The sequence below is a fragment of the Meles meles genome, chromosome 18 (assembly GCF_922984935.1).
Source record: "Meles meles chromosome 18, mMelMel3.1 paternal haplotype, whole genome shotgun sequence".
Classification (NCBI taxonomy): Eukaryota; Metazoa; Chordata; class Mammalia; order Carnivora; family Mustelidae; genus Meles; species Meles meles.
Genome location: NC_060083.1, coordinates 12138052 through 12280572, shown reverse-complemented (window position 1 = coordinate 12280572; position 142521 = coordinate 12138052). Strand labels below are relative to the sequence as shown.

Below are 142521 nucleotides of genomic sequence, written 5' to 3'. Positions count from 1 at the left end.
AAGCCCAGAGTTTTCTGGGCACCTGCTCCCCATCCCAACCACCTCTGCCCCCAGATGGCTGCTAATGGTGTCTCTATGCTAGGGGCAACTCCCTATCCAGTTGGCGGCCAGGGCCTCCCCTGACTCAAGCTCCCACTCTCCGTGCACCAGGGGACGCCCGCCTCCACCCAGCGGACCGCCTCCAGGTTGGCCCTCAACCCTCTTCCTCCTGTCACCTTCCCTTGGGCGGCCCCCCCCCCCATGAAGCTGATGCTGTGAGTGTTCACACTCATGAGGCCTTCCCAGGAACGCCAGCGGTGCAGAGTGCTGAGGTGGGAAGGGGAGGCCAACACGGTGTCGGCCCCTGCTCAGCTCAGACCCACCAGGGTACTTAGACCCCAACCCTTGCAGTCAGAGGTTAGGGCACAGCTCACCAACCATGTGCCACGCCACCGTGGGTGCTGTGGAATACTTTTAAGTTTGAGGACCAGACATGGAAAGCTGTCAGACACCACACTCAAGAAAGTTTACAGCTCAGCGTTCGACTGTCCTACATTCCCTTGGATGACGTCATTTCTCTTCCATCTCCCTGCTGGGCAGCAGCTCAAGGGGTGGGAGGGAAGCAAGTTCTGTGTGAAAATCAACGTGGAAAAGGAAACGAGGGTAGTGGTGGTGTCCAGTCCCAGTCTAAGAACTGAAAATGTGCAGTGCCCAACAGGCACACATGTCCCATTAGTAAGAAATTGTGGTTATTTATGAATGAAGCAAGAATAGTATTTTTGTTTAATTGCATATATTGTATTTTTAGCCAGCTGTTCAGCCGCTAAGCTGTTAGGATATAAATATTTGTTAAGTTGTTTGGACCTGGTTACTTAATCATGGGAGCTGTTAGGTATTTCTTTTGGGCTCGGAATGCTTGCTGTGAGGAAATTACTGAGCCATCGAGGACTCCTTGAGCTGTGGACCTTCTAGAATCTCAGGGTTAGGGCTGCCCTGGGGGGCTGTCAACTTCCAGGCCTTTCTGGCTGCCCGCAGAAGGGTATTGAGCAGCCCTGGGGCGGCCCTCCAGCCAGGAGGCAGGTCGCACCTGTCGGGAGGAGACCCGTGGGAGCTGGCGTGGGAGCACCCCGGTAAAGGGACCTGAGTGGGGACAGGCAGACGTCGGTTCACTCGGGTTCTGTGCCATCGGTGCTTCGTGGGTGCCCCACGGGGATCTTGTGTGCTGCCATTCTGACTCAGGGGTCCTGGGGTAAGGCCTGAGGGACCCCTGCCTAACATGCTCACGGGGGTCTGTGGTCCCCATGCGGCTCCCCTTCGGTGCTCACAGAATCCGTGTCCATGACAGTTGCGTCAGAGCGCGACGGCCCCAAGCCTGGTTCTGGGGTCCCGTCCATCCTCAGCTGCTGGCAGTGCAGAGCCCCGCCCTGAGTCCCAGGCCATGGCTAGAATCCAAGACTCGGACAGCCGCCTGGGACAAGGAGAGATGCGTGGAGACAGCGCCGGGGGATGCGGAGGGGACCCCACCACCAGAGTGCTGGTCCCGGGGCCTGGATGTGCTGTCCTGGGAAGGCACCGAGTGCCCAGGGCGGCAGACATACCCTGCCCTTCACAGACTGGAAACAGGGCCGGGTCTGGCACTGGGGACCTGAGACCCTAAACCACCCCAAACCCACATTCCAAGGACAGGGGAGCTGATGAGATGCCTCGAAGGGACCGGGGGCCAGCACTTCTCTATGACCTCCCCCAACGGTGCCTGGGACCCCAGGCTCCTTGTGAGCTGCGAGGGGGCAGGGTGCTCCCTTCACACCTGAGGCGGAGCGCTGGCCCCTGTGCGGGGATGCCCTCCCTCTCCAGCACCGTCTCTGGCCCCACAGGTTCTTGCCCGTCATCCTCCTTCCAGCTGCTGTTCTGGTGGGCACAGCTGGGCCGTGCCATGGCAGGGGGCCCCGTCCATGCTCTGAAGGTCTCCTCTGCTCTGGGCGGGGAGCTCAGCAGGCGCTCTGGCACAGCCTGGAAGTAGGGCTCTGGGCACACCCCTTGGGTGGACTTTTGACTGAAATGTGCTCCCTCCCTCTCCTCCGCCCTCCTCCCCAGAGGTGTGCCCCTCCCCACCCAAGTTAAGCTGCTCATCTCCTGCCCAGGTGGCCTCGCATGTGAAGACCCTTCTCTTGGCATCCTGGGCACTCTGGGTGATGACCCTGCCACACCCAGTTCCTGATCCTGGAAAGGCAAAGGGGCTTTCGTGGATAGGACTGGGTTTAGGGTCTGGGGATGGGAACTGACCCTGGATGACCTGGGGGGTCCTGAGTCCACACGCAGTGTCCCCTCAAGCGTGAGGCAGAAGGATCTTTGGTTGTACGAGGAAACACGTCTATTGAGGCAGGAGGCCGTGCCCGGAGGGGCAGGGAATGGGGCTGTGGAGGTTGGAAAAGGCAGGAAACAGGTCAGGCCAGGGAGGCTGGCCCTGCGGACACCTGGGTCTAGCCAGCAAGGTTGCTTTGGGATGTCCACCCTCCAGACTACTAGAGAGCAGCGTTTGTGGTCCTGGTCCTTGGGCGGGGTCCTGCTTGGTGCCCCGCGTCCACTGCTGCTACCTCAGGCTCCCAGTCTCATGGACACCGGTGTGCACCTGCTCTATCCCCCAGCCAGGCAGCCACAGTGGACTCAGGGTCTGCTCCACAGCAGGAGTCAGGCCAAGAGGGAGCGTGAGCTCCTGTGCTCCTGCATGGGGACCCGGACGTGGGCATCTTGGTGAGTCATGAAGGACATCGTTCTCGGACGTGCCCGGTGGGGCGCTGGGAGCCCTGTGCCCACTTCGTGCTGTTCTGGACGTCAGCATTCGTCTGCAGTGTAACTGTCGCCCTAGGTGGAGCTCCATTGTGCAGTACACAACCAGAACAACCACACAGGGTGGTCCTGATGAGCTGCTTGGCATTGGCAAACTGTCTGATCTCTTGAAGCCTCTCTCACTTCTATAAGATGGGAGTAGTGAGAACATACCCTCAGAGTGCTGTACTGACTCGAGTGGGCTGGAATAAGCCACTAGTAAGCATGCATGGTGTCATCATGGCCATCCATGTCCTGCTCAGAAGGGTAGACCAGGCACACCTGGCCCAAAGTCACACAGCAGCAAAGGGCAGAGCAGCATGGACTCAGATCTCCAGAGTCTGAGGGACTTCGTGCTTCCTCCCCTCAGCTTCTAGGCAGAGGACGGGATGGGGGGAAGGGCCACCCTGGAGCTCCCCGAGGAGGGGTGGACACCACGTGGACTGGACTGCAGCCACAGGAGAGGAAAATGAAGTGACAGTCCCCGAGTGTGGTCTCTCTTTTTCCAATTCAGCTGCATCTGCCAGCAGCCAGTATCATCATCACAGGCCAGGGGGACCTGGTTCTTTAGGAACCTCTGTCACCATGACATAAATCTCAGCCCTGGCAGAGACACTCCAAATCACGCTGCGCACTCCCACCCTCATCCTGGGCGCGTGCCTGTTATTTGACGAGTTGATTGGGAGGCTTTGCAGCCCTGTGAAGAGAGTTTCCTCCCGCATCCCATTACAGGTTCACTCAGCAGGCGGGAACAGCAGGAACAGCCGCGGGGCAGCCAACCCCGTGCCCGGAAGATGACTCACGTCACACCCACGGCTTCACAAAGCACCTGCAGTCACCCTGTGGCTGGTGCCACTGCCTGGGGCGAACCGGGGCCCTGTCTGTGTACCACCTGCGTGGCCTGCCCACCCCTGGGCCTTTGCTAACCATCTGCCAGCTTCAGTGCTCCACCCAGCGCCGTTGCCGGCGTCCCAACCCAGAGACCCTGGGCCCTCCACTCTCTGGCAGTCACGGGCATGAACGCAGGACAGAGGGAACTGGGAGGCCAGAGTGATGGTGTGCGCAGTGCCCCACGGGAACCGAAAAGCCTGACTCGCAGGGGGCAGAGCTGGGCTTCCAACCCAGGGAGGGCAGAACCCAAAGCACGCGTCTGTACCCGACACTGCGCCGCCTCCTGGTAGCGGAAGGCTGCAGGTGGAGGAGTGGGTCTGCAGAGCCGGCCACCTGTGCAGATGCGCAGTTCCGCTGGAGGTGGGGTGTCGGTGCCCTGACGGCCCTGCACCCTCAGACCCACAGAAGCATAAATGAGCTTTGACGCTGGCCTCGGCTCCCAAAGACCCGTCAGCTCGGGGGAAACCGAGTCATTGTGACCCTTTGTCCTACCTTCACAAGGCAGGCTTTCCCAGAGCATGCTCAGGCTGGCCGGGCAGGCAGTGGTCCCCACCTCCCTGGTGGAGTGCTGGGGACCCAGGGAGCCAGGGCGAGGCCGACTTAGAGTCCGCAGACACTCTGAGGGCCCCAGACGGGGCATGCCTCCCCCCTGATTCTGTTACTCCCCCCCCCAGGGGTGTTTCCTGGCCCATTACCACACGTGTGCTTGGCTGGGTCTCCGTTTGTCATGGCAAACATTGGGCATGTGGTAATGGTCCCCTAAACCATGGCCAGTTGGGTCTTAATGTCTGTTTAATGACACCTGCTATGAAGGCTGCCATAACGGAGCTCTTAATGGCAGACAAGGTGCTGTTAGACCTCAGACACTTAGCCCACAGCCACGGACAGCTCTCGGATGGTGGGCTGCCTCTCCCGAGGGCCAGGAAGAGGGGCTGGGGGGAGCTCCCTAGAGCCCCCGTTGTTCTGCTGGGCCCCTGAGAGTGGGGGACACAGAAGTGGCTCTGGGGGGATGCGGGCAATACCAGAGCCCATCCCGGTTTCCTTTACAGACCACTGACCCGCGCTCAGAGTGAACACCAAGCACTCGGTTTCCCGTGCGGGGCTGGGGGTAAGAAATACCAGGGATGGGGAGCCAGAGACGGGTCCCTCCCTGCCCTCCTGCTCCAGCCTCAACCTCCACACTTGGGTGCGGGGCAGAGACGGCTTGCGAGGGTGCGTGGAGACGTCGCTGGCCGGCACGTCTGTTCTCAGATGCTCTCTTTGTCCTCGCGCCTCCTCCCTTGCTGTACTGAGATGCATTCAGGCAGCTGGCGCCTGCTTGCTCCTGGGGCACCTGCCCCCCTCGGGATGAGGAGTCTCTAGGTGTGGGGATCGTTGTTCACACACGAGTATCTGGAAGCCTTCCACGATGAACAGAATGTCCCCTGTGCTTGACAGGTGCATGGTGGGACCAGAGGCCAGAGCGGTTAGCACGGCTGGCCCTGTGGGCGCTCTCAGACAGGAACACAACCGGGAGTTTGCCAGCGGCCAGGGATGTAGGACGCTCTATGAGGAGGGGACGGTGTGTGGAACAAGGGGTCACAGGAGGCCACCCATGTCCCATGGACGACAGGACAGGGAGCTCCCGCACGCCCTCCCAGGGGGCTCTCAGAACCGCGGCTGAACACCCAGCATCTTCCTCGAATACGATTAATTCTTCCCATCAGCAGGGACGTTAAAACATTTTTATATTGACGCCAACAAGAATATATCACAGTAAAAAAGCAAACATTGCATGATTTTTCTTTCTTTTTTAGGACTGAATTCTTAGAAATGAGGTATGTTTTGTGTCTCCCCAGGCCTCGCTGAAATGTCCGTGGCAGTGTCGGCACTCGGGTCCCGAAGGACGGGAGCTTCAAGGGGCTATTGATGGTGAGGGGTCACTCTGGGGAGGTTCTCATCTGGGGGTGAGCTGCGAGCAGACCCGCGTTGGAGACGAGTGAGGTGGACAGTTTGCCAATTACTGAAGCCAGGAGGACGGCTTGGAACCTGCCGGAACGGCCAACGTAGAGGCCCCATGGAGGGGAGGTCGGCTGGGAGGAGCAGAGGGGTCCGCCCGCGAAGACTTCTGAGTGCCGCGGGCTCTGAGCCTCAGAGGTCTTACCGGGCGGACCCCTCTGAGGCTCAGAGCTGGCGGCACTATCTGGGACTGCAGGACCCGTGAAGCATCTGGCGTCCGCACCCCACTCACCACGCCACCATGCTGTGTGCTCGCAACATCAGTAACCGCACAGTGCAGCCCCACGAGTGCTTCCCGCACGCCTGGCAGGCTGTGGGCTCGCACTCTCCGGAGGATGTTCACCCGTGAGACAGCTGCTGAAGCAAGAGCTGTCTCCAACTAAGTAGAGCACAGCTCAGACAGGTGCCCAGGAGCACATCCAGAGCCCAAGGCCCCTCCAACCTGTCACTGTTTCTTGGTCCCAGGTGGTCAGAGGTTCTGTACAGGTATTTCTGGAGAGAAGCATCTCTCCAAATGAGCAGCATCTCTCGCAAAACTGTCCTTTTACTTGGAAAGGAATGCGCTCACCAAAATTTCCATCCATGCTCACAGACAGGAACCAGGCCACGTGGCCCACGTGGCCGCAGGGAGCCTGGGAAGGTGAGCCGTCATCAGGAAGCATCGCCGCCCCAACACGCTCAGGGTCCTCTCAGGTCACAAGGGGGTATGGTGAACGCATGTCGGCTGACGTGGCTGTCCCCACCGTCCTGGGATGTGATTACCATTTTCATAATTTGACGGAGGAGGGGATTAAGGGACAGGCAAGCCAGGTCATTTCTTTCCTGAAGACTACATCGTAGACGGGGAACCGCATCTCTGTGAGACCATAGAAAACCTGAGAGCAGGACCGTGTGTTTGTCCTTTGCCCTGTGTAGCTGTGACCCCATCACCAGACACTGTGTCACTTGGCTCGATGCCTGATCGAACGCTTCGCTGATGGCCCAGTAAAGTCCCATGCACGTCTCAGGTTTCCCCATCCTCTGTCTCAGAGGAAAGAGTTCTGGAAGCCTCCCCACCCGGCTGTGCAGTTCCTCTGAGCCCAGGCAGCCCGGGTGTGCCAGGAGGACCAGGTTCGGCTGACTGCCAGCCAGCCACGTTCAGTTGAGCTCACCAGGACCGAACAAGGCCTGAAGTGTCTCAAGGAGTGTTTTTAACAAGTTGTAAATAATATCTCATCAAGTCCCATTGCTGCCTAGAATTGATGTAGATGATGAAAAGCAGTCATGATCCCGTGAATCATTTCTGTCTGTTTACAAGAACATTTCATTTGCCTCCTTCCAGAAGGATGCACAGAACACGCTTTAAAAGAAGATGTAACTGGTACTGACATAAGGGAAGGCTGTGTTGCATTCGGATTCCTCACTGGCTCGTGTGGTCTGCAAAAGAGGGGAAACACGTAATTACTGGGGATTTTAAAAAGTACTCAGAGATAATTTGTCTTAAGAAGAACCATGGGCATCTGCAGAACGATGACCTTATCTCTCCGTGGTGTGCTCTTGGGTCAGAAATGTGGCCGCTACCCTGCCATGTGATTACTGGCTTCTGGCCCGGCTCTCTCACTCTTGAAGAAAGGGCGTATGTCTCGGCCTCCTGCAGAACCACCCCGCTCTTGCCCCCTGTCGCCCCTGCTGAGGCTGAGCACAGACCTCCGTATGTTGGCACATGAACTAAGGAGTACGCCTCTGAAAGAAAGTCGGAATATCCCTGATGGGGAAGTCTTTCCTGCTACAGTGACCCTCTGTATGTCAGTTGGGCTTAAGGAGGTAGAGGGGGGAGCTCGGACGACCAGGGTTGCATCAGCCAGCGAACCGAGCAGCCGTGCCATGTAACAAAGCATCCCGACCCTCAGTGGCTTGAAACAAAGGCTCTTTCTTCTCATGACCAGAGGGCTCTGCGGGTTGACCTCGCTACAGCTAATCTGGGCTACCCTCGTTTTGGGGTGGGTGAGCGGGGCATGGCTTCAGGCTCCTGGGTAGACTCAGGTCTTTTCCTCAGATTTCTCCAGAGGCCACATCTGAAGTGGCACCTCTGCCTAGTGCATAACCTTCTCGGGGGATCCCAGGAATGCAAGCTCGCCCAACTCCAGGGCACAAGGACATGGCAAGCTTCTGGTGGCGTTGTATCTACAAATATCTCATTAGCCCAGAAAGGTCACGTGGTCCACCCGTGTGCACCCATGTGCACCTCCCTCCCAAAGGCAGGGAGCAGGGTTGGGCCTTGGGTCCCTTGGGCTGGGGGAGGGGCATGGGGCCGGGGGAGGGGCTGTGGGGCCAGGGGAAGGCTGAGAAGTAAGATCTATAACGAGGCAGTGAAGCCTCCAAACCAGAGATTCAGTCTGTTCCAGAGGAAGCCGTGGGGTGGGGGGAGCAGAGAAACGCAGGAGAAGCAGAGGGAATACACGGAGTGGACAGCAGGTGGAATGTGCATGGGGAGGGAAAGGGCAAATCTGTCCCAGATCCCCCAAGTCCGGGTTTCTGCCCCAGAAAGGTGAGAGCCACAGGTATAGGTAGGGCGTTCCTGAGGGACACATCCCACACGTTGCCAAGATCCTCCGGGATGGAAAGGTCACAGCAGCACCTGCCTTCCCCTGCAGAGAAGCTGTGACCCCTAGTTTCCCCACAGTCAGTCTGTTATCAAATACCTCACCGCGCATGGAGGTCTGGATGGCAGGCGGGCGAGCAGACCTGTGCCAGCGTGGGTCTCCTTACCATCCTTGGCTGCCACCCGGCCTCTGTTCCCCAGGCCCTCCTCTTCGGACAGTCTCTCGCCCAGTCCCCAAATCGACTTCCCTGTTAGCGAGCGACACCGGCTGCCACTCCTTCAGGAGACCTCCCCTTCCCGGGATTCTGCTTTGTGGCTCTCATTAGCATTTCCCTCCTGTCCCCCTGAACTTTTCTCCTCAGTGTCTTTTCCTGGTGCATTCGAACGTTCAAGGAGGGGAATGTCGGCAGTAGAGATGGAGAGAAGCACTTAAGAGTAAATGGTCCAAAATATTTTGCCTTGGAAGGGCCGGGAGCCTCCTGCTGTGATTTCGTGCTCTCTTTCATTGGGCCAATTACAGTTATGAAGATGAATTATGACAGTCAGACACCCGCGTGCCTGCATTACGTTGTGCTAGCTGTGTAATTAGTGGCTGGCGTCTAGGAGGGGAGTTTGTTGGCTGTTTCCATCAGAAAAAAAAAAAAAAACCCACACATTATGATCCATAAAAAACAATGAGCAATGATATTTTCATTTTTATTGGTCATTTTAAAACACTCGCTGATAATTTCCCCTATGCTTAATAGGCACACGCTTGTGTCTTTCAAAGTAAATCCAAAAACTTGTTGCAGAAACACATTCTTAAATGATTGTTCAGCTTCCTCCCATCGTGAAGCCCAAATGAACAACTTCCCAAGGCAGCAGGTGTGGGGTTCCTGGAGGGCATTGACCCGGCCATATGGGTCACCTGGGGCAGGAGGACTGGCATGAGAGTGAGCACTGACTGTCCAGCTGTCCTCTAGCCAAGGGGGTTTAAACCTGAGAGCATTTATCCTGTTTTGCATTTGAATTAAAACAGGCTGAGCCCTTCTAACAGGTATCAGTCCTTCCTGCAGATAATTAAGAGGAGGCTTGAGGTCCTCTTGGGAACAAAGCCTGGGCTCTGGAGAGAGCGGCCTCCGCAGCCTTCAGGATGCCCACAAAACCCACCCTCCTGTCTGTACCGTGGAGCTGGACAGAACTCTGGGTAAGTGCCTGTGTGACTGTGAGCATGTGAGCACGTGTGCGTGTCTGTTACTATGACCATGTGTGTGTGAGCACGAGAGTGTGCACACGCACATACCCGTGTGTTTGTGTCTGTGTGTTAGTGCATAGGGACATGTGTGTACATGTGCACGTGTGTCTCCAAGTGAGCATGTGGGTCGTGTGTGTACATATCTGATCATGTGTGTCTGCCTGTGAGTGCGGTCGTCTGTGCATGTGAAGGAGTGTATACCTGTGTGTGAATGTGGGTACATATGTGCAGATGAGTGTGAGCACGTGTCTGCATGTGACCATGTGTGTGCATGTGTGTGGACACGTGTTTGCATGCGTGTAAGCACATGTCTGCGTGTGAGTGGGTGGGTGGGTGTGAGCATGTGCATGTACATGTGTGTGATTATGTCTGTGTTAGTGCATGGGCAGTGTGTCTCCATGTGAGTGCACATGTGGGTCATGTGTGTACATGTGACCACGTGTGTATGCTGTATGTGATTGTACATGTGAACAAGTGATTGTATGGGTGTGTGTGTGAGCACGCATGACTATGTGTTCCCATGTCTCCAGAAGCCCCCGTGGTGAGTGAGTGGGGATGAGAGGTCAGGATATGCTGCAGGGCTGGGCTCCGTGCAGCATCAGGTGAGGCGGGGCAGCGGCCGTTAGGCAAGGGGGCCAGGCCCCAACCGTGTGTGCTCCTGGCTGCGCCCCATGGGCATGTGGCCTCTCCCCGAGCTGAGCGTGTCTGCCACAGGCCCGCCAGCGCCCTGGGCTTCTCTGGGACCGATACACAGGTTACTCCTCCTGCATTTCCGCTGTGCGCGCTGCTCTGCCAGCCCCTGCGGTTCCCCCAAGCAAAGTTGCAGCTGTGGCCTGGAATCTGCTGGGCCGTGGCAGCTCTCCATCTGTCCTCTTGCTTCCTGCAGCCCGCTTGGCTCTCTTTGGCTCTGATTCCAGGTTGGGCAGGAGGGTGGGAGGCCCAAGGGTGAGTGGGCCTGGCCCTCCAGCCACACCTCCGCCCTTCCCAGCCTCCCTGGCGTCTGGGTCTTCTCCCCAAAGTCACACGGGGCGGGGGGCCGGGAAGAGTGAGGGCCAGAGCTGGGAGCCAGGCTCAGGAGGCAGCCAGCATCCGGCTCTCCATCCCGTCGAGACTCTAGGCTCGCTTCAGGGGGTGTGGGGACCCTTGGGTGCACGGCAGGTGCGGCCTCCTGGCAGGCCTCACCTCTTCCTATGACTCCAGAGAAACAGTTTCATCAGGGGCCTTCCCAGACTGAATCTCGGAGCCCGGGCCGTGCCTGCCAGCATTAAGCAGAGAGCGGCTGTGGGACGGCCTAGGACAGGCTCAGCACCATGGTGGGTTTGGCAGGGACCGGTGTGGAGGCCTCCCTCCGAGGACGGGCAGCCCGCCGGGCCCTCCACCCCACCTGCTCTCACCACAGTGGATGTCGGCTTCCCCGGGGCTGGGGGGAGTGCAGGGTCAGGACGTTCCAATGCTGGTTTCCCCAAATCTCTCACCCCGTTTTCTTCCCCTGGCACAGTTTGGCTCAGGCTGCAGGAGGGCAGACCAAGGGGCCCTGCCACCATCTCTCCAAGCCTGGAGAAGCTGTCGAGGGGCCCACACAACATCATCCACCTGGCAGGGGTCCAACCCCCCCACACACTGGAGACCTGGTAGCGTGGCCTCATTTTGAACCCGAGGTACCTCTGAAGGAAGCTCTATCCCTCCAGGCTGAGCACCAGGTGGCTGAGGATGGTCCTTCTCTGTGTCCCCACCTCTGTCCTCACCCACCCACTCTGCCCCCAGCTGCAAAAACTCAGACACACATGTGCCACAGACCTTCCCCCTGTTCTCCATGCCCCTGAGCCTTTGCACACACTGTTCTCTCTGCCTCAAGGTCCTTCCCTCAGCTCTGCTGGGGTAATTCCTAAAGATCCTTCCAGACCAGCCGGTATGGTGACCCTGAGCCTGCATGGCAAGCACAGTCCTCTGCTACTGGGTTTCTTCCCCTCTGTGACCACCCTCCTCTGCCCCCTGAGGCTGTGAGCTGGGGGGGCAGCTTTCCTACCGCTCACCCCAGCCACCAGCCAGCTAGCACACAGCAGCCCACTGTGCTCATTAGGACCCTTCCTCTGGGGTGAACGAGTGGGAAAGACAGCAGGCTCCCACAGAGACAGAGGGTGTGGCGATGAGGCCCAGGGATCCGACAGCAGGGTGTGGGTGTTGGGGGGTGGGTGTGTGTGAACTCAGAGGGTTTGGCCATGGCCCTTCGCCTGACGGTTGTGTGGATGGGGACATGGCCAAATTGGGTAGGGCCACCGGTCCAAGTGACACCAAGACCTATCCCTCCTGGTCTCCCCATGTGCATCCCAAGCTCCCACCTGGAGGCCAGCCCTTCCCTGCTCCATGCTCCCTTGCCCCACACCCTGCCTCTAGGACATGGGAGGAAAAAGATAGGCAGGGGGCCCCTCCTGGTGCTGACGTTGGATGGGGTAGTGGGGGGTGCACAGAGCTGTGGCAGGTCCTGGGGTCAGTGTGTAGCATGGGGTCAGGGGAGGCTCCACTCTGCACTGCCAGCCGGTCTGCGGAGAAGGGAGATGCAGGCAGGGAGCCTGGTGGCCATACCACAGGTGTTCACAGGGTGTCAGATGTCCTTTTAGGGTCACAGCGTCCAGCAGCCTCCGTGAGCTCACGTCCATGCTGCGGTACTCACTGCCCACAGCACTGACGCCCGCCCAGCCCCGCACCAGGGAGCAAGGACTCCGGCCAGCAAGCCTGCAGCGGGAAGCGGAAAGCCGCACGGGGAGCCCAGCGAACACGCCCGGGCAGGCGTCACCAAGTCCGAGCGGGTCCCCGCAAGCCTGCAGCGGTGCATGCAGCGGGTCTGTGAGTGCGGGGTTCCTGTGGCGGCTCTGGGAGCCGGCCCTATGGAGCAGTGTCCGGGCGGCGCGGGCGGAGCAGGCAGGCAGTCATCTGCGCACATACTCGCCGGCAGCCCGGCCCCGCCGTGGTCGCGCAGCACCTTGTCCACCATCCAGATGTAGCCGTCGATCAGCGCCCTCATCTCCGGGGTGAAGGACTCAGGGTCGTGCGGGCGCCGGCCACACCGTCGGAAGCTGCATTCTTTGTTGTTCTCCACGCACAGCAGACACTCCTCGCTCACGGACACGTTGAGGAAGGCCACCATCTCCCGCAGCGTGCGCAGCTCCTCCTAGTGCACCACCAGCAGCCACTTGCCGAACTGCAGCCAGTCCAGCATGTGGTAGATGTGCACGAAGTCTGGCCACTCTACGGGTAGAGACGCGCAGGTCAGCCCCGCCTCCCGGGCGCTGCGGGCGCGGAGCCCGGGGAGGCGGGCGACCAGGACAGGTGACCCCTCAGACCAGGCCCTCCTGACGCCCCGCGGGCAGTAAGAGCAGCACCTCGGGGCCAGCCTGGGTCACCGGGCCATGTCTGCCTCGGTGGCCGTGCAGCGCCACACAAGGACAGATGCGGCATGTGTGGAAGAGCTGGTTCCCTCTCTCGTGGATGGTGAGCGCCCTGCCTGCGGGGCCCACGCCGGGGCAGGGAGAGCTACGTGGCCCTCGCAGCAAAGTGGTGTTTGTCACAGGTGGGAGATGGGGTGACCCTGATCCACGCTCACCTTGCTCTGTGTGGCGGGGACAAGCAGGGGCACCGGGAGAAAGGGCGCAGGCCTGAGCACCTGCCGGAGTCTTCCTGTGAAGCTAAGTGAGCGAGGTCCCTGCCTGATGCCCACCACGTCCCGTGGGGGTGGCCAGTCCACCCCATGATGCTGACGAGCAGCCCACAACGTTTGGGGAGGATCTATCCATGAGAGCTTATCCCAGCAAATACAGACCTGCTGTGGCTTTTGTCTTGCTGGGGACAGTGTCAATATCAACAAATACAGCTTGTGACCATCCTGCCACCTCGGATGGCGTGGGAACACTTCGCTTTCCCTGGTCTTCATGACCACGATCAGACAGGGACTGCCTTGGTGTCTCGGGTGGGTAAACTGGGCCCCTGGGAGCCAAGGAGGGACCAGAGCTCAGCCTCCTGCACCTGGGGCGCCAGAAAGGGGCAGGGAGGGCTGGAGGCGATGGGGGCATCTGCCGGGACAGGGTCTGTGGGGACAGGCCTGCCTGCCGGACGGCCCCACACCTGCTGCCCTCTGACCGCTCAGTGTCCCAACACTTGCCACCTGGACCCGTGTCCCAGCCACAATGCAGGCGGGCAGCAGCCGAGCCCGGATAGGGCCGGGAACGGGTGTCTTTGCACAGGAGAAGAGCTGCCGGGCCTCCCCACCTCCCTTCTGCCCACCTTTGCTCTTCCAGTTTCAGTTAGCCTCATAGCCCAGGTGCCTGGTACACTTGTGGTTGAACTCGGCCACCAGGGACCTGTATGGGTTCCAGATCAGCAGGATGGCTGAGTCGAACATCTCGATCTCCCTGTGGCCGCTCTCGTGAGTCTTCTTGCAGATGGTGCGCAGGCTGCGCCAGTGTCCTCGCCTTTGAACCCTGCAGGGGAGATGGGGGGGGACACTGAGGATGGTGATGGACCCCGCCATGGCAGCAGGCAGAGCTGAGCATACCTCCAGGAGACCCCACAAGTCTGGTGGCAGGGGCCTGATGCCCCTGTAGACCCTGCAAGCATGTGTGTGTGGGCGTCGCCAACAACCTGTGAGGGAGTCGTGGCCGCAGGCATGGCTCAGAGTGGGCAGACACCTGCCAGGATCACAGGGCAGCACGGGGCTCTGGGCACCTGGTGCAGGTGTCCCTGTTAGGATGGGCTTCCAGCCCCCGCCCAGCAGTGGGCCTCAGGGTCCTGTGGCCAGTCCCAGCCCTCCCCACCCGTAACAGAGTCACACGTGGGTCAGCAAGACGCTGTGGGCTCGTTCAGTGGTGGCATTTATGCTGGGGATGGAGGGGCTCCACATGCAGTCCCAGGGAGCACAGCGCCTCCCAGGAACTAGGAGTAGGGACCCGATCAGGGGGTGCAGCTGGATGTCACAGAAGTACCCCTGGAGGGGTGCCCCAGAACCTAGACTCCAGCCATATCCCGACACACTCGGGGTCCGCCAGCTGGGGACCCATTCTCCATAAACGAGCATGTGTGTCTCCTGGGCTCCTGGGGACAGCGCCGAGCCCCAACACCACCTGCTTTGTGAGCGGGGGTGGGGTGCACGCAAAGGTGCAGCAGGCAGGGCCAGGTTCTTTGATGCTGGGAAACAAGGCTCTTCTGAGTCGGGTTTGCCTCCTGGAACCCAGCACAGTTCAAACAGATCTCTGTCCCAGGCCTAACAACTGCCAGTCTTCGCCGGGGCTCCTACTGCCCAGCACCAGGGACGAGGGAAGGAGGAGCCAGACCATGGGCTGTAAACACGGGATCGGGATCGGGTCCCCAGCACCCCAAGACTTGCAGTGTCTTCTGTGTGCGGTGGGCTGTCCCCACAGCGGCTGCTCTGCATGTCGCACGGGCCACAGTCACCCAGGACAGACCAGGTGCCCATGCATGTCACTGGGGGGCCGGTGCAGAGGCCGGCAGCCACCCGTGCCAGTCCCATCAGCCTCACAGGGGGAACCTCCAGGGCCATCACACATGGCCATGCCAGCCACTGGGCCCCCGGGCCACTTGCAGACCAAGACCACCAGCTGTGCAGATGGCTACGGTCCTCTAGATGAGCAGGTGGCCAGCAGCCCATGCCACGGGCCAGGCTGTGCCAGGCCACAGAAGGCAGGACCCCAGAACAGGTCATCCGGCCAACCCCTGGGGGTGCCGGTAACACTCAGGGCATAGGGATGAGCGACCAGCTTTCTTGACTTCTCCCACCAGACCAGAGCCCCCGTCAAGCTCAGGACGCTGTGGACCTGGGCTTCACTTCCTAAACCAAAGTCTGGTCAGGAATCTGGACGCAACAGGGGTGACACCTGACGGCAGACTGACAGCCCCTCGCTTGGCTGGGGTTCTCGGTCCTACTCAGCACAGGGAGGCCTCTCGCTTCTGCAGGGGGAGACCAGGGGCCACACAACTCCAGGGGGTTTTGCACCCATCTTCAAAAACACAGCGTTTTGAGGCGCTCCTTCTGGCCACACAGAAAGTCAGACAAACGAGCTGGTGATGTCTCACAGAATTACTGCGGATTCTGACAACGAAGGGAAATTCGGAAAGTGGTCATAGAGTGGGAGCGCAAGCCACCAGGATGGATGTCCCGAGTCCTGGGCCGGCCGCAGGGCTGGGAATGTGTTTGCAATGCTGGTTCCCCGGCCCCCTGGACCAGCCCCGGGACTCCAGGCCCCGTGGCCCTCACTCACCCTTGTTGTACAGGGTCCCGCACATCATGCCCCAGCCGCCAAACTCACCCTCCATGGGCGTCTGGTAGACCTCACAGTACTTGGTCAGCCTCTGAGCCTTGGGTTCCTGGCCACACAGCGCACTATCCACGGCATCCCGGAGGCTGAACAGAGGTGTGGGGTAAGCACAGTAGACCTCCCAGCCCCACAGGATGGCCAGAGGGATCTTCTGCTGGGGAGCGAGGGGGGAGAAGCATGTGGGGTGCCCACTGGGGCCAGGCCTCCTGGCTCCTGTCAACATGGACGGTGCCCATCCTTCCCGAGCCAGGAGAGGCAGGGTGCATGGGAAATCACTTTTGCCCCCAGCAGCTGAGAGCGGGTTGGGGACCTGACAACAGTCAGCGTGAGCCAGGCCTGGGGCTAACATTGGGGGCCAGAGGGAGTGCAGGGAGGACCAGGGCAGGGGCGTCTGCAGGAGCCAGTGCATGTGAGGGTCAGGATGGGGCAGGTGAGCACACATACTGCGTTGTGGGCCCACTGGCCCTGAGTCCCGAAGGGACCTCTGGCCTTCCCGCTGGGGCTCCCTGGGGCCCAAACACCACCGACGGCACGCGACCCAGACCAGTCCTCGAGAAGCCCAGCCCAACCCCAGCCTTGGCTCCACGTGGGGGTCCATGAAGTCACTGTGGCCTCGCTCACCAAAGCGGAACACTGAAAACTACAGAAGTGCTCCACAGCGAGGGAGGGGTCGTGTAAGCACCACGATGTCTGCGCGAGGGAGCCCAAGATGGGGAAAGTGCTGCCCGTGCCAGGACGGAGCAGTCCCTGAGCCCGACCCACCAGCGAGGAATAGGAGCTGCCCGTCCCCTCCCCAGACGCCGCTTGGCAGGAACCGCGGCACCGTCCGGACGGGACGGGTGCCTGCTTCCACGGCCACGACCCCCTCTGGCTCAGGCAGTATGTGGGGGGCAGCGTGTTCCCCTCGGAGCACTGGGAGGGTAAAGTGGGTCACCCGGCATATGGGGCACCTCCAGGTTTGCAGATGGAGTGGCCAAGTCTGTTGCAGCGGAGCTCCTTGGACTGGTGATAGCAGTGGGCACTCTCGGGGCTGTGGACTTCCGGCAGGTGTGCAGAAGCCCTGGGAGGGCCCATGTAGCAGGTGCACACGGCCTTCCACCCACTGTTCTGCTCCCACATGAGGAGCATGGGAACGCGGGCCTCAGCCAGGTGCTGTGAGCCCCCAAGGACACCCTGGATACCTCGAAATGCTAGAGCCACAGAGACCCACTCCAAAGGCTGCTGCTTGGCCTGGAAAGTGCAGGAAACGCTCTGTCTTGGCCCTAATGGGCGCATCTCAAGAGGCACCAGGGAGGGCAGGCTTCCCGGCGTCCCCAGAAGCCTGCTTCCTGCAGCTCCGAGCCACCGGCGGGGTCAGAAGCAGGGGGACTCCCTGGGTCCAAATCCTAACTAGGGATTTGGGTAGGGGATGGGTAACCTTGGACAGCATGCGTGACCTTCTCCACCTCCATTTCCTCACCTACAATCACAGCATGTCTCAGCACCCACCAGACATGGCCGTTAGGAAGGTGGAGTGACTTTCTATGTGGCGAGGGGTGTGGCCACCGCCAGATGAACAAGGACATATGTGCCACCATCAGCAGGATACTCCCGTCCTAGCCCCATCCTGTTATGTGGCCTCCGGTCACAGTCCCCAGCACAAGGAAGCAGCCCTGAGCTCAGCCTACTGCCACGCCCCGGGGCCCACATGTGGGCCACTGGACCGCACCCCAGACCTCAGCACTCTGGGGGTCCCGTTGCTTACCAGCCCGACCTGGCCTTGACCACCGTGTCCCACCTAGAGGTCCTGCACGAGGCTGGGACAGAAGCCTCTGCACCCCGCCTGTCTGCAAAATCGTCTCCGAGCCCTGGCTGAGACAATGGCACACGTGTGACCGTGGCCCTGGTCATGGGCCGGGTTCAGCGCCCAGCCCTGTCCATCGGCACAACTGCTAAGCCGTCCACTCTCCCCAAGCCCGAGCCAGCACGTCTCACTAACAAACCCAGTCAGTTTGACACCTGCCATCGGGGAAGGCATGATCCTTCCAGCCTCACGGTCCAGTGGACAGCACCGTGGCCAGCCTGGGGTGCCCATGCAAGCACAGATCACACGGCCATCCCAAACCTGCGTCCCGCCCGGGCTCCTGCCCCGTGCAGCACACCGCGCACGCGCATGCGTCACAAGTGCCGTTACCTTCTGGGAACAAAACTCTGAGTACACATCTACCATCACGTTGGCCTGCTCCAGGGAGTCTGGGAAGGTGTGGGTGCCGTTCTCCGGCAGTTGGAAGCATCCACGGTACATGACAGTCCTCCCTGTGGGGACAGAATGGGTCTCTGGTGAGACATGATTCCCCTGGCTATTGGTGCCTGTCCAGGGGAAACAGTGGCTTTGGGGTCTAGAAAGTGGCAAATAGAGTCAGTGGGGGTTTCAAGACAGACAGCAGACCACTCTGGACGGCGTGTGGCAGGCCAGGCTCCTGAGACCCTGGGCACCCGAACCTCTCCATCACGGTCACCAACAAGGGACCACATGGCTGCAGCTGCTGACTTCAGGCCACTTCTGCCAGCTCCGCGGGATGGTTTCTGTCCCCCCTCTGTCCCTCCTTTCTTCTCTCACCAGCTTCGCAGGATGGTGTCTGTCCCCCCTCCATTCCTCCTTCCCTCTGCTAGCTTCCTGGTGATGGTATCTATCACCCCCCTTCGTTCTCCCACCAGCTCCTGGGGAATAGTGTCCACCCCACTCCGTCCCTCCTTCCTTCTCCTACCAACTCCTGGCAGATGGTGTCTATCCCCCCACTCTGTCCATCCTTCCTTCTCTCACTAGCTCTGCAGGATCGTGTCTGTCCCACCCCACCACCCCGTCCCTCCTTCCTTCTCCTGCCAGCTCCCTGGGGATGGTGTCCATCCCTCCTTCCTTCTCCCACCAGCTCCTGGGGGGATGGTGTCCTCCTCGCCCCATCCCTCCTTTCTTCCACAGATCTGCACTAGGCCACCCAAGCTGCTGATATTCTGGAAAATTCTACGTCCCTGCCATGCAGGTATGAGGAGAAAAGTAGATCCAGAAAAGTGAAATGCTGCTACGGCCCCTCGCTGTGCTGTGGGGTCAGACCCGAACTCCCGCCAGCCCCAGGAAGGCTCCCCAAGCCCACAAGCTGTCTTCCAGCCCAGGTGGAGTAGTACAGGCCCGAGTGGGGTCCTGGCTGCCGGGCCTTCTGGAATGTTCCAGCTCTGACAGCTTGCACTCATGAGGGCTGCTTAGGTGGGAGCCTCACTGTCATGCCCACTTTGCCCAACCGCCTCAATAGCGCGGAGACCCCGTCACCAGCCAGTGCCCTGGGTGGTGTCTCCATGCACGACTGTAGAGCAGAACCAGTCCTGGAGTCTGGGAGCCTGTCAGGTGGGCCAGCCCTCCATGGCGAGTGGGCCCAGCGAGTGCCCGGCAGGGACGGACACGTAAGAAGCAGTGTGACTTGCCATGGGCTGGTGGTCCCAGTGGCACCGGCTGCATCCGTCTGTGCCACCATCACGGGGAGTGACTGCCATCCAGGGCACAGGGCCCCCTCGTGCCCGGGGACAGCCCAGGGCCTCTGGGGTCACACAGCACGTGTGAGACCCCCAGATGAGCGTGTCTGTCCTGCAGGCCACGAGCCCACACAGCCCTCGGCTGCCCCCACGCCCACCACACGAGCCCCTCCAGTGAGGCCGGCAGGGAAGGGAGGCCGCCAGCTCTTCCCTGTGTTGGGCTCCGGGTGGCAGACGGAGCACAGGGAGAAGCAGCCACACTCACGCTTCCTGGAGCCAGGCGGCAGCTCCTCCACATCGTAGACGGACAGTTGGCCGACACCCCCGCACAAGGAGCCCTTCTTCCCTTTGCACTCGTGGTTACATGCCTCGGCCTGACGCTGGTCACCGGGAGCCGGTTCCCACAGTAGCACTTGGCCGGACCTCCAAGCCTGCATAGGTGTAGGACCTGCAGGGAGAGCGGCCCGGCTGAGTCGCTGCCCTGGTCCCATGGCAGCGGTGACCGAGGTCGGGGTCAGGTCGGGAGGCCGGGGCCGCAACGGTTGGACAACAGCTGCCATAGGGGCCCATCTTCAGCCAGACTTAGAGGTCCCCCAGCTGGCGGGGAGCAGGCCGTGCTTCGTGATAAACTAGTTTGATCAGCCCCACTCATGCCCAACTAAGAGCTCTGTCCCGAGGCCCCACCCTGGGAACAGTGGGCCCGAGGCCATGGTGGTCTATGAATGGGCTCTCAGGGCCAGAGGACGGGAGCCTGAATTCGGGGCACCTGTCAGCACCTGGGACGCCAGCACTCCCGCAGTGGATGAATTCAGCACCGGGCTCATGTTGGTCCTCGCTGGGCCAGCACAGGTCTGAAGCACCAGCTGCCAGGCCTCCGCCGAGGGCTGCTCCCCACCTGCAAGGACCAGGCATGGCACCAGCATGGGGGAGGAAAGACAGCAGACAGGCCCCAGCTCAGGCCACATGGGACACGAGCTCTGGAGACAGGCCAGGGCGTTCACGCTCCTGGCTCCAAGGACTGAAAACTCCCTGCACTCCTCATCCCCATGTGTGGCCACTGGCTGGCCATGGGGCCCAACTGTCCCTGTCTACCTGCGAGTCTGTTCCCCAAACTTCTGGGGAAAAGCTCCCAGGAGCATGACTAACACGACCCAGGATCCCTGCCAGGCTCACAGCCCTTCAATGGCTGCTCTGCGTGGGGCACAGCCAGCCTGCTGTGAGTGGAAAGACAATGTTTGGACCCTCGTGGCCTGGCATTCCCAGGGCAGAGATCCAGCGCGGCCCCCCTGCAGCATGGCCCTTTCCAGCTCAACTCGCAGAGCCCCCAGGTCCCAAAGCCCTGGAGAGGGCTGGGTCTGGGATCGCGGGGGCAGGCCCTCTGTCTGCAGCCAGAGCTGGATTTAAACTCTCAGCTGGGAAGCCATTCACACCAGTCTCCAGAGCTCTTGCTTTCTCGTTAAGCTGGCGTGCGCCAGGCCCACACATTGTCTTTCTGCTCACACCAGCCCAGCTGTACCCTGCGCACAGAGCAGCCATTGAGGGGCTGTGGGCCTGGCAGGGGTCCCAGGCCGTGTTAGTCACGCTCCTGGGAGCTTTCCTTCCCAGGACAAGACTGTCCTTATGCCGAGGGCCACCCTCATGCCACGGCCTGGCTCCTGGCAGCAGCAGGGCCCCTGCCAGCCCCTAGCAGCCCGCTTCAGGGGTACCGCCAACTGGAGCCAAAGCCCAGTGTGAGAGCCGAGGGCAGCCCTGGGAGGCCTCGCTGAGCGCCTCCCGCCTTCCCACTACGGGCCCCAGTCTCCATGAGCAGGTGCGCAGTCCCTCACCCTCTCCCGGGCTTTAGGGACTGTGTAAAGCTATGTAGATATGTGTCAATGTACCTCCTCATACACACATATACGGAGTTGGATTTCTTTGTTCCTGTTTTTATTTTTGTTTTTCATTACCTTGAACAACTCTATAAAAGTTATCTTTAGAGGCACCTGGGTGGCTCAGTTGGTTAAGCAGTTGCCTTGGGCTCAGGTCATGATCCCAGGGTCCTGGGATCAAGCCCCACTTTGGGCTCCCAGAGAAGCAGAGATCCCGCTTCTCCCTCTCCCTCTGCCTGTGGCTCTGCATACTTGTGCTCGCTCTCTCTCTCTCTGTCAAATAAATAAATATAAAATCTTTTTTTTAAAGTTATCTTTATAAGTTCTTACAAATTGGTACATTTGGTTCTACAGAATAGTTTTCTAGGAAAGGAATAGGCTTTTTTTATTAGTAGATATTGTCATATTCTCATTTTACAGATTAATCATACTGAGGCTTTTTAGAACAGAAGGCTGAACTCGGTTAATCACATTACATTTCAGCCAGAAATCTAAGCCTACCCTTTCACCTCATGTCCATATCAACATGAAATCTGGAGCATTTAAACTTTCTCTCGGGTTAAATCAATATATAGATTTCTATTTCCTTAGTAATTAGTCAATTTCCTTTTTCCCCAGGGTGTTAGTCATTTGGATTTGCACTTTGTACATTGTATATTCATATCTTTGCCCATTTTTAGACTCTGTGTTTGTCTTTTTTCCTGACAATTTGTAAGAACTTTTTGTGTATTACTGAAATGAACTCATGGCCCGTTATTTGCATTTTCATCTTTTCCAGATATATCACATCTAACTTGCTTGGTATATCTTTTTTTTTTTTTTTTTGGATACAGATGGCTTAAATTTCATTTAATAAATGCTGAGTTTCTAGATATTCTGGGTGTCTAGCATTGTACATGAACTATCTAGATTTTCTTGCACTATTGCCAGAAAACAATCAGTGTTTTAATTCGACTGGTGTTAATTTTTGAAATAGTGTAAGACAGACAGGATCCCTTTTTAGTTCCTCGTAGATCAATGCATTGCTGTTTCAGGACTGAATATGAAATTTGCTAGTCTTTTCTCATTGAATGCCTCTACCACAATTGCTGTGTTAACTTTACTATTTTGACAAGGTATTCAGAGTCTGATGCTTATTGGACTGAGCTACCCAAGCACCCCTCAATTCCTTTATTCATAACAACTGATTCTCTTTCTCTATTAACTTGTTTTGTCAAAGGTGAGAAAGACCAAGAAATATGTAGAAAGTCCGTGATTTGTCTTCCTCATCCCTTCCATTCATTTCTGCCTTTTAATGTCTATTTCTCCTCTTTGCTTCCTGAGAACCTTCTTTCTACTTCTTCCCACCCTCCATTGGTATCACTCCAGCCTCCTGTCGAGCCCGCCTTTCTTTATTCCTCTCAAATTAGTCATATCCTAATGCCTTTCTACGTGTTTTCCTATCATGAGATAGGTTGATATATAACTTTGTACTCCGTTATAATTTTTACAGTGATCCCCAAAAGTAGGTATTATTATTCTTATCAATGTTACTGAAGAGGCTATACGACCTGTCCAAGAACCAAAAAATGCCAAGAATTGGCAAAGCTTATATTCAAACACAGACATTCTGATCAAAAATTTCATGTGTTTTTTGCTGTCCTTTATTTGTAAATGACTGTTTTGTTTGATTGACTAATCTGAGTTAGGGTGACATGATTAAGAATCAGTAGATAATTTTCCAAAGTGTATCATGTCAAATGCGTTTTCTACATCAATTGAGAGAACCATGTGGTTCTTCTCTCATTGATTTGTTCTGTCCCATTGATTGATTTGCGAATGTTGAACCACCCTTGCAACCCATGGATAAATCCCACCGGGTCACAGTGGATGATCTTTTTAATGTACTGTTGGATCCTATTAGCGAGGATCTTGTTGAGAATCTTGGCATCCATGTTCATCAGGGACATTGGTCTGAAATTCTCCTTTTCCATGGGGTCTTTGCCTGGTTTGGGGATCAAGGTAATGCTGGCTTCCTAAAAAGAGTCTGGAAGTTTTCCTTCTGCTTCAATTTTCTGAAACAGCCTCAGGAGAATAGGTATTATTTCTTCTTTGAAAGTTTGTTAGAATTCCCCAGGGAACCCGTCAGGTCCAGGGTTCCTGTTTTTTGGGAGGTTTTTGATCACTTCTTCAGTCTTGTTAATAGATATTGGTCTATTCAGCTTGTCAGTTTCTTTCTGATTCAGTTTTGGAAGTTTATAGGTTTCCAGGAATGCATCCATTTCATCTAGGTTGCTTAGCTTTTTGGCATATAACTGTTGATAATAATTTCTGATGATTGTTTCTATTTCCTTGGTGTTAGTCGTGATCTCTCCCTTTTCATATATAATTTTATTAATTTGGGTCTTCTCTGTCTTTTGGATTAGTTCGGCCAATGGTTTCTCGATCTTATTGATTTGTTCAATAAACCAGCTTCTAGTTTCACTGATGCATTCTACTGTATCTCTAGTTTCTATCTCATTGATCTCCACTTTAATCTTGATTATTTCCCTTCTTGTGTATAGGGTTGGTTTAATTTGTTGTTGATGCTCCAGTTCTTTAAGGTGCAAAGTTTAACTGATTTAACTCACCATTTAATAGATTTATTTGGTCACAGAAATGAGTCTGTGTATGTGTGTGTGTTTTTTCTTCAGGACATAGTTTTAAGTTATTACCTCTACCAAAAAAATCATATTTCAAAATGAGGCAAATAGGTTTAAATGTGGAAATATTTCACATGCCATAGGAGAGTGACTAAGAAACCAGAGTAAAGACTAGAAGTAATAATAATAAAATATAAATAAAATAATAATAATATAATATAAATAATATACAAAATATATTATAAATAATATAAATATTATATATTATAAATAATATAAAATAATAATAAAATATAAATAAAATAATAATTTAAAAAGACTAGAGTAATCCAGAAGTTGGAATTATTATTTATAGGAATATAATGAATAATAAATATCTATTATTTACCAGGGACACCTACGGTACTCAGAATGTCACTGGACATCTCAGATGTACCCTTACTTCACAATTCTAAATACTCAAATATTAGATACTACATTTCTTTTATATGGAACAGCATGCACTCCTTATGGCAAGGCATCATGAACATGTGCATTTGTATTAGAATCTCCATATGTAGCAAATAAAAACACAGAGGACACAGTTATATATGCTTCTCAGATAAAGGACAAATGTTATTTTTAGTATAAGCATGTGCCATACAATACTTGGGATTCATGTATACTAACATTATCCATTTTTACCTGAATTCAAATTGAACTATGTATCATGTACTTTATCTGGCAACTATTTTTATGTATCTAACACTATACTCAAATCAGTGTTCATATTGATGTTCAAGACAATAACACCTGCCAACAGCTACATAGGATCATCACATTGAATTAACCTTTTTTTTAATGTTATGATAGAACCCATATAACATAAAGTTTGCTGTCTTAACCATTTTTAGGTATGCGGTTCAGTAGTGTTAAGTGCATTCGCATTGTGCCACCAATCTCCAGAGCTCTTTCCATCTTGCAAAACAGAAGTTCTATACCCGTGGAAGAACCTGTCATTTCCCCCTCACTGCGGCCCATCAATCACCATTCTACTTTCTGTCTTTTTGAATTTAACTACTCTAGGAACCTCTTATAAGTAGAATCATGAAGTATTGGGGTTTTTGTTTTTGTTTTCCGGTGACTGTCTTATTTCACTAAGCATAGTGTCTTTAAGGTTTACACAGGTAGCAGGTGTCAGAATTTCCTACCCTTTTAAAGGCTGAATAGTATTCTACTTTTAGTTCTCTATTCACCTGTAAATAGATATTTGGATTGCTTTTACCTCTTTTGGTTATTACAAACAATGCTTCAGAGTTGGTGTCTTGGTCCCTTCGGGCTACAGTAACAAAAGTCCACTGACTGGGTAGCCTATAAACAACAGAAATGCATTTCTCACAGTTTCGGAGGCGTGTTTGGGTGAGGGCTCTCTTACAAGATGCAGACTTCTCACTGTGTCTATCCATGGTAGAAGGGGCTGGGCAGCTCTGTGGGATCTTTCTTATGAAGGCACTAATCCTGTTCATGAATATTCTACCCTGAACCTATTTACCTGCCAAAGGCCTCACCTCCTAACACCTCCACACTGGGCATTAAAATTCTAACATTTAAATGTTGGGAGATCATCATAATTTAGACCATAGATTGATTTCTCCTCAGGATCTTCTTCTTATCCTATAAATGGCCATTTTCTCCCTGTATTGTCTGTCTGTATCCTAACTTTATTTTCTTATTGAAACACCTGTCACATTAAGCTAGGGCCAAACTCATTTAAATTTAATTATCTCTTTAAAGACTGTATCCAGATACAATCACTTTCTGAGCTACTAGGAGTTAGGAATTTGGAGGGACATAATTCTGTTAGAAATAGGTATAAAACCAAAAGTAAAATTCCTAGACCATTTGGAAATTTTTTTTTGAACTTTTGTTTTTATTTTTTTTGGAAACTCCATACTGGTTTTCATAATAACTGCACCTTTTTAATATATTTAAAAATAGTGCATAAGGATTCTCTTTTCTCCACATCCTTCACAACACTTGTTACTTTTTTTGATAGTAGCCATCACAGTGGGTGTGAGGTGCTATCTCATTGTGCTTTTGACTTGCATTTTCCTAATGTTGAAAATCTTTTCACAAACTTATAGGCCATTTCTGTATCTTACTGCAAAAATGTCTATTGGAGTCCTTTGCCCATTATTTGTTTTTATTTTACTTATTTATTTTTTTAAGATTTTATTTATTTATTTGTGAGAAAGAGATAAAATTAACGCAAGCAGGAGGAGCAACAGGCAGAGGGAGAAGCAGACTCCCTGCTGAGCAAGGAGCCTGATGCAGAACTTGATCCCAGGACTCTGGGATCATGACCTGAGCTGAAGGCAGACACTTAACCCACTGTGACCTTTTTTTAAATTTGAATTGAAGGAGTTTTTTTTTTTTTTATGTATTCTGGATATTAAACCTCTGTCAATATATGATGTACAAATATTTTCTATCATTCTGTAGGCTGCCTTTCACTCTATTGATTATGTCCTTTATGCACCAAAGTTTTCAATTTTGATGTATTCACTTTTTCTGTGTTAATTTTTGCTGCCTGTGCTTTTTCTGTCATATTCAAGGAATGCATTTCCACGTCCTATATCATAAAAACTTTCCCGTTTTCTTCTAAAAGTTGTATAGTTGTAGCTCTTACATTTAAGTTTTTGACTCATTTTGAGTTAAGTTTTGTATATGGTGTAAAGTAAGTGTACACTTCATTGTGTTGCTTGTGAATTTGCAATTTCCCTAATAGCATTTGTTAGAAAGACTTTCCTTTCCCCGTTGAATGATTTTGGCACCTTTGCCAAAGATCATTTGACCATTTAGATGAGAGCTTATTACTGGATTCCCTGTTCTTTCCATTGACCTATAGGTCTGTCTTTATTCGAGTACTACGTTGCTTTTAGTACTGTTGTTTTATGATAACTTTCAAAATAAGGAACTGTGAGAACTCCAACTTCATTCTTTTTCAAGATTGTCTTGGCTATCCTTGTCTCTTGTGATGAATTTTACGATAGCTGTTTTTATTTCTGTAAAAAAATTGCATTGGGATTTTCATAGAGATCACATAAGTCTATTTTTTTGGTGGATAGTTATTCTGTTCTTACTCCAATACAGTTCTTAGTGTTTAGAGTCATTTCTAATTTTATTAGTTTGGATATTACCTCTCCATGGGAGTTATGTTAAAGATGCTACCTGGCAGCAAAAAGCACTTCTGAGATAGGATAGCATAAAGAGAAAAATAAAAACCTTAATTTTTCAAGTATCAAAAGTTAAAAAAAAAAAACAACTTGATATGTATGTACGTATTTATGTATTGTTGTGCTCTGGCTGCCATAAAAAAATACCACAGGCTGCATGGCTTAAATAGTAGGAACATATTTTCTCATACTTCTAGAAATTAGAAGTTCAAAATCAAGGAATCTACAGCTTTGGTTATAGATGAGTTCTCTTACTGATTTTCAGAGAGCTGCCTTCTTCTGTGTCCTCCCATGACCTTTCTTCTGTGCTTGATGAGAGAATGCTGTTCTCTGATGTCTCTTCCTCTTCTTATAAGGGCACCGGTTCTGTTGGTTTTGAGCTGAACTTTATGACCTCTTTCAACCTTCATTACCTTCTGAAGTCCTTCTCACAGAATACAGTCACAGTAGGTTTAGACCTCACCTGTGAATTTGGGGGTGGGAGTGATCAGTCCATAATAACATAGATTAAAAAATAAAGAATAAAAATGTGTGTCACTAAAAAATAATGGCAGCCTCTCATTGAAATGGCCACCTCTGCTGCTGGGGACAGAATTAACAAAGTGGAGGAATAATGGATAATACTTTATCCAGTGTCCAACATTGTAAAAACCAACCTCGTGTGAATGAGAAGACCAACCTCCCTCACTCATTGGCTTTTTAAAAAAATTTTAATTTTTTTTCAGTGTTCCAAAATTCATTGTCTATGCACCACTCCCAGTGCTCCATGCAATATGTGCCCTCTACAATACCGACCACCAGGCTCACCCCACCCTCACCCCCCGCAAGCCCTCAGTTTGTCTCTTCAGAGTCCACAGTCTCTCATGGTTCCTCTCCCCCTCTGATTTCTCCCAACTCACTTCTCCTCTCCATCTCCTAATGTCCTCTGTGTTATTCCTTTTGCTTTATAAGTAAGTGAAACAGTATGATACTTGACTCTCTCTGTTTGACATATTTAACTCAGCATAATCTTTCCGAGTCCCGTCCATGTTGATACAAAAGTCATGTATTCATCCTTTCTGAAAGAGGCATAATACTCCGTTGTAAATAGGAGCCATATCTTCTTTATCCATTCATCTGTTTAAGGGCATCTTGGTTCTTTCCACAATATGATGACTGTGGCCATTGCTGCTATGCAATGGGTGTAAAAGAAGGGTACAGATGTCCCCTCCTTTCACTACATCTCTCTCTTTGGAGTACATACCCAGTAGTACAATAGCAGGGTCATAGGGAAGCTCTATTTTTAATTTCTTAAGGAATCTCCACACTGTTTTCCAAAGTAGCTGCACCAACTTGCATTCCCACCAATAGTGTGAGAGGGTTCCTCTTTCTCCACTTCCTTTCCAAAAATAGTTGTTTACTGTCTTGTTAATTTTGGCCATTCTAACTGGTGCAAGGTTGTATTTCAGTGTGATTTGATATGAATCTCCCTGATGGTCAATGATGATGAAAATTTTTTCATGCGTCTGTTAGCCATTTGTATGTTTTCTTTGGAGAAGTGTCTGTTCATGTCTTCTGCCCATTTTTTGGCGTGATTATCTGTTTTGTGTGTGTTGAGTTTGAGGAGTTCTTTATAGATCTTGGATATCAGCCATTTGTCTGTAGTGTCATTTGCAAATATCTTCTCCTATTCTGTGGGTTGCCTCTTCGTTTCGTTGACTGTTTCCTTTGCTTTGCAGGAGCTTTTGATCTTGATGAAGTCCCAAAAGTTCATTTTCCCTTTTGTTTCCTTTGCCTTTGCATACTTTATCTGGAAAGAAGTAGCTGTGGCCTATGTCAAAGAGGTTACTGCCTGTGTTTTCCTCTGGGATTTTGATAGATTCCTGCCTCACGTTGAGGTCTTTCATCCATTTTGTGTTTCTCTATGTGTATGGTGTAAGAGAATGGTCGAATTTCATTCTTCTACACATAGCTGTCCAATTTTCCCAGCACCATTTATTGAAAAGATGGTCTTTTTCCCACTATATATTTTTTGCTGCTTTGTTGAAGATTATTTGAACGTAGCTTCCAAGTGTTTGAACTCCTCCAAACTTTTTCTTGTGGTTGAATTCCAGTTTCAAAGCACTGTGGTCTGAGAATATGCAGGGAATAATCTCAGTCTTTTGGTATTGGTTGAACCCTGATTTGTGACACAGTATGTGCTCTTTTTGTCCATCTCTTTGTCAGTTTTTTCATTTGGGGCCCATTCTGGCTGGGTCTTCTCTCTCTCTCTCTCTCTATCTCTATCTCTTTTTCTCTCTCTTTCTCTTTTCTTTCTTTTTGGTGGTGACTTACAATTCCTCAGAAACATTCCATGGTGTACCTTGCCCAGATCATGGTTAATATATTCAGCTACACATCCCTTTCACCACCTCTCACCAAAATGACTAGGAGGAGGAACACCCGACAGAGGACAAATTCGGAGACTGTGCCCTCGCCATCAGTGCTACTGGATATGGACATAAACAGTATGTCAGAAAGGGAATTCAGGGTAACAAAAATCCAGGCAGTCACTACCTTGGAGACAATCATTAGTGACAATATGCAATTGATTAGGGCAGAAGTGAAAGCTGCCCAGGAAGAAGTCAAAAGTGCTATCAATGAGATCCAATCTAATCTAAGTACTCTAACAGCTAGGGTAAGCAAGGCATAACGAAGAATTAGTGATGTAGAGGACAAACTGATAGAGAAAAAGGATCAGGAGGAGGCCTGGATCAAACTGCTTAGAAGCCATGAAAACAGAATTAGGGAAATAAATGGTGCCATGCAATGTTCCAGTGTCAGAAGTATTGGGATCCCTGAGGGGGAGGCAAAAGAAAGAAGACTAGAAGATATAGTTAAACAAATTCTCATGAAAATTTTCCCAATCTGGGGAATGGAACCAGCGTTCCTGTCCTAGAGGTAGAAAGATCACCTCCCAAGATGATCAAATCTAGAAAGACCTCAAGGCACTTGATTACAAGACTGACAAATCATAATTTTAGACAAGCGTTTTTGAGAGCAGCTAGGGCGAAGAGATTCCTTACATACAGAGTAAGGTCCATCAGAATCATGTCAGACCTGTCCACAGAAACTTGGCAAGCCAGAAAGGGCTGGCAAGACATACTCAGTGCGTTAAATGAGAAGAACATGCAGGCAAGAATCCTTTATCTAGCAAGGATGACATTCAAAATGGACGGAGAGATAAAGAGCTTCCAAGACTAGCAAGGTTTAAAAGAGTATGTGGCCACCAACCCGGCACTACAAGAAATAGTAATGGGGATTGTATAAAAGAAAAAACCCAAGAGTGACATAGAACAGGAATTTGTAGAGACAATCTCTAGAAACAAGGACTTCACAGGCAATGCGATGTCAATAAAAACATATCTTTCAATAATCACTCTCAGTGTGAACGGCCTATATGCACCCATAATACGGCACAGGGTTGCAGATTGGTTAAAATGATAGGACCCGTTCATATGTTGTCTACAAGAGACCCATTTGGAACCTAAGGATACATCCAGACTGAAAGTGAAGGGATGGAGAAGAATCTTTCATGCCAATGGGCCTAAAGACAAAGCTGGGGTAGTGATTCTCATATCAGATAAATTAGATTTTAAACTAAAGACTGTAGTCAGAGATAAAGAAGGACACGACGTCATTCTTAAAGGGTCTGTCCACCAAGAAGATCTAACAATTATAAATATTTATGCCCCCAATATGGGAGCAGCCAACTACATAAGACAACGGGTAGTCAAGATAAAGAGTCATATTGGTATGAATACATTAATAGTAGGGGATCTTAACATGCCACTCTCAGTAATAGATCATCCAAGAAGAAAATAAATAAAGAAACAAGAGCATTGAATGACACATTCGACCAGATGAACCTCATAGATATGGATAGAACATTCCCCCTAAAACAACAGAGAATTCATTCATCTTGAGCTCTCAGTGGCTTTCAAAAAAATGACACACTATACATTTTTTATTTTTTGAAAACAAGCAAGTATAAATGAGAACATTTACATTTCTAGATATTCAGTTTATATTTGGAGGAAGAGTGGATTCTAGGAAATTGAGTGAGATTATAGTAACAATTTCCCTTTCCTTTAATTTAGAATAAAATATTTAATTTAGAATAAAAGTTTCCTGAAAATGCAAAATATTAAGTCTTTATTGATATTGCAGTGAGAAAAAATGTGAGCTGATGTATAAATGGTAATGATTTATATTTTTAGACAAATACTGTTCTAGCCTCCACATGATCTCTTCTAAAAAAAAAAAACTCAAGTAAAAGTTAAAAAGAATTAGAGGAACTACTGAGTATTGGACAGTGCTCCTACATATGAATGAAATTGCAAAATTCTTACTTGAAAGCAAAATTGGTGTTTTTACCTTTATAAAATTTAGGAAAACTACACCCTTGAAAAATCACTGCCTTCTAAAATTATATCAAAAATCTATGCTATTTCAGTCACCACGAATACATCAGAACTGTGTACAGACTTTCAAGTATCATTTAAAACCACCAGTTTCTTTACCAAGATTATGGATTTAAAATAGTAGTTAATCAATTCTTTATATAATAATACTGTTTCTTGTATCACTGTTTATGTTATTTATTTATTTTTAAAATTTATTCTCCCTCTTTCTTTTTTAAACTAACACAGCCAGAGTTTCCCAATTACCCATGAAAATCATGTCGCCTGAAGTCAAGTCACTCGCTATTTAGAATAACAATATTTTTGAACTCACTGATAGGAAGTTCCACTTTCACTGTTTTTGACAGCAAGTTAATTCTCCTCTATTACAGTGACAGGTAGCAAAATTTAGTCAAGGACAGCTGACTTGCAAACAGAACATTGTATAATAAGAGTATTAGTATCAGAATATGGTGAATTACAGCCATAGCTTGAATTAAGACCTGGAAGATATTCTAAATCTATCACTCCAAAACTATATTACCCTCAGCTTTTTTTAATCATTCAAATTGAAAAGGTAAAACAAAATAATGAAATGGAAATGTAGTAATAGTTGTTTTACATAATGAAAAGGGTGTTGAAGGGACTAAATGTCTGTGAAAATGCCTGGCATAGTGAATTTCAAATAGACTTTATTAATGAGTATTCTACAAGAACTTTATATGTTTTTTTAAAAAAAACACATAGTGTTATATGTGTTTTAGAGACACATGGAATTATAAGTTATGGTTTAGATCATTTCTGTTCCTAGAATGACATTTTGATATACGTGGGGAGCCAGTGGTTTTATGTGGCCCAGAGAAATGATGCTTTCAAATGTCCAGTATCTGAAAACTTGATAATCTTTTGTATTTATCACCCAGGGTTCAGCAATTCATCTTTAAAATTATTTAGGTACTATGTACTATATACTCCTAAGAAAGAATGATATGGAAATAATCTGAGTTGCCCCCTCCTTACCATTTAATCTTAAATAATCATACTGGATGTGGATTACTAGGACAATATATCAGATTTTCAAAAAACAACAAATAGGGGTGCCTGGGTGGCTCAGTGGGTTAAAGCCTCTGCCTTCGACTCAGGTCATGATCTCAAGGTCCTGGGATCCAGCCCTGCATCTGGCTTTCTGCTCAGCAGGGAACCCGCTTCCTCCTCTCTCTCTGCCTGCCTCTCTGCCTACCTGTGATCTCTGTCTCTGTCAAATAAATAAATAAATAAATAAAATATTTTAAAAGTAACAAATAAATATACAAGAAAACAGAAAAACTGCATGCTTAGCTCCCTTCTGTGACTAACACTCCTTGTATGAGTTTAGACAACTCATCTGACCTTTTATATACTTGGCAATTCTATTAAAAAATGGGAGGAAAATATCATGACTTGTATCCGAAATCTTAAGGGGATCTTAAGAGAGTCTTAAGTTCCCTTCAAACATTAAGATGTTTAATCAGTATAAAGCAGTATAATCTATTATAATCAGTATAAAACATCTATTTAAATCTTCCACAATTTCCAAACAAAAACCATTCTACAAATGCAATCCCTTGACTCTGGAAAAGAACCTGAGGGTTTTGAAGGGGCGGGGGGGGGGATGGGAGGTTGAGGGAACCAGGTGGTGGGTAATAGGGAGGGCACGTATTGCATGGAGCACTGGGTGTTGTTCAAAAACAAATACTGTTAGGTTGAAAAAATAAATAAATAAAAATTTTTTAAAAAGATGACATCATCCAAAAGGAGCTATTCTTTGTTAAATATTCATAAAACCCAGTCATTTCTATACTGCCTGTGGTACATCAGCTATAAGGAAATACAATATTATTAACACGAAGGAAATTAAAATAAACATAAAGTGCATTTAAAATGCAAATTAGTTTATCTGATTGCACAGCCTACACTCAGAGTACCTCAAACCTGCAAACTCTATGACAAGCAAGATTACAAAGTGAGATTAGCTCTGTGCCAGTAACATGTAATTTTGCTAAAGTAAGTGATTAAATTCCTCACATGCTTCATTTTTAATCATATATGTTGCTTTGGAAATTTAACAACTAAACTAAGAAAAAAACTATGAGTTTTTTTATGTTGATACAGAAGCATATAAGGAAACTTGCCACAAAAAATACACGCGCCCTTGGCTTCGTGGCCTGGATGACGAGGAGGACTTGCTGTGTCACGACCGTGGACTGGCCGAGTGTGCATCCTACGATAGGCTCAGCGCGTCTCTGCCTGTGCACGGTCACGGGGAGCCGGCTCTGGCCACCCTCCAGCACAGTGCCTCCCGGGGCCATCTATGTGGGGTCAGAGCCGGGGCTCAGAACCGGCCCCCAGCCCTCATGCGGCTTGGTGTCCACACTCGCCAACGCGGATGGCGGGTTCCTTCTTGTCCTTTCCTCAGAGCTGGCATGGACCACATGTTTCCAGCATATCTTGTCCTGTGTTCCTATATTCACGGTGGGAGGGGACCTATCCTTGGGGATAACCAAGACTCTGGGGCCGGCCAGGGGTGCATTCGGACATTGGCTTATCACGAGAGGCCTCCCTTGTGTGACGAGCTCAGTGTGTGCGGGACCAGTGACCACAGTGTCAGTGACTCACGGCAGTGGCGGCACAGTCCCCTGAAGCCCGGGCAGGGTTTGACCGTGAGGCCGACTCTGCACGGGGCGTCTGAGAGACAGATGTGACTGGTGTCCACCCAGTGAGACCGGGCAGGCTGATCTCCCAAGAAGTGCACGCCAGTGTGTGGGGGGACACTGAGGCCCTCAAGCCGATGGGACCTAATTCCATGACAGCTGACTCCACACACCGCCTGCTCTGCTGCGGTCCCCGAGGCGTTGCAGGACCAGTCACAGCGCCCCACCCTGTGCGGCCTGTCCCTTGTCAGGTGAGACTCCTGAGTGAGCGTGTGTCCTCTCGGAGTGGCCACTTGGATGTGCAGAGATGGGCCATTTGCCAGGAGGGGGTGGGACCCTGAGGCCCAGGAAGGAAGGGTCACCGGCCACTACCCCTGAGCTCACAGCATGCAGATGGGCACGGGAAGGGGGTGTGGGGACACTGCACGGAGCACGGCCCTGGATGGTCACAGAAATCCTGCGACCTGTCTCTGGGATGCTCTAGCCTTGGCACACGGCTGACCCTGCTAGTCAGACCTCTTGGAAAGGCTCCCACCTGCTCCCCGACCTCTAGGAGCAAAGGATGGGCAGGAAAGTTGTTCTGTCCTCCCCAAATAAAGACCATTCGAATGTGAAATCCAAAGTTTAATCTGACACAACTAAATATATTCATATATCTCACACTGGAGGATTTTTCGAAACATCAGAAGTTAGAAATTACAAGTAGCTATTGCTTCCTATATTCAGATACATTTGTTTTTATTCATTATTTTGATTCCAAATAGGGAGAGACAACTCTGGCAAAAAATCGTGGATCTATGAGAGCAGATGGCATGAGAGTGTCTCTTAAAGACGCAGACAGTGTTCTGGCCTCTTCCTCCCCAGCACAGGCCACGGACGCTGCTGGGTCCTGGGAGGAAGACTCTGTTCAGGGCGGGAAGGATTTGTGGGGTCAGCAGGCAAGGAAGGCAACCCAGAGTCTCCCCACACCAAGTCCTATCACAAAAGCTACAGCCTGTCTGTCTGCCTTCCTAGAAGCCGTCATTCCAGCGACATGAGTTCCTCTCGTGGCGGGGGGGGGGGGGCGGCAAATTCAAATCCCCTCGACAATCAAGTCACACCAGTGTCTGACCCAGGTGACCCGGGGGAGGCCCAGAAAATGCTGCCATTTCCACTCTTCTCCCTGCTGTGGGGATCTCACACCCAGTAAAGCCAGAAACGCCTGTCACCCTGCATCTCCTTCTGCGAACGGGGAGCCCAGAGGCTGCTCTCGACACCGGCAGGGCCCAGGTCATCTCCCAAGAGGTTAGCACAAGTGCCTGCGGGGGCCAGTGGGCTCGCCAGGGACCCCAGAGCTCGTTACCTGCCAGGCTGGCTCCCCCAGTTCTGGTCATCCCCAAGGAAAGAGTGGATTAGCAGGAGCGGCTTTGGCAATATGCAAATCCGGACTTTAAAGTTAAGAATGTGGCTCTAGACTGGTGGGAGATGTGAGGCCTTCCCTGGGGCGGCTGGCCTGGGGCTTGTGTGCCCAGAGACCCTGCCCTTCTTTGGGAGGTGGAGGGCAGAGATGGGCTGTCAACAGCGCCCTCTCCCCGCCCAGCTGGCCCATCCCTCCAAGCTACAGTCCACAAGCCAGCTCTCTCGGTGGCGACATGCGGAGTGCGCCCGCCTCATGGCTGCAACACCGTTTGCTGGTAAGAACGTGGAAGTGTGCTTTACGGAAGTAAAAACAGATATGGTGACTGTCGCTGTGATTGGATGATCCCACAGATCTCCCCTTAGCATTATCTGGGTGAACACGAATGCACATTGTAACCAGGGACCGTGCTGACGAGGCAGGGACACTGGAGACACACAGCTAAGCGGCATCACGATTCGCCGCAACGGTCACGGGTGTGGGCCGCTCCCAGCCTCGGTGGTCACTGCAGGAGGGCCCTGAAGATGGCGTTCACCTCCTCCGCCATGGCCATCAGTGCAAACTCAAACTGCTCCTGGAGGGACAAGAAAGGGAGGGAGAGTGGGTGGGACCATGTTCCTCTCGACTCCAGCCTTCAGCTTGGCTGTGTTGTTCTGCAGAAACAGTTCACGAAAGAAAAGAAAGGCCACTTATGTCCCTAGAAAGGAGAGGACGGATGGCTTGCACGACGAGACCCCGTTTTCATGGTGACTAGGGTTTCTCGCTCATCTTCTGTCATGGAGGGGCCCCCGCCTGGTCCCTTGGATTGCACAGGGACGGCAGAGTGCCCAGCCCCTGGGGCCCAGGGCAGACACAGACCCTGGCCGCTCTGAGTTCCAGACCCCACGCCAGCTGCCGCGGGACCAGCCACACGGCCTCCCCTCGGAAAGGCAGAGGGTAGTGTCATCGCGGTCATGGGCCATTGACCTAGTGTCCAGCCGCGCCCCATCCTGTCGCACCTGCCAGGAAGCCCCACCTCACCACAGCATGTCCAGTTGCAGATGTGTGTGAGCACACATGTGCTCCCAGCCACGGGCACACGCTGGAGGGGGCACGCTGTCTCACACGCAAACCTGCCAAGACCAGGAGGTGGGAGCGAGGGCGGTGTCAGGACTGTTCTCTGGAAGTGGGGGGCTCGGCAGCCGGAAGCAAAGCCCACTCTTCCACGCGGCTCCCAGGCCACCTCCCTGACCCGCCTGCCACTGCACGGGAGGCTCACAGTCATCCCAGAGTTCACAGGGATAAAGAAGTCGCACACACCATTGCTTCTGGTGAAGGAAAGCCTGGGGGATGGTTTCAGTGCGCGAGAACGCAAGGGGAAGGCAGCTGCAGATCCAGAAATCAGGTTAATACTGACTCTGAATGCCGGGCACGTGGCAGAAACAACAGAACGGTGGGATACTTCAGTGCTCACTTTGGGACCAAAGACTGTCACTGGGTGTTCTCTTCATGCTGGCACTGAAGGACTGACCCGTGTGGACCCGCATGGCGACCTTGCTAGTGGGCGCACAGCCTCCTGACGCACATTCTGGACACGACCGTCACAGGGGTGCCCGGTCGAGTGCAGCAGTGGCTTCAGGAGGCAGGCCCCGTGCGCCCGGCATCCCTCCTCACACGAAGATCCCAGAGGAGTGGCCTCTGGCTGTCACCGGGGACAGGAAGCTGTCTGCTGTCACTTTCTCTCCCGGTAACAGCCTGTTCAGGGGGACACGCCTTCGGGAGGACCCAGTTTAGGACGTCCGAACAGTCACACCCAACCATTTCTTCCCCAATCGCCGACTTGATGATGGGGAGAGCAGGGTTTCGTGATGACTTGAAACGTGCAAAGACAAATGGAGACTCTGGGACACTCACATCCAGGATCATGTGCCTGCTACAGCTTCTGACACCCTGAAAGTCAATCCCGGGACATAACGTTGATGAGGAAGGCGGCAAGTTCACACACTGCGAAGCCTCCGTGGCTGTCAGGAGGACCCGGTCGGGCCAACACGTGCTACAGCGGCCGCGACCAAAGCAGACGGCATATGTGAGCCGGTGCCTCGACTACCCTCATCAGACAGTCCATGTTGGCAGCAGTGTGGCACGTCTGCAGGCTTAGATCCTTACTGGGTGGTTCGGGTGGCCCCGGGAACAGGAGAGCCTGCGGGACATGGTTGGGGGTGGCACGACCCTGGGTCCCAACACGGGAGTAGCTCTGGGCACACTGGTAGCAGGAGTGGGGGGCTTCCTGGGACGAGGGACTCTTGGCAGAGGCGTGCTGTGCGCTGCGCCTCGGGGCCAGTTGGCAAGGACATGGGGCTTGTCAGCCCCTCTGCTCCTTCCTGGAGAAGCAGCCGCGAGTGGCCGTGCCGCCGTGTGCTCTGGTCTCTGGCCCCCGGTGAACACGGGTGCACACTCACATTTCAGTGGTATCACCTCTGCTGAGAGGCCTGTGTCGGCGCCTCAGAAGTCCGGGGAGCCGAGCCGACAAGCTGGGCAGACCCAGCCTGCGACGAGCTTTTGCCATGGTGACTGCAAGTACGAGTGGAGGCGTTCAGGACTGCTGTGTCTGTGCGGGTGTGTGTGTGTTTGCATTTATAGTCACACTCAGATTCGTGTTTGCGATCCCTGTGGCTCACACAAAGAGCTCGGGGCACACACAACATTGCCATAGTACTGTCATCGTTACTGATTTTGAAGGGGGTCACAGTGAATGCCTGTCCCGGGGGCTGTCACCCTGCACGCAGAGCCAACGGCCCCTCCCCTCCTGGGCAGCGCTTTCCCGCGCCTCCCTCAAGGTGGGGGGGGGGGGGCGGGACGGAACGCTCTCCGTGCCCCCAGCTCAGTTATTCCTCACAGAGCCCAGCCCTGGCTCCATCCTTGCTGTCTGATGTCAGAGCAGACAAGGGATTGGGTGCATGCACGTGCACGTGTGTGTGCACGTCCGTGTGCACACGTGCATGTGAGTGTACACACGAGAGTGTATGTGCTCCTGTGTGTGCATGAGGGTGCATGTGTGCATATGGACACACTGGCATGAATGTGTGCTACATATATATGAATGCACACCGGTGTGTGCACACAGATGTGCACACGTGTCTGTTTACATGCACGCACACATGTAGTATGCACACATTCACGAGTGTACACGTGCATGTTCATATGGTGCACACATAGGCACGCACACTTGCACGTATGTGCACATGCATGGCCACATGTGTGTGCACACAGACGTGCATGTCCATAGGCATGCAGAAGGCATGCACACGTGGGCGTCTGTGCATGGTCATACATGTGCAGCTAGGCACGTACACAAGCACAAGTGCAAACACGTGTTCATAGGTGTGCACACGTGTGCATGTGTGCATTTATACGGTCGTGTGTGAGCACACACAGGGACGCACACATGCATGTGCATGGGGGGGATAGAGACACAGCACCTGAGGGGACCATCCCCAGGTTCTCATGGAGCAGGGCGCGGGTCGGGAGGCTGGGGGCTGTGAACTGGATTACACTTAATTCAATCGGTCCTTGTCGCTCCCGGCCCTAAGCAAGGCAGGGGACAGGCTTGTGGAGCAGATCACAGACTGGGCAAAACCCGCATGCAGAGATGCTCCGGAGAGGGACAGGCGGGAGGTGTGGGCAGCACACGTGTACCCCATGCACACCCACCTGGGGCCAAGCGACATCAGTCCTTCCTGGGGACACACGGGTCAGTCGGCTTTTCTTTTTGAAAATGAATGTCGAAGAGAAAGTATCGTTAGAGAGCATTCAGGCCTTCAGTTAAGGAGGCACCTTCACGAGATGAGGGCACGGAGGGGAGGGTCTGTCCCACAGCAGGCGTAGAAGATGAGACATTGCTCACCCCGTGACTGTGCTGTTTTCACTATGTCCGCGATTGCATCTCCCTTCCTGAAATGCGCGTCCTAGCATGCTCCTGACAAATGTGCGGTGAGGGGCTTGGGTGGCCTCTCCTTTGGCTCAGGTGGCCTCCATCAGCTCGGGTCTCACGGGCTGTGACCCCGCTGCACAGGACGTGCCCTCGGCTGACGCCAGCTCCGTGGCCAGTTCCTGCCCCCGGAGACGTGCAGCCCGTGTCTGGGCCTCGTTGGACTGAGTGTTTGCTTCCAGGTGGAGAAGCGGCTCTCGGGTTTTTTGAACGTGAAGATGGAGTTGTGCGGTCAAGGCTGTGCGCTGGGGCCGGGGCCGTCTCCAGTCCTGGTGGCGAGGCGCCTGCCGGCCCCTGTTCCGTGTCTTCGGCTCCCGTGGCAAAGTCCGACCACACGCGTTTGCGTGAACTGTCCACAGGCGACCTTCTCTTCGCTTCGACAGAAGAGTATTCACATTATACGACACTGTTTTTCTCACAGGAATTTCCCTTTTGTTCAATTGACCGTGAGGGAAACTCCGTCTCGTGGAGTAGGGCTGGGCAGAGCCGCCGTGAATTAAGGCAGACGGGGGTCTGGATGTGCTTCTTTCTTCACGCCTGGAGATTCCAAGAATTGCATTCACGGACACACTTCGCGACAACTCTTGAACGCCGACCTGAAGGAAGAGGGTCCAGTCCTGCCGGGAAGCTACGTGACGCCAATTCTCTGCTGCCTGCTTCATCTCCCTTTCCCACAAGGCCTGGGGGCCACCCCCTGGGCCTCAGGACCTCATGCCATGAGGTCCGTTCTGGCAAACAGGACGCAGACAAGAGGGCCGATGGGTTTTGGGGTGTGTTAGGCATTGTCCCCACAGTTTCTCCCAGATCCACTCTGGAGTCTGCGTTTTGGGTGTCCTTGAACCGTCTGGGGTGGAGGAAGCCTGCCTGGGCGGGTACCCAGGTGCAGAGAGTAAAGCGGGTCTCAAACTGATGATTTCCTGCAGATTATCTGTGCGGCATCGAGATTCAGGGGAGAGAGAATCCATTTCTCGTTCCTAGTTATTAAGTGTCCTTGCTCACCAGGTCCCGGTTCTCAGCAACCCCCTGCCCCCCACCCAGCCTCCTCCGTGGCTGCTGGTGGCCTGGTGGGGCCAGACCATCCAGGACAGTGCACTGACCCTGCCGAGCTGGCCCTTAGGAGGCCACCGCCAAGTGGCAAGGGCAGGCTAGTGGGACAGACATTCCCTGGGCACAAAACCTGCAGGTTACTTGTCACTGCTGACATTGTGATAGAGCACAACAACAAAGACACATGAAAAACACCAAAGCTCTCCCCCAGGACACTGCTCACACCAAGGAGAGTAGCCTGGTGGACAGCCCCTGAGTTGAGTGACCGAAGCTCACTTCCTTTTGAGATGGTCCTGCCTGAGGGGTACAGCCGGAATCCATCACAGGGACGGCAGACAGACTCAGTCACACCTGCCAGTTCCCTTTGGAGGACCTTTCCAGGCCACCCAGCTGTCCCACTAGGGGAGATGTGGGAGGTGGGATGACGGAGTACAACTTGGGGGGGGTCCTGCTCCAGGGAAAGGTTGCTAGGCTCATGGGTGAGCTGGGACCCAGAGCTGCACCCGAGTAAAAGGCTCAGACCGGCGCCGTTTCCTGGCCACGGTCACCTGGAGTTGCATAACGTGCTAGCAGTGGGACCCTAGTGAGGGCACAGGAGAACGATCTGGATTGTTTCTGCAAGTGTTCTGCAGGTCTGGAATAATTTCAAAATTTCAAATTAAAGAAAAGCCCCAGGAAAACAAAGTGTGCCATGATGGATGAAATCCTTTCATTCGAATCAACTGTGATCATTAGGACAGCCCGCGGGCGGCCACCAGTGGGACACAGTGAAGGGCAGGGTGCTCGGGGCAGACCCACTTCACACGAGGGCTTTTTATGACTGTGGTCCTTGTGGGCATAAGGAAGTCCTTCTGCAAGGGCATCCTTCAGTGCCTATGGACTTCCATGCAGGTGCTGGCGGCATTGGGGTCGGGACCACCTTAAGAAGGGCAATATTCTGTATTTCATGACGTTGGGACCTTTATGGAACTGATGTGCGGGAGTGTCTGTGCCCCTTGGACCCCGATAACTCTGAACGCTAAAGGAACATCATATTGAGCCCATTTCTAGCTCTGCTTAACCCAACGCCAACCAGGCAGCTTGTGCTCACTCTTGTTGCAAGTGTCGCCGTTTCGGTAGGCAAATCAAGGCATTGTGAGGTGTCAAGGGGCCTGCGTCTAGCCCGGGGCCTCTCGATGACCATGCAGCAGAGCTGTGGTTCTGAGGGCCAAAACAGGGGAGTCTGGCAGGATGTTTGGTGAATCTAGAACATTCCCCTGCAAGGGTGCTGGGGTTATCACCGACCTCTTTTTGTTTAGAGAATAAGAGAGAGCAGGCAACAGGATGGGCGGAGCGAGAGGGAGAATCCTGAGCAAACCCCCCACTGAGCATGGACTCTGAGGTCATGACCTGAGTGGAAATTAGGGGTCAGATGCTCAACTGCCTGGGCCTCCCAGGCGTCCCTGTCACGGAGCTCTTATAAAAATGTGATGCTCTCCCCGTCCCTGAATCTGGTGAGGGAGGGCTCCAAAGCCTGGAGATCCTACCGAGTCTTTATGTTGAAATGCAGGTGGTCGCCGGAACCTCGGGCCAGCCTCTGGGGAGGGGCCTCTGAAGCCCGCCTGGGACCTGTATGGGCGACGCTCGGTCCTCTTCTCCTCTCTCTTGGCTTGGAAACACGTGCAGAAAGACAACTTCCTCCCCCCACCCCCGTCCCCGAGGACTGGCCGGCAGTACCTTCGTCTGGACCATGCCTGGTCTCTGGTCCCTCAAGTGCTCTAGGGTTGCAGCGATGTTGATCTCCTTGGTGCCTGCAACGACACACACAGGTCAGCTCAGACTTGGCGCCGGCGCTCGCTGTCCCTCACCCACACCAGGCTCCCTTCCGGCTTGGCCCTGTTACACTTGCTGCTCACAGGTCTGGAGGGCAGCCGCCCTGGCCGCATTCATCTGGAAGGATGTGGTGCGCTGGTTTCTGCGGGTTCCTGCAGGAACGCGGGGCTGGGACTTGGCTGTCAGACGCGTGCTAGGTCCTTACCACAGTCATCGCTGTCAGAGACAACAACCTGATGCCTCATGTGTATGTGTGGCATTAACAGAATGTTTCAGTAATTTCAACTGTGTAGGTTTTTAAAAAATTTTCACGTAATGAGAAATTAGACTAATAAATCCTTTCTGTCTTATATCGAAAGGTAGAGCTCCTGGTGAGTGTCTCAGACAGTAACAAAGGGTGGAGATGCCCTTGTGTGTGTCCGCGGCAGAGTTTTGCTGAGAGACCCCCTCACCCCCCGCAACAGGCAACGTCGGGCTCACGGCAGGTGACCCCGGCTTCACAGAAATACCATTTGGGTTTGAAACTTTGACCTTGTCATTAATTCAAAGTGAGTTCTTGTTTCTCTGTCTTAGTAGACAAGGAATGGCGCTGGGTCCCAAGCCCAAAAACCTTCTCACAGTTGAAGGCACTGGGACACATCCGCCAACATGAAGATGAAAATGTGGGAACTGGGAGGGCGTAGTCGCCTCTGAGGTGGAAGGACCCTTGTGCCACACATGAGGTGCCGTGTTCCGAGCGTCACCTCAGCTCGTCACAAGAGCACAGGGGAGTGGGAGCTGCCACCCCAACCCACGGAGGAGACCGAGGCTTGTCCCGGTAGAACAGCCTGTCCCTGGTCACACAGCCCATGGCCGCGTTCATCATCAGTCCGCACCAGGCAGAGGGGTGAGAGGCCCCTACGGGCCCCTCTCTGTCTCCACAACCTACGTGAGCACGTCGCTCCTCTCGGGCACAGAACCAGGACCATGAACTTGCATGTTTCGAAGGTAATTTTTCAAGTTCTGGGGCTTATTTGGCTGGAACCGAGCAGCCTGTGATGTTTCCTGAGCACAGTGGGTTGAGCCGGGCAGAGAGGAGGTGAGGTGGGCACTGTGGCCGCTGCCCTCGTGCCCCCCCTCCCCGCCGGTCCTTGAGCAGACACAATGGGGGACGGCGCTCAGCATGCCGAGGCCTGCAGCCAAAGTGCTGGCCTTACAGGAACTAGGTTGGCAGTCCTTTCAGACACGGGATACTGTGCTAGCAGGAACAGGGACACCCCGAGTTTCCCCGAGCGCTACCTCAGGGCCTTCATAGCAAGGAGAAGAAATCCCCCTATTGGAACAGCCAGATGGTCCCCCAGGGTGCTCGGCAGCTGGGGTCTGCTGAGAATCTCATCCAAGGAAAAGACAGGGGTCGAGTTCTGGACGTGCGTCTCCTCGGGTGTGACGAGGCCACAATCAATGGGATTTGTTTTAAGGGAACCCATAATCCTCTGTTCTGTCCCGTGGATCTGTGTGTCTGTTTTTGTGCTGGTACCAGATTGGCTTGATGATCCCAGCTTTGAACAGAGCTCGAAGTCCGGGATTGTGATGCTGCCAGCTTTGGTTTTCTTTTTCTTTTCTTCTTTTTTAACAAATATTTTATTTACTTATTTGACACAGAGAGAGAGAGAGAGCACAAGCAGGGGGAGGGGCAGAGGGAGACACAGGCTTCCCGCTGAGCAGGGAGCTTGACACGGGGCTCGATCCCAGAACCTGAGCCCAAGGCAGACGCTTAACTGACTGAGCCCCCAGGTGCCCCTGGTTTTCTTTTTCAAGGTTGCTTTGGGTGTTTGTAGTCTGTTGTGGTTCTGTATACATTTAAGGATTTGTCTAGTCCTGTGAACGATACTGGTGGTGTTTTGATAGGGATTACATGAAATGTGTAGATGCTTTGGGTAGTGTAGACATTTGAACAATGTTTGTCAAAAACAGATGAACAGAGGGGAAGGGCGGAAGAGAGGAAGAGAAGGAACGGGACCGGAAGAGACTCCTGAAGACAGAGATCACACTGGGGCCTGGGGATGGGCTGCACGGGTGCGGGCTGTAAGGAGGCCCTTGCGGGGATGAGCACTGGGTGTGTAAGTGATGAACCACTGAATTCTACTCCAGAAACCAACACTGTATGTTCACGAAACTTTAAGTAAGAAAAATAAAGTTCAATGGATCAGAAACAGTAAGTAGAAGTAAAGGGAACTGCCGAGTCTGAGAATCTGAAACAAACAGGAGTTTGCCCACTACGAAATGGGGAGATGGAGAAGATAGGAGCCCAGCAGTCGGGGAGGGAGGCCACGGCGTGTGGTGCCTCCCATGGCGGCCACGGCCTGAGGATCCACTGCCTCATCTTCCCAGGGTAGGCCGGGCCCTCAGGGCCCTCGTGCGAGTTATCGGGATAAGTGTACAGAAACAGACTTCTTTAAGACACTGACTTTAGGGGGCCAAAGGCTCCACGCACAGGGAGCGAGGGGCAGACGGAGTTGTTCCACCCACGCGCAACACTGTTCTCCAGTGGGCAGGGGTGGCCGCAAAGGTGCCTGCAGGACTGCTCCCCGTGCCTGCCACCCAGTGCCAGGAGCTTGTGTTGCTGTCCTGCCCCAGTCTAAGCGGGCATGGAGCACCAAGGATCCGACACAGAGCGACACAATGCGGCCACGATTCACAGTCCTGACAGTGCTAGACGCTCGCAGCTTCCGGAGAATTAACCTGCTCGGTTCCGGCCATGCTGGCTGCCAGCCAGGCCCATGGCGATTTCATCCCACAACCTCAAGGCCTGGATTTGGGAGAATCAGGTGTGGGGCAGAGGCTGGTGCAACAGAGAGGAGTCCCAATCCTTCTGAAATGAAATCCACGGCTTCACATGGGATTCGGACTTAGGGAGAACCCTCTCTTTCTAAGGCCGTTCAGGGCACGCACTTTGAGTCCTTGAAGCTGCTTAAAACTTCTTCCAGGGCTCTTTATTCCGAGGGGCTGCTCTGTATGCTGGGACCATACAGAGGCCGTCCCTGCTGGAGGCCACAGCCGGGGCTGGGGACACATGCGCCCTCCCTCCTGGGTGGCAGTGTGCAGGTCAAGGGATGATGGCCGCTGTCCCAAGCCGGCAGCTTGGATAAAACCCTATGAGGAACCTCTCTTGTTTTATCACTTGATGATGCCCCTCTGGACCACTGTCTGTGGGGAGAGGGAGGGGCAGGAGGGGAAGGCCAATCGGGTGGTTCCTAGATAAGGCGTTTAAGCCACCAGCAGAGCCAGCAAGAATCCTGCTTCACCTGGAGCCAGTCGGACACTTGAGGAGGTCAAACCAACACTGAAAAACATCCAGAACAAAATTTGGGGAACTGATCGGTTTAAAAGTCAAGTCCATTGTGGGATGCGGGTGGCTAATGTCCGCTTGCTTGTCAGAATTGTGACAATAAGTTCTTTGCAGGGACACCTGGGTGGCTCAGTCAGTTAATTGCCTTTGGCTTGGGGAGCAATCCTGGGGTCCTGGGATGTAGTCCCACGTGGGGCTCTTTGCTCCGTGGGGAGCCTGCTTCTCTCTCTGCACCTCCCCTGCCCATGCTCGCTTTCTCTCTCTCTCTCTCTCTCAATTAAATAAAAGTTTTAAAAAAGAGAAGTTACTTGCAGTGAGTGCAGATAGAGAAGTTCACAGAACTCAGTCCGTGGTCTGTCGTGCATGCTGGGGTCACATGGGAAGGGCGGTGGGAGAAGGTGCTGCCTGGCACTCAGCGCCCGTGAGTGCAAGGGGCCTCACAGAGCAGGACACAGAACCCGCATTTGTAAAGCAGACCCATTGGGTCGGGAGGGCGGGGCGGGTGTGTGCGTCCCTCCTTGCTCTATGAAGGGATTTATTTAAATCCCCCCGATTCCAGGAAGCTCCCTTCAGTGCATTTAAAGTGGAATTCCCTCTTTAAAAATCCCATCTTGCTGACAACATGAGAAACTGGAGGCGGATGGATGGACCTACTGCGTGCGGTGCTCAAATGGGAGAGCCTGTAAGTCCTCAAAGAAGCAGAACATGCGGAAAGATGCCCCTGGGAAGACCCGATGGGCGCGAGATACGGGGGAGCTTCCCGGCCTCCCCGCCTGAGAAGCATCGCTATTCCAACAGCAGATCTCTCAGGGCCTGCCCAGCGCAAGGGGTGCCCCCTGGGCTCGGCTGCCCCTGCCCACCCCGAGGTCTTCCCCACAGCCCCCTGGGGTCGGCTAGTGCACACGGGGACCCACCCAGGGCGGCGCTCTGATCACTCTCAGTCTCTCCTTAAATTTCAAGAACATTGGTTTCCAAGTTTACGTACCCATTAAATACATTTTTAAGCCTGGAGAGGTTTTTAGGCCCTAGATAAAAAGTATTAACCATGAAACAATGAACACCTCGAGAGCACTAGTATGATTAAAGCATTAAAACTTTTTTTGGAGCTGGGGCGTCTGGTTGGTTCAGTCGGTCAAGCATCTGCTTTCAGCTCAGGCCATGATCCCAGGGTCCTCGGATCAAGCCCCACATCGGGCTTCTTACTCAGCTGGGAGCCTGCGTCTCCTGCTCCTGCTTTCCCTGCTTGTGTCCCCCCTCTTGCTGTCTCTGTCATATAAATAGAATCTTAAAAAAAGATAAAAACAACTTTTTTTTTACATTGAACGGATGTTCTCGAAATTTAAGAAAACCAAGGTCTTGATGGGTTGGCTTCGAGCTCTCCTGGCGTTTGTTCCCGGCCGCCGACTCGTGTGAACAGTCCTCCCACCTTGGCCAGCAGGCCTCCCGGCAGGTGCGCACCCACACACGACCTCTGTGCTGATGCCCGACACACAAACCAGTTTCATCGGTTTCTACCCACAAGGTGTGCAAACAGCAGGACTCCCGTGCGCTCTTTTCTTCAAGGTAGAAAGACAAGGTGTGTCCAGTGTGCAAGAGGGAAAGCCTTCGGTTTGCACAAGCCAGTGGTCTGGCTTCTGCTGTTAGGAGGCGCCGAATGCGGGCAGTGCTCTGGCCGAGGAGCGCCGTACCCAACACATCCGGCCCCAGCTCCACCTCGGACAAGACCCGGTGGCTTGGGCGCTGTCCTGGAGGTGTGCCCACTGCACACACACACGCCTGGCACAGGCTCACGCACACGCTCCGCTGTCCAGAGCCTTCGGGCTGTACTTGCAGCAGCCGGAGGGTTTCTGCTGGCCTCGGAGATGAGCTGTAATCTTTTGTCTCTGGATCAAAGGGGACAAATTTGCATCCTCCTCCCTTGAAAATCAAGGGTACCAGGACCTAAACCCAAAATACTTTCCATGTTTTTTTATAAAAAACAAGTTTGGAGTCATTTTTCAGGAGAAACTATGATGCTTCCAAGTTTGTATGCAAGCCGTGAAGTCAGACAGAAGCAGGCCGTGCCAGTGGGCACACTCACGGCGAACTGCAGGATGTGGGGCTGCTGGGGGTGCCGGCCGCCGGTCCTCCAGCCGGGGTGTCTGCACACCACGGGGCACCCATGGTTGTGAGCATATGGGCCCGGCGCCCAGGTGTAAGTGAGCCCGCTGGCCGTTGGGTGTGAAAAGGGACGGATGAGGGGAGACGCCCAGCACTTGGGGAGCAAGCCACCATGCACAGGTGTGGCTGCCTCTCCCACCACCGGAGCAGCAGGTGCGGTGCGCTCAGGGAGTGAAGGAGATGCAGAGGCTGCGGGGGTTGCGGAAGCCTGCAGGTGTGGTCAAGCCTCCTGTCCATGAGGGTCCACGCAGCCCAGAGAAGGGTCCGAGTCATGAACACACACACGTGTGTCCTGGAGCACATCCTGGCTGCAGGAAAGGGGCCTACAGGACCACCGCCAAGTCCCCGGGAACACCGGGGGCTCCTGGTAGGAGAGTCTGCAGCTTGAAGCAGCTTTACCCAAATGTCTGGGCGGTGGGGATGCAGAAGCCAGCCGGGCCAGGCTGCACGGGCTGCTCTTGGTCAGAGAAACGAGTCCTTCAGCGTGACTGACCCTCCAACCTCTGGTCACCAAAGTGGCACCGTGGGCTCCGCTGGCCCCTCCTCCCTCAGTCCTCCCTCTGCTTCTGACTCAGGAAGCGGAGTCTGAGGCCTGGCTGGGGACGGTGCAGAGCACCACCGTGACTCCAGGCTCTGTCGGTGCCACCGGTGAAGCACTGGGCCCCTCCTCTGTGGACTCCTCCTGGCCTCGTGGAAAGGAGGAGCAGATGCCCGAGGAGGCGTCAGGAGGGAGCCCAGAGGTTGGGAGGACAGCGTGGGACATTAACATGTAGCTCCATGTGTTCTGTCCTGCGGAAGTCCAGGTGACTTCAGGGGCCCTTATGAAAGAGTCACTAATTCAGGGGACAGAGACACATCCCCTATACTACTGCCCCAGCCAGACGGCCCCTTTCTCGCTCAGGCCTCAGAATCCTACTTGGTACAGCCTGTGAACTGTCACTGCCAAGAGACCAGGATGTCTGTGTGTGGGGACTTCTGCTATCAGGAACGGATGGGGGGGTGGTCTCAGCAGGAGCAGGGACTTGCCCTCCCTGTGCGGGGAGGAAATGAGCACGAGGTGGGAACTGCAGCAGAGGAGGCCTGGGCAGGCCTCCGGGGTCTCGAGGGAGAGGGTCGTGGTGGCAGATGGAGTGGCCTCAGCGGCCCTGCAGTGGGCAGAGCTCTGCTGGAGAGTGCTGTCAGCAAAGCCGCTGGGCATGTGTGGCAGGGCCCAGTGATCAGGCCTGCCTGGGGGTGGCAGGACCGATGGTGACGCTGCTCACGGGGAAGGGGACGAGTGGATGGACAGGCTGGCAGCCCAGGGTCCAGCAGGAGGAAGCAAACTCATAGGAGGGACGGCCCAAACACCAGCCAAGTCAGGCGGGTTGACCCAGGTTTTGTGCTGTGTCAGCTGGGCTGTGTGTCTGTGGGTCGCCCACGGACTCATCAGACAGGGAGGAGCGGCGTGGGCGACCCCAGCAGGCCGTGTGAGCATCCAGATCTGACCCAGGAGGTATGGGAGGGAGGACTGTTGCTCTGTGACGGCCTCACGGGGACCTGCGTCCCCCCACTGGCTGTTCTGAGCACCCAGAGCCGACACCCTGACTGCGCTGCTCATCGCGGTGGCTCACTCCACGGGATGGGGACTGTTTAGGAGGTGAACTTGGGATCGTTTAGGAGGTGAACTTGGGAACCCAAATACGTGGTGTTCATGCTGTGTCCGTGGGGTTAAGCGGCCCATCATGTCGTTCTCTCTGGTAAGCGGCACCCGTGGTGTGGCCCGGCCAGGGTCCTGGCCCACAGATGCGGCTCCGGGCCGCTTCCCTGAGTCAAGGCCGCAGCCGGCCACTGGCGCACCTGGCTCCCATCGCTCCCAGTGCTCCCAGCACCGCTGCCCCGTCTGACCCCGCTGCCTGGCCCTGCCGCAAGCCACCGGGCAGCTCGTCGTGGGAATGCAGATCCAGTCGGGTGGGGGATGGTGCCTGCACACCCCACCTGCTGCACTCAAACGGCTCCCAGTGTCCTGACACGTTGTCACCTGGGACCGCACGATGCTGGGGAGGAGGCGTCTGGCTTGGAGGCCGTGCTGAAGCCAGACTCCCTGTGGAATCCGCTTTCCGCTGGTTCTTCAGGTTTTTTACACTCCGCCACACACAAGGTGATGCTGCGCCTCGACACGCACCGTCCTCCCGGCCCGTCCTCCCGGCCCGTCTTGTCTGTGGCAGAGCTGGCCGCGTGCCCAGCCATGGGCGTCCCCACGGCGAGGGCGGGCTCAGGCCTCCCGCACACTCCTCCCCTCGAACCAACAGTCCCACCAGCCTCTGCCTGCCCTGTCGCTTCTGCAGTGGCTTCAGGCCGACCCAGGTCAGTGGGGCTGCCACTCCAGCCTGGAAACAACTCCTCTCAGCTCCCTTGCTTGCCCCATCTCTCTGGGGCCCGTGCCGGGTGTCCTGCTGCTGTCTGTCCTCTCTTCCTTCTGGGCTCTGTCACATGCAGAAAGACCTGGGCTCTGCATCCACCCGGCCAGTGGGAGGCCACCTGGCAGTTCGCCAAACCTCTGAGATCTGCTGCCTCAGTCTACAACGGGGTGTCCGAGTGAATGAGCTTCAGGCCCCCTTCTGTCCGAGGTTGATGGTCCAGAGCTCTGCCCCAGGTGGGGAGTGAGGCACCCCAGGGCCCTGCGTCCCGAGTAAGGGGACTCACGGCACGCTCCACCCCTATAAGACCCGACTCCATCTGTTCTTCTCCATGGAGGATAAACTCAGGGAAGGTGACCTTGTTGTCTGGCCTCGTTCACTGTGCCTCCCCTGACACCGTGCCTGGCAAGGTGTTCTGTAAACACCAGGTTGAAATGACACTCCTATGGCTTCGCCCCAAGAAGGACATTGTGGTACAGTGACAGTGGCCACGAGGCCCAGGAGGACCCATGAGAGAAGAGAGGAGCTGGGGAGCCGTGGGGCAGTACGTGGGAGGCCCCGAGCCCTGAGGTCAGAGAGGCCGTGGGCCCGAGGGGCATGGTGGAGGAACAGGAGGGCTCCACAGGCCCCCGAGACTTACTCTTTCAGATGTCATCGAACGCCATGTGGAGAACAGACGGGGTCAGGACCGAGCAGGGACATCTGTCCAGAGGCCGCCGCAGTGGGGCTGGAAGGAACGGGTGCCCACCATCAGTGCTGTTCCCTAGAGCTGCATGGCCCTGTGGGACTCCCCGTGACGAAAGAGGTGCTCCATGTCCCCACCATGGCAGTCAGGAGTCACGGGTGTCCTGGGCCGTGAAGTGTGGCCAGGGTGACGGAGGCACAGGTTTTCACATTTTAACCCACTTGCGTCGGCACGTGTGGCTGATGGCTACGTGGGGAATGGCGCGTCTGAGGAGGAGCAACAGGTTGAAAGGTTCAAGCAGCCATAAAACGTTGTTTATTATACCGGACAATTCACTGCGGACTTTAAAAATGGGGTGGTCTGTTTGTTGCCTTGGAAGAGGCAATGGTATAGCATTATCAAGGACACGAGCTGTGAAGTCACATCCCAGCAAGGTCACTGATGGCTGTGTGATCCTGGGCGAGTTAGGCCTGAATGTCTTTACCTGAGAAATGGTAATAAACATGTTACCATCTGCTGAGCCCTTGTAGGACATCACTTGAAATGTAAGTACATAAGAAATGAAGTTGGGGAGAGGTTTAAAAAAACCTCTGTGTATTTTCCACATTGATTATGTATTACTTTGGGAAACATAGTTGTAATCAGCTAAAGAAATGAAAATTGCATGTGTCCATACACAAAGTATTAAAATGATGCCCACTAAAGAGTTAAAAATCATCCCATCTGCAGATAAAGGCAAAGAGGTGGGAAAACTTGCCCTTTTCGCTTTATATGTTTTTCTAACATTTTGACAGACATGTATATGTTACTGCTTTTATTTATTCTCGTTTTTTGGTTTTATTGAGTTTTAGATTTTACTTCTAGTGTAGTAAACATACAGTGTTACATTAGTTTCAAAAGTACAATATGTAGGCAAAATCTTCATGACATTGGTTTTGGCAAAAGATCATCCGGGTAGGACACTAAAGGCAACACCAGGAAGAACAGACAAATGGGGCATCATAATAAATAAATAAATAAATAAATAAATAAATAAATAAAAATGCTTTTGTGCACCAAGGACGCCATTTGAGAGAAGGAAAATATTTTCTCCCACAGAATTTCCCTCTTCTGTGGGAGGAAATATTTGCAAATCACGTATCTGATAAGGGATTGATATTCACAATATATAAAGAACCTCCTAACTCAATGACAACAAAATCGAACAGCCCAATTAAAAACTGGGCAAAGGGCTTGATGAGACAGTTCTCCAAAGAAAAGACCCAAAGAGCCAACAAACATGTAAAGATGTCACACTCATTAGGAAAATGCAAATCAAAACCACGAGACCACTTTGCACACTTAGTATGGCGACTCCCCAAACCACACACAATAGCAGATTTCAGAGAAGACGAGGTGAGACGAGAGCCCTCGCGTGCTCTCTGTGGGAGGGTGAGCTGGCGCGACCTCGGACGTCAGCCCTGGCATGGGCAGTGTCCGACCCCTGTCCCCAGGGTCTGCACCCAGAAGAGGGGGAGCCAGAGCTTGGAGATGAGTTTGCAGGCCCATGTTCATGGCCACATGATGCACAGGGGCTGCAGGCTGGACGTGCCCCGAGTGTCTGTCCATCGGGGGTGATGGTCAACGAAGGGTGGTCTGTGCACACTACCGATTGCGATCCCGCCGCCTGCGCCACAGGTGAGCCCGGGGGACACCAAGTGAGCGAATCCCATCACAGGAGGACACATGCCGCATGGTCCCAGGCAAGAGGCCCACGGCTCGGTGAGATTTAGGGACAGCGAGCAGGATGGAGAGGACACATTCCTTCCAACAGGTGGCTGTCACCTGAGGGGCACTGTGTGACAGAAAACAGGAAGCAGGCCAGGCCGCTGACACAGAAGGAGGGGCCGGACCCCATGGGCACAGAGACCCACGCACGTCCCCACAGCGTGGTCACTTCCGTGGCCCGTCTGCACCCCCGTAGGCCTGCAGGGCACGTGATGTGCATGTGCAGTGCGGTCCCCGGGCCCTTGACCGTCGGCAGAATACGAAAGGGGTTTCTGGACATGGGCCGCCAGTGCGGAGGCCAGGAGGCCGTGCTGCGCCCCCGGGGCAGCCCAGTGGGGCGGGGCGGGCGGGTGTCCGTGGTGGCCCCCTGCGAGTGACGTCGCCATCCAGCAGCCAATGCCTCGGGGTAACCCTCCACCCCTCTGCCTGGCCGAAGAAATGGACACACATTCAAAAGGCACAACTTGGGGAAACACGTTGGTGGCAAGCGCGTCCCAGCCCCCTGAGCCGCATGCACTCTGGAAATGCGTCCCGACCAGGCTAGTGCTGATGACGAGTGACAAGCGCGCTCCGGGCCGCAGAGGAACATGCGGAGGATCGCACCGAGGAACACCCAGAGGCTTCAACCGCAGGGCAGAGAGCTTTGCTTTCTGCTGCCCCGTCGTCTGCCTGCTACTGAGCCGGCGGTGGAGAAAGAGCCGGAAGGATGCCTCGCGCTTTCTCCGAGGCCCTGGATAGGACACGGGCCCTAATCCCCAGGAGCCCGAGTCCGTGGGCGCGGGTGTGTGTGCCCCGTGTGGGCCTGGGGCACCGGAGGCCGCGGAGGGGGGGTGCGTCACAAGGGCTTTCTTTGGTCCTCATGCAATTCATTCCTTCTAAGAAAAGGAAATGGGAAGACAGGTTTCGTGTCCAGCCTCGGGGCCGTTGATCATCCGATGACCGTGGGGTCTGCTGCTTGGCCTGCAGCTTCCCAGGCTAGACAAAGGCAGGCTGGGCCACACCGCCCGGCCAGCTGCGAGCCCAGAACAAAACCACAGGCGGCCGCACAGTGTGGCGGCCTGGGAAAGACCTACCTTGGCCTGCGAGGGGCTGCCCTGCCCTTTGATCTCTCCTGAGACCCAGTCCTGGGCCCCAGGTCAGAGGATTTCACTGCGCACTCCCCCCCCACCCCGCAGAAGGAGCAGGTGAAGAACAGAACGGCCAGACAGTGGCCCCCCTTGACTGGCTCCTTCCACGCTGCTGCTGGGCTGCACTGTTGATGGCTCCCGCGCCAGAGGGGGAGCTGCGGGCCCTGCAGCGGCAGAGGCCCTCGGGGGTGGGTCCATGCCCCGCAGAGGCCCTTGGACAGGCCAAGCTTGGACAATGAAGTCTGCCCTGCCCCAGGCGGGCTTCAGGGGCCGCAACATTCTTCAGCCGCTGCTCCGGTGAAGCCGGCCTGCGCCTCTGAATATCTAGGACACCCCCATGCCCCACGGCTGAGAGATCGGGGACGTCTGTCCACTCTCTGTGGGTGAGCCGGGCTCCTGTCAGACGCCAACGGGCCCCCTGTTTCCCTTGTCGCCTTGATTCACCCACATGGCGTCATGTCAAACAGCAACAACTATGTGCAGCCTTCAGAGGGAATCCTGGTCCAGCCTCAGGGAAATACCACAGGTGAGACAGGCAGAGAAGGAGGGAGGTGTGAGGGAAGAAAGATAACTCTCTTGAGAGCTCTGAGCTCCCAGTACTTGCAGATTTGCAAATGAAAAGATGTCCTCTGAAGCCAGAGTGCCCTCCAGGTCAGGAAGCTTTTAACTAAAGAAGTTAGGGCTGTGTTAGGACCCAAACCCAAAATAGGTCATTAAAACCAGCACCAGACTGTTTGCTTTGGCTCTTGTGTTTGCACGTCGCCTGCACTCTGCTCATTTGTATGCTTAAAATAAGATTTGATGGTGCACTCTGCTCATTTGTATGCTTAAAATAAGATTTGATGGTGCAAAGCCCATTTCCTGCTCTCCGCGGTGGCTGGCCCGGGGGACTGCTGATAGAGAGGGGTAGGGTGCCCAGCCCAGATCTGCTGCTGACCCTCTCTGGTAATGTGCGTCCATCACTCAGGTGTGCTGGTCCTTACGTGTAGAACAGGGCTCATGACCACATCCTTGGTCTGGTGGTGTGTGTAGGGGCCTGATTAGGCAGAGGAACTGTAAACCCCGGATATAGGGGTGGGCCAGGCCAGATAGCCGTATTCAATCAGAGGGGTGTGCATATATTAACTGTGGTAGGTTGAAATCCGATTGGCCACCTGTGTGTGGGCGGGGCTCAGCCACCTCTATAAAAGATGGTCTGTAAGACTGGATAGGGGTTTTTTTTCTTTTTAGCAAGAGCCCTGCACCACTCCGTGCAGCACCGCGAGCGGCAGCGGTAGCGGCGCCATAGCGAGCAGCATCGCCCGTGCACCAGAGCAGAAGCGGTAGCGGCACCACCCGGTACACCACCGCGAGCGGCAGCAGTAGCGGCGCCATAGCGAGCGGCATCGCCCGTGCACCAGAGCAGAAGCGGTGGCGGCACCACCCGGTGCACCACCGCGAGCGGCAGCAGTAGCGGCGCCATAGCGAGCGGCATCGCCCGTGCACCGCCCAGAGCAGAAGCGGTAGCGGCACCACCCGGTGCAGCACCGCGAGCGGCAGCAGTAGCGGCGCCATAGCGAGCGGCATCGCCCGTGCACCGCCCAGAGCAGAAGCGGTAGCGGCACCACCCGGTGCACCACCGCGAGCGGCAGCAGTAGCGGCGCCATAGCGAGCGGCATCGCCCGTGCACCGCCCAGAGCAGAAGCGGTAGCGGCACCACCCGGTGCACCACCGCGAGCGGCAGCAGTAGCGGCGCCATAGCGAGCGGCATCGCCCGTGCACCGCCCAGAGCAGAAGCGGTAGCGGCACCACCCGGTGCACCACCGCGAGCGGCAGCAGTAGCGGCGCCATAGCGAGCGGCATCGCCCGTGCACCAGAGCAGAAGCGGTAGCGGCACCACCCGGTGCACCACCGCGAGCGGCAGCAGTAGCGGCGCCATAGCGAGCGGCATCGCCCGTGCACCGACCAGAGCAGAAGCGGTAGCGGCACCACCCGGTGCACCACCGCGAGCGGCAGCAGTAGCGGCGCCATAGCGAGCGGCATCGCCCGTGCACCGCCCAGAGCAGAAGCGGTAGCGGCACCACCCGGTGCACCACCGCGAGCGGCAGCAGTAGCGGCGCCATAGCGAGCGGCATCGCCCGTGCACCAGAGCAGAAGCGGTAGCGGCACCACCCGGTGCACCACCGCGAGCGGCAGCGGTAGCGGCGCCATAGCGAGCGGCATCGCCCGTGCACCAGAGCAGAAGCGGAAGCGGCACCACCCGGTGCACCACCGCGAGCGGCAGCGGCGCCACAGCCAGCGGCATCGTCCCATGCACCGCCCAGAGCAGCCGCGGCAGCGGCGCCACAGCACGCGGCACCGCCTCGTGCACCAGAGCAGCAGTTCCAGCGGCGCCGCCTTGAACGGTAACACGAGCGGCGCCGCCCCGTGCACCACTGCGAGCAGCAGCGGCAGCGGCATCGCCCCGTGCACCGCCCAGAGCAGCAGCGGTGGCGGCGCCACTTCAAGCGGCGTCGCCCCCTGCACCGCACCGCCCAGAGCAGCTGCGGCAGCGGCGCCACAGCACGCGGCACCGCCTCGTGCACCAGAGCAGCAGTTCCAGCGGCGCCGCCTTGAACTGTAACACGAGCGGCGCCGCCCCGTGCACCACTGCGAGCAGCAGCGGCAGCGGCATCGCCCCGTGCACCGCCCAGAGCAGCAGCGGTGGCGGCGCCACTTCAAGCGGCGTCGCCCCCTGCACCGCACCGCCCAGAGCAGCAGCAGCAGCGGCGCCAACTCCAGCGGCATCGCCCCATGCACCGCCAAGAGCAGCAGCGGCAGCGGCGCCACAGCGAGCGGCATCGCCCCGTGCACCGCCCAGAGCAGCAGCGGTGGCCACCTCAAGCGGCATCGCCCCCTGCACCGCACCGCCCAGAGCAGCAGCAGCAGCGGCGCCACCTCAAGTGGCATAGCCCCCTGCACTGCACCGCCCAGAGCAGCAGCAGCAGCGGCGCCAACTCCAGCGGCATCGCCCCATGCACCGCCAAGAGCAGCAGCGGCAGCGGCACCACAGCGAGCGGCATCGCCCCGTGCACCGCCCAGAGCAGCAGCGGTGGCGGCGCCAACTCCAGCGGCATCGCCCCATGCACCGCCAAGAGCAGCAGCGGCAGCGGCGCCACAGCGAGCGGCATCGCCCCGTGCACCGCCCAGAGCAGCAGCGGCAGCGGCGCCACAGCGAGCGGCATCGCCCCGTGCACCGCCCAGAGCAGCAGCGGTGGCGGCGCCACCTCAAGCGGCGTCGCCCCCTGCACCGCACCGCCCAGAGCAGCAGCAGCAGCGGCGCCAACTCCAGCGGCATCGCCCCATGCACTGCACCGCCCAGAGCAGCAGCAGCAGCGGCGCCAACTCCAGCGGCATCGCCCCATGCACCGCCAAGAGCAGCAGCGGCAGCGGCGCACAGCGAGCGGCATCGCCCCGTGCACCGCCCAGAGCAGCAGCGGCAGCGGCGCCACAGCGAGCGGCATCGCCCCGTGCACCACTGCGAGCGGCAGCGGCGCCACAGCGAGCGGCATCGCCCCGTGCACTGCCCAGAGCAGCAGCGGCAGCGGCGCCACAGCGAGCGGCATCGCCCCGTGCACCGCCCAGAGCAGCAGCGGCAGCAGCACCACCGCAAGCAGCACTGCACCAGAGCAGCAGTGGCAGCCGCGCCACTGCGATGCCACGAGCGACGCCACCCTGAGCCAGAGTATCAGCAGCAGCACCACCGCAAGCAGCCACGCCGCCTCAGGCAGCGCTGCCATCAGGAGCAGCCTCTCAAGAGCCAACGGTGCAGCCATGCCGGGAGTGGGTCTGTGGTACAGTGAGGGTGAGGCAGGGAGCCTCCAGGGGGGACCCCAGCGACTGGGAGGTGGTGGTCCCCAGCAAGACTCGGGCACCTACCAGTCGGTTTGGTTTCTAATGCAGTTTGGTTTCTAATGTAGTTTGGTTTCTAATGCAGTTTGGTTTCTAATGTAGTTTGGTTTCTAATGCAGTTTGGTTTCTAATGTAGTTTGGTTTCTGATGCATGGCGCGAAATAAAACTTTGCTTGATTTTCGCTTTGTGTCAGTCTCGTTCCTTTGATCACGGACCCTAACATTGGGGGCTCGTCCGGGATCAAACAACGAGAACTGAGCCAGCATCGGAACTTATGGGAAAAGCCTCCGGAGGTGTTAGGATTTTATCTGTCTGTCTGGTTGGAGCTCCAGGGTATGGCCCACCGGGGAGAAGCTGGACGCAGCCATGCTCCCCAGGGCTGGAGTGGATGCGGGGACGCCCCATCCCTCTGCTGGTAGATCGACAGGGGGTTTGAGTCCCCCTGGGCGGTCAGGGGGTTCGAGTACCCCTAGGCAGTCATCGGGGGTTTGAGTCCCCCTAGATGATCAGGGGGTTCGAGTCCCCCTGGATGGTCACCAGGGTGTTCGAGTCCCCCTGGATGGTCAGGGGGTTCGAGTCCCCCTAGGCAGTCATCGGGGGTTTGAGTCCCCCTAGATGATCAGGGGGTTCGAGTCCCCCTGGATGGTCACCAGGGTGTTCGAGTCCCCCATTCGGTCATCAGGGGTCAAGTCCCCCTAGGCGGTCAGGGGTTTGAGTCCCCCTAGGAAATCCCCACTGGTGGCAAGACCGCTGGGCCTGTGGTTTTCTTCGTCTTGTCTTTTTGTTGTCTGCTGTGTTGTTTGTTTTGTTATGTTTGAAGGAATGGGGCAAGCAAAGAGTAAGGGGACTCTGACTTTCATCCCTCTGTTCCTCATAATAGATGTGGGGCTTCTCCCTCACTCATTTCGTGTGTTAAGGGCTATCACTAGAGCTAACTGGGGTTAGTCTAACTCAGGACAGAGACTTTAAGGAATATTCCCAAGCAGCTGCCGAAACTCCCTTTGTTTCAGGGAATTCCTTGCCTTCTCTGGCCCGACGTGGACTGCCTAACCCCTCCCCCTTGCTGGCGGGAAAGCATGGCATCTGAAGTGGAATGGGCCCAGATGGAACATGAAATCTGTTAGCAAAGAGATGACTGAACTGATGGTTAATTATCTGTCTCAGGGTTTTAATGGGTAATTGTTAAAGTAGCTTTCAGAGTCTTTGGCAACCTGAAGCTTTGAAGTTTAGCTTGGATGACAAATGGAATGAAGTGCTAGGGTGCTGGTTGCTGAAACTGGGTTTGTGCTTTTGAAATCTGTTAGTAAACAAGTTTTGTGCTTAACGGCTGTCGTAACAGTTCACAAGTGGCTAAAATGTGAATGGTTTTCTCTTTGCTCACCTAGAATTGTAATTGAGATCTCTTTGACTCATAAGCCTTTTCCCTGATGTGCTAAGTTACTCAGGAAGTACGGCTAAATCAATGATAAACCTTGGGTTACATTTGGGTAAATGCTGTAACTACTCCAGAGGAACCCAAAAATCAGGGGGCAGTGAATCTTGATTTTGCCAGTCAGTCAGTCCTGGATACAAGGAGGAAACTTTAGGAAATTGAAGGATTTCAAGGGAAGAATCTGATTGAGTTATTGGGAATAGGAGACAGGTGTTTAACAACAGGGATGCACAAGAGGATGAAAAACAGACAAAAAGACTTGTTAAGGTTTTGGCATTACATGAGGCAGGGAAGAAACCGGTTGGGGATAGTAAATGGAAGGAAAAGCCTAAGCACAGAAAAGGCAGGCAGGAAGACTTAGATCCAGACCAGTGTGCTTACTGTAAGGAAAAGGGTATCAGGTGTCAGCAAAGAAAGCACAGCTCTGTCAGAGCCATGCCACATATCTAGGCTTTGATCTTCATGAGGGAGTGCGTTCACTGTCTGAGTCCAGGAAACAGGTGATCACTGGATACCCCTGCCCCATCACGTCCTGACATCTGAGGAAGTTTCTTGGATGGTGGGCTACTGTAGGCTGTGGATACTGCAGTTTGTGGAGATTGCCCAACCTCCATACAAACTGGCAAAGGGAGGGCTCACTATGATAGAGTGGACAGCTGAGGCCGAAGGAGCATTTCGGGAATTACAAGCAGCTTTACTACGTGCTCCAGCATTGGCCATCCCCGATGTTACCAAGCCCTTCCACTTGGTGTGTGGATGAAAAAGCAGGGGTGGCCAAAGGAGTTTTAACTCAGACCCTGGGGCCTTGGAAAAGGCCAGTAGCCTGTCTTAGCAAGAAACTAGATCCAGTAGCAGCTGGGTTTCCCCCTTGCCTCCGCATAATTGCTGCCATAGCCGTCCTGGTCAAGGATGCAAGTAAATTGACTTTGGATCAAAATCTCATTTTGACCACCACACATGCCATCGAGGGCCTTCTCCGGACTCCACCAGGCCGAAGGATGACAAATGCCCGAGTGACGGGGTATCAGGCCCTCCTCCTCAATGAACCAAGAGTGACCTTCCGGCCCCCTGCAGTGCTAAATCCAGCCATGCTGCTGCCAGAGGAGCTGGCTGACCACCCAAATGACTGTGGGGAGGTCCTAATTCAAGTTGCAGGAATAAGGCCGGATCTCAGAGACATTCCCCTCCCGGATGCCGAGATGATTCTGTTCACAGATGGGAGTAGCTACATGGTCAATGGAAAGAGGTATGCAGGGGCTGCAGTAGTTTCTCCTGGGCAGAGACTCTGGACAGCAGCCCTGCCACATGGAACTTCAGCACAAAAGCGGACGCTGCCATCAGCGCCCAGAGTGGGGCTGAGCGCCTGGGCTCGCCACCCAGAGTGTGCCTCTGGGGTACGCTGAGACCCGCACTTGCCGCAGGGGTCAGACAAGAGCCCTGCATTTGTTAGTTCAGTCTCACAGGCATTGGCCAAGGCCATGGGCACTAATTGGAAACTACATTGTGCCTACCAGCCTCAGAGTTCTGGGCAAGTAGAGAGAATGAACCGGACTCTTAAAGAGACCTTGACAAAACTAATTCTGGAGACTGGCGGTGGATGGGTGGATCTCCTCCCTTTTGCCCTCCTCAGGGCACGATGTACACCCTATTTAAGCAAGGTGACCCCAGTTGAAATAATGTTTGAGAGACCCCCCTCCCGTCCTCGACTGCAAGAGGTTGCCTTAGCGGAAATGACTGACCAATCTGTACTCCAGTCACTGCAGGCATTACAGTCTGTCTTAAAAAAAAAAAAAAAAAGAGCCCACTCAGGGATCCAGACTGCCCACACTGGGATGGAGATGGAGGTGGAACCACATCCCTACTAACCCGGGGACTTGGTTTGGATACGTCGTTATCAAGTGGGAAACTTGGAGCCTCGCTGGAAGGGACCGTTTACTGTTATCTTGACCACCCCCACGGCAGTAAAAGTAGAAGGCATTAGGGCCTGGATTCATGCGGGTCATGTCAAACGAGCCGAGAATGAGGACACTCCCCAGAGATGGAAGCTGCAGGCGACAGACCCCGCTGACCATGGACTAAAGCTAAGGCTAAAAAAACCTAAATTTATTGTTGCTCCTATTGTTCCCTGTTTATGAAATGTATAGGTGGGAAAATAGATGAACAGAAATAGAAAAAAAAAATGGAAAAGGTTATACAAAGCGTTGAATGGCTAACTCATCAGCCGACTGTGCACTACTGTTACTTTTTGGCCCCAATATTACATGATCAAAATAACCCCCTTACAATAGGAGAACATAGAACTGGCTGAAAAGTCAAGGATTTGACTGATTTCCAAAGAAAAAGGGGGAATGTAGGGGCCTGATTAGGCAGAGGAACTGTAAACCCCGGATATAGGGGCGGGCCAGGCCAGATAGCCGTATTCAATCAGAGGGGTGTGCATATATTAACTGTGGTAGGTTGAAATCCGATTGGCCACCTGTGTGTGGGCGGGGCTCAGCCACCTCTATAAAAGATGGTCTGTAAGACTGGATAGGGGTTTTTTTTTCTTTTTAGCAAGAGCCCTGCACCACCCCATGCAGCACCGCGAGCAGCAGCGGTAGCGGCGCCATAGCGAGCAGCATCGCCCGTGCACCAGAGCAGAAGCGGTAGCGGCACCACCCGCTGCACCACCGCGAGCGGCAGCGGTAGCGGCGCCATAGCGAGCGGCATCGCCCGTGCACCAGAGCAGAAGCGGTAGCGGCACCACCCGGTGCACCACCGCGAGCGGCAGCGGTAGCGGCGCCATAGCGAGCGGCATCGCCCGTGCACCGCCCAGAGCAGAAGCGGTAGCGGCACCACCCGGTGCACCACCTCGAGCGGCAGCGGTAGCGGCGCCATAGCGAGCGGCATCGCCCGTGCACCGCCCAGAGCAGAAGCGGTAGCGGCACCACCCGGTGCACCACCTCGAGCGGCAGCGGTAGCGGCGCCATAGCGAGCGGCATCGCCCGTGCACCGCCCAGAGCAGAAGCGGTAGCGGCACCACCCGGTGCACCACCGCGAGCGGCAGCGGTAGCGGCGCCATAGCGAGCGGCATCGCTCGTGCACCGCCCAGAGCAGAAGCGGTAGCGGCACCACCCGGTGCACCACCGCGAGCGGCAGCGGTAGCGGCGCCATAGCGAGCGGCATCGCCCGTGCACCAGAGCAGAAGCGGTAGCGGCACCACCCGGTGCACCACCGCGAGCGGCAGCGGTAGCGGCGCCATAGCGAGCGGTATCGCCCGTGCACCGCCCAGAGCAGAAGCGGTAGCGGCACCACCCGGTGCACCACCTCGAGCGGCAGCGGTAGCGGCGCCATAGCGAGCGGCATCGCCCGTGCACCGCCCAGAGCAGAAGCGGTAGCGGCACCACCCGGTGCACCACCTCGAGCGGCAGCGGTAGCGGCGCCATAGCGAGCGGCATCGCCCGTGCACCGCCCAGAGCAGAAGCGGTAGCGGCACCACCCGGTGCACCACCGCGAGCGGCAGCGGTAGCGGCGCCATAGCGAGCGGCATCGCTCGTGCACCGCCCAGAGCAGAAGCGGTAGCGGCACCACCCGGTGCACCACCGCGAGCGGCAGCAGTAGCGGCGCCATAGCGAGCGGCATCGCCCGTGCACCAGAGCAGAAGCGGTAGCGGCACCACCCGGTGCACCACCGCGAGGGGCAGCAGTAGCGGCGCCATAGCGAGCGGCATCGCTCGTGCACCGCCCAGAGCAGAAGCGGTAGCGGCACCACCCGTTGCACCACCGCGAGCGGCAGCAGTAGCGGCGCCATAGCGAGCGGCATCGCCCGTGCACCAGAGCAGAAGCGGTAGCGGCACCACCCGGTGCACCACCGCGAGCGGCAGCGGTAGCGGCGCCATAGCGAGCGGCATCGCCCGTGCACCGCCCAGAGCAGAAGCGGTAGCGGCACCACCCGGTGCACCACCGCGAGCGGCAGCAGTAGCGGCGCCATAGCGAGCGGCATCGCCCGTGCACCAGAGCAGAAGCGGAAGCGGCACCACCCGGTGCACCACCGCGAGCGGCAGCGGCGCCACAGCCAGCGGCATCGTCCCATGCACCGCCCAGAGCAGCCGCGGCAGCGGCGCCACAGCACGCGGCACCGCCTCGTGCACCAGAGCAGCAGTTCCAGCGGCGCCGCCTTGAACGGTAACACGAGCGGCGCCGCCCCGTGCACCACTGCGAGCAGCAGCGGCAGCGGCATCGCCCCGTGCACCGCCCAGAGCAGCAGCGGTGGCGGCGCCACTTCAAGCGGCGTCGCCCCCTGCACCGCACCGCCCAGAGCAGCAGCAGCAGCGGCGCCAACTCCAGCGGCATCGCCCCATGCACCGCCAAGAGCAGCAGCGGCAGCGGCGCCACAGCGAGCGGCATCGCCCCGTGCACCGCCCAGAGCAGCAGCGGTGGCCACCTCAAGCGGCATCGCCCCCTGCACCGCACCGCCCAGAGCAGCAGCAGCAGCGGCGCCACCTCAAGTGGCATAGCCCCCTGCACTGCACCGCCCAGAGCAGCAGCAGCAGCGGCGCCAACTCCAGCGGCATCGCCCCATGCACCGCCAAGAGCAGCAGCGGCAGCGGCACCACAGCGAGCGGCATCGCCCCGTGCACCGCCCAGAGCAGCAGCGGTGGCGGCGCCAACTCCAGCGGCATCGCCCCATGCACCGCCAAGAGCAGCAGCGGCAGCGGCGCCACAGCGAGCGGCATCGCCCCGTGCACCGCCCAGAGCAGCAGCGGCAGCGGCGCCACAGCGAGCGGCATCGCCCCGTGCACCGCCCAGAGCAGCAGCGGTGGCGGCGCCACCTCAAGCGGCGTCGCCCCCTGCACCGCACCGCCCAGAGCAGCAGCAGCAGCGGCGCCAACTCCAGCGGCATCGCCCCATGCACTGCACCGCCCAGAGCAGCAGCAGCAGCGGCGCCAACTCCAGCGGCATCGCCCCATGCACCGCCAAGAGCAGCAGCGGCAGCGGCGCACAGCGAGCGGCATCGCCCCGTGCACCGCCCAGAGCAGCAGCGGCAGCGGCGCCACAGCGAGCGGCATCGCCCCGTGCACCACTGCGAGCGGCAGCGGCGCCACAGCGAGCGGCATCGCCCCGTGCACTGCCCAGAGCAGCAGCGGCAGCGGCGCCACAGCGAGCGGCATCGCCCCGTGCACCGCCCAGAGCAGCAGCGGCAGCAGCACCACCGCAAGCAGCACTGCACCAGAGCAGCAGTGGCAGCCGCGCCACTGCGATGCCACGAGCGACGCCACCCTGAGCCAGAGTATCAGCAGCAGCACCACCGCAAGCAGCCACGCCGCCTCAGGCAGCGCTGCCATCAGGAGCAGCCTCTCAAGAGCCAACGGTGCAGCCATGCCGGGAGTGGGTCTGTGGTACAGTGAGGGTGAGGCAGGGAGCCTCCAGGGGGGACCCCAGCGACTGGGAGGTGGTGGTCCCCAGCAAGACTCGGGCACCTACCAGTCGGTTTGGTTTCTAATGCAGTTTGGTTTCTAATGTAGTTTGGTTTCTAATGCAGTTTGGTTTCTAATGTAGTTTGGTTTCTAATGCAGTTTGGTTTCTAATGTAGTTTGGTTTCTGATGCATGGCGCGAAATAAAACTTTGCTTGATTTTCGCTTTGTGTCAGTCTCGTTCCTTTGATCACGGACCCTAACATTGGGGGCTCGTCCGGGATCAAACAACGAGAACTGAGCCAGCATCGGAACTTATGGGAAAAGCCTCCGGAGGTGTTAGGATTTTATCTGTCTGTCTGGTTGGAGCTCCAGGGTATGGCCCACCGGGGAGAAGCTGGACGCAGCCATGCTCCCCAGGGCTGGAGTGGATGCGGGGACGCCCCATCCCTCTGCTGGTAGATCGACAGGGGGTTTGAGTCCCCCTGGGCGGTCAGGGGGTTCGAGTACCCCTAGGCAGTCATCGGGGGTTTGAGTCCCCCTAGATGATCAGGGGGTTCGAGTCCCCCTGGATGGTCACCAGGGTGTTCGAGTCCCCCTGGATGGTCAGGGGGTTCGAGTCCCCCTAGGCAGTCATCGGGGGTTTGAGTCCCCCTAGATGATCAGGGGGTTCGAGTCCCCCTGGATGGTCACCAGGGTGTTCGAGTCCCCCATTCGGTCATCAGGGGTCAAGTCCCCCTAGGCGGTCAGGGGTTTGAGTCCCCCTAGGAAATCCCCACTGGTGGCAAGACCGCTGGGCCTGTGGTTTTCTTCGTCTTGTCTTTTTGTTGTCTGCTGTGTTGTTTGTTTTGTTATGTTTGAAGGAATGGGGCAAGCAAAGAGTAAGGGGACTCTGACTTTCATCCCTCTGTTCCTCATAATAGATGTGGGGCTTCTCCCTCACTCATTTCGTGTGTTAAGGGCTATCACTAGAGCTAACTGGGGTTAGTCTAACTCAGGACAGAGACTTTAAGGAATATTCCCAAGCAGCTGCCGAAACTCCCTTTGTTTCAGGGAATTCCTTGCCTTCTCTGGCCCGACGTGGACTGCCTAACCCCTCCCCCTTGCTGGCGGGAAAGCATGGCATCTGAAGTGGAATGGGCCCAGATGGAACATGAAATCTGTTAGCAAAGAGATGACTGAACTGATGGTTAATTATCTGTCTCAGGGTTTTAATGGGTAATTGTTAAAGTAGCTTTCAGAGTCTTTGGCAACCTGAAGCTTTGAAGTTTAGCTTGGATGACAAATGGAATGAAGTGCTAGGGTGCTGGTTGCTGAAACTGGGTTTGTGCTTTTGAAATCTGTTAGTAAACAAGTTTTGTGCTTAACGGCTGTCGTAACAGTTCACAAGTGGCTAAAATGTGAATGGTTTTCTCTTTGCTCACCTAGAATTGTAATTGAGATCTCTTTGACTCATAAGCCTTTTCCCTGATGTGCTAAGTTACTCAGGAAGTACGGCTAAATCAATGATAAACCTTGGGTTACATTTGGGTAAATGCTGTAACTACTCCAGAGGAACCCAAAAATCAGGGGGCAGTGAATCTTGATTTTGCCAGTCAGTCAGTCCTGGATACAAGGAGGAAACTTTAGGAAATTGAAGGATTTCAAGGGAAGAATCTGATTGAGTTATTGGGAATAGGAGACAGGTGTTTAACAACAGGGATGCACAAGAGGATGAAAAACAGACAAAAAGACTTGTTAAGGTTTTGGCATTACATGAGGCAGGGAAGAAACCGGTTGGGGATAGTAAATGGAAGGAAAAGCCTAAGCACAGAAAAGGCAGGCAGGAAGACTTAGATCCAGACCAGTGTGCTTACTGTAAGGAAAAGGGTATCAGGTGTCAGCAAAGAAAGCACAGCTCTGTCAGAGCCATGCCACATATCTAGGCTTTGATCTTCATGAGGGAGTGCGTTCACTGTCTGAGTCCAGGAAACAGGTGATCACTGGATACCCCTGCCCCATCACGTCCTGACATCTGAGGAAGTTTCTTGGATGGTGGGCTACTGTAGGCTGTGGATACTGCAGTTTGTGGAGATTGCCCAACCTCCATACAAACTGGCAAAGGGAGGGCTCACTATGATAGAGTGGACAGCTGAGGCCGAAGGAGCATTTCGGGAATTACAAGCAGCTTTACTACGTGCTCCAGCATTGGCCATCCCCGATGTTACCAAGCCCTTCCACTTGGTGTGTGGATGAAAAAGCAGGGGTGGCCAAAGGAGTTTTAACTCAGACCCTGGGGCCTTGGAAAAGGCCAGTAGCCTGTCTTAGCAAGAAACTAGATCCAGTAGCAGCTGGGTTTCCCCCTTGCCTCCGCATAATTGCTGCCATAGCCGTCCTGGTCAAGGATGCAAGTAAATTGACTTTGGATCAAAATCTCATTTTGACCACCACACATGCCATCGAGGGCCTTCTCCGGACTCCACCAGGCCGAAGGATGACAAATGCCCGAGTGACGGGGTATCAGGCCCTCCTCCTCAATGAACCAAGAGTGACCTTCCGGCCCCCTGCAGTGCTAAATCCAGCCATGCTGCTGCCAGAGGAGCTGGCTGACCACCCAAATGACTGTGGGGAGGTCCTAATTCAAGTTGCAGGAATAAGGCCGGATCTCAGAGACATTCCCCTCCCGGATGCCGAGATGATTCTGTTCACAGATGGGAGTAGCTACATGGTCAATGGAAAGAGGTATGCAGGGGCTGCAGTAGTTTCTCCTGGGCAGAGACTCTGGACAGCAGCCCTGCCACATGGAACTTCAGCACAAAAGCGGACGCTGCCATCAGCGCCCAGAGTGGGGCTGAGCGCCTGGGCTCGCCACCCAGAGTGTGCCTCTGGGGTACGCTGAGACCCGCACTTGCCGCAGGGGTCAGACAAGAGCCCTGCATTTGTTAGTTCAGTCTCACAGGCATTGGCCAAGGCCATGGGCACTAATTGGAAACTACATTGTGCCTACCAGCCTCAGAGTTCTGGGCAAGTAGAGAGAATGAACCGGACTCTTAAAGAGACCTTGACAAAACTAATTCTGGAGACTGGCGGTGGATGGGTGGATCTCCTCCCTTTTGCCCTCCTCAGGGCACGATGTACACCCTATTTAAGCAAGGTGACCCCAGTTGAAATAATGTTTGAGAGACCCCCCTCCCGTCCTCGACTGCAAGAGGTTGCCTTAGCGGAAATGACTGACCAATCTGTACTCCAGTCACTGCAGGCATTACAGTCTGTCTTAAAAAAAAAAAAAAAAAGAGCCCACTCAGGGATCCAGACTGCCCACACTGGGATGGAGATGGAGGTGGAACCACATCCCTACTAACCCGGGGACTTGGTTTGGATACGTCGTTATCAAGTGGGAAACTTGGAGCCTCGCTGGAAGGGACCGTTTACTGTTATCTTGACCACCCCCACGGCAGTAAAAGTAGAAGGCATTAGGGCCTGGATTCATGCGGGTCATGTCAAACGAGCCGAGAATGAGGACACTCCCCAGAGATGGAAGCTGCAGGCGACAGACCCCGCTGACCATGGACTAAAGCTAAGGCTAAAAAAACCTAAATTTATTGTTGCTCCTATTGTTCCCTGTTTATGAAATGTATAGGTGGGAAAATAGATGAACAGAAATAGAAAAAAAAAATGGAAAAGGTTATACAAAGCGTTGAATGGCTAACTCATCAGCCGACTGTGCACTACTGTTACTTTTTGGCCCCAATATTACATGATCAAAATAACCCCCTTACAATAGGAGAACATAGAACTGGCTGAAAAGTCAAGGATTTGACTGATTTCCAAAGAAAAAGGGGGAATGTAGGGGCCTGATTAGGCAGAGGAACTGTAAACCCCGGATATAGGGGCGGGCCAGGCCAGATAGCCGTATTCAATCAGAGGGGTGTGCATATATTAACTGTGGTAGGTTGAAATCCGATTGGCCACCTGTGTGTGGGCGGGGCTCAGCCACCTCTATAAAAGATGGTCTGTAAGACTGGATAGGGGTTTTTTTTTCTTTTTAGCAAGAGCCCTGCACCACCCCATGCAGCACCGCGAGCAGCAGCGGTAGCGGCGCCATAGCGAGCAGCATCGCCCGTGCACCAGAGCAGAAGCGGTAGCGGCACCACCCGGTGCACCACCGCGAGCGGCAGCAGTAGCGGCGCCATAGCGAGCGGCATCGCCCGTGCACCAGAGCAGAAGCGGTAGCGGCACCACCCGGTGCACCACCGCGAGCGGCAGCGGTAGCGGCGCCATAGCGAGCGGCATCGCCCGTGCACCGCCCAGAGCAGAAGCGGTAGCGGCACCACCCGGTGCACCACCGCGAGCGGCAGCGGTAGCGGCGCCATAGCGAGCGGCATCGCTCGTGCACCGCCCAGAGCAGAAGCGGTAGCGGCACCACCCGGTGCACCACCGCGAGCGGCAGCGGTAGCGGCGCCATAGCGAGCGGCATCGCCCGTGCACCAGAGCAGAAGCGGTAGCGGCACCACCCGGTGCACCACCGCGAGCGGCAGCGGTAGCGGCGCCATAGCGAGCGGCATCGCCCGTGCACCAGAGCAGAAGCGGTAGCGGCACCACCCGGTGCACCACCGCGAGCGGCAGCGGTAGCGGCGCCATAGCGAGCGGCATCGCCCGTGCACCGCCCAGAGCAGAAACGGTAGCGGCACCACCCGGTGCACCACCGCGAGCGGCAGCGGTAGCGGCGCCATAGCGAGCGGCATCGCCCGTGCACCGCCCAGAGCAAAAGGGGTAGCGGCACCACCCGGTGCACCACCTCGAGCGGCAGCGGTAGCGGCGCCATAGCGAGCGGCATCGCCCGTGCACCGCCCAGAGCAGAAGCGGTAGCGGCACCACCCGGTGCACCACCTCGAGCAGCAGCGGTAGCGGCGCCATAGCGAGCGGCATCGCCCGTGCACCGCCCAGAGCAGAAGCGGTAGCGGCACCACCCGGTGCACCACCGCGAGCGGCAGCGGTAGCGGCGCCATAGCGAGCGGCATCGCCCGTGCACCAGAGCAGAAGCGGTAGCGGCACCACCCGGTGCACCACCGCGAGCGGCAGCGGTAGCGGCGCCATAGCGAGCGGCATCGCCCGTGCACCAGAGCAGAAGCGGTAGCGGCACCACCCGCTGCACCACCGCGAGCGGCAGCGGTAGCGGCGCCATAGCGAGCGGCATCGCCCGTGCACCAGAGCAGAAGCGGTAGCGGCACCACCCGGTGCACCACCGCGAGCGGCAGCGGTAGCGGCGCCATAGCGAGCGGCATCGCCCGTGCACCGCCCAGAGCAGAAGCGGTAGCGGCACCACCCGGTGCACCACCTCGAGCGGCAGCGGTAGCGGCGCCATAGCGAGCGGCATCGCCCGTGCACCGCCCAGAGCAGAAGCGGTAGCGGCACCACCCGGTGCACCACCTCGAGCGGCAGCGGTAGCGGCGCCATAGCGAGCGGCATCGCCCGTGCACCGCCCAGAGCAGAAGCGGTAGCGGCACCACCCGGTGCACCACCGCGAGCGGCAGCGGTAGCGGCGCCATAGCGAGCGGCATCGCCCGTGCACCGCCCAGAGCAGAAGCGGTAGCGGCACCACCCGGTGCACCACCGCGAGCGGCAGCGGTAGCGGCGCCATAGCGAGCGGCATCGCCCGTGCACCAGAGCAGAAGCGGTAGCGGCACCACCCGGTGCACCACCGCGAGCGGCAGCGGTAGCGGCGCCATAGCGAGCGGCATCGCCCGTGCACCGCCCAGAGCAGAAGCGGTAGCGGCACCACCCGGTGCACCACCTCGAGCGGCAGCGGTAGCGGCGCCATAGCGAGCGGCATCGCCCGTGCACCGCCCAGAGCAAAAGGGGTAGCGGCACCACCCGGTGCACCACCTCGAGCGGCAGCGGTAGCGGCGCCATAGCGAGCGGCATCGCCCGTGCACCGCCCAGAGCAGAAGCGGTAGCGGCACCACCCGGTGCACCACCTCGAGCAGCAGCGGTAGCGGCGCCATAGCGAGCGGCATCGCCCGTGCACCGCCCAGAGCAGAAGCGGTAGCGGCACCACCCGGTGCACCACCGCGAGCGGCAGCGGTAGCGGCGCCATAGCGAGCGGCATCGCCCGTGCACCAGAGCAGAAGCGGTAGCGGCACCACCCGGTGCACCACCGCGAGCGGCAGCGGTAGCGGCGCCATAGCGAGCGGCATCGCCCGTGCACCAGAGCAGAAGCGGTAGCGGCACCACCCGCTGCACCACCGCGAGCGGCAGCGGTAGCGGCGCCATAGCGAGCGGCATCGCCCGTGCACCAGAGCAGAAGCGGTAGCGGCACCACCCGGTGCACCACCGCGAGCGGCAGCGGTAGCGGCGCCATAGCGAGCGGCATCGCCCGTGCACCGCCCAGAGCAGAAGCGGTAGCGGCACCACCCGGTGCACCACCTCGAGCGGCAGCGGTAGCGGCGCCATAGCGAGCGGCATCGCCCGTGCACCGCCCAGAGCAGAAGCGGTAGCGGCACCACCCGGTGCACCACCTCGAGCGGCAGCGGTAGCGGCGCCATAGCGAGCGGCATCGCCCGTGCACCGCCCAGAGCAGAAGCGGTAGCGGCACCACCCGGTGCACCACCGCGAGCGGCAGCGGTAGCGGCGCCATAGCGAGCGGCATCGCCCGTGCACCGCCCAGAGCAGAAGCGGTAGCGGCACCACCCGGTGCACCACCGCGAGCGGCAGCGGTAGCGGCGCCATAGCGAGCGGCATCGCTCGTGCACCGCCCAGAGCAGAAGCGGTAGCGGCACCACCCGGTGCACCACCGCGAGCGGCAGCAGTAGCGGCGCCATAGCGAGCGGCATCGCCCGTGCACCAGAGCAGAAGCGGTAGCGGCACCACCCGGTGCACCACCGCGAGGGGCAGCAGTAGCGGCGCCATAGCGAGCGGCATCGCTCGTGCACCGCCCAGAGCAGAAGCGGTAGCGGCACCACCCGTTGCACCACCGCGAGCGGCAGCAGTAGCGGCGCCATAGCGAGCGGCATCGCCCGTGCACCAGAGCAGAAGCGGTAGCGGCACCACCCGGTGCACCACCGCGAGCGGCAGCGGTAGCGGCGCCATAGCGAGCGGCATCGCCCGTGCACCGCCCAGAGCAGAAGCGGTAGCGGCACAACCCGGTGCACCACCGCGAGCGGCAGCAGTAGCGGCGCCATAGCGAGCGGCATCGCCCGTGCACCAGAGCAGAAGCGGAAGCGGCACCACCCGGTGCACCACCGCGAGCGGCAGCGGCGCCACAGCCAGCGGCATCGTCCCATGCACCGCCCAGAGCAGCCGCGGCAGCGGCGCCACAGCACGCGGCACCGCCTCGTGCACCAGAGCAGCAGTTCCAGCGGCGCCGCCTTGAACGGTAACACGAGCGGCGCCGCCCCGTGCACCACTGCGAGCAGCAGCGGCAGCGGCATCGCCCCGTGCACCGCCCAGAGCAGCAGCGGTGGCGGCGCCACTTCAAGCGGCGTCGCCCCCTGCACCGCACCGCCCAGAGCAGCTGCGGCAGCGGCGCCACAGCACGCGGCACCGCCTCGTGCACCAGAGCAGCAGTTCCAGCGGCGCCGCCTTGAACTGTAACACGAGCGGCGCCGCCCCGTGCACCACTGCGAGCAGCAGCGGCAGCGGCATCGCCCCGTGCACCGCCCAGAGCAGCAGCGGTGGCGGCGCCACTTCAAGCGGCGTCGCCCCCTGCACCGCACCGCCCAGAGCAGCAGCAGCAGCGGCGCCAACTCCAGCGGCATCGCCCCATGCACCGCCAAGAGCAGCAGCGGCAGCGGCGCCACAGCGAGCGGCATCGCCCCGTGCACCGCCCAGAGCAGCAGCGGCAGCGGCGCCAACTCCAGCGGCATCGCCCCGTGCACCGCCCAGAGCAGCAGCGGTGGCGGCGCCACCTCAAGCGGCGTCGCCCCCTGCACCGCACCGCCCAGAGCAGCAGCAGCAGCGGCGCCAACTCCAGCAGCATCGCCCCATGCACTGCACCGCCCAGAGCAGCAGCAGCAGCGGCGCCAACTCCAGCGGCATCGCCCCATGCACCGCCAAGAGCAGCAGCGGCAGCGGCGCACAGCGAGCGGCATCGCCCCGTGCACCGCCCAGAGCAGCAGCGGCAGCGGCGCCACAGCGAGCGGCATCGCCCCGTGCACCACTGCGAGCGGCAGCGGCGCCACAGCGAGCGGCATCGCCCCGTGCACTGCCCAGAGCAGCAGCGGCAGCGGCGCCACAGCGAGCGGCATCGCCCCGTGCACCGCCCAGAGCAGCAGCGGCAGCAGCACCACCGCAAGCAGCACTGCACCAGAGCAGCAGTGGCAGCCGCGCCACTGCGATGCCACGAGCGACGCCACCCTGAGCCAGAGTATCAGCAGCAGCACCACCGCAAGCAGCCACGCCGCCTCAGGCAGCGCTGCCATCAGGAGCAGCCTCTCAAGAGCCAACGGTGCAGCCATGCCGGGAGTGGGTCTGTGGTACAGTGAGGGTGAGGCAGGGAGCCTCCAGGGGGGACCCCAGCGACTGGGAGGTGGTGGTCCCCAGCAAGACTCGGGCACCTACCAGTCGGTTTGGTTTCTAATGCAGTTTGGTTTCTAATGTAGTTTGGTTTCTAATGCAGTTTGGTTTCTAATGTAGTTTGGTTTCTAATGCAGTTTGGTTTCTAATGTAGTTTGGTTTCTGATGCATGGCGCGAAATAAAACTTTGCTTGATTTTCGCTTTGTGTCAGTCTCGTTCCTTTGATCACGGACCCTAACAGTGTGGTCCGCTTTTCTCCTCCTTTTTCACCAGAAGAGAGTGGGGTAAGGAAAGTGCTTAGTTTGGGCTCGCCGGCATCTGCGGGAACACACACTGAAAATCATCTCTGTAATCAGCACCTGCTCCTGCTTCTGGACACACGATGAAGGACGGCTGTCCCGGAAGGCTGGGATAACATGCAAGTGTGTGCCCGTGTGTGTACAGACCAAGAGAATGTTCTGTTCTCGGGTGAGAGGGATGGCGGGATCCCCGCCTTGGCGGGCCCTCCTTCCAGGTCCCATGGGCCGCAGACGGGCATGATGGGAAGAGCAGTGTTTCCTGAGTTGCAGTGGGAACTCACCAGGACTCTCCAAGAGCTGGGTCCCATGTGTATCCTTCCCCAAAAGTGACTGTGGGGTGTTCTCCCTGGTCTCTGAAGAGATGCCCCCCAGCTTCGGTCTGGAGAGCGTGTCCCAGTGACCAGAGCAGCTCAGCGTCCACACATCTGGGGGGCCCAGGGGGCAGGGGCCGAAGCTCTGCCCCTGCCGAGCCGCTGGCGGCCACGTAGGCCCCCAGTGCCAGACCCGAGCCTCCTCCTCCCGGGGTCAGGTGCAGCAGGGGTGAAGTGTGCGGACCAGAGTGCGAGGGGCCGCAGAGGGGAAGACCATGGCACCCTGCTCACCCAGCTGTGGCAACAGGGAGGCTTGCACAGAGGGCGCGGAGGACACTGGGGCTGCTCAGGTGGCTGAGCCCGCGGCTGGCTCGGCCTCTGCAGGGAGGCTCCCCGGGCCCCAGGCAGCGACTGCTTATCCCCACCCTGCACTGGGCTGAGTACTGCCCTGGCCACAGGCACCAGCCCGAGAAACACCCTGCTCACGCGGATGGCTTTCATGTGACCCAGGAAAGGGACCAAGGCCAAGGAGAAGAGTCCCCCCAGGTTGCCATGGCAACGCGGTCCTGGCTCAGCTGCCACAAAGCAGCAGCCCTGCCCGCCTCACCCTTGGCCATCTTGTTGAGAACCATGTCGATCAGGACGTAGGTGCTGCTCCTGCCTGCGCTGTTGCTGCCAACGGAAGGGGAGACATGAGAACACCGCCGGCCATGGGACCCCCATGTCCAGCAAAGCCAGGGACAGTGTATTTCCCTCCGCGTTTGAGTGAGGCTCACGAGGGGAGAGGGAGACTTGATTTGGAGAGAAAGACGAAGAAAGTGGGATGAGGAAGAGTAACAGGATGGGAGGGGGAGAAGGAAGGGGAAGAGGAAGGGGAGGAGGGGTAGAGGGCAGAGAAGTGGAGGAGAGAGAGAATGGGAGGAGAAAGGGAAGAGGGGGGAGGAGAGGAAAGAGAAAGAGGAGGGTTGGGGTGGAGGAGGAAAGGGAAAAGGACAGGGGAGGGGAAGAGGAAGAAGGGGAGGAGGAGGAGAAAGAGGAGGGAGAGGGAGGAGGAAGGGAATGAGGGGGAGGAGGAAGGGGTGAAGGAGGGGGAAGGGGATGAGGGAAGCTGAAGGGAGGGGGAAGAGGAGGAGGAAGGGGAGAAAGGGGAGGAAGGCCGGCGGGGAGCTGATCAGCGGCAGAGGGATTAGCTGTGTGTTTGTACAGATTTGATCCTGTCTCCCCTTTTCCTCCCTCTCTGGCCAAAGACATGGTCGGTTTCGTCAGAATAAACAACACATGAGTCTGGCTGGGTCCGTGCTGAGGGTGTCTGCACTGGCGGTGAGCAATGTCACCCCAGCTGTGACTGCAGCGTCCCTGGGAGAGGGCAGCAGCCCTCAGAGGGCAGGGAGGGCCCTTTCTGGGGAAGGCAGCTGCTTTGTGAGGCGTGAGAGCATGTCTCCCCTCACCAAGAGGCCATGAGTTCCCACTCCCAAAGCAGCTGCTAGATGGGGACTGTCACATGCATACTCCTAGCTGAGGTGGTCGTACCCACTTCAGGATCAGGAATTATGTGACCACGGTCCCGGGAGAGATGGCGGGGCCTTGGGTGGCCTTTGTGGGAAAGTCTCACAGGCTCTGGCTTTACCAGACCCTCAGACCCATGGCTGGAAAAGCTGCGGGGACCCGCAGGGTCTGTGCATGTGGGGAGCTCGCTCATCGCCCCGTCCGTGCTGCTCCCCAGGTGACACCTAGCTGTCCTGGTTTGGATGGGCCTCCTTCCCAAGGCTGCTCGGACACCCGCACACACTGGCCACTGCTGCGGCCGCGGGGCACCTGTGCCTCCAGCCTCTTCTCTCTGCTCTCCGAGGGCCCCAGACCACGGCTGGCTCAGGTCCTCATCACAGACCCCAGGGATGCACATGGACACACGCAGGGACATGCCACGTGCACTGGCACAGACACACTCACACACCAAACACACACACATGCACCTGACACACACACACAGAGGCATGAACCCATGCACACACACGGCACACACACACACACTCAGACACGTACCCAACACACACACACATGCACACACACACGGAGGCAGGCACCCGACAGACACAGAGATGCACACAACAGGCACACTCATACACAGACACACATCTCACAGGGACATGCACACACCTGACAAACACACTCACAGGCACACACCTGACAGACACACACCCGACAGGCACACTGACACATGCACACACACGTACACTTCCCCACCGCACGGACAGACTGGGTGTCTGATCCTTGGAGAGCTCCTTTCTATCCCAGCAGAAGGGAACGTGCTGTAAGACACTTCCACAAATCGGAGCACGGTTCTCTACCCCAAGGAGGTGGGTGTGAGGCCCTGACGAGAGGGCACCGTGACATGGCCTTCTGGTGGGAACTCTGCTTGTCTGTGTGGGTCCAACGGGCTTGAGGAGCCCCCGGGTTTTACTCCATGGCCAGACTCGCATCCTAAGCTGGGTGAGGCCAACCCTGTGCTAATTCCCGACTCTGCCCCTGCTCCCGACGGGCCCCAAGCACGTCCCAGCCTCTCGGTTCCAAACCTCAGCTAAGTGAGCTGGCGGCAGAGACAAGGCCACGGATGGAAAACACCATCCCATGGTGTTTGTGTGCGGGCAGCGTGCGGGCCTGAGAACAAATGGGCGTGAGGACATGCGTGTGTGGTGGCGGCCCAGGCGGGTGGACCAGCCCAGCGGGGCACAAGCAGCCGTCTGCAGCCTGGTCTCCTTCAGCAGGGCCATTAGCTGTGCGTGTGAGGCAGCAAGAAAGCTCAACATGGGAATGTAACTGTGACTCCTTCTCAGGTAGCGAGCAAGGGGCAATTCACGTGAGGAGTGGTACTTGCCTGCAGTGAACAATTATTGGACAAGAACGGCCCCTGTAGCTCTTGTTTACTTTTCTGAAATAAAAAGGGACAGAAATCATGGTTATGCACTATGACTCCTGTCTTCGGTTTTGCAGACAAAGTCCTAAGCCCACACCAACAACTGCGTCTGTGACATCGTTTTGCAACCGTAGCCTCTTTTAACAAAGAGAATCAAAATTACACACACATTTTCAAAGATTTATTTTTCTGTTCAATATCAAGGGATTAAACAGAGCTTTAAAAGCAGTTCTTACATTTCCACACTTCCCCTTTCCCAGCAGGAACCCACAGCCTCTGTCACCAGCCTGTCCCACTGCCCCATCTAAGGCTCCAGTCACCTGGGCTGCTTAGTGGCGATGGGAATATCTAGATTCCTTGCTAAAATGTTTGAGTTCTTGGGGTGCCTGGGTGGCTCAGTGGGTTAAGCCACTGCCTTCGGCTCAGGTCATGATCTCAGGGTCCTGGGATCGAGCCCCACATCGGGTTCTCCACTCAGCGGGGAGCCTGCTTCCCCTTCTCTCTCTGCCTGCCTCTCTGTCTACTTGTGATCTCTCTCTCTGTCAATAAATAAAAAAAAAATTAAAAAAAATAAAATGTTTGAGTTCTGCCATTTATGCACCAAGTTTCTTACACCCTAGACATCATACTGGAACGTAACACAACTATCGTCTCCAGCATCTCACAGGGCCTCTTGGCTCTGTCCATCGGTGGGAGCTCTACATCGCTAAGAAACCACAGTGGAGACAAGTAATTCCTTTGTATGTATATGTGTGTGTTTACAAGCAACTCTGCTGTGCAGATTTTAGACCACAGTTTAGAAAAATTAACAACAATATAGATTATTTTGTCACCGAGCCCTAAATCAAAGCAAAGCACCGATTTCAAACGCACTGTATGAACTCCAAGTTTGTCGGAAGTCAGTGAAGCATGAAACAACTAAGCGTGTTTACGAAGTGCTTCGGAATTCTCAATAAAATATTTCTGCAGAGAAAAAAGTCAGTGGAATAACGTGTGCGGGGCTGTGTTCTAAAATACTCCCTATGAATTTCTACAGTGTATGACATGAAGCAAAATTGAAAACAAATGACAGTGCAGAAAAAAAAAAAAATCTTTTTCCTTGCACCAGACATGGGAAAACGTCACCGTTCTTTGTAAAGGCTTGCTGCCCAGCACAGGGTCAGCTGGAAGCTCATATTCTCTCAATTGGTGGCCTCGTCCTGAAATCCCAGAACTGAGGGGTCGGGAGGTGGGGGTTGTGTGCAGTAGGGAGCTGGCAGACCGCCCAGGCACCCAGCACGTGTTTCCACGTCCACCCCCAGAGCAGAGCTGGCTGCTCCTAGTTCCTGTACGGGCTGAACAGAGTGAGGTCCACACGGCCCCCCAAAAACAAAGGGGTACCTGGGTGCAATGCACCCCAAAGATGGGCCATGCCGGAAGCCACTGGGGTAGCCCTTGATCAGGGCTGCCTCCCGCACTGTGTGGAACGTGCAGACCACCCAAAACCATCTTAAAAATGAGAAGACCCAGAAACGTGGAGGAACAATTGCTGAGGATCCCTGTGACCACATCGCTATTTCTGCTGGAGCTTTTTCTCACTTGCGAGGTCATTGCAGTGTAAGAGTTTAGCGGGAAGGTGAAGAAGGTACGAGTGCACTCATTAAAATCAGCGGCGGGCCAGGATGCCCAGAAGATTCTTGGACCTTTGTGAATCAAATGGATTGGAAAATAAATCTCTTAATTTCTCCTTCTAAAGCCTCCTACACTTTGGGTCACCTGGCCAGCTCAGTTGGTGGAGTGTGCGACTCTCAGGGTCGTGAGTTCGATCCCCAGGTGAGGTGTACAGATTACTTAAAAATTAGGGAAAAAAATCTTCAAACTCCCATTCTTAACTCAGGTTGTAAAGGCAACATGAGCTTTAGGTCTGACGAAATGGACGCCAAACCCACAGGATGAACCCCAGACGTGAGCAACGAGAGGCCCGCTGGCCCCCACCCAGGCTGTGTGCATGGCCGCGGACCTGGCGTTTGCCTGCGTGTGTATGCACACACGGTGCGTGCACGTGCCAATCAAGCAAGCCCAGGCTCAGACTCGATCTGTGGAAGGTTCATTCCTACAGGCCTTTTAGTTTCAAACACAAGGTTTTACTAGAAATCTCTTGGTCACTGGATCTTTTTGATGCGAGCATTCTGGCCGTTTCCTACTTGGCAGTCCAGGCTGGGTTTAAAACGACTCTACCCAACGTTTGCCTGCTCACACATGGCTCAGTCTCCAGGTTTGGGGCATTTTTTCTGATGGGGCCGAGCATGGAACTAGTACATTAGAAAGAAAGAAAGAAAGAAAGAAAGAAAGAAAGAAAGAAAGAAAGAAAGAAAGAACGAGCCCCCAGATTCCCTTGTTTAGACTGTACCGGTTTCAGAAAACAGTCACCATAAGGGGCTAGGAGAGCATCAACATCCCGTTTATAGCTGGTCAGCCCCATTTCTGGCAAAGTGCTTTGAGGATAACTGCTCTTAGAGAGGACGGTGTTCTCTAGTAAGTGCCCCTGTGGTCCCTGCTCTTATGTGACAGAATAGAGAGCTGCTTTCTCTGGTGGGCGGTGACAGGCCACCTCGGCTGGACCCAGGGAGGGCTCACTGCGGTTTAACCCTCCACGCTGACCCCGCCCTGGCTTAACATATTTACGAACAGCTAGGAGTCCAGCGTGCATACAGCTTGCTGCCCGGTGGAGAGTTTTATTTACAAAGAATCGGAAGCTTGTATCGTTACAACGTAAGACATCACAAATAGGAAAGTAACAGCATCACACAGTCAACAGAAGCATTCACCTGGTCGACTCCAGACAGAGGCGCAGGGTGTTCATGCAGATAAGCGATACACAGCTGTCTTGTTTGACTCGATTAGAACAAATCAGCAGTCGGCGAAAGGTTGCAAACGTTCGGAAAAATGGATATTATATATATTTCAGCAGGAGGAATTCACTGAGAAAGAATGATTAGCAATACAAACCAACCCCTTAGGTCCCTGAGAAGGAACCATCATGCAACCAACAGCTAGCCATGGTCAGAGGTCATTAGAGGCTCAGAAAAGGGGCTTCCCACACTGCCTTGCAGCAGAGTCACAGCTTCCAATGATCACTTTTGTGACTATGCAACTGGGCTCAGCTGCAACATCACAAAAATAACACTGGCCACCACTCACGAGCTGGCAAAGTAAGGGTCTGTCCATTTCTACAGGGGTCAGCGTTGTGAGTGCCGTTGCGTACAGCAAGAAGGGAGAGACTCAGAGACACAGAGGGAGAGAGAGATAATTTTTTTTTAAAGATTTTATTTATTTATTTGACAGAGAGAGACCACAAGCAGACAGAGAGGCAGGCAGAGAGAGAGAGAGGGAAGCAGGCTCGCTGCCGAGCAGAGAGCCCGATGTGGGACTCGATCCCAGGACCCTGAGATCATGACCTGACCCGAAGGCAGCGGCTTAACCCACTGAGCCACCCAGGCGCCCCTAGAGAGAGAATTTTTAAAAGCAAAGCCCTCGGGTGCCTGGGTGGCTCAGTGGGTTAAAGCCTCTGCTTTCAGCTCAGGTCATGGTCTCAGGGTCCTGGGATCGAGCCCCGCATCAGGCTCTCTGCTCAGCGGGGAGCCTGCTTCCACCTCTCTCTCTGCCTGCCTCTCTGCCTACTTGTGATCTCTCTCTGTCAAATAAATAAATTAAAAATTAAAAAAAAAAGAAGCAAAACCCTCACATGTGATGCTGATTATCTCTTGGCTTCAGCGGCTTCCCTTTAAAGTGGAAATGTGCTCCCTCTGGGCTCCTGAACTGTGTAATCACACATCTCAGTGCCTGACGCACCCTGGCCAGAGCAGGGGAAGGCGGGGTGCATGGTTGGGGATGGGGTTGGCGGGGGGACCCCGCATAAGGTGACCAGTGTCTCCGGAAGCCAATGCCCCTTTCTGATTGCTGACTTTTGGGAGGTTCTTCTACCCAGAAAACCCCAAAGCGGCAATCCGTGCCTGAGCACGATGCCTCTGAGAATGCGGTGGCTGCTGCCCACCATCCAGAGAGTCCATGACAGGCAGGCTGGTCTGGAATACTGGGCGGTGCCGAGTCAGGCAAGCCCGCAAAGCTTTTGATTCTAATAGACTGGCACATTTCACCTGAACAAAAACCTCCTGGAGCCTTATTTCCCAAGCTTCCGGGGAGGGGGAACTTGGGGCATCCGTGTTTCTTGGAGCAGGTTGTACGCACTGAGGGCTGGTCGTGTATTGTTCCATTCCATATAGGGATATGGATTTCCATGTCCACCCATAGCATACATGTGCGAACACTGGGTGAGCATAAAGACGAAGCTGGTCTCTCTTTGTAGCCACGTCCTTTGGCCAGTAATGACTCCTTCCCAAGACGCTATCTCAGGAAATGCACTCTAGGTCAGATTCTTAGGTAGCCCACGTTTAGAAAGAATGATCAGCCTGAAACCCCACTGTCTCACGTGACATGGCCACAGACTCAAGGGTGGTAACTGCTCGGATATCAATCCCTCTGGGGTGGGGAACCACGCTGGACTAAGGTGCACTTTATTTCCTAGTTCGTTGTTCTGGATGTCTGCCTGCTTTTGCAATGAGGCAGGTTTCCCACTGGTTAAGCGTGAGAGGGGTCTGCAGAGCCAAGAGCTCGGGCACCGTGCTGCTCAGCACCTGCCTCGCTGGGTGGCTGCTCATTCTTGACCTCTATAGGCAACAGCTAGTGCTGGCCCCCATTACCAACTAGTCCAATGGACAAGCCAAGCTTCCATTCTGAATTCCCCCCTTTTTTGCCTTGTCAATAGCTTCCTGAAAGATGGAGTCTGGCATTCATGTCAACAGCTCAGTAACCACCCTCTAGCGCCAGACAGCCCCCTGGGCAGCTGGCTGGTAGGGCGTGATCAAAGACTGGATGTTTCCAGACTGTTGGCTTCCAAACTGCACTAGAACACACAGTCATGCACTAATTCCATCTGTGCTCTCCCCCAAGGTCTAAGGCCCCCCAGGCCAGATCTGGGCCCGCGCCTGTTACATCTCATTATCCTGTCCGACCAGAGATTATCCAAACTAAAACCCTGCCTTTTCCTCATCAATATCCTGCGAAGCAGGAACTTCAGGACTCCAGCACTTGGAGAATCTTATCAGAAACAAGGACCGCATTTCCACAATTCTAACATGGCTACATCCCCCCGTTTTAACTCCTGTAAAACCAGAAAACACCTTGCGGGTACTATGTACCATCATCGAAACCCCTTCCCCTCCCCCTCCTTTGTGTCATACGGAAGATATCGCTGACCCTGGAACAGCGCGGCTCTGAGCTGTGCTGGTCCGCTCACACCCGAATTTTTTTTTTCCCTCGATAAATACAGGTCAGCACTGAAAATGTATTTTCTCTTCCTTGTGATTTTCTTCATGATGGTTTCTTTCCTCCGGCGTACTGTACTGCAGGACCGCAGGGCCCAGTACACCCAGCAACCAGGATGTGCCGACTGGCTTCTTGTGCCACTGGTGAGGCTTCTAGTCAACAGAGGCTTATTATAGTTATGTTTTGGGGGAGCCAAAAGTTAAACGTGTATTTTCCACGATGTCAGGGGGCTGGTGCCCCAAGCCCGTGCTGTTCAGGGGTCGACTGTATGTTTATGATCTATAAGTGCAGACAGATGGTGCGTTGTACAGCAAATGACCCCTTAGACACAGGAAACCTGGTGTTGGACCACGCTCCCTCCTCTCACGCCTGCACTCCAATCATGTTACCCTGCTTGCAGGGCTGTTTGTCATACCTGCAGAAATCCAGGAGGGACCTCACGGAGGAAGGCACTCCCTGGTCATTCCAGCTCAGGAAGTGGAACTGGGTCATTGTGTGCATCTCGTTGCTTTGAAGGATCTTCAGGTAGAAGCTCCTGATGAGGAAATCCTCACACCATATGTGCTTGGAGACAAGATTTACCTGTACAGGAGGACGGGGAGGGGGGGCATTGGGAAGGTAAAGCATTGTCTGAGCACCATGGCATTCTGAGCAGCGAAGGGCGAACATTACCCGGACCACACACGGGTCAGCAGTGGCTGGACGGCCCCTCCTACCTTCTCAGTTTTAACTGCGTTTATGCAAACGATAACTGTGGGTTCTTAATATCACCCAGGTCCATTAGCCAAATTGTTAGAAAATTATGTTACAATCCAAAGTGATTCTAGCTTTCATCCTTTGTATCTCTAAGCCATCTAAACCTGCAAAAAAAACTATGCTTTGGAACAGAAACACCAGTGGGTTCCACTGTACCTTAAATCTCACTGCAGGTGGTTATCACCTCGAGGTGGAGAGGAGACCAAGGGGTTTATGCAGACAGCGGGGCTGGGTGCTTCTCGGGGTCAAGGGCATGCTCAGTGGCCTAAAAGCCAGGACTCTGAGCTAGGGCTGGTCTTCACACCCCTACCCCCACGGGACTCTGCATTCTGACTGATGTTTAATGCAGAACATTAAACATAATGTGCTCATGCGCTCATGCGGGTTCATATTGAGCTGCCCAAGTCGGCACAGTTCATCGTTGACGTGGACAGAGTGTCCGGCAAGGGAAGGAGGCTCGAATCTGTGCTTCCACAGCCTTGAACGCCGCAGGAGGCCACCGTGCAGGCAGGCTCTTCCTACAACAGGCCCAGGAGCGTCTATTGCTCGGGGCCTGGCTCCATGGGCCTCCTTGGGACATAAATGTTTTTTGGTTCCTTCTGTCTGGATTTGGAACCCTAAAGCTTTAGAATTTATGCCAGAGCCCGGGGCGCCATAGCACGGCTGTTTGGAGGGTCTGGGGGTCCATGGACTGTGGGACCCTGGGGACGCCTGCTTGCCCACCTGCTCCTGTCCTCTGCGGGAGTACCTGGTAGACGTGGTAGAGGTTGGAGTCTTTGTCGGGCCAGGAATGGTAGCACTGCCGGACGCCATTATCCGAGAGGGGCGTCAGCATCACGATGACCATGCAGCTGCTCTCCCACACCATGCAGATAGAGACAGAGACAGGCCACGGCCACCTCGTGACTACTGGGTCCTGCGTGACGCATGCAATCCCTGCGCTCCTTGACATGGGCCATGGGGGCTCATGCTCGAGCACTGCCCTCTCTTTGGCCACGCCTCCTCTGTGGCTGGCTTCCTGCCCCTGAATACACCCCGTAGCTTCCACGCTCCATAAAATATGAAAAACACACCACAAGTGGCTCATTCCACACCTTTTAAAATGTCTCGAGACCCACGTTCAGCCGTCTGGCCTCCCAGCTTTGGACCTTTGGAGGGAACCTTCTACCACACGGTACGGACAGGCAGCGTGGCCTCTGACACTGTCCCCAGCAGTGCCACTGCGGGCACGTCTGCTCCCACATGCAGTGCAGATGGAAACTGGATGGCACGACTGTTTTTTGGTCGTTGTCATTTTTCTGCATGACGAGAAAACCGTTTTTGCTTTGTGAAGCTGCCGTCCTATGGGAAGCAGACTCTGCTTACAGAGAGCCATGGCTGGGGTTTCATTTACCTCCACGGAATATGGCCACACTAGGCCATGAACACAATTCACAGTAGCCACGTTACGAGCCACAGCGAATGGATGGACACACATCCAAACATGGTGGAGGGCAGACACTGGGCCCTCCACAGGGCTTCCTCTCCAGCTCCCAGTCTGGTGGCTGTGGGCCTGCGTGTTAACCCTGTAGTGTCGTCACTGAGACTGAGACCGCTGGTTCTGTGGGCCACGCAGAGGCGGTGCCTGGGAGCGTGTCAGCCTGGTGAATTGCAGAGCCCGGACGAGCATGCTTTGCCTGTGGTGGGTTACGGGGACTTCACAGAAATATTTACAAGCAACTGCATTTCGGGGGTCTGCCCTCCTGCCCGCAGCTCCCTCCATCTGGTGACATTTCCCAAATGGGAAACAGCTGCTTCTGACCCTGGATCCAGATGAGGCCACCAACGTGGATGGAACACGAGCCTTCAGGGATGATTCTTGAGTATAAACGGGGCCGTGCTCGGAGGAACCGGGTCCCGCTTGCTGGAGAGCCTCTGCTCGGATGCCCCAGGGCCACTGCTAAGACCTGGGACGCCTCCATGGCATGGCTTCACGCACCAAGGCAGTGGCCATGGCAGCCTCTGGTGTATCTGGTCCCTGCTGGCCTCTTCTTCGGCAATCGTGCACTGCAGAGTTGGGAGCAGTCCCAATGTCCTGTGCCACCACTGGCCGCCAGTCCCTAGGAGCCTGCCCCAGGCTTCTTCTCCGGGATGATGCAGCAGTTGAGCATGCCTGCAGTTCCAGGGGCACAGACGAGCCTAGTTAAAGCAGATGGAAAGAAACCGCCATGTCTCTTCATTCAAAGTCCATCTTGAAAACTAACTATTCAGCAAACCAAACTCTTTGAAAGCCCCACAGAGACCTGATGAAAGGAAAGCTGACCCATCCAAAATCGCAGGGAGCCCAGGTCAAGTTCTCTGCCAGGCACCCGCTCCCTCAAGGCATAAAACTGCTCTCTGTACTTAGATCTCTTGTGATGTGTCCCTTTCTACCTTTGTTATCCTTGTTCTGTACTCATGCCTTTCTCCCACTGGCCCAGCATCTCTGAGAAGACCAGAGGCTGGTCTGGGCACAATTTCCACTCTCCCCGGCAGCCAGGACCATGCCTGGTTCTAGTGAGTGCTTGGCTAAAAACAACACGTGTGTTTAGAAGAGACCCCTTGAATATTTCTGTAAAAGGAAATAAAGAAAATCCTGTCAAAGGCAGGCCTGGAAGGAGGTTTCCCGGGACCTGCTCAATGCCAGAAAGGCTTTTTTGTTTTTCATTTTCTTAGCATGGGAACCATGTGCACGGGTGTTGGAGCCATGGGCACATGAGGCAGACAGCTCTTCTCGTGGGCGCTGTAGCCCCCACGGGCCTAACCGTGCAGCTCATTTCTGTGCTGGACTTACTTTTACAGCTTGAACAGAGATATCTGAAGTCTGGCCAAGATGAAGTTGACTCACATTTTAGGAGTCAGTTAATAAGATTTAGTAACACTTGCGTTTTCGTCCTTAAGGGCTCACTGGTGTCTGTTGGCTCTACCGTGGTCTGAAACACATCCACAAGGGAAAAACAAGAGTCTGGGACACTTTCTGCAGTCGAGACCCCCAACCCGCCCTCGGCCTCCCCGAACGCCAGGTCTGAGCACTGCAGCAGGCTTCCTGTGGTCACGGGCTCTGCATCAAGCCACTTTGAGGACAGGCGGGGAAACCTCTGTCGTGTCTTCCGCGCACAGCTCAGAACGCACCCACCCAACCTGCTATTTGGCGCACAAGCACATCCGCATGGGCCTCCCTCAGCGATAAAGACACCGTCCACGCTGGCGGTGTGATATTCGGTGCCGACATCCTGCGCCCCAGCCGGTCATATGGCCGCCATCCCACAGGCTGTACACGGCAGTCTTGACCTCTGAAATTCCCTCCTACCAGGCGTAAAGAAGGCATCTCAGTAAGAAATCCTTGTCGTGTCCCTGGAACGGGGTACACATTCTCTACGGAAGATAGCACGGCTCACTTAGCTGGAGGCTGCTGGACGCGAACCCTGGTCACGCAGGGGTTCCCAGAGCCAGGGCACACGCTTCCTGCCACGTCTGCGTCATCCAGTCCTGTGCAGTCCCTACAGGTTCTCATCACAGTGTTTGGACATCTAGAACGCTCCCTGGAGGAGGGAGAAAAGCAGGGTGGAGGTAGGTGAGGGAGGGGACAGAGGGAGGGGACAGGGAACCAGGAACACACTTAAAAGCAGAACAGCCAGGATGTTTTCAGCTGTGATCTGGAATACCAGCTGAAAAAGGAACTCAGGTGGCTCTGGGGGTGCCTGGGGGACTCTGTTGGTGAAGCGTCTGCCTTCGGCTCAGTCGTGATCTCAGGTTCCTGGGATGGAGCCCTGTGTCCATAGGGCTCTCTGCTCCATGGGGAGCCTGCTTCTCGCTCTCCCTCCGCTTCTTTCCCGTTCATGCTATCTTGTTCTCTCTCAAATAAATAAATCTCTTTTTTTTTTTTAAAGGAGAGAAGACGACACTCAGGATATCTGTCTTTCACCGAGGCCCGCCCAAATGCGAAGGCTGATGAGAGGACTCAGGGCTCTCCGCTGTGCGTTCCCTATGCAGAGTCGCAAGTGCTTGGCAGATCAGGGGTTTCAAGCCCTACGTTGAGGGGAGGTGATGAACTTGTGTGTAGGGAGTCCGGTGAGACGATTTATCTGCGGTAAAACATCCTGGCATGTCCCTGGCATGGGACTGAAGGGGTTTTCCCAAGAAATGAACTCTCCTCAGTTCCTGTATTTCCTTTAATTTAACCCAACAATGTGCTTGAAAACCAGCCAGTCCCTAAGCTAACGGGGCTCTGGAGCCAATGTCCGCTTCCACAACTCCTCGCTGCCCCAGAAGCAGGAGACCCCTTCACACATGACCTAGAGGGTGTCCAGGGGGAAGACCAATGACAATGCATCAGGAGCATCACACAGCGATGGGGCTTTGGGGACAAGCTCAGACTCTCAGGTGGGGCCTCTGAGGACGGCTAGGAGTCCGACTTCTGACCTGAGCCCTGGTGTGATGTGGTCCCCTGAGGAAGAGGGACGAGGAGGCCACGGGGACCCTGGATCTGGGGGAGGCTGGGGCTGGCCCTGGGGACCAGGCTGGGGCTTCTCTGGACACTGGCTCCGCTCCTGCAGGCTTTGACGGTGATGCCTCTGACAGGGCCGTGTGTGGCCGGAGTGGACTGCCCAGGCACCAGCCTCCTCCCTCCCTCTGCTCTCCACCAGGCACAGGCCCAGGGCCTCCAGGGCAGGACAGATGCATGGACTCGGTCCCTGGCCGTGTCTGGGCCCTGGGGACCTGCCGTATGCATGCTGCTCGCTTGGGCTTTGTTTGACTCTTCCTCCCGGGTCCCCTTCTCACCTCCTCCCCACAACCCCCAGCGGAAAGTGCTCAGGACAGGGAACCTTTGCCTTCTTGGGCTCTCCCATGGGATCATGGCAAGAACTGCGATAAATATAACCCTCTATTTAAACCCAGCCCATCCCTCTTGGGAAAGAGAGCGTGCCCCCGGTGAAGGCTTCATAATGGAGGACCTTTGGAAAGTGGGGGACAGGACTCAAAGGGAGGGCTTTCTTCTCGGTGACACGTTGCTAACCGTGTCTGTGTTTGTGTCCACCGTGCACCAGCGGGACCCCCTCTATGGGGCGGCCCTCTGACCTGGGCTGCAGACTCTGGGCCCCATCCCCACTTGCTGGCTGCTGGTTCCACCTGAAAGAGCTCATCTGTTTGGCGGGATGGGCCGGTGTCCTCTTGGCTGAGCCGCCCCATGGTGAACGGGGATGACAACCAGTCTGCAACCTGTGGAGAATGTCGCAGGTCCTGGGCCGGGAGGCTGCCTGTGCCCTGCTCTACCACTCCCATCTGCAAGTCGTCCTCTCGTATCTGAGCTCGGTGAACGGGGTGGCCTGACTTTCCGGTGGTGACGCATCAACGCGGCCACTGTGGAAAGGACCTGGTTTGGGCAGCTTCCCCTATAATACGAGAGGAGGGAGGACAGTCACCTGCCTCCTCAGATCAGGATTCCCTCGGGCCTGGGTGGGGAGAGAGAGAGTGTGTGCAGGTCTGCTGGGAGCTACACTGTGGCCATGGGAAGAGGGGGTACCCGTGGCAAGAATGGCAACTGGCCAAGTCCCCCAGGATGGCCCCCTCCTCCTGCTGCCCCGGCTGCCCACATCCCCGTCCCACAGAGATGTCTCTTCTGGGTGAAAGCTGTCCTCACGCTCCTCTGGAGATGTCTGGCATGGAGCTCAGCCCACGGGCTCCGGGCTCCAGGATGCCTTGGGGGGCCAGAGCTCACTGCCTGCAGCTCTGACATGCTCTGGGCCTCGAGAGCCAGTGACGCAGCACCTTCGTTGGCAGCAATGTGTTAACTATGAGAACGCCCACCGTCTCTGCGGGGAGGCTGCCTGCCTTGTGTTTCCGGGAGGGGACGCGCCTGGGAGCAGCGCCTCCCCCAGCATGACGCCGTCTTCCCTGCCGAGTATGGGCAGCAAAAAGCCTGAGTTCTGGAGATCTGGGTCTGCATTGTGCCCAGCCTCCAGCTGGCTGTGCGGACTCGGTGAAGTCGTTAGGGGCCCCGGGCTCCAGCCTTCTGGTAGAACAGGGACCACGATCTTCTCCCACTGCAGTCAAATAAACCTAGGATGCACCTTCTCTGTCGTTTTTACAAGCAGACTTAAGCAGCGTTAAGTACTCTCGTTGCCACCACTCATCCCAGAACGTTCTGTCTTCCTGAACGCAAACTGTCCCCGTTAAATACCAGCTCCATCCCGCTCCCCTGGCACCCACCCTCTGCTTCCTGTCTCCCTGGATTGGACTCCCTGCAGCCCTCCTACGGGGGCCCTGGGAACTCAGGTTCACCCTCGGTCATCAGGGGCGTTGGCGAAGGTGGTTGCCCGCAGCGCCGCCCAGGGTCGGGCACATAGTGAGTCCGCAGTGGGTTTTCCCTCTCTTCCTGCTCCTTTCCTTCCACTCCCTTGGACTCCAGAGCCGCCCGTGCATATGTGTGCGTGTCTTTCTCTCAAAGGAACCACGCAGGCCACACCACACAGTGGCGGACACCCTCCTGGATCAGGACGTGTGTTCCTGCCTCAGCGCTCGAACCAACAGATGGCTGGCTTCTCCCGCCTCCTCCTTCTCCTCTGCCCTCCAGTCCCGACGTTCCCCTCCCCACATGGCTCATCAACGCCCAAGCTTCCCGGTGTCTGTGGGCTGTCACAGGCTGTGGGACTGTCCGCTACTCCCTGCAAGTTAACTGAGCAGTCCTGGGGACTTGCACATTCTGGACATGCTGGGCCTGGCTTGGGCCCCCTCGCTGACGACCTCCCCTGCCCCCGCCGCCCAGCAGCCTCTCTCTGGATTCCCGCAGTGGCCACGTGTCTGTCTCAGCAGCAAAGTGTTTGGTCTCAGCCAGTGCTCTTCTCTTAGTAATGCACGGAATAGTGTCCCCCATAGGTCACACACACCTGGAACCTGCGGACATGACCTTCTTTGGAAATAAGGCCTCTGCAGGTGTGTTCAGCACGATGTACACTGGCCAGAATGGACCCTTAGTCTAATGACCAGCGACCTTGGAAGAGGAGCAGAATTTGAGGCAGAAACACAGATATCCTGTGGGGGGTCACCCCGTGGATGGAGGCAGGGGGGTGCAATGTGTCCATGGCCAGAACCCCAGCCATGCTTGCTACTCCAGAAGCGGGAGACAGAGACACGAGCAGGTCCCCCCACAGAGGCTCCGGTTGGAACCAGTCCTGCCCACACCTGGTGTCAGGGCTTGTATGCGCTACTTTGTTAAGTCACGGCAGCCTTGGAGAAGCCGTGCCCCCACCTTCCTCGAGACCATGGCATCTAGCCTCAGGGTGTCTGGAGTCGAACCAGTTTCTTTATGATAGACTTCTCAGCGGCTTCGGTGTGCTGTTGTGTGCAATAATCCTGGAGTGTGAACTGGTCACCTGCAGAGTCTTCTTGTCCTGGGACACCTGCTACCATTCAGATGGACACTGGCATGTTCTGAGCAGCATGACTAAGGCTGCGATCCCGCCCATGGTCATGTTTCTCACGTTGCTTCATTTATGATGGCTTCTTCTGTTCCTGAATGTCAGACCTCCAGACACTTTGGAGAGTGACCCACGCCCTGCAGGCCCTGGTGACATGACGTGGGTCACTCTGACAATTACCTCCATCTGGAACACGGGGCAAGAAAAACATCCCAGCGCTCACGCTCATGTGACCTGGGCAAAGCGGAGGCCTCTTCGTCTTCCGACAGCAAAGATTGTTTTAACACACACACAACCCTCTGGACGGGACCTGGTCCACGGTAAGTGGCTGTGGATGTGACCAGCTGTTACCGCTGGGAAGTGTCCTTGTGCCTTCCAGAAGCCTCGCATGTGGGAAGCAATTGCCGGCACCTAACCGTTGTTAGAATCGGATGATGGGTCAAGGTTGAGGACTCCCTCCTCCCGGCGCACAACTTGGAATGTTCTCTGTCCCTCCTCCTGAGCATCAGAAGCCGGGGAGGCAGCTGGAATGGGATGGCAGCGGCACATCAGTGATGTTCTATGAGCAGAGCCATAATCTGTGGGCTCCCATGAGTCTCAGCTGAGCCTCTGCACGAAGGTCCCTCTGGAGCTGGTGTCCCAGGACCAGGTGGCCCATGGGTGCTGAGCTCCAAGCAGGGAGGCACCCCACGCATGCCACATGGCCTCTCTGGGTGTGACGTGGGAGAACGTCAGCGTCTCGTGGCTCGGGACCCACTGGTCCTCCCACCATCCTAACGTGAGTTTAGTGGCTCTGCACCGCAGTTACAGGTTTGGACAACAGAACCCTGAGGCTCCGTTGGTTTATTTTCTTCAGCAGCATAAAGGCTGCGAGGCAGAGCCCGGGGCTGCATGGACATGCTCTGATCTTGGTTCCAGGTGACGTCTGTGGTAAGCTATGGCACCCAGGATCAACCCACTGAGAAGGCAGGGGTGCATGCGGGACCCTCCTCCAAGTTCTCCAGAGCCCCCCACGCTGGGCACGTGCCCTGCTGCAGGTGGGGAGGCTGCAGAGGGCCCACAGCACACTGGGGAGCAGAACAAGAGACTCTGGGGAACAGAAGCATGGAACCTGTCAGCCCAAGGAGGCCTTTACTCTTAGAACTGCCACTTTGGACGCCAGCTTCACCAGCTGGGGTCCGAGGTAACCCCATCTGAGTGCATGGCCATGCTGCCGGGGTGGGGGCTTGCCATCCTCCCAGGCACTCTGTCTGCTCGCCCTCTCACCTCTGTCCTCCACGGGTTCGGCTGGGCGGCTGGATGCCCCCACCAGGGCTGGGGACAGCAGCGTGCTTGATGCACAGGGGAGTTGGTTTGACCGTGCCACCTTGCAAAGCCCCTTCCCCCTTAGCTCTGTGGCATGGCAGAAGCTGGAGCAGGACGTGGGGGAAGAAGGGGAGGCCCCTCGCTCTCCTGTCTGCTCTCTGGGGCCTGTGCTCATGCTGGCTCTCAGCGGCTGAGCCTCCGTCTGGGTGTTCAGGACTCTGCTGGATGGAACAGACTAGCCTGGCCCTTAAATGAGTGAAAGAGGGTCTACAAAGAAGAGGAGCTATAATCTGACACCACTGTTTACCTTCAGAGAAGAGAACCATGGACAAGGACACATTTGGACAGAATGCAGTAATTTAAACACTTATTAATTCCATTTCCTACTATTTCATGAAATAAAATTCTAAAGTGTGTAGAAAAGTAAGGATCTTTAAAGTATTCAATCTCTCGAGTTTTGAAAAACAGAAGATTAATAATAGAAACCATTAAAGGACCCGCATAAATCAAGTAACATTGATGAGTGCCGCCTAGAAACAAGTTTACATTTACTGAATCAGGTCCAAGCCATTACTCGCGGCCCGTCTGTCAAGGTCTCGTCGTCAGAAGAGTTCTGACTCCCTGCAGACTCACCTGCCAGAAGTTGGCCACGGTGGCAGGCAGCGGTCCCTGGGTGGCAATGTAGGCAGGATTCCCAAGGTGGTGATCCATCTGCAGAGACAAGATTAGAGGAACAAAGATGAGCCAAAAACCTAGAAAACAACCAGGAAAGAGAACACGGCTAAGGAGGTGAAGGTGGCATGTCCCGGGCCAGATGCTGGCCCTGGGGTCGCAGAGTGAAAAGAGCAGGCCAGGCTTCCTTGCTGTCCCTTCTGATTGCGACAATGCTTGGACCTCAGCAGAGCCCCGTGGCCCTGGGCGAAGACAGGTGGGGCGCCCACGTGGCGGTGTGTGCAGGGATGCGGGTGTTCTAGACCAGCCCAGCCACGGACCAGCATGCATGGCCCCCACCTCAGCCAGGAGCCTTGGCCCCGGCCACCTGCCATGTAAGCTGCCCGCACCCGTACCCCAGGCCACGTGCAGGGGTGTGGCCAACACGCCCCTGTAGGAATTGCAGGGGTAGGAATTGGGAGAGGTGAAGCCGGGGGTCAGACCCATGAGACCCCCTTCAGGGTCCCAGAAGAATGAATGGAGGAGTGCATCCTGCCTCCCACGAAAAGTTAGCTCTTCTCACACGGATGCTGGTCCCCATTACCCAGAAAGGGGTGCCGGCACCCTGATCAGGCTGGGGGTCTGTGAGCGTGGGGTGCAAGACCTCCCCTGGAGATGAGCCCAGCCTTCTGGCTGCTCGTTTCCCATTCCAGTCCTACAGAGCCAGGCACGGGGCTGAAGACAGACAAACAGCAGAAGACGCTGTGGTGGGCATTCTGGCTGGGTGGTCTATCCAAGCACAGCCTGCTGGTCGAGACAGAGGGAGTCTGGTTTAAAATACCTTTGTTATGACATTTAATTCAAAGACGTCTAAGCAGGAGAATGCAGGGAGAAAGTGACCCAAGGAACAAAGCCTGGAAAAGGAAAGTGGGGGAAATGCAATCTGAGGGTCATCGAATGGACAGCCCCTTCCCTCCCGGGTCTTCCCGGCCCACTGTGCACCCTGGATGGACGGCACCACGGGGGGTGGACTGGGCCTTGAGCTGAAGCCTCACCTCGGCGCCAGGCTTCCGCTCCCCTGTCCGTCCCTGATTTTCTCCCATCTGGAGCTAAAATTTACTCTCCTGATACCAAGGTTTGAGGAGAGATTTAAAATCCTCTGTGTTTAAAGAAACCTGTTAAGAAGACATTTCCCAATACAATGAAAAAAGGAGGCGTTTTCAACACACATGGTTGTGTGGCAGCCCACGGGGGTGTCGGCTGTCTACCCCACAGCCATGGTGAGACCCGGCCCAGCGCTGGGGTTGAAGTTGCCGCGGGAGGCGCCGTCTCTGCATCTGGGGCGTCCTCGCAGAGATGACGGCCGTCAGCACAAACGGGTGCGGGGCCCACCTTGTAATTACGAGGCTCCTGGAAGATCGGATGCAGGTCAGTCCCACAGAACAGCTGTGGGACGCCAGTGGGGGTGGGGCAGGAAAATGCTTTTTCTGCCTCTGGTCTGTGGGTCCCGATTAAGACTGGGCCTCGTTTTCAGAACACGCATTTGTTGGAGGCAACAGCTATGTACAAAAACCCTGTCTCTTTCCAGCAAACAATTTTGCGTGAGAAGTAAAACCCCACCTCCTTTTCAAATGTGGGTTTTTGCCCAAAGCAATTTAGAGAGCACCACATTTAAAAATCATCAGTGTGTTCAAACTAGCACCTTAGTTGCTTTCAAACTGAGAAATCTCTGATTAACAGTCAAAACCTGAGGAGGGCTTCAGGAGGGTAAACAAGGCGACTCACTGAGGTTGGTGTCCGTGGTCCGCCATGGCAGGGGAGGGCGTGGACAAGGCCCACCGGTCTCCCAGGCCCTCGGCCACGGCCACGCGGCTGCCACTTGGCAGACAGTAGACAGCATAACGATCACAGAGTGGCGGAATGTGTCATGCAACCGTTTAACAATAATTCACAGACAATTAGGATTATTTCATTCTGCGTACATTCTGTTGAACAGAAACTAATCTGGACAGAAGTGCTTTGTATGTGCAGCAAGTATCGGGCAACAGAAGGACTTCTCACGGGTTTGTGCAATCTTTAACCCAAAGAGAATAAAACAAATACTTGACTAAGTGAACAGAAGCTTATATTTAAGATTTCCAAGGCAGGAGGAGCTCCCCTGTTCTTGGCAGAGAGCACTTCACTCGTGCGCACGTATGTTCACACATGTCCGCTCTGGGACGGGGGAGGAAATCAGCAGCTGTGTCTGGGCCCCGCGGTCAGGGTCCGTGAGGTGGGGCGGGTGGAGGGGAGGCTGCACACATGACCCCGTGGCCCATCGGCTCTGGGAAGCCACGTGCATATGGTGCGGACTCCCCTGTGCGCGCCGTGGGCGTGTGTTGCCAGTAACCTTGAGGCTATCAGTCAAAGCCCGTGCAGTTCACACCACGCCCTCAGGTGGCCTTCCCCGTGGACTGCAGGGCCCCCAAAATCAAACAGGACTTACGCCCAGTGACTGCATAGCAGGCGTGGGCCATGGGGTGCCGGTTCCCAAGTACGACTCACACCACCATTTTGCTCTCACAGACTGTTGATTCCACTGTCCATGCTCCTGGCAGGGTACGGAGAGGTGTGTTCCCATGAATTTCTGAATGCACAGGCCCTGCAATGCAGTCCCAGCCAACTGCTCTAGGCTGTGCAATGCCAGTTAGTAAAGGGGTGCAAGTGGCTTTCAGAAACTCTAACCTGCGTTACAAACTTGGCAACAGTGTCCTCAATAGTATGAACAAAACAGACTTTTAACCTCAATCATCCAGCATGCCAAGTCCAGGGACCCATGTCCCAAAGCCATTAAGAGCTCGGGGGAGAAGCCGGCGGGCTGCCCGCTGCTGTGTCCTGCGGGGTCAGCCAGCTCTGTCCAGCACGACCCTCATCTTGACCACAACCCAGGGAGCAGTGCGGGGCCAGGCCTCTCACTCCGGGCTCTCAGAGAGTAAACACGCACGTCTTCCTTCTCTATTCCTATCTGACTGCCCCTGCATCTGTTTTTTCTAAACTTTAGAGCACACTTCACAGACCATTTTCTTCAAAACAAGTGAGGATGAAGCCAGAGTTTTCAAGTCAATTTTCTAGACACCCAGTCTTTGTAGGGGAATTCACTGAGAAACGGTCGCTTCTGTAGTTGATGTGAGAGAGGCTGATTTAGGAGCCGAAGCTGTTTTCATACTTTTTTCTTCTGAGTTGGGATTCAAGTAAATTATAAAAGATAACATACACACAGAGGTGCTTGCGTGTAAGTGTTTTCTGAGAACCAGAGAGTCGGCTCCCATATTTGGCCTGTTTCTATGATATTCACGACACCACACCGGTCACCCTTTCCTGAGGGGTCCAGGTACGCCCCTCACATTAGTTAAATGTGTTCTGGATTAAAACGTTCAACAACTTTTTCTCCCTCCGTACACAGCGGAAGGAAGAATAAGTTTATTTTCGAGTCGGGGGGACTTTCAGACCCATCCCTGGTCACGATGTATGTGGCGTTTCGAGCACACGGCATGGCAGGCGTGTTAATGACCTGCCTCAGTCCGCATCTTCGGGAAGAGCCGGCACCCCCACATGCACCCCCCCACGCGCCCCCCACCATATGCCCCCCACATGCGCTGGGCAGGAGCACGGAATTCCCATTTACTTCCACAACCCCTGCTCTCAAAGCCAAGACTGCACGTGGCTGGCGCGTGAATGACTTCCCCGGGATTCAGTGAGGACTAAGGACAAACATGACGGATGTAATCGTCATAGTTTCATTCCGCACAGCCAGGGTCTTCTTGGGCTGCAACTGAGCTTTCCGTTCAAGTGCAGCTGGGAAGCTCATTGTCACCGTCCCTCAGTCATTTCAGAAAGGTACCACGGTTCATTCTTACGACCCAAATGAGGAAAAAGAATTCTGGTGTGAAATGAAGGGGAAACATAAAATATGGCTTAAATCCCCTCTTTCTCCTGGCATCGCCTCACAACCCGTGCCATGGCCCCGTGGGGTCAGGGTCGGGGGTGTAGTCCCTTGTTTCCTGCAATGGAGGTGAGGGGTGTGGGAGCAGCTTGGGCCCCGTGGGAGCACCAGCCGTGTCCAAGGAGAACACAGCTTCTGCATTGACACTTCTCTTCAACTGGGGATCACCGGACAGTGGGACAGTGGGCCATTGGAACCTGTCAAATAGGCGGGGCAGTCGGGGGAGGCTGGATGCGCCCCAACTCTGAACGCTCACCATTTAGCTTGAAAGTAACAGCTCAGTCCTCTTCCTGGCCCAGTCACATGGTTTATGCCCAGGACGAGGAGTCCAGCAGGGGGACATGGCGCTCCAGGAAGTTCTGCGCTGCCGGCACCGTGGCCTGCCGTGGGGGACCACGTCCAGGCCCTCACCACGGCCTCCCTCCCAGAAACCCCGCTCCACCCACAGGAGAGGCTGCACACCCATGAGGCTTTGGCTTGGTTCTGAATCAGCATTGACAGAAACTACTGAGCCCAGTGCGGCATTTTTTGAGAGACTGGCTCAGGATGAGAACCTTGAAGACACGGGTGGGGCCAGTCCTTGTGGTCTCCCTGCACTGGGGGAAACAGTCACTCCTTACCAGCAACCGCAGGAGCCGAGGTCTGGGCTCGGGTATAGACGGAACAGCAGACCAGCCCGTAACCTGCTTTCTCGCGGTGAGGACGCTACCCTGTGCCCCTGCTGTGCACCATGAGGGCCACGGGACGGGCTCAGACCCATGGCACCCTGGGCTCCTAGGAGTATGCTTATACGCCGGGCGCCCCGGAGACACCTGCAACCAGTAGCTACTAGAATGTTCTGAAATCAGAGGGTGAACGTCCTCAAGGAAAGCCTGCTGCTGCCGGAATGCAAGTTTTTGTCAGGACGCTGCGGGGTGTGTCCCGAACACAGACGAGCTCACCGCCTCCCTCAGCCACCCACAGGTCACCAGCAAGCCCCCCGAGCTGGGACGCTATGTGCACTGCTCCCCGGAATGCAAGTTTTTGTCAGGATGCTGCGGGGTGTGTCCCAAACACAGACGAGCTTACCGCCTCCCTCAGCCACATGCAGGTCACCGGCAAGCCCCCCGAGCTGGGACGCTATGTGCACTGCTCCCTGGAATGCAATCTGAGGCTTCACTGAGAAGTCCTGACGCCTCCCTGGTGACCAGCTTTGACGCTGCAATTTATGGGGGGAGGGACAGGGAGGGGACACACCAACTGTCCCCTGGAAATCCCTGCTCGCTCCCAATCCCCACGATAAGCCATGCTGCCTAATACTCACACCACGGAGGCATGTTTCCCCGGCCTCCCACTTATGATCACTCGGACTTCACCTTGAGAAGCCAGGCTGAGCACCGTGCAGGCTGGTCTCTGACCGTCACCCTCTGGCTGCCCCAACCTCCCTTCCCGCCACTCTCCCGTGGGGCTCATGCTGGCGTGGGCTGCAGGGGATCCTCTGGGAGCTGGGGTGCCCTGGGTCACGGGGGTCCCCAGGGGTTCTGTTCGCAGGACACCTGGCCTCGGGACGCACCGCCCCGCGCACCGCTCACTGCTTGTCTTAGGGGAGGTGCACCTGGAAACAGCTGCAGGGACCAGCCTGTGCACGTCTGCCTCGGTGCCGCCAACTTTTCCATGAGGGGAGGGCTGGGGCCCGTTTCTGCTCCCCCTGAACACACAGTGAACAAGTGGGTCTAGAAAGGAGGAACGCCCCAGATTTTCCTGAAAGCCATAGGTTCCCATCAGAAAACCAGCGGCCGCTCTTGCTGGGCCCCCAATCCAGGGTACCCAGGACTGCTCTTGCCTGGGGAGGACTCAGCCCAGGCCGGCTGGTTGAGAGGACTCACCTGGTTAGGATTAACTGCCAGGTGGAGTCTAGTTGCCTGTCAAATACTAATTACCTGGTTCACGAGTCGTTTGGTTGAGCCCAGTGCCTGGCTGAGACTACCTAGTTCCCTAGTCACCAGTTGAGACAGGTCACCCGGTCAAGACTAATCACCTAGTTGACTAGTTGCCTGGCTGACACAACGGGGGCTCACGACTGAGGACAGGCAGGGGGGCCCAGGAAGGTACTCACGATAGGGCTGGCGTTGATATAGTCCAAGTTGCTGTGGCTGTTCTCAGATTTCAGCAGGATCCTGGAGTGATCGTCTGCAAGCAAAGGCAGGAAGTTAGATGAGCACAGAGGCCGGTGTCCCCAGGGGCCACACGAGGGGACAGCAGGAGCCGAATGCCCTTCGAGGCTGCCAGCTGCCATGCTGGTGTCCCTCCTTGGGGCTCTGTGGAGGCCACTATGAGTCACATCCCCCCCATCCTCCATTCACACCCCTTTAGCCTCAGGGTGGAGAAGCGGGGAGTGTGGCAAGGGACACTGGGTTTCATCCAGCAGAAATGAGGTATTCTTGGGTTTTTCTTAGAGTCCGACACTAGGGTCAGGTGTTCCGCTGCAGGATTTTCTCTGGGATCTCCCTTCAGCCAGTGGACACATGTGGCCACCCACAGTAGACACGTTTCTATGTGAATACCCAGGTATCAGGCAACTGTTCTCTGCACACAATTTTGTGGTCTGGACACCGTTCTGTTCTGGAGATGACAGCTTTTTTTTTTTTAATTATTTTATTTTATTTTTTTTAAAAAGATTTTATTTATTTATTTGACAGAGATATCACAAGTAGGCAGAGAGGCAGTCGGGGGCGGGGGGAAGCAGACTCCCTCCTGAGTAGAGAGCCGATGCAGGGCTCAATCCCAGGACCCTGAGATCATGACCTGAGCTGAAGGCAGAGGCTTTAACCCACTGAGCCACCCAGGCGCCCCTATTTTTAACTTTTTGAGGAACCTCCACATGGTTTTGCAGAGTGGCTGCACTGGTTGGCATCCCCTTGTCCCAGCATTAAAGAAGCCTGCGTTTGTGCAAGGCCATTTGGTTCTTTAGGATGAAAGGCTGTCATCTTGGTCTGTTGGGTTTCTGAATGAAGTCGCTTTCCTTCCCTCACCACCCTACCTCTCGGCTTACTGGCCTGTTGCATGGTGAGCAGACTGAGCCCGGCCCCGGTTACACTACGCCCACGAGGTTCGGCAAGCCGCGGTCCGCAGTGTGGTGCCTCATGCACACATCCGGCTAGAGACCGTGCTGTGTTGCTCAGACGCGGGCACAGTTTCTGCAGGACACCCTGGGTCTCCTGCTGCAGCCTACACAGGATTCTGGAATAAAAAAGCAGCACTTTTGGCTGCTTCCAAAGGGTTCCAGAGGGCCTCCCGGGGGCCCTGCCACGTTGGAAATACGTTTGCCACAGCCAGCCTCCGGAGCCATTGATTGCTGCAGTGGGGATCCCTCCCGTCGGTCTGAGAACCTTTTACAAAGAGCAGGGTCACAGGCGAAGGGACGGGAGGGGTCTAGGGAGGAAGAACCGCACCCCCTGATTTCTGGCCTCAGACAGCCCCAGACGTCACCCAGCCGGACAGACGCAGGCCTGGGGGCCACTGGGCACCCTTCACGTCGGCTGGCACTGCTCTGTCTGGTGAGCAACCGGCCCAGGGCATCCCAGCCCAGCTGGAGTTTCTGGTCAGCACGTTCACGCTGCACAAAGTGGGAGTCTCGGTGACATAAACATGCAGCCTGGCATTGCGCTTGGCACTCAGAGCTCTCCATTCGGACAGCTGAGGAGACAGGCTGTTTGGAGAGCCCGAGCCCAGCGAGGAGGACGGGCTGTGCTCCGTGCGGCCCCGTGAAGCGCTGTTTCAGCTGCGCTTGCTTCCTCCAGGCTATGCTTTCCAAGCTGCCGTTGAGTCTGGGATGAGGACTTCGAATGCCTCAGAGTTCCGCTGCCTCCCATCACACACCTGACTTTGGCAGCAACACACTCATTTCACGGTTAATGGTGATCTGGTTTTATTTTTCATGTTGGGGCGCTGGGTGACTCATAGGTTGAGCATTTGCCTTCGGCCCAGGTCATGATCCTGGGGTCCCTGGATCAAGTTCGTCGGGCTGCTTCTGCTCCTCCCTCCCCTCATAATCTCTTTTTCCATCACTGACTCTGTCTCAAATAAGTTAATAACGTCTTTAAAAATAAAATCGGGCCATCTAAACCTCCCTCTGGAGCAGCTGGAGCTGCCCCAGAAGGGTCGGAGTCCAGCAGAGGGACACTGCCGTTGCCGGGATGGCCCGGGGGGACTTTGATGGGTTGGGCAAATCTCATCAAAGTGGCTCTTGTGGCTCGCTTGTGGCTCTTGGGGCTCGCTTTTTCCTGCTCATCTTTTTAAAATGGCTGATGTGGGGGCCAGTGAGTGTTAGGATGTCAAGCTGCCATCAAGCAGAGTCTGGCTGCCTCTAGTCTTTGTGTGGCCTGGCAGGATCGCAGGGTCCCCCGAGATCGCTTGAGCACGCTGGAGTTGAGGCAGGGCAGAGCTCATGACCACATGGTCCTCACCATCGCCAGTGCTCCCCTGACTGAGCACGGCCCATGTGAACACACACCCCTGCCCCGGAAGTAGATATGGGGGCCCCAACCACGGAGCGAGGATGCATAGCCACCTGGGGGGTTGCCCTTCGGCTGAGAAGGCCATGTGTTCTCTCGGTTCTCCCAGACCTCGCTCAGGAGCCAGGAAATGGGAACTCAGAGTCCTCCTGTCTGTATTAAGCCCTAAGACGGAGCTGTTTTCTTTCACGGGGTCCACAATAGTGAGCTCTGTCAGGGAGAGGAGGAGAAAGACACCTACCAAGAGGAAACTTGTTATCTTGGTATCAACTTGTTATCTACACATGTAGGGCACGTTCCTTCTCTTTTTTCTTTTTTTTTAAAAGGTTTTATTTATTTATTTGACAGAAAGAGATCACAAGTGGACAGAGAGGCAGGCAGAGAGAGAGAGAGAGGGAAACAGGCTCACTGCTGAGCAGAGAGCCCAATGAGGGACTCGATCCCAGGACCCTGAGATCATGACCTGAGCCGAAGGCAGCGGCTTAACCCACAGAGCCACCCAGGCGCCCACGTTCCTTTTCTCAACTCCTTGCTCAAGTGCTTCAGTGCTCTCTGCTCAAGGGTAGTCACACACACACACACACACACACACACACACACACACACACACACACACCTTTCATCTTCCGGGAATGCGGCGCTAGAGATAGAAGGGGGTCTGTGTCTCCATTTTAGGTTCAACTTATTTTCATAAATTCCAACAGAAGAAACAAGTTCTAGAAGTTCTTCTTGATTATGAGTGGGACAAAGAGCACGTGAAGACAGCCCAAGGTACATCTGGAGGGCTGTGGCCGAACCGCAAGTGGGCACGTTCTGCTCTCACTGTTGTCTAGAACATGTCCACAGGAGCTGTTCAAGGATGGTGTGTGGAGGCTTCCTTCTAATCTGTCCTGTGGCACCAGGGTCCTGTTTCTTTAGGTTCCTGTTATGCCATTTGTGCCATGTGAGCTGATACATGTGGTCGATGACCTTCACAGCAGGAGCAGATGAGTTACTGGACACTGACTGCCTTCACACGAGGCATGTGCAAGGTCACGCTGGACATCGGCACCGCGTGAGGGAAGTCTTCACTGAGCGCTCTGCCCACGTCGCCGTGGGGCCTCCCACTGGTTCATGACTTTCTCTCCTGCTGGCTGCTCTTACCTTAACTTCGGTGGTGTGGCTGGCAGAAATGCGGAGTGTGTCCGGTGACACCCAGCGCCGTGTGCTGTGGAGTTGGGGCTCTGAGTCTTTACGGGGACCCATTACCCAGGGAAGCTCAGCGGCATCCGCGGCTGCCAGTTTCTCCTCAGATTTCACAGGGCCATGGACAGTCTGGTGCACTGTGAACACACAGCCTACGGCTCTCTGCTGCCGCCGGCTCCCAGCCGCTAAAGCTGGTCTAGCGATCCCGGCCAGTTCTGCATGGCAATGTCCTTGTTGATTTGGACTCGGCATCATTAAGCAAAGCTATAAATGTCTGCAGACTGGATTCAAGACTGAGTAGCTACACAGATAGCAAGCTTCTTTGCAGACCTGGGAAGCGGAAGACCACAGTGAGGTCAGGAAACAGGCCTGCTCTGAAGCATAAGTCCTCCAGAAAGGCTGGCTCAAGCTTCTTCCCATGGCCTTACCTTCCTCAGTAAGTAAGCGGGTGCTCTGCTCTCGGGTAAGCGTGTTTGAAACCCTTAGCTCAAACTCTAAAGATCTCTAAACCTCCCAGAAGAGAAAGCCACAGGGTTCCGCTCAGTGCCCCTCGGGTCAGCACACAATGCTGCGTTTGGGGGTCTGGGTGGTGAGATCCCAGTCACGGTGCCCTCCCGCATCCAGAGCTGGTGAGGGAACACGACCCGTTCTGTCACCCTACCCGTCACCCAACACAGAGCCTCTCGTTGGCCTCCGGCTCCGCATGCAGCCAGGGGAGGTCTCGGAGTCCCACAACGGCCTGGTCTGCCTCGTGGCTTCAAGAGTTCCACCCACATTGCCACCGATCTCTCAGAAAGAAATCCCCAAATTGGATGGGCAGCTTGCTCTCCAGGGGAATGACAGTGCAGAGGAGGACGAGGGCTGGACCATGCCAGGACAGCCGCGCACGGGCCTCACCCGTCACCGCACAGCCCTGGGGACAAGGCACTTGTGTGCTCGGCATGTGTTCAGAGCACAGCACAAGCAGGAACTGACCCAGGGGTTCCTGGTGTCTGGGGCCTGGCACTGCCCACCCAGCCTCTGTGGGGTCAAGAATTGACCCGGGTGACCCTTGTCTGCTGGCATCCCCACCCCAGGGCCCTCGGGCCCCACATGGAGTGTCTGGTGTCCTTACACAGAGAGGCGGTCATGGAAGGAAGACGACGTGTGAGACGCTGAGCAGAGCCTGGAGCCGGTGCTCCCTCAGGGCCTCCGACGTCGGCCCCGGGGCCAAGAGCTGCTGGCTGCTGTCGCTGCTATGGCCTGTGGTCTAGGGTGCCCCGGGCTGTACACCTGGAGTCAGGTCTCCATCCCGCTCCAGCTTCTGCACAACCAGCTGGCCTTCCCCTCGCCTGGCTTGTCGCACGTTCCCTGACGCAGTTTCCCCGTCTCTCGCAGCGAGACCATCAGGAAGGGTGCCAGCAGCGGGAGAGGATCCGGATTCTCCGAGAGCGTTTGGCAGACAGACGAGGGGCTGCATCTGGAGCCCGGCCCGAGTGGGGGAGCGGGCACTGGCCCTGCTGGGACGTGCGGGCGGCCCGCCGCGGCAGGTGGAAGGAGCGCTCTTCCCACGCTGGTGTCGGGGCCATGGCTGCCGAGCACACTCGCAGGGCGCCACGTCCAATGTGGAGGGCAGAGCCGAGGGAGGCAGTGTGGCCGGCATCTCGTGGGAACGGGGCCACACGCACACCAGTGACCAGAGCGGACGCCACGTGAGCACAGCCTCACCATCCGCATGATTCTGCTGAGCCTTGCGGTCAGTGCCCACGGATTTCACCTCTGCTCATGCGAGGAACCACAGCACACACGAGGCTGGGATGAGGAAATGCAGGGTGTGCAGGTGGCGGAGGCTGTGGCTCCCGCAGCCCCGGGGCTGGGCAGTCACACACATTAAACAACAGAGCTGGGTTTGTGGGGAGCACAGGCTGCCCCCAGAAAACAATCCCACCTACACCCATGCTGACGGGGGACTAAAGCCCCTTGGGGGTGGACGGTGGGCATAAGCCATCGTCTTCGAGGACAGTCCTGACATCTGAAGGGGACCCAGGCGGACAGAGTGTCCCCTGACCCTTGGCGCTGCTGAGACAACATTATTCCCCCAGGCCTTGCACACTCGGATACTTCTGGAAAAGTAACAGAAGAGAGCACGGCAGAAAACTTGCTGATTAATGTAACAGAGGTGGGGAGCAACTCCTAGACACCCCACAAAACTAGCCCTTTCCATGGGAGAAGGGGTGTGGCACTGGGGATGGAGGACCATGATCGGACGTGGGAGCAGCTTCTGGCTTCCTCAGTCCGTGCGACTGGGCCCCAGCGGCCAGCACCTCCCCCTGGGTCAGAGGGCGCCACACGGGCGAGGTCAGCGTTCCCGCTGAGGGAAGGCCGGTGTCCACCGGCATCTTCTGGACCTTTCCCTATGCGACGATGCGAGCACTCTCCATGGAAATGGGGTTGATGTGGACGAGGAGACAGGGAGGGAAGCAGTGGAGGGGAGGGGAGTAGAGGGAGGGAAGCGTGGGCCTGGGGATGGAAAGTGCAACTTCGAATCCTGATTTCCCGAGGTCCTGGGAGCCCACAGACGAGCGTTGCTACTCACCCGCACTGACTTCTAATGAGGAAAATATTACTGAACTCATAGCAACCTTGAGAGGAACGTGGACAGCTCATCTTAAAGTGTCAGGTTGCCAGAAAGAAAACCCTGGATGGACAGTTAACATGTAGGCAGAGGAGAGAACTTTGTTCCAGAGATCCTAGAAGGGAGCCCAGCCCCAGAGAGAGGATCGCTCAGCATTGGGGCCCCGAGGCCATGGCTGCAAATATCCCATGTAACAAAGGGACAGATGCCCAGAGCAGCAGGACGTGTGGGATTTCGAAGGCCACATGCTGTTGTCCACCCAATGAAGGGGTCACACAAGGGTGCAGACCTCATAGGAGAAGTGCTGGGAAGGCTGACGCCCTCTGTGGGTTGATGGTGGAAAACAGAGAGGATGATCACTGACCACCTTTTCAGCTGCGTTTGTTTAGACCTAAAGATCTCACCAGGTACGAAGTCTCTGTCTGGTGCAGAGGAAGCTATGTTAACAGGCGATTTGGAGAAAAGGTATTCGATTACAGCTCTGCCTGGACCATCTCTTTCCAAACCAGGAAGGGCAGAGACAGGGGGTTGAGGGATGGTCGGCGGATGCCGTTCGCTGCCAGTCTGGTGATCGATCGAGCTCAGGCATTTATGAGTCCTGCAGGGACGCCACAGAAGCATGCTTGCAGCTCATGTTCACGGGGGCCACTTGGAGATGTGGAGACTGGCACGGCCACTCTCAGTCTCATGGCGCCCCTGGGCCCCGGGCCTTGGCTGCGAGACCAGAAAGGGACGGGGCCGTGGAAGGGGGGAAGCAGGCCTGCAAACAACAGGTAAGCTCCCCACGGACCCATCGGGACAGTCCGACTCCTCGCTGATCCATTCGCGATGCTGGAATGGGAATGCGGTCGGTGGGAGAGCAGCTTCATTAGGGACAGGTCACGTCAGAAAACATAAGGAGCTGTTTTCACAGGACCCCCAGGAGGGAAGCTCCACCTGATTACATCGTGGTCATGCAACATTGTACGCAGGTGCCTGGGAGGTCCGCGGTGCTGATGATGGACCAGAACGAGAGGCTCGGTTTCTAGCTATAGTGACAGGGTTGTAGGAACATAGGAGAACAGAACATCCTTATTTTTAGGAGGCACAGTCTAAAGTATTTACATGGATGTCACAATGCCTAAGCTCACTTTGAAAGAGTTCAGCCAAAAAATGGGTAAAGCACATACATGTCGAGGAAAATCGGCACAAGACTGCCTGGCAGCTGGGCGGTGGGTTTGCAGGCCACCGCCCAGTGGTCATTTCTACTTGACTGTTTTCAAGCTTCTACAATAAAACATGTGGAGGAAAGCTGTGCTGCGGGTGACGTTTCTTTGCCAGGGCTCCTGGGCTGGCCCACATGGGAATCCCTCCTGGTCCGGTCTCGCTGCTGGCAGCCTGGGGCCACCTGCTTTCCTTTCTTAACCTCTGGCTCTTCTACGGACAACCGGGGACAAAGGACTGGAGCCTCCCGGGGTTCACATCTGTGGCTTCTACCCCCGTGTCTACATGTAAGTGCTGAGTGAGCATCTTGACGTCCCCGGGGCCACCCAGAAGGGCTGTACGTGAAGCCCTTGCTCTCCACGGTCCACTGAATGTCCTGGCTCAGACCTGTGTCCACGTGGGGGGCCTGGGTAAGGCAGAGCCCGTACTGACCCCGTCAGATGTGTTGTTATAGATGGAGACGCATAAATCATGTCTGTCCAACGTGCAAACGTCAGAAAGCTGACGGGGGAGGGGTGAGTGTGGAACCAGAAATTGAGCCCTTGTTGGCGGTGACCAAGGACCCGCGGATGGAACTGAGAGCAAAGTGTCTCAGCGGCATCTCGGTGAGGATGGGTGTGGACGGGCAGGGACGGGGGGTGGGGGGGGATGGGCGGGGATGGGCAGGGACTGGTGCATCTGGGCGACGGAGGGGACCAGCCGGCCTCATGGCTCATGGTGTGCGTATGGCAAGGTGGCTGTGGATGGGTCAGGGAGGAGGCACACCCCCAGTCTGGGCAAGGGAGCTGGGGCCTGTCCAGAGACGGTGGCTTGGGCTGCTGGCAGGCAGCATCACGGCCCCAGACCTCGCACCCCCGAGGTCAGTCTGTTCACAGCAGCGGCGGGGAGCACAGGGACCAGAGGCAGTGCCCCCCACACGGCTCCATGAGCCTGTGGCCTGGCTCCGAGCAAAAGAGGAAAGGGAATATAAAACGTGAGCTGTGAGTGGTTAAGTTGGCTGACAGTCACTGCAGCTCCTGAACTGACCAGCCCAGGGCACCTCCAGCCCAGGTCCTGGAGGCACAGAGGGGTGGGGCAAGGACAGCACTCCTAGGTCCCCTCAGGACACGGCCTTGTTTCCTGAAACACTGTTTTTGCCTCTACCCGACTTCCCTTCGAAACAAAATCCAGAACCCCAAAACGGGCCCTCTGCCCCAAGCAGCATGGCTGCCCGGGACAGCGTCTGTCTGACGTGCCCAGGACCATCTGCTGTGGTGTTTTCCTCAGCTCTGGGAGGTGGGAGAGGTGCCTCAGATGGGCCCGGATGCAGAAAGACGCAAAGGCAGGTGGAAGGCTCGGGGGCTGTGCGGGCTGTGTCCGGGCTCTGGGGAGCCACGGGGTCCAGCTGTTGGAGTCCACAGATGCCGGCCGGCCCGTGCTGTGGAAGTCAGGCTGTCGCTCCAGCCTCCTGGGTGGAGGAACCACTGAAGGGTTTCCTTGCGTGGACAGGTGCGGAGGCAGGAGGACAGGAGGCCCTGACTGCGGGGGTCCTGCCCTGGGTATCCAAGAATCTGTCAAACCCAGCAACCAGGGAGCTCAGGGGAAGGGACAGGGCGGGTCACAGCCCAAGAAGCCAGTGCTGGGAAAGACGGATCTGGCTCCCTCCTGCCCATGTGGGTGCCGAGAGGGGTGGGTTCTGTGCTGATGGCCCCAGCCCTTGACCATGGGCCCCACACTGGCTGGCAGAGGCCGGAGGTGCGGGGAGCCGATTCTGTACCATGGGGAGTGTGCACGCCTGGCCACAGGAAGCAGGGTTTCCAAAAGAGGAGGCAATTATCTCCGGTACAGTCTGGCAAGACCAAGACAGTGCACGTCCCCACCCCCACCCTGCTCAGGAAGGGGTGCAGGCTGAGATCCGATGGGAGGACTCCCCCGATGTGGGAAGATGGCCAGAGGCATGGGAAAGGGTGGTCACTACAAACGCTTCTGTGCCAACAGCGTGTGGTCCCTGCCCCGACTTCCCAGACCAGCACAGCTGCGCCTTCAGGACCCGGGACAGCGAGGAGCCCAGCCAGGCTGCAGGGCACCGGCCACGTCTCCCCAGTGCCACGGGAAGAAGCAAGAGGCTCCTATCAAAGGGCAGGTGTCAGGGCTCCCATGACCTTGGGACGGGACACTGCACCATCACTAAATTCCTGTGGGCACAGGGGCCCCATGGGCTGCTGTTGTGGTCTGGGTTTCCATTGTGGGAGGGGTGCTGGAAGAAGGAGAGACTTTGGGTTTTAGTATTTACTGTTCGGGACCCCGTAGTCCAAGTAAGCGAGCAGACCCAGGGGATGTTCTGTGTAGGCCTGCTGGGTGTCCGTGTGCCCCAACCACTGTGCACCTGAGGCTCAGGTGTCAGCCTGCCCCCATCCCCAGCCAGGTCCTCCTTGAGCTCAGTGGCCTAGCTAGAGCCTCACATCTCCCAGCCTGTCGGCGGCCCCTGCACACAATAGGCACCTAATAAATATGTCAGTCAGTTGTGGGTTCTTTGTTACTTACCTTCTAAATACAGAAGCTCTTATTTTTATGTTGCTTTTAAAATTTTTTAAAAAGATTTTATTTCCTTATTTATTTGAGAGAGAGAGCAAGAGGTGAGGAGGGGCAGAGGGAGAGGGAGAGGGAGAAGCAGGCTTCCCGCTGAGCAGGGAGCCCAATGTGGGGCTCAATCCTGGGACCCTGAGATCTTGACCTGAGCCGAAGGCAGATGCTTCACTGGCCGAGCCTCCCAGGTGTCTGTAAAACCTCCTCTTTTTAAATCCCATCACGGAAAACACCTCAGACCTCATGGAAACGGAGGGCCTGGTCTGAGCCCCCAGGGAACTGTGAGAAAAAATCCCCCCCGGAAGGGCCTTCAGATGTCAAGGTTCTGTGGTGCCTGGGTCAGTGTCAAAGGCAGTGCAAGGGGTCAGCTTTTAAAAACCCTGACCTGTGAGGGGCGCCTGGGTGGCTCAGTGGATTAAGCCGCTGCCTTCGGCTCGGGTCATGATCCCAGGGTCCTGGGATCGAGCCCCACATCGGGCTCTCTGCTCCGCAGGGAGCCTGCTTCCTCCTCTCTCTCTGCCTGCCTCTCTGCCTACTTGTGATCTTCTCTCTATCAAATAAATAAATAAAATCTTTAAAAAAAAAAACAAAAACAAAAAAACCCTGATCTGTGAGCCCAGTCGGACTGCTGCCATTTACCATCAGCACACGTCCCTCGGCCGGTGCCAAGCCAGGTGAGGGGGGACCATCGGGAGCATGTTGGGGGGGCACCATGCAGGCGGCAGTGCTGGCTTCCAGGGTGCTGGGACACAGCGTGTGGGACACAGAGTGTGGCTGCGCTGTGTCTTCCAAAACGTCAGCTGACCAAGAACATTTTCCTATGTTTGAAATGTGCCTGACCACTCTTGCCTGCAGTTCTTGGGACGGGGACCAGGTCACTCGCTCACACATCAGCTGCACACGTGGGCAGCCTTCCGAGAGCATCTGTTTCTGGTAGCCACTTGGGTCCCAAGCGCGCCTCGCAAGCCTGTCCCCTCTGCAGGGGGTTCCTACCTTCATCTGGCTACGAGCCTGGCCTGAAACCTGCTGGAACACGGGAACTTGCTGCGTTTCTTAGCCATGTGACTGAGAAAAGATCCTGGTGGCCAGGCAGGGGCAGACCAGGCCAGTCTGTTTTCGCCCTCTGCGTGGGCCTGTCTTTCTGTCTGTGAGTCACACCACATACAACACGTAATCTAAGACTGTCTCCTACTGGATGCAAGTTGATTAAAGCACTGGTCTCTCTCTGTGTCTGCTTCCTGGTGCCAACCTGTGCAGAGAGCGGGCTCTCCATGACACGGTCAGGACGCGGGAGGCTGGTGGGCATCTGCGGACCCTCCCCCACACCGGGCCCACAGCACTGACAGTCCTCAGGCTCAGAGCTCTCCAGGATAACGGGAGGATCACAATCAGACAGGGGAGGCTCCACGAGGCTAAGAAATGAGTCTCAAACCACACAGCAGCAGCGCAGAAGGCAAGTGTTCACTGGGGCCCAGACGTCCTCAAACCAGGACTGTGCCCCTGGACCACAATTGAATCCACCGACTCCGTCTCCGGGCTGGAGATGGCTCCCCAGCCACGAGCGCCCTGCAGAAACCCAGGCAAGCAGGGGACGGCGTGGTGGGCCCTGCTCAGCCTGAGTTCCCCTCCCCCGACCCAGAGCATGGCCTGGTACGTACAGGTCAGCACCGCTGGAGAGCGGTTCTTGGGCACATTCTCCTCCCTCTGGGCCACGAGTGAGCTGTTGGGCTTGGCCTGGTAGACACAGAGCGCCACCCACTCCTTCTCCAGCCAGTTCTTGTTCTTCAGGTGGTCCTCCATGTAGGCCTGGAATGGAAAACAGAGACTCAGGGACAGCTGCGGACGGTGGGTCCTTGGTGTGACACGGGACACAGGGCGCAGCCCATGTGTCCCTGCGCGCATGGGTGAGGAAGTGGTTCTCCGTGGACCTGGGAAATGCACAGGCCCACCGGATGCACAGGGCAGGGCAGGCTCTTTACCTGTTTCGCTGGTTGGTTTCCGGCTGTTCGTGGCATGTGTGTTCCAGGGGCAGAGCCCGGCGTCAGGAACACCCAGGCATGGCATGGCCCCATCAGGTATTACCAACCAACGGGCAAAGAGAAGGACACAACACAGACCAGATCTGATCAACCGACCTGAAGCCGGTATAGACAACGTGTCCACACAGACACCGTTTTCCTTATAACTGACCTACTTTTCTGAATCAAGTGGGTGAGGCACTGAAGATACAGGCTGCTCTGACGTGTGCCTGGTGTTAACCAGTGTGGGGTGGCCGCAAAAGACAAACCAAAACCAAAACTCAGAACAACGGAGCCGATGTCCTGACCCTCGGCTGCTCAGACCTTAATCTTTCCGGACCCTTGTCTGTCAGCAGCAATGGCTGGAAGTGGATGAGGAAATACTTCCAGAACATTCGCTCCCACAAAGACAGCCCTGTCCGTGCATTCTCACCAATTTGTATAGCTGAGAAACGACCATGGCTTTAAGGAAAATCATTTCAAAGGACCAACCCCCAGCGGCTTTATTGTGCCCAACGGAAATACTGGTCCCACCCTGGGATGCCGTATTTGTGGGTCTTTGGTGTCATGTGTGGACACAAGTCTTCAGCTATATCCACATGCAAAATGAGACACACGCACACAAGTCCGGGTCCTTGGTGGTTAGGCACCCCCACGCCCAGTGAGGGTTGGCCCTGACCCCCGCCAACCCCTGCCGTCCTCTCACTGTGGGGAAGCACGCATGTCAGGCCCCTGCACAGGCCAGGACAGGACTGCCCCACACCTCCCCCCTGGCCAGCTGCACTGGACTTGGGGGAACCACCTGTTGGACTAGAGCTGACTCGGATTGGTTTGTGTTATTCACTCAACAAACAGCAGCTTATCCACATCGGTCCACAAACGACAGAAAGTGCCGTAGGAGAGAAGGCACCACCCTCAGGGCTGCCTGGCCCAGCAGGAGGGTCAGCGATGGCTGTGACCAGCAGCTGGGTTGTCACTATCACTTGGGGAATGGACACACAGACTTTTTGTACAGATGACACCGAATCACATGAGCCACGCGGTGGCATCCCTGCGACCCTCCGCGACACGGCCTCCTCAGGACCGGAGCCGAGGTTGCCGCGCCTGCCCACCCCTCCCCGCAAGGGCCCTGCACCGTGACCTCCACCCAGACAGCCCCTCCGGGTTCTTGGCAAGGGCAGGCAGTGGATTGAAATGAAGTCGAGTGGCCCAATCCGGAAGACATCAACTGCAAACTGCCTGGTTCTTTTCTTGCAAGACATCCTCCTGGAATACCGAAGACAGAGTTACCCTGATGAGGACAGCTTCGCATAAGATGACATTTAAATTCTGTGAAACATTTACCAGCTACAGTATGGTGTGAGGGAGCTGGGGGAGGGACAATTCCGGCTGAAGTGGGTACTCTCAGTGTTTCTGGGGTCACTGCCCTCAAGATGCTGTCTGCGAAAGGGGAGTTGGATGCCCCCTGAATTCCTGCAAACACAAATGTGCACAGGTTCACCTCGACAGAAGCAAAACCACGCCATGAGCTCGCTGGGATTTCTCAATTTACAGTGAGAAATACCAACCAGGACTGTAGGAAGCATGGCTGGAGGGAGGAGGGAGGGGGCAGAAAAGAGCAGATGTGGCTCTTTTTCCTCATTGAGAACAAATCATGTAAAGATACACTTGATTAGATTAAACGTGAGGGAACTTTTTCATTCTCCAGGCGTGTGCGGCTCCGGTAGCCTGTCTGTCATGCTCTGTTCTTGATTTGATCTGTTCTGTTAATGTTTTCATGAGACATCATTTATGATATAAAACTGATGTAATTTCCCCATTCATGGTTTTGGAGAATTTCCTCTTTCACGTTTGTAGATAAGATTCTTGCTTTTCCTTTCTTTCTTTTTTGAAGATTTTATTTATTTATCAGAGAGAGGGAGAGAGAGAACACAAGCAAGGGAGAGGCAGGCAAAGAGGGGGAAGCAGGCTCCCTACTGAGCAGGGAGCCCCATGCAGGGCTCCATCCCAGGACCCTGAGATCATGACCCGAGCCGAAGGCAGACGCTTAACTGACCAAGCCAGGTGTTCCAAGATTCTAGCTTTTCATCTGTGACACGAGAGTATGTTTTCATGTTGTCTGTGGGGAAGCTAGGCCTTAGTCATAAAATAATGTGTTTTAAACAAAACCAAAACCAAACTGGCAGAATAACTTAATTCTGGGAGTTCCTGTCTCTCAAGGGTGTGAGATGGGTGGATCAGAACAGGTACAGTCCCCTCCTGAGACACAGTCGCCTCTGGAACAACGGGGCAAGTCAGCATATGGTGAAGCTCCACTCAGGCTCTTGCCCCCAGAGTGAGCACAGAGCTGCGGGCGTTCAAAACTGACATCCCGATACTTCTGTTTTGTGTGTGTGTGCACGCGCCTGTGTGCGTGCGTGTGACAGTGAGTGTGGTGGCAATGGCGGGAGGGTGCAGGTTTTAAACTGCACATGTTTATTACACAGTAGCATGCATAGAAAAGAACAAAAAATGAAGGTAAGTGTCATGAAAACAAAAGCCACTCATAACTCTGCCACGCGGAGCGAACCATAAGGCTCTTCCGAGCCCTCACACGGCTGCCTTTCTCTCCCTTCTTCAGTGCCACTCACTGCTTCCGCTTTGGACAGCATCCACGTTACAGGACTTTCTTGTCCAAGATGGAAAGAAGCTGAGATGAAACTTGCCGCTTATTTTTGGAGAAGCCAAGGCCTAGATTCCTTAAACACTTACCCCAAAGCCTCTGGCAGCCACCAGCAGCACTGGAGCTTGGGTCTTGCCACCTGGGACGCAGCTGTTCTGTCTTGGCTCCCTCCTGCAACCTCCTCCCCACACCCCTCCCTTCACACCCACTTCCTAGTCCACTCACAGAGCGACAGGATCGCCACTCCTGGTCCCAGATACCACCGGGTTCAAAAACCACCAATGCAGTCTAGGCCAGCACTAGCCTTTGTCCAAACTTCGTTTGACCAGTCTGCTCGTTTCTGTCTCACCAAGACTACTTCCCCGTGTTTTGACCACCCCCACCCCACAGCACCATCATTCTTTACACTTTGTTTGTGTGATTCTTCTGTAATGAATCTATCCTGACTTTGAGGTTGGTGCAAACACTATCATGTCCTTTGTGAGTCTGGGGCATGCTCCAGCCAGCCTGTCTGGTTCTCATTTCCTACAAACCCACCCTCTTCATCAGACACTTACTATTTTAAAAGCTACGTCTTTGTGACAATCATCGCATTCTGCATTGTGCTCTGGCTCGGGGGCATCAGAACATTCCGTCCCTCATGAGATCAAGATTGTTGAGAATGGGGCCAATGTCTCATTCACTTGGCACAAGCTTTGAGCACACGGTCAGTATTTGTTGGATGACTTCTCACAACCTGGAAGTTTCTGGAAGTAATTCGTACTACAGATAAACAGTTTATGTCAATGATGGCATCCAAAAAAACTGCCATAGGATCTTCTGAAGTTGGAAGAAATGCCCTGACAAGTAACGCATGGACTTTGGAATGTTTCATTATCTATTTACTCACCTCCTTCCTCCTTGTGGGTTATGCAAGCCCTCCAGCATCCACGCCAAGTGGATGCTGCCACTTTCGAACGGTCCCGTGGCCACCCAGGCATAATGGCAGCCTTAGGAACTTGGAGGAGCCACAACAGTTCAGAGAGCTCTTCCCCCAACCCTCCTCCTTGGCCCTCTGTGTCCAGTTGTTGTCTCCCCCAGTTCTCCTCTGTCATTGTGTGAATCCACGCCCTTGACCAGTGCCTCCCATTCAGGACGTGATACGTGCTGCCATGGATGCCACGAGGGATGTTTCTAGAACCTGTCATCCCCAGAGCTGTGAGCATCTGCTGGTTAGATACCCGCCTCAGCCACATCACTTTACACAGTCCCTGTTACGGGCTCTTGAGTACCTCTGAATTGAAACTTCAAGAGACAGGCCCTGGGATACACAAAGTACTAGTTAATAGTACTAGTTAATAGGACTAGAAGGAAAGCAGCCTGAGCTGGTGGGACCCCACTGTGACGTGCACTCTGGAAACGTAAAAGAAGTGAGGAGTCGGGGCTTAGCAGTAGTTGGTTCCATCTGCAGGGCGTCGGCAAGTCAATCTTGACAGCTACTTCTGGTCATTAAGGAGTGTTGGGAAGCAGGACCCTGAGCTTTGAGAGGGGTTCACTGTGCTCTTAATACTTGTGCCCAATTCACTTGTGCCCAATACCTTGTGACCAAGGTTTTGGATGAGTGCTGAGCGGGGAGCTGTATAAACCTTTTTGAATTCTGATAGGTTTCCTGGGACTAGACTTAACGGGCTTGCAGAAAAGATAATTCCCAGATAAAGTGTTTGTGGGGAAAAGGCCGTGGGTTCCAGAACATGGCTTTTCCATGTCAGTAACCAGGACACACCAGCTGACGCCGGTCTCAGGCTCTGTGGCTTCATAGTTAGGGCAGGTGGAAGAGGAGCCAGCACTTCTTCTGAGTCCTCTGCCCAGCGAGAATGACACCAGCTTTTGTGAGCCGTACTTTATGAGATATTAACCCAACCAGAGGTGCCCCCATTTAATCTTCCTCGTACGAGTCCAGATTCCCATCTCGTGTCTCCTTTTCTGGTTCACACTATTAGAACACTGGTAGGAAGACTAAAGATCCTTTCTGGGTCACAGGGACTGTGGCCACCAGATGACACAGCGTCCATGTGTCAAACAAACTGACGGGCCTCCACATTGAATGGGATCATTTTACACAGAATCCCAAACTCTTGGGATGAAAATGTTATTGCTTGGAGACATGTCCACCATTTGTCTGGATAGCGCAAACATTTTCTGTGATGAGCTTTCTGATGGAATTGTCAACACTGTGACGTCAAGAAAGTGATTTCTAGAAATATGGAGCATTTGGGATGCTCTGGCACATGATGGGGTTTTACTAATAACCGCCAGAGCATTGTGTGTCTTTGGGAGCTGATCACAGACTCCACCAACAAAGCCTTCAGGAAAGCCCCGGGAGCTCCCACTCTGCTGGGAAGCAGTGGAGGGGAGCAGACACCGGACTGGGCTTTGGAAGTCTTCTTAACAGTGTAGGACACGGCAAGGGCTGGTCCCCACATAGACTTTCTGGTTATACTCTCCTCTCACTAGCCCTTAATTCACTGCTGCATAAAATGGGGATCAGAACAAGGATTTCTCAAGGCGGTTCTGAAGGCTGACTGGTCACTTTGTGAAGTCGCTTTGGGAATATGAAGTGTGCCCACGCGGAGAGGATGGTGATCGTGGTGGATCTCCGTTTTTCTTTGGAAACAGAGGGACTCTCTTGAGTTGGTGTCTGCAATCTGTGACTTTACGGCACGTCCTGGGGACATTGTCCCTGACCTAATGACATACAACACATGGGTCTCCAGAAACAGCAGCCGCTGGTGCAGCCTGAACACAAAATCCCAGGGCTACTGCGGGGGCACTGCCACGGGGGCCATCGCCGCAGGTGCATCCGCACCGTCGCCCTGAGTGTAGCGACACCATGGTAAATACTGCCGGAGAGGAAAGAAGCAGCGCCAGCAAGCACACAGTCCCTGGCTTCAGAATCCTGTCCTGGTCCCCATGGACAATGGTCCTCCTCACTCAGTCTCCACCTCGTGTGGATGGAGCCAACATGTGCTGGGTTCACAGCCGGCTGACCGTGCAATCAGGGATGGTTCCGGAACTCATCCCCTCCTCTCGCCGTGCTCCCATCTGTGGCTCAGCGCCTCGGGAGGGAGGTATTGGTGGTCAGGCTTGAGGAGTCACTGGAAAACACCAGTAGAAGAGAAGGTGTGAACTCAGCCACTAAGGAGACGTTTTCCAGTGTGGAGAGCAGGTGCTAATACCCTGTGGCTGTTCGGACTCTGCGCCCCCAGCCCCCGTCCTGATGGGGACTGTTTCCCGGGCATTGTCTCATGTGCAGTGTCAACGTCCGGACTGGTTCCCAGGGTCATGAAGGAAATAATGCCACTTAGTAGAATTAGTCCCCACATGGGACAGGTGCACATCTACACTCTGATGCCAGGTGGCAGGGCTCTGCCTGCCTCTGAACGTCGGGTGCAGGGGCTCAGTGTTGTCGGGGATCATCTTGGCCCAGTTCAGGGCAACACGGAGGGACAGCGAAGGTTATTAGTTCCATGAAATGTGGGGCAGTTTCTGTGTCATTCCAGCATCTCCTGCCACCAGCAATGAAGGCATGTGATGCCTGGCCAGCAGGTTCATTATCACCCGAGAGAACAGTGGGAACAGCTCCCTCTCACGGAACACCGACGCTCATGGGGATGGAGGCCTGCGGACAAAGACGTGAAACGACCTCCAGTCGGCCTCACGTGCCCTCAGCCAGTGTATATAGAAACCATCAACGTCCACATCCGACTGCCCTCCCGGGTGTCCGGACACCTCCTCTGTGGGTCCTCACATAAGAAACACGCAGAGAACCACCCGGTGGAGCTTCATTCTACAACAACGCTGCCGGACACCAGCACCTGCCTGCCATGTCCAAGGCGTGTTGAAGCAAGCTGGGCTTTGGGAGACCCAGTTTTTATGGGGGAAGCTTTGTTTCCATTCCTTTCTTTACCTTGGTGCCTATGAGCGCTTTACTTTACTGTGTGACAATCAAACCTTTTGTCTGAGTGAAGAATGCAGCCCATTTACATTTCCTTCCTCCTGAGAGGACCTTGTGTTGTGCTGTGAAGTCGGCGAGCAGTAGACGAATGTCTGTAAAGGCAGGAGTAAGCTGCTTCTGCTGCCGTTTGGGCAAAGGGAGGACCTTTTCCTCTTTAAAAATCAACATTGCCACCTATCTTCATTAATACATGAAAGGCAAATGTTGATGCTAAATGTTTGATTTCCCGCAGTGAGAGGTTTGGATTCCAAGCAGAAAGTATGAAAAGATGAACGGAGAAGTTCGTAGGTGTCGTCATCCTGACTTTAGCGGCTCTCGGTGCCGGCCGCCGGCTTGGCGAGGGGAGAGGCTCCACCACCCGCACAGAACCACTCCAGACCCACGGCCGCACTGCTCTTTAACACCCTGAGCGGGCATGTGAAGGTCCTTGAGATTCAAATGAAATTTGACATAGTACATTCACGTCCTAAGAAGCACAGATCTGGTAAAATGATCAGAGGGTAGCCTTGTTGCTTCTCAGCTTAGGAAAGATTTGCTAGAAACAGGAAATGTGCTCCCAGATCATGTTCAGATCGTCGCCTGAGTCCTCCACAACAAAGCCGCGTAGTGGGGCCCTGCACGGAGGCCATCGCCTGCCAGCCCAGCGGGTCTCTACTATGCACCCAAGCCCTGCACCTCCTCCTACTTGCCACGGGACTGCTCGTCTCCCCGGGTGGCTCAAACACGCGTTCCTCTGGCAGATAGACACACGTTATCCTTAAAAATGGCAAAAAAAAAAACCCCACAGACCAAGGAAAGGCCAACTCAAAGCATGTTCCTGTGTTGTCAAAACGGACTTTACCTGGGAAAAGCAAACACAGTCTGGCCTTCAGCCTCTGGGTCATGTGTATAAAAAGCCTAAAGATGTATGTGTGAGGAATAGAGGAAAGGCTTGGGGTTCTAATCCTTTTGATTACATTTTTGAAATCGCTGCCATGGAAATTCATTCTAGGAAGGGAACATTTCCACACGTCTTTGCAGTGAGCCTGGTTCATCCTGGTGAGGTTGACCAGCAGGAACATCATGTGAGTGGCAGAAATGACCTCACCGGCAAGTGTGAACCCTTGTCATTTCCCCCAAACCCTCCCTCCAGGAGCTCTGGAGGCCCAGCAGAATCCCTGTGGAGGGGTGTCAGGGCTGTATCCGTGTGACTTAGAAACGCATGCTCACACGTTATGTCGTCGCCAATCTGACGGCAGTGACAGAAGTGTGAAAGGGTTAAAATGGTGGAGAAGAGTGCAAAGGCTGCCAAGCAGAGAGCCTTTAAGAGAGAGTCCCCAGCCCGCACGCAGGCCAGGCACGGAGTGGGTGAACATGGGGACACAACCAAGTACAAAGGAACATGCTGGGTTTGAGCCTGTGAACACTGAGTTCTCGGTTTTATTTAAAATCCCTTTTGTGACTGAAAAATAAAACACATGCCAGAACTAGGAAAATAAACAAAACCTGTAAAGAAAACAATATGTTTTTCAAAGAACGTCTGGGACGCCCCCTGGGCAGGAGTCTCCAAGGCAGGTGTGGAGACGGCTTCCGCATCCCCTGTGCTTCTGGAGGCTTGGGGAGAATGCAGGGGCCTCTCGGCAAAGCGACCACAGAGGGGGACTTGGAAAGTCATTACATCTTGATTATGAGGAACCAAACTAATTGGGAGCGTTATTATAATTTTGGGTCTTGGTATCCTGCATCTAGAACCAGGTCCAGAATGGCTAGTGATCGTATTGACAAAAGAGGGGCCTTGAACTGCAGCGGACAAGCCTGTGGGGCATTTCCTGGAATCCATCAATAATTACCCCGGCCACAGGGTGGTCTTCTGGGGGTGCCGCACACAGATGGGCGGTGTGTAGCAGGCCACCCTGCTGGACTGAACACGCACGCTCATCGAGTACATGCGTGACTTCCATTATCCTTTACCTCACAGACTTGCAGAGGAAGAAAACCACAGCTTGATGAAAACTCACGATTAAAACCTCTATGGGAATGGGTAATAATGAATGCCTTCTGTCCCAGAAAGGTTCTATTTACTAAACTTCAAGAAAGAGGCAGATCTGTCATTACCACCTACTCTTACTAAACAGGAAGAAGGGAGAAGGTCTGTCCTCCAACATGACGGGGGCTCCATGTGCATGTGGGGGCAGCGGGAGCGACTCGGGCTCCGCAGGGAGACGGGGTAGGGGGGCGCATGTTGGTGGCAGTCACGCTGTCCCGGTGTTTCAGGTCATCACTCCTCGAGGAGCTGGATGAGCTTAAATAAACAATTTTATGAGTCTTATTATCTTATACAGCATCTTAGAAATTAAGGTTCTATGAACAGAGGTTAAAATACAGCGATGGAAAATAATTAAGAGAATTATACCGTACTTTCCATCCACGTACAGGTGTTAAAGTTTAAATTTCAGGCAAAGAGCTGCCTTGACTGTATGAGTGAAAGTGGAACTTCTCCTGTAATTGGGGGAGCGAGACCCGAGCTGCACTCCTGGTGCAGACTCCTGCCTGGTGCTGGTGGCTTAGTGACTTATTTATTCATTATTCACGTGGTCTTGAGCACGTCAGACGAGCAGTGTGTGTGTGTGTGTGTGTGTGTGTGTGTGTGTTCCGGGGACCCAGCAGAGACTCAGTCTGTGTGTGGCTGGTTTCTTCAGGCAGGGGACAGGCCGCAGACAGATAAATGAACATGGTTACAATGGTGACTTCATAGAGCGGTAAGAACACACGACAGAGATTAGGCGAGGAGTGGGTGCGGGAGGCAGGGGCTCAGACCCCAGGAGGGGAGGCCCCTCTGATGAGCAGATTTCTGAGGGTATCCTGCCCGGTGGGAAGGGCTCATCGTCTCCAAAATGAGTGGTATCACAGGGAGACAGAGCAGCCAGAGTGACAGCCCGGGGTGGGAACGGGTCTGGACTAGTCCAACAACAGAGAGAAGGCCAGCATGGCAGGAGCCAAGGGAGCGAGGTGGGGCAGCGGCCTGTGCCCCGACTCCAGGGGAGCCTGCCAGTCGCGCGGGGGGGGGGGGGGGGCGGCGGCTGAGGTCAGCAGTGAGATCCGCGGGAACCCTCTGGGGTGTTTTAAGCAAAGAAAGCACATAATGGGAAAGATGCTTTTAAAAGGTCACTCTCACCCCAGGCGGAGACCAAGCCCACAAGATGAGCCGTCCGCATACGAAGTGCGGGGGCTGACATTTGGCGACAACAGCGGGGAGTAGGGCATGGAGAAAGGGGAGGAGGCGTCCTGTATTCCGGAGCCGAACTGCCGGGAATCATTGACTGGCAAACAGGGGACCCGAGTCCAACAGAGACGGCGCATCTGCTTCCCCGGCTGCTCTGCCTGCCACTCCTCGGTTTCTGGGACCTGCACTTTGTATGACGTTCTGCAGCCGGGCCACAGCTTCGTCGGTCACCCAGCCGCCACGGGGCAAGGTCCCGCCGAGCTGGTCGGAGAAACAGGGTCACAGCATTCATCTGCCCCAAGTCAAACGTTGGGGTAAAATCCGACACATTCCATCCACATTCTTGGCATTTCCAGCACCCTTCACGCTTTCCCAGCGTGGACGAAATGTGCGGATGGCTGCTGCCCCACACGGTTGTCAACATCACCACACGTGTCCAAAGAGCCACACAGAATCAACAGCCGACCGCTTGGCTCCCGGTTCAACACGTACAGTCCCACAGCCACACTGTCCGGAGCAGCCTGAGGCACGCAGTCACGCGTACAGTGGTTCCCCAGGCGCACACAGGTGTGCGAGCGCGGCTGGGCCCAGGCCCCGGAGGGCGGGGGCTGCGTGCTGGGCAGGGGAGACGCGGTGCTGACTCCTGCCCTCCCACAGCCCCCGCCAGGACGTCCCGCCGCCGGCCCCAGAGCTGCTTCCACGTGACGCCAAACGATTCCACGAGAGGTCTGCGGATTGGAGGAGAATGATGGATCCGTGCATTAAAGTGTATTTTTAAAAATCTTTTAAAGACTGAAACCAAGAAGACATCAGGTTGAAGGAGAAAATGAGACTTCTGAGGGAACGGAAAGAGAACTGCTCTGCACCCCCTGCCTGTGCTCTTTGGGCGCCAGGTGGGGGGCAGCCCAGAGTTTCCAAGGAACTGCCACAGAGCCCCACGTCCCACGAGTCCTCCATCCGCGCGTGGCTCTAGCGTGGCCTGAAGCCCAGAACACATGTGGGGTTTGCTGGGAGCCCTGAAAGGGAACCTGCCCTCCCACGCCAAGCTTCCTGGGCTTCTAGAAACACAAACAGGCCCTCCCCTGTTGGTGGCGACACCAGGCACTCACCCGATGGTGCTATAAATTTAGTATTTTAGTCCACATCCTCAACTCTGGGGAAAAGCAGGACAAAAAAATAAACATGAGCCACATTTTAGGTGCTCCCAAAAGGCCAATTATTTTACCCCTTACAGTCTCTCCACTGCCTGCAGGGAGGCTGGCGCCTCGGCAGTCAACAAATATTTGCTGTAGGAATCCCCTCCTGAGACTGTGGGAGGGCTCCATGTCACCAACTCGTGGCCCCGGTTTTCGGAAGCGGGGCCCACGTGGGGACACCTGCATCCATGCAAGAGCCTTGGCAGTGTCGCCAATGAAATCTTCCTGGGCAGATGGATCCCAGTGCTCCGTTTAATGGTTTTCTTTGAACAATATTTACCATTTATGATCTCAACTCACAGGAGCATTCAGAAGTGGGGAAAGGCAGATTTCTAGACTTTTAAGCAGATTTCCATTGCTTTTAACATATTCTCATATGTTTTAAGTTTTTCAGCTCTGGCTCCTTCCTCTGGCTGCCTGACGGATCCACTCACCTTCGCTGGGATATTTGGGAATATTGCATAATCCGTTCCCGGAATGCATGAGCAGTTCTGGGCCCTATAAAATACTCATTGACTTTTAAAAATATTTGCACCCCACTGTCAATGAGGACAAATGCACACAGAGTCGCAGAAAGTGGCTGTTTTAATGGCACACACTTTCTTCAAACCTCTCTTTCCACTAAAACATTTTCTTCAAAATTATTTTCATAAGAAAGATGAACAATTTCAACATTAGCTGCTAATATCCTTTCATTTAAAACTCTGCTGATAAAATTCTTTGCTTGTCATTCAAATAGTAAGTTATATATAGATTTGAGGCTTCCATCTCTGGCTTCATTAATGGTAAATTGCATGCAAGTTTGAAGCGTAAGTCTGCTTTGATACATCTCAAAATGCAATTTCCACAGCCTCCCTGGGCTATGCACAATTAATTATACAGTTAATAAGGGTACTATATTAATGAAAGGAGCATTATTCATCCAGAAGACCTGCCTTTACCAAATATCTTCTGTGTGATTCTCTTCTTTTTGTAATGTTGGTGTACAGACAATAACAACAACCAGCACCCGTCCCCACAACTCCTCAACTGACAACATCGCGATTTTAAATATCCATCTGCTCATTGGCAGCTCCTTCAATCATCACAAGTCTAAAGAAAAAATAGTTCAGCTTTATGATATTTCTGCTGATTTCTGCTTCTTAAGAGTTTAAAAGTCTGCCCATGGCATGTTGAACTCTTGAGACAACTCTTTCCTAAGCAAGAGCCTTCCTACGACAGCATCTAGCTTCTACCAATGACGGGCTGGGAGTCAGAAGGGACTTCGCAGAGATGACGGGACCCGATGGTCCCCCGTTCCCTCCTCCCCCATGCCAGGTCTCTGTGTTTTGCAGTAAGTAAATCATTCCATCTGTAAGACTGAAGTTTGACTACGGTTCTGCGCAGACACTGATGTTAACTTTTACAAAGAAAGTTCACGTTTCTGAAACTCTGATGTAGAACAGAAATCAGAACACTTTAACTGGAGAAGAAAGCCACCCAACAACGCTGCATTTCTATTTATTTCTACAGATTACTTCAGCAGTATGAAAGAATGTGTTTGCAAAGGGTTTTACAAGTCCCTATTGACATAAATTAATATGCTTTTTATTAAATGAGAACATGAGAATTTGATTTCAGCTGTAACCATGTCCCTTTGACATATGAAAAATACCTAAAGATGCAAGTTATTTAGAGACTCCATTCATGTATGAAATCCAGCAGGAAACCAACGCTGGGTTCCAAAGAGTTGACAGGAAATGCAAGATGGGGACACAAGAGGAAACATGTCATGAAAATGCAGTCCTAGGACAACCAAACCCTGAAAGACCTTCCGTTAACAAATTCTTGTAGAAAAATAGGGTCTCCAAACCAAGGGCACCCACTGCCACCTCTGGACCTGGAGGTACCTGATGGCCACTGCTACATCTACATGGCAGTGCGGGCACCCGATGGTCACAGCTACATCTACACCAGCCATGCGGGAACCTGGTGGCTGCTGCTACATCTACCCGATGGCTGCTACTCAGCAAGAGGAGGTGAGATGGAGGAATCGGTTCACCCGTCCTCTCTGTCTACACTGGCGTCCGTGACTCAGGCAGCACTGGTTCCTAGTGCTCTTCAGAAGCAGGTTTTGAAGAGCTGTGTCTCCATGCGGTGGGCCAGCAGACTCATGCATTGAATGGCTGTCCACCTACCGTCCCCAAGTGGAGGGTCAGCTGCAAAATTCACAGGGCCTCAGTGGTGTGACACGAGCACGGTGTCAGCAGTCTGAGGACAGGGCCCTGGAGAGAGGGGGAGGGGCTGGTTGCCCCGCTGCCCCCAGGTGGCAGGTCCTCCCTGGGCAGCACTGGGCGCCCCACACTGATGACGACATCCTTGCTGTGACCTCCTGAAGAGCGCTCAGGGAGAAGAGAGAGTCGCAGTGAAGCAGTGAGGTGACGTCGGCTCGGCACACAGACACGGAACTTCCCTCCCAGGTGTGGATGGGCAATGCTGGTTCCTGCCGCAGCGCACTGTCGGGACATGCTTGCAGGAATTCTGAGAGCACTCCTTGGGTCCAGAGCATTTTGGAGATTTGCTGTCATAGAACCAACAGGCTACGTGCTGCGGGCAGTAAACGGGAATGGGGACCAGCCCATGGCACAGATGCGAGCAACCCACAGAAGACCCCACGTTTGTTTTCCCCTGGAAGAGGTCCGAGTGTCCGTGACTTTCCCACAGCATCCTGGAGGCAGTGGGACAGCTGACACACGGTGTGGACCTCGGAGCAGCAGCAATCAGTCGGCCACCACAGCTGGGACTGATGGGCTTCAGTCTTCAGTCGATGCCTTTGAAATAAGGAGCTCAAAGTAGAAAAGAGAAGTGAGTTGATCTATCAGAAATTATCTTCCCTTGTAGGGTGAAAAGTTAGAGGTAAGACTATCAAATATATTTTTAATCTTCTAGGTCAGCTGCCAGTCTGACGGTGGACGGCCTGCATCCCATGCCCACGAGTTCTTGGGTCTGATGGGTGAAGTGAGAGTACGCTGTCAGACGTCACACCACCTACTCTCCTGGCCCCGCGAGTGCAGCCATGGAGCCTGGAGCCACCCCTGCCCACAGCTGTCTTTATTGTCACTGCAACAAGGTACCATCTGGAACACCTCCAGGGCTGCCAGCCATCAGCACCAAGGGTTAGAGGCTCTGGGCAGTGCACACCCTCGGACAGTTCAGTTTGGACGCTCGGGTGCAGTGACACTTCCTGAAGCACGTAACACCTTTGCCTGCGGATGGTGGGGAAGCGTGGGACCAGTCCGAATGAGGCCACTGCCAGGCTTTCTCTGACAAGAGCTGCCGCTGTTACGTCTTCCTCATAATGCAGAACATGAAGTCGGCTCTCAGACGCGACTGTCAAGGCAGTGTGAAATCAAACGGGGCTGCGCACTTTCCCTGCGTTCCCTATGTTTAACCTGCTTTAAGTCTCATGTTCCCAGAGGCATGAGGAATGAGGTGTCCTGAGGAGCCTTCCCGGTGAGACACGTAGAAGTGTCACGTACATGCCACAGTCAGCTCTCCATACGATGAAGAGAAGTCCTCGGAGATCCACAATGAGGTGGAGAATGGACTGGTTAGCTTGTGACCCAAAGGCACTCAAGCCCTTGCGAGAGGGCGGGGTGTGTAGTTTCCAGCCCCTCAGACCCAGGGTAAGCATGTCTCTTTTCACAGGGATGCAGAACGGGAAGGCTTTGGACCACCTGGTTTAATGGGAGCCTAGACTGTGTGGCAAAGTGACCTAGGACCTCTCTCGAGTTAAACACCCTCCATGCAGCCTCCACAAAATTCTGAAAGATGGACGTGATGGACTGCATCAGACAGCAAACTCGCCCCCTAAACAACTCAGCAAACACATCAAGAGCAGGATCAGCTTCAGAAGAACCTGGATGACAGAAGCATTAGACAGAAACAATCAAATCCTGGGTTTACAATGACTGAAGATACTGCAGCAGGGACCAAAGGCAGCAGAACAGTATGGCAGGCAGATTCAAGAAAGAATAAAGACATCAACCACAAATGAAAAAGATTCCCCTTGGAGTTATCCACGTGATGGGTGGTCACACATCGATTAGACGCTGCAGAAGAGAAACAAGGCAAACTGGACAGCAGACCTGAGGGAGTGCCCTGGAACTCAGGTGGAGGGGTGACAAGAGACCGGTGAAGACACATGGAAGAGATGTGAGGGCCACGGGAGCACCACGATAGATGCTTCCCCAAGAGCAGAGAGCACAGACTGTCACACGTCAGTTGTGAATGACTGTCCTTCCTGGGGACCCACGCACAACAGGGATTCTCCGAAGGAGGAGTACAGTAAAGCTGGGGCCAAAGTAAAAAGAAAGTAGGTCTGCACCCAGACTGGGTGCAGGAAGATCCTGGAACGACACAGGTGTAGGGTTCAGGAAGAACGTGGGGAGACCCACAAAGGCAGCCACAGGGCCGGTCACCAACAATCTTCTCAACAGCTATGGCATCAAAGACAACAGAACTTTTGAAGGAACGAAGGAACATCAACGAGACTTTTGCCTGTTGACTGATCCATGATGTAAGCATGAGGATTGGTAACATTCGGGCCCATTTGTCACGGACACTCTCACCTCCTAGTCAATGAAACAAGCCAAGTAAACCAGCGAAGGTCACTTCTCCTGTTTTCAGGAAACCACAGCAGTCATGTCAGGATCAAGCCCAGGCTCACACGTGGAGCCTCTGTCCGGCTGGGATGTGGTCCAGGTTTATGCACACGCTTCCAGACCCGGGGCCAGACTCAGGGCTCCGAGGAGCTGTGCTGGTGCCTGCTCTCTCAGCCGCCCACCCCAAAGAGCTGCTCCTTCTTGGCTAACACATGGAAGCCGGCAGTCCTACAGGCCTTGAGGGACATTTCTGAGGCCATTTTTGCAAGGAGCCATAAGTAGTTTCCAAACGCAGGAAACGTTCCTCAGTGTCATGAACATTGACAGAAATGCAAATTACAACTGCCTTATAATAACAGCATTTTCCACATCCCAGCAGCAAAAACGAAGGGTGGTCAGTATCCAAAGTGGGCAGGGTCTGGGGACACAGGCACCCTTTTCTACATAGTTGGTGGGAGTATCAGTGAGTCACGCATTTTGGCAGGAAGTTTGCTGTTGCGTCTCAAAATAAACGAGAGGCCTCTTCCATGACCTACGGTCTTCTAGAAATGTAGCCTGCAGTGATTTTCACCGTGCTGTTTGTTTGAAGTGCAAAATTTGAAAATTGTCTAAATCACCCTTAGCAGTACAAAATAAATAAGTTATTGTATGTGGGATAACAGGAGATCATGGGTCCACGAAGATGAGCAGAGTCGGGCCGCCAATGGCGCATGGAGCCGCCTCTCAGACGCTGTGACATGTGCAGGACGGTGTTTGGTGCTGAGTGGCTGTTACTTTTTGTCACAAAAGGTCTATAGCAGTGCTGGCTTTGGGGAAGGAGCCTGTCCCTCACCATGAGGACAGCTGCCAGGGTGCCGTGGGCACTCGCTCTGGTCTCACAGAGCAGGGCCAGGGAAGGGGCACCCCAGAACCACGTCCTTTTAGAAAGACTATAACATACTGGGTTTTTTTAGAATTTTTTATTTATTTCTTATTTTTTTATAAACATATAATGTATTTTTTAAAAATATTTTATTTTATTTATTTGTCAGAGAGAAGGAGAGAAAGAGAGAGAGAGCACACAGGCAGGCAGAGAAGCAGGCAGAGGTGGAGAGAGAAGCAGGCTCCCTGCTGAGCAAGGAGGCCATGCGGGACTCGATCCCAGGATCCCAGGACCATGACCCAAGCCGAAGGCAGTGGCTCAACCCACTGAGCCACCCAGGCGTCCCTATCCCCAGGGGTACGGGTCTGTGAATCGTCAGGTTTACACATGTCACAGCACTCACCATAGCACATACCCTCCCCGATGTCCATAACTCCCCTCCTCCCCCTCTCCCAACCTCACCTTCCCCCAGCAACCCCCAGTTTGTTTTGTGAGATTAAGAGTCACTTATAGTTTGTCTCCCTCCCAATCCCATCTTGGTTCATTTATTCTTTTCCTATCCTCCTAACCCCCATGTTCATCTCCACGTCCTCATATCTGGGAGATCATATGATAGTTGTCTTTCTCCGATTGACTTTTATTTCACTAAGCATGATACACACTAGTTCCATCCACGTTGTCCCAAATGGCAAGATTTCATTTCTTTTGTTGGCTGCATAGTATTCCATTGTGTATATATACCACATCTTCTTTATCCATTCATCTGTTGATGGACATCTAGGTTCTTTCCATAGTTTGGCTATTGTAGACATTGCTGCTATAAACATTCGGGTGCACGTGCCCATTTGGATCACTACGTTTGTATCTTTCGGGTAAATACCCAGTAGTGCAATTGCTGGGTCATGGGGTATCTCTATTTTCAACATTTTGAGGAACCTCCATGCTGTTTTCCCAGAGTGGTTGCACCAGCTTGCATTCCCACCAACAGTGGAGGAGGGTTCCCCTTTCTCCGCATCCTTGCCAGCATCTCTCATTTCCTGACATTAATTTTAGCCATTCTGACTGGTGTGAGGTAATATCTCATTGTAGTTTTGATTTGTATTTCCCTGATGCCGAGTGACGTGGAGCACTTTTTCATGTGTCTGTTGGCCATCTGGATGTCTTCTTTGCGGAAATGTCTGTTCATGTCCTCTGCCCATTTCTAGATTGGGTTGTTTGTTCTTTGGGTGTTGAGTTTGCTAAGTTCCTTATAGATTTTGGATACTAGCCCTTTATCTGATATGTCGTTTGCAAATATCTTCTCCCATTCTGTCAGTTGTCTTTTGGTTTTGTTAACTGTTTTCTTTGCTGTGCAAAAGCTTTTGATCTTGATGAAATCCCAATAGTTCATTTTTGCCCTTGCTTCCCTTGCCTTAGCCGTTGTTCCTAGGAAGATGTTGCTACGGCTGAGGTCGAAGAGGTTGCTGCCTGCATTCTCCTCAAGGATTTTGATGGATTCCTTTCTCACATTGAGGTCCTTCATCCATTTGGAGTCTATTTTCATGTGTGGTGTAAGGAAGTGGTCCAATTTCATTTTTCTGCATGTGGCTGTCCAATTTTCCCAGCACCATTTATTGAAGAGGCTGTCTTTTTTCCATTGGACATTCTTTCCTGCTTTGTCGAAGATTAGTTGACCATAGAGTTGAGGGTCGATTTCTGGGCTCTCTATTCTGTTCCATTGATCTATGTGTCTGTTTTTGTGCCAGTACCATGCTGTCTTGATGATGACAGCTTTGTAATAGAGCTTGAAGTCTGGAATTGTGATGCCACCCACTTTGGCTTTCTTTTTCAATATTCCTTTGGCTATGCGAGGTCTTTTCTGGTTCCATATAAATTTGAGGATTATTTGTTCCATTTCTTTGAAAAAAATGGATGGTATTTTGATAGGGATTGCATTAAATGTGTAGATTGCTTGAGGTAGCATGGACATTTTCACAATATTTATTCTTCCAATCCAGGAGCATGGAACATTTTTCCATTTCTTTGTGTCTTCCTCAATTTCTTTCATGAGTACTTTATAATTTTCTGTGTATAGATTCTTAGCCTCTTTGGTTAGGTTTATTCCTAGGTATCTTATAGTTTTGGGTACAATTGTAAATGGGATTGACTCCTTAATTTCTCTTTCTTCTGTCTTGTTGCTGGTGTACAGAAATGCAACTGATTTCTGTGCATTGATTTTATATCCTGACACTTTACTGAATTCCTGTACAAGTTCTAGCAGTTTTGGAGTGGAGTCTTTTGGGTTTTCCACATATAATGTCATATCATCTGTGAAGAGTGATAGTTTGACTTCTTCTTTGCCGATTTGGATGCCTTTAATTTCTTTTTGTTGTCTGATGGCTGAGGCTAGGACTTCTAGTACTACGTTGAATAGCAGTGGTGATAATGGACATCCCTGCCGTGTTCCTGACCTTAATGGAAAAGCTTCCAGTTTTTCTCCATTGAGAATGATATTTGCGGTGGGTTTTTCATAGATGGCTTTGATGATATTGAGGTATGTGCCCTCTATCCCCACACTTTGTAGAGTTTTGATCAGGAAGGGATGCTGTACTTTGTCAAATGCTTTTCAGCATCTATTGAGAGTATCATATGGTTCTTGTTCTTTCTTTTATTAATGTGTTGTATCACATTGATTGATTGCGGATGTTGAACCAACCTTGCAGCCCTGGAATAAATCCCACTTGGTCGTGGTGAATAATCCTTTTAATGAACTGTTGAATCCTATTGGCTAGTATATTGGTGAGAATTTTTGCATCTGTGTTCCTCAAGGATATTGGTCTGTAGTTCTCTTTTTTGGTGGGATCCTTGTCTGGTTTGGGGATCAAGGTGATGCTGGCCTCATAAAATGAGTTTGGAAGTTTTCCTTCCATTTCTACTTTTTGGAACAGTTTCAGGAGAATAGGAATGAGTTCTTCTTTAAATGTTTGGTAGAATTCCCCTGGGAAGCTGTCTGGCCCTGGGCTTTTGTTTGTTTGGAGATTTTGGATGACTGTTTCAATCTCCTTACTGGTTAAGGGCCTGTTCAGGTTTTCTATTTCTTCCTGGTTCAGTTATGGTAGTTTATATGTCTCTAGGAATGCATCCATTTCTTCCAGATTGTCAAATTTGTTGGCATAGAGTTCCTCATAGTATGTTCTTAGAATTGTCTGTATTTCTTTGGTGTTAGTTGTGATCTATCCTCTTTCATTCATGATTTTATTTATTTGGGTCTTTTCTCTTTACTTTTTGATGAGTCTGGCCAGGGGTTTATCAGTCTTATTGATTCTTTCAAAGAACCAGCTCCTAGTTTCATTGATTTTTTCTATTGTTTTTTTGGTTTCTATTTCATTGATTTCTGCTCTGATCTTTATGATTTCTCTTCTCCTGCTGGGTTTAGGGTTTCTTTCTTGTTCTTTCTCCAGCTCCAGAAAGGGATTATTCTAACAGAAGGCTTTAATGAAGCCGGGGAAACAAGGGAAAAGGGAAATAGGCAATGTTCCACCCTGAGCGACCAGGGCATCCCCAGCTGCTGAGCTTCAAGGATGTGTATCCTCCTCTCCACCGGAGGCCTGCTGCTAAGTACAGGTTTTCTCAAGGTCATCCTCAAGCATGCTGCGTGACCAGTACATTTTCTCATTAGTGATATTTTAAGCAGTCTATCGTTCTTAGGGACGGTTACATTTCCTCCTTTTTGTTAATGCAGAAACAGCAAATCTGTTTGCAAGTTCTCGAAACTTTAGTCGTCAGAAAGATTTCCGTGAGCATTTGAGGACTAAGCATAAAATGATTATAGCAATAAAATGTGTCATCATTCCACCTATAATGCAAAGACCAGTGTTTTGATCCAAGCAAAGGGGTTTAACCTCAGACAGAATATCATTAATCCTTTGTGCGGAACTCACTCTTGGAACTGATTGTAAGAATACTGAGGAATGCCCTGAATAGTATCTTGAAGCTGTTTAATATCCACTGGTAAATTACTGCTATAATGACTGGTAATATGGGTCTGGGATGTATCACATAGCACAGCATGGCCTGGGACTTGAGCATAAGTAGAAGTACTTGACTGGACATTTAGATATGAGGAATGTGGCAAGTTGCTGGGTTTCAGTGATACTTCTGTATCCATCATTTTCATATATTCTCTACTCAATTTTAGTTAATGTCTAAATCTGCACTCTCATTCTATCCGTCCTTTTATTTCCCCTTGAGATTTGTTTAGATTGAGATCCACTGTTTCTTGGGCAAATAAATCATTTGAATTTTTTGTTTAATCATCACTTAAAAGGGATTTTAACTCTCCCCGGTGCAGGTTTCCTGTCCTTATAAGAAAAAAAAAATTTTTTTAAAGATTTTATTTATTTATTTGACAGAGACAGAGATCACAAGTAGGCAGAGAGTCAGGCAGAGAGAGAGAGAGAGAGGAGGAAGCAGGCTCCCTGCTGAGCAGAGGAGCTGAAGGCAGAGGCTTTAACCCACTGAGCCATCCTGGTGCCCCCTTTGTATGAAAAATTTTAAGATACCCATCTGCCATATTAAATTGCTGATTTTATCTGAATTGCAACCCAGATTTCCTAATTGAAATGATAATTGGTTGAACAAGCATCTTTTCATTTCATTTCATTTTTCATTTGCAAGTGGTCTGCTTTTTTGGTTCATCCACTTGTTCTGCTCTATTTCTCCTGTAGCTGACATAGGATGTGGCCTCTTAGTAGTCCACTTGGGAAATAGTAAGGGCTTCTCGTGGCCCTGGGGGAACATGGCAAACTACCGGAAGCCTCCCTAGGACAGAGCTGTGACAATGCAGATCCACGATCTGGACCACAGAATGGTGTTTCCATTCACTGGGGCGGGACCTGCGGATCTGTGTGGTCTAAAGTTGTTTAGGTCAGAAAGGGCATCTAACCGGGATCATTTCCCAAAGAAAGGAAGGAGTTGAATCAATGGAACTAAGTCAGGAGGAGGAATTGAATGTGTATTAGTCCGCATTCTCCAGAGAAACAACTGTGTTTATACCTACATCTCCATGTAATCTTTCTCTAGAGATGGATTTATTAGAAACTGGCTCACACAGTTATGACCCAGGCAGGAGAAGACCAATGTCTCAGCTCAAAGACAGAGGGTTAGAAAGAGGGGCATCTCCCTTACTCAGCCTTTTTGTTCTGGCTCAACCAGTTGGATGAGGCCCAGCAGCATTAGGGTGGCAATCTGTTTTACTGAGTAACTGATTCAAATGTTAATCTCATCCAGAAACACTCTCATAGGAACAGAGCAAAGTTTCATCCAATTCGGTACCTTGTGGTCCAGCGAAGCCAACACAAAAAATGAACCATCACAGCATATTCCACAAGAGTGAATGAAGCTTCTGGGTCACGGGGAAATGATACCAAATTAGGTCACGGAGGAAGAAAAGAGAGATCCCCATCTAGGAGGCTGTGCAAGTGCATTTGAGGACCTTTTAAGGGCTTTGAAATTTCATGGAGAGTTTTCTCCACATTTTCCTTGTTCTAATCCTTGTGGCATCATTGAGAGTACCTTCAAATCTGGCTCCTAGTTATTTAATTCCTCTGTATCTGCTTAGCCCTCTAGCTGAGTTTGTAATTTTAGTTACTTCACTTGTCAATTCTGGAAGTTTCACCTGGGTTCCTTTCAAATGTCTGGACATTTTTGGTAAGCTTTCGTCTTGATGTCAATACATTCTTTTGAAAATATACAGAGTTTGTCATTTGCAGTATGTGGTCTTTGCAAGTTTTTCTTCTCCTTCTCCCCCCCCTTCCCTCCCCTCCCCTCCCCTCCCTGCCCCCAGTCCCCTCCTCCTCCCCCACCTTCTTCTTTTGTTCACATTCTGCACTGTTGTATGGGTTCTGATTATTTCCTCAAAAGTTTTTCAATAGGAATATATTAATGCCTGGCTTTAAAACACATTTCTGTAGAGTAAATTTTATATGTATTCGTCTCGGTACCTCCAATGCGAGTAGATGTAGTAAACTCACATTTTGGCTTAGATTTCTCAGTCCACACAGGCAATGTGAATTTCAGGCTATGAAAATTAAGAAAGGGAATTTATAAATAAAATGAATGGAAATTAATATTTAAAGGCTTAATTGTTCATGTTAAAAATAACCATGCTTTGGGAGAGCAGTGGTTTCCCAGTGCATTTAAGGGGATGACCTTAAGCATCCCATCTTGCAACCTGGAGATCTTGTCTACTGGAAAAGAGCTCCAGAAAAAAATCTCTTCAAGCTCTTTGGAAAGGCCCATATCAGGTCTTGCTAACCAACCCTGTGCTACCAAACTCCAGAGAATAAGCTCTTGGATTCACGTGGCACATTTGAGGAAATCTCCAGATTCTGTGGGACCTGCACACCATGCAGTGACCTAAACGTACAGATTTCCCAGCATGAAGTGGATGGCATCTCAAGAGACAGCTTTGCCACGATGCCTGGATGAGACCCATGTACCTTTTCTCACCCTTGCTTCCTCTCCTTCCTGGAAAGACAGTGCTCCATCCCACACTAAACCTTACAGAAGAGGCAGCATTTTGTTGTTGTTGTTGTTGTTATGATCTTTCAGAAAGAGCCTCCTCATAATACCATGACAAATCAAACTTTTCCCTTGTTTTTGCTGGAGGGCAGAAGTTCCTGAATCCACAAGAGTCTTTCTTTCATCAGAACCACTAACAGACTCCGGATTCTTAGCCACATTCACGGTCTCCGCATTTGTGCACGTACAGGCTGTATTATTGGATAACACTGGTTTCTAAACAGTTCTTTGGGATAATACAATTCTAATGCAGCTGTGACATCTTGCTGTTTTGCAGATAGTTGTCCACCTCTTTTGTCGTGTCTATACCTGCACTGCATCTTCCCGAGGGCACTCGGTTGATTCTCTGACGGGCTGCTTGCAGGGCCCACTACTCTGTTTTCATGGCTGTTTGAAGCAGGGGCTCCAGGAGGCATGCATGGCTCTGTCTGGGTTGGCCTCCACAGGGAGAACTGTTCTCTCCTAAGTCACAATAAGTGCCAATGACTGTCTTCAGTTGGCTACTTTCTGACCTAGGGTCCTGATTTAGAACCACAATACAATTTGGAATTTTCATGTGAATTTTTATTTTTCTTAAAGATTTTATTTATGTATTTAAGAGAGGGAGAGAGAGCATATGCAGCGGGAGCAGCAGGCAGAGGGAGAGGGAGAAGCAGACTCTCCTGCTGAGCAGGGGACCCGAGGTGGAACTCTGTCTGATCCCGGGACCCCACGATCATGACCTGAGCCGAAGGCACATGCTTACCTGACTGAGCCACCCAGGGGTCCTGGATTTATTTATTTGAGAGAGACTGCGTGTGTGAGCTCTTGTGTGAACAGAGGGAGGTTCAGAGGGGGAGGGAGAGGGAGAGGGTGAGAGAAGCCTGAGATAAAGAAACATCACCCACGACAGAACTGGAACTACTTAGTGACAGCAGAAGAGTGATTGGGGGGCACCTGCACCCCTGCATTTGGCAGAGAATCAAGTCAAAGGCAGGTGGAGGAGCAGGAAAGCTTTTGGGTGGTGAAAGGGGAAGGTCCGATGACAGGTTGTTGGGGTGGGGGAGCGGGACGGGAGCTGACTGAAGAGGGCTGTTCTATGTCACAGACCATATTCGAGGAGCATATCTGTTTCCCTCATGGTCTCAAGTTCGGGGGTGTGTGCTAAGTTGGGAGCAAGAACAAGAAAAGCTATCTGGGGCCGATCGCTGCAGAGATATGGCTTGGCTTTCCAGGAGGGCCTCTGCAGAGCTTGTGGGTCCAGCCCTGCCTGGTTTCTTGGCAGATTTAAGAAGTTCCAGAAACTGGAATCCCTCTCCTAAGCTGTCTTCAGACAACTGAACACCTTCTATGGATAGAGAAACTGTATTCCATAGCAACTATGATTAGTACTGTACATAATAATTACAATAATGATCAATAATAATGATAATCACCTACATATCATTCAATGTATAAATATTAATATGTATGAAATTATATAATCGATATATAATGCTTATAGCATGTATTTAATTATACATATTTATAATTATGATAACATAAGTGATAAACTACATTAAAACATAATAAAGTAATACATGAATGAAGTATTAAATAATAAAAATTTTATGATAAAAATGATTGACTCACTGGGAGCCAGAGATGCTCCTTTTCCTTATTGTGAGCTGCTCCTAATGCTTTAGACTGCCAGGTATCTGATCTCCAGATAACCGAGTGTTTCTGTACAGGGATTATCAGTGTTTTAGAGCACTTTGAGCAAGGGACCACCACCTGCACGACCAGACTATGACCTGCTTTGTGTGGGCCCCACGAACTCTGGCAAGACCCTTCTGTTGTCAAAGGCCTTCAGTGAAAGCCCTGAGAATTTGATCTCAACTTGGAAAATTGTGTGATGAAAAATAAGTGCACAGAGGCATGAAGGACAATGTGGGGTTGACAAAACAGATTTTAGTATTTAAAAGCACTGTTTTTCTAGAATGCCATCTTGAGGGGTGCCTAGCTGGCTCAATGGGTATAGCATGTGCCTCTTGATCTGGGGGTTATGAGTTCAAGCCCCACATTGGGCATAGAGATTACTTAAAAACATGCCATCTTGAACGTAAAAGAGCTTGAAGAGGCTGATAATATCTGGAAATACTCCCAAGGATCTCAAGGGATCTGGAAATGCTAGAAAAGGACTGCAACTCAGCTCTTCAGCACCCACTGTATCCTTTTTACTATTTGCACATCATCAAGACAAGCCATCTGCTCACTCAGTACAAGAGACCAAAAGCTACTTCGAATCTGAACCACTTGCATGTGGAAAACGCTAGATCCTCATCCTTACTTGCTGGGTGACTTGCATGTCCTGCAAGACAGCTTCTCTCAGCTGATGAATTCATTAGAAGGAAAAGACAGGTGTCAGGCTGTGAGAAGATGAAATCTGATGAACACAATCATTTCCCAAAGGCCTTGAACCTATTGTGTTCTTTTCTCATTGCTATTTTATTTTGGCATCAAGTCTATAATAGCTCCAGTATTCCTTGAGTTATCTCAGACTCTCCTTTCTAGACAAGTGAATATTCTGTAAATCAGGAGAACGATCATTGGCATTCACATCACGCACAGAGAACTGAGAGAGAATGGATTCTCTGTTTACCATTGGATTCTCTGTTCATCCTCAAAGCCTGCCTCCTCCTTCTGTTCTGTCTCCTCTATATTCCGTGTGAAAGTGGATGGAATTCATAGCTCAGGGAAATCAATCCCTTGTGAAGAACTCAGCCTGGGTCTGTGTGCGGAGTGTTGGGTCCCTGGTACTTTCTCCAAGATCTCTATCAGTTCCAAGATCTGGGGATTTTATTTTAGTGTGTGTGTGTGTGGTGTGTGTGTGTGTGTGTGTGTGTGTGTGTGTGTGTGTGGTGTTTGTTTGTTGTATACTGGACTTATACGTTGGGAAAAAAATAAGTACCAAAAACTTCAGTTAATCTCTTTAACAGAAAGGAGTAACCTGCCATAGTAAAATTAACCTAAAAAACTTAAAAACAACATGTATGTTTCTTTGATGACATCTGAAGACTCATTCCACTCTTAAGAGCAAAGACATTGTTTTAGTTTTGGAGAGGAATTAGATGAAATTTAGGCACAGTGCAGGCATCACTAATTACTATTCTATCATTTTCAAGCATTTTTAATGGAAGATTACTGTACAAAATCAAGATACACCATAACATAAGTATATTTTCCTAAAAGTCTTAAGTGTTTGAAAAAAAGAAAAGCAATTTTCAGGTAATAGATACAAAATTTTAAAACCAGCCAAAGGAGTATAGTTTATATCAGCTAAATGCAAACTGACATGGATTTCACAAGATAACAAAGCCAGAATCATCTGTATATTCATCCATTAACTGCTCATGTGTCTTGATGAGCTCGCCAGCCTGCACCAGCCATAAAGATACAACCTCAGCCACAGACAGAGCCTTGGAAAATTTGTCCACGGGACTCTGGGCCAGGGATATCTGTCAGGTGAAGGATGGGCTCTCCCAGGCACCTCCAGGCCCACGCTGGGCCGGTTCTTGGCTCCAGAGTGGAGCTGAAAATTTCACCAGGGGCACCCTGCCTGGACTCTTCTCAGCCAGTGTGAGTGCTGCCGGTCTCATGAGTACGATTCAGAAATATCCGTGGACAAAAACCCATCCTTCCATCCTTTCCTCAGTCCATTGGACACCCTTTGTGGATAGAGAAACTATTCAAAAAATATAACAGCGGGGCATTGGGTGGCCTGGTCTGTTAAGCATCAGCCTTCTGCTCAGGTCATGATCCCAGGGTCCTGGGATTGTGCCCCGAGTTGGGCTCCCTGCTCAGCGGGAAGTCTGCTTCTCCCTCCCACCACTCATGTTCTCTCTCTCTAACACATAAATAAAATATTAAAAAGTAATAATAATAAATAGGTCAACTAATCTTCAATGAAGCAGGAAAGATTATCCAATGGAAAGAAAGATAGTCTCTCCAACAAATGGTGTTAGAAAAATTGAACAGCCACATGCAGAAGAATGAAACTGGACCATTTCCTTTCAGCAGACACAAAAATGACTCAAAATGGATGAAAGCCCTAAATGGGAGACAGGAATCCATCCAAATCCTGGAGCAGAACACAGGCAGCAACCTCGGTGACCTCGGCTGCAGCAACTTCTTGCTAGACACGTCTCCAATGGCAGGGAAGGAAAGGCAAACCTGAATCACTGGGACTTCATCCAGATAAAAAAGCTTTTGCACAACAAAGGAAACCGCTGGGACAGAATGGGAGAAGATATGTGCAAATGAAAAATCAGATAAAGGGCTACTATCCAAAATTTATAAAGAACATGTCAAACTCAGGATCAGGGAAATACAAATCAAAATCACAATGAGATGACCACCTCACACCAGTAAGAAGGGCTACAATGAGCCAGTCAGGAAAGGACAGATGTCGGAGAGGATGGGGAGAAAGGGGAGTCCTCCTCCACTGTCGGCAGGAATGCAAGCTGGAGCAGCCGCTCTGGAAAACCATATGGAGGTTCCTCAAAAAGTTGAAAATAGAGTTACCCTACCACCCAGCAATTGCACTCCTGGGTATTTACCCCAAAGATACAAATGTAGTGATCCAAAGGGGCACCTGAACCCCAATGTTTATGTTTATAGCAGCAATGTCCACAATAGCCAAACTATGGAAAGAGACCAGATGTCCAATGACAGTTGAATGGATAAAGAAGATGTGGGATACACACACACACACACACACACACACACACAATGGACTATTGCTCAGATATTTTAAAAAATGAAAGCTTGCCATTTGCAATGATGTGGATGGAACTAGAGGGATTTTGCTAAGCAAAATAAGTCAATCAGTGAAAGACAATTACCATATGATCTCTCTGATATGTGGAATTTAAGAAACAAAACAGAGGAGCATAGGGGAAGAGAAGGAAACAAGATGAAATCAGAGGGAGACAACCCTTAAGAGACTTAATCGGAGGAAGCAAACAGAGTTGCTGGAGGGGAGGGGGTAGGATAGGGTAACTGGGTGATGGGCACTAAGGAGGAATGTATGCAATGAACACTGGGTATTATATAAGATGGATGAATCACTGAACTTTACCTCTGAAATTAATAATACAGTATATGTTAAATAATTGAAATTAAATTTAAAAAGAAAAAATAAATAATAAAATTATCCATATTATTACAATAATGGTTAAAGCAATGACAAAACCAGAATTATTTACTATTTATAGTAGCTCAAATTTATAGTTAAATTTATATTATAATTCATATATATGTAAAAAAATTTAGCACCGGTGTCCTTATAACACTTTATGTTTCTATAAAAAGTATCATTGCTGTAAACCTCAGGACACCTATTCCTATTCTATCTGACAAACACCACAGATTAACCTGTTCATTTGGGGTTCCAGTCTGTCCACCTGGTCTACCCTCCATGACACAAAGGTGTTTCAGCCCTCATTTTGGCGCCAGCGACCAAGTCCGTTTATTCCCACGGTATCTTGGTGCCAGTTTTTAAGTCCGATTTTCCAATCAACGGGGGGGAGGGGGGGTCTCATATCTGAAACTTCAAATTGACCCAAAAGCAATCCTGAGGTCCTGCTGGTCAACCTGGACCCCAGAAGGCGTCAGGACCGCCAACCTGCTCTTTTCTCAGGCTCAGCGGGTGCCCCAACACTTGGCCCGCCGTCCCCTTGCTCATGTGTCCCTGAGAAGGGGACCCTGCGAGTTGCCACGTCCTATCGCCTTTCTCCGTGGCTCCCACTGCTCCCCAAACCTGTCCCTGCCCCTGTTGAGACCTGGCAAGGTGGGGAAGGAAATGGGAGTTGGCCGTGGCGGGTATGGGCCACGGTAGCGATTCACAGGGAACCACGGAGAACCCGTGGCGCCCTTTCGGCACTGCGGGGTCCCCATCTCTGGGTCCCGAAGGCCCTATCCTGTAACCTCTCGGCCGTCCAGTCGGTTCCCGCCGGCGGTCGGGCATTGGCGTGTGCTGGATGACCCTCTGCGAGGGAAGTGCGAGGCCCACCTCTTCCCCAGCAAACCTACTGGTACAGCCCTCGGCGGATTGGAGACCTGCAGACACCCGGCCCCGCGAGGAGATTCTGGGAGCACCGTGGGCCTTCCGGAACGCTGCTTTGCGGACTGCAGCCAAATCCCATCCCTTGCTCTGGAGGCACACTATGACGGCGACGCCAGGTGGCGCCAGACAACAGGCCAAAAGTGCGGGCTGTGCACCGGGGACGCAGGCCCGCGGGGTGCGCAGGCGGCTGCTGCAGGTTGGATCGAATCCGGTCTGGCTGGGATCCCACTTCCCAGCGTGAGGAGGGCATAGGGCGCCGGTTGTGGACCGGGATAGCCTGGCTCGTAGTACAGGGCCAGCGGGATCGGCAGGCCTGGCACCCCGTGACTCCAAACGCAGAAGAAGGGCTTTGACTTTTTTATCCAAGAGGTGTCCTGAAACCGCCTTTGCCTGCCCGGGACTGCCAAGGAGAAGGCGGCTGACTCTTGGCGACTCCTGTGCCAGAGGAAAACATCAAAGTTTCCCAGAGACGCCAGCAGCCCCCATGCCCTACCCCAGCTTCCCAGAGCGACAGCGGTGCTCCTCCATCTCCAGGGTGGACAGAGAAGATTCCATGGGGGTCCAGTGGGCCTGCCTGTGAAACTGAAACCATGAAAGTACTGGCCGAAAACGTGGATGGATCAATTTCAGTGTATGACGTTGGAGTGGACAAGGTCTTAGGAAGCATAAAAGTAAGTCCAGAATCCATAAAGGAAATATAATCGATCAACTTGACCACCTGAGTAAATACAGTTTACCTTTGCATAAACCACAAGGAAAGTCAGCAGACAGTAAATAGGTGTGGGGAGCATTCAGGTATATATGGATGTTCTACGAATATCGATTTCAGCATTCCTTGTTTCAGGAACAAAAAGTTGGGGAAAAATAATAGTCATTCAGAGGAGCCAGATGAATCTCTGGTGTGTCCATACAATGCAGTACTGTGTGTGTTCTGGTTTATGAGCAGTCCAACTCAGTCAGCTGTGACAAGTGACTAGAGACTGGGTGACTTTAAAACAACAGAAATTCATTTCTCCCATTTCTGGAGGCTAGAAGTCCAAGGTCAGGGCACTGACATGGTTGGGTGAGGGCCCTCTTCTGAGTCGCAGACTTCCCTTATAATCTCATAGGGCGGAAAGATCTAGGGAGCTTTATGCAGTATCGTTTATTTTTATTTTTTATACTTTATTTTAATTCCAGTATAGTTAAGTTTCAGGTATAAAATACGTGATTCAGTAATTCCTTACATCACCCAGTGCTCATCAGGACACGTGTCCTTCTTGCTCCCCGTCACCTATTTCAACCATCCCCCCCCACCAACTCCTGCTCTGCTCACCATCAATTTGTTCTCTATAGCTAAGACTGTTTCTTGGTTTGCCTCTCTCTCTCCCCCGCTTTGCTCATTTGTTCTGTTTCCTAAATTCTACATGAGTAAATCATATGGTACTTGTCTTTCTCTGACTTATTTCACTTAGCATTATATTCTCTAGTTGTAGCCATGCCATTGTGAATGGCAAGATTTCATTTTTGTGGCTGAATAATATTCCGTTGTATATATATATGTCCCATCTTCTGATCCATTCCTCTCTTGATGGACACTTGGGTTGCATTCACCGTTTGGCACTGTAAATTTTAAAGAATACTGCAGTAATCACAGGGGTGAGTGGGTCGCATTCAAATTAGTGTTTTTCTATTGTTTGGGTAAATACGCAAGTAGTGTGATTCCTAGATCAGAGGGTAACTATTTTTAAATTTTTGAGGAAACTGCATATTGTTTTTCAGAGTGGCTGCACCAATTTGCATTTCCTCCAACAGTGCAGGAGGACTCCCCTTTCTCCCCATCCTCACCAACACTTGTTTCTTGTCTTGCTGGTTTCAGCCATTCTGATGCATGTGACGTGGTATCTCGTTGTTTTGCTTTGTATTTCCTTGATAATGAGTGATGGTGAGCATCTTTTCATGTGTCTGCTGTCCATCTGGATGTCTTCTCTGGCAAAACGTCTGTTCGAGTCTTCTGCCCATTTTTTAATTGGATTATTTGTTTTTTGGGGGCTGTTGACTTGTACCAGTTCTTTATAGAGTTTGAATGCTAACCCTTTATCGGATTTGTTGTTTACAAATATCTTATCCCATTCAGTAGGTTGCCTTTTAGTTTTGTTGATTCCTTCCCCATGCAGAAGATTTCGATGATGTCCCAATACTCCATTTTTGTTTTTGTTTCTCCTGCTTCAGGAGACATATCTAGAAAGAAGTTCCTATGGCTGATGTCAAAGAAGTTACTGCCTGTGCTCTCTTACAGGATATTTATGGTCTCAGGTCTCACATTTTGGTCTTTAATCCATTTTGAGTTTACTTTTGTGTATGGTGTATGGAAATGGTCCAGTTTCATTGCTTTGTGTGTATCAGTAAAGTTTTCCCAACACCATTTGTTGAAGAGACTGTCTTTTTCCTCTTGGACATTCTTTTCTCCTCTGTCAAAGATTGACAGAACACGTAGTTGTAGGTGTATTTCTGGGTTTTCTCTTCTGTTCTATTGGTCTATGTGTCTGTTTTTGTGCCAGTACCAGACTGTTTTGGTTCCTACAGCTTTCTAATATAACTCGAAGTCTAGATCCAGCGTCTCTGTTTAAAACCACTCATCCTACCCACAACTTGTACAAACGGGAACTCCGGATGGATCACATACTTAAAGGTAAAAGGTAAAATTATACAACTTTAAAGGAAAAATTCTAATAAAAATATGTGGACTGTGGGGCTAAGCAAAGAGAGTTTAGACTTGACACTCCAAGTGTGATTCATGTAAAGGAACGGATCAGCTGGAATTCACCAAACTTAAGAATCCAGGCTCTGTGAAAGGGACTCTGAGAGCCTGAAACCAAGACTGAGAAAATATTTGCAAACCACGTATCTGACCAAGTGTTAGTAACCAGAATGTGTAAAGAACTCTCAAAACATAGCAGCAAAACAGAAACGGATTTGAGATAGCCCATACAATCAAATCAGTCCAACAGTATAAAGGTAATCAAAAAACTTGTCATAAAGGAAAAGGTCAGGGGCGCCTGGGTGGCTCAGTGTGTTAAGCCGCTGCCTTCGGCTCGGGTCATGATCTCAGGGTCCTGGGATCGAGTCCCGCGTTGGGCTCTCTGCTCAGCAGGGAGCCTGCTTCCCTCTCTCTCTCTCTCTGCCTGCCTCTCTATCTACTTGTGATCTCT

The 142521-nt window shown here is 53.9% G+C and overlaps 2 protein-coding genes across 2 annotated transcripts in view; one reads left to right on the top strand and one right to left on the bottom strand.

Moving 5' to 3' along the window:
* Window positions 1-36052: 36052 nt before the first annotated feature.
* Window positions 36053-123139, bottom strand: LOC123929383 (receptor-type tyrosine-protein phosphatase N2-like). Its single transcript, XM_045984961.1, has 13 exons — window positions 123069-123139; window positions 120394-120598; window positions 120172-120244; window positions 119995-120080; window positions 109766-109913; window positions 98143-98216; window positions 92048-92125; window positions 83422-83541; window positions 82333-82499; window positions 76515-76568; window positions 74247-74311; window positions 42281-42354; window positions 36053-36124 (listed from the first exon to the last, which is right to left on the bottom strand). The coding sequence occupies exons 1-13, from the start codon at window positions 123137-123139 to the stop codon at window positions 36053-36055; spliced, it is 1287 nt and encodes a 428-aa protein (XP_045840917.1).
* A 16511-nt stretch (window positions 123140-139650) lies between these two features.
* The window catches only part of LOC123929909 (60S acidic ribosomal protein P1-like), an 8630-nt gene continuing 5759 nt past the window's right edge, over window positions 139651-142521 (top strand). The window contains exon 1 of the mRNA XM_045986063.1: window positions 139651-140001. The gene's annotated coding sequence lies outside the window, so the exon portion shown is untranslated. The remainder of the gene's footprint in view (window positions 140002-142521) is intronic.

Excerpts from the sequence above, each read along its gene's own strand:
- LOC123929383 (XM_045984961.1), bottom strand. The coding sequence starts at position 123,139 with ATGGCTGGTGTAGATGTAGCTGTGACCATCGGGTGCCCGCACTGCCAT. Across the intron at positions 92,126-98,142 it reads ATATCAACGCCAGCCCTATC|ATGGATCACCACCTTGGGAA; the intron begins GTGAGTACCTTC and ends TTGTCTCTGCAG. Across the intron at positions 83,542-92,047 it reads CCGTGGCCAACTTCTGGCAG|ATGGTGTGGGAGAGCAGCTG; the intron begins GTGAGTCTGCAG and ends GTCTCTATCTGC.